Source organism: Diabrotica virgifera, chromosome 7 (genome assembly GCF_917563875.1).
Source record: "Diabrotica virgifera virgifera chromosome 7, PGI_DIABVI_V3a".
Taxonomy (NCBI): Eukaryota; Metazoa; Arthropoda; class Insecta; order Coleoptera; family Chrysomelidae; genus Diabrotica; species Diabrotica virgifera.
In genome coordinates this window covers 22,251,895-22,396,073 of record NC_065449.1, presented here as the reverse complement: position 1 = coordinate 22,396,073, position 144,179 = coordinate 22,251,895, and the positions used below count along the sequence as shown (strand labels likewise).

At 32.6% G+C, this 144,179-nt stretch overlaps 1 protein-coding gene and 1 long non-coding RNA gene across 4 annotated transcripts; one reads left to right on the top strand and one right to left on the bottom strand.

The window, feature by feature from the left end:
* The first annotated feature begins 45,223 nt into the window (after positions 1-45,223).
* LOC114325987 (rho GTPase-activating protein 92B) lies at positions 45,224-140,375 on the top strand. 3 transcript variants are annotated; one of them, XM_028274146.2, is made up of 10 exons: positions 45,224-45,574; positions 94,469-94,604; positions 105,788-106,060; positions 110,295-110,511; positions 114,648-114,973; positions 122,940-123,275; positions 125,719-125,864; positions 126,890-127,208; positions 134,838-134,897; positions 138,035-140,375. In XM_028274146.2, the coding sequence occupies exons 1-10, from the start codon at positions 45,522-45,524 to the stop codon at positions 138,575-138,577; spliced, it is 2,409 nt and encodes an 802-aa protein (XP_028129947.2). In that variant the 5' UTR covers positions 45,224-45,521; the 3' UTR covers positions 138,578-140,375. The 3 variants fall into 3 exon arrangements, with proteins under 3 accessions (XP_028129947.2, XP_028129946.2, XP_028129948.2); XM_028274145.2 differs by lacking the exon at positions 45,224-45,574 and adding an exon at positions 82,027-82,182; XM_028274147.2 differs by lacking the exons at positions 45,224-45,574; positions 134,838-134,897 and adding an exon at positions 82,035-82,182.
* LOC126887734 (uncharacterized) lies at positions 76,456-81,891 on the bottom strand. The gene is made up of 2 exons (XR_007699176.1): positions 81,756-81,891; positions 76,456-76,807 (listed from the first exon to the last, which is right to left on the bottom strand). It is a non-coding gene; the product is annotated as an uncharacterized LOC126887734 (long non-coding RNA).
* Positions 140,376-144,179: the final 3,804 nt, after the last annotated feature.

Below are 144,179 nucleotides of genomic sequence, written 5' to 3'. Positions count from 1 at the left end.
ACCAAGTCGAAGTCCCTCTTTCTCCCGATAATTCTATCCATGAGCTCTTGTGGCTCACCTAGAGGAGACCCCAGATCCAGCTGCAGCTCAGTTCGCCCCGCACGATATGCAGGGCACACGAATACGACATGCCGCGCGTCATCCACCACCCCACACTCAGGACGTAGATCGTCCGCCGTTTTCCTTATACGGAAGGTATAGTTCCTGAACGATCCATGCCCCGTCAAGAACTGCGTGAAGTAGTAGTTGACGCGACGATGTCGGCACTCATACCACCTCACTACATCCGGAATCAGGCATCTCGTCCAGACAGCCTTTCCGACTTCAGTTGCCCATTCCCTCTGCCACATCTCCAAGCTCCTCTTTCTTTCTTGTGTCCCTGAACCAATTGCCCCGTTGCCCATCTGATGCATTCCGACCCTTTCTCTGGTCAGGATGTGCACCGGTATAGACCCAGCCACCACCTGTAATGCAATGGTTGAAACGGTTCTGTACGCACTGCACACCCTGACCAGAGGTTTCCTCTGTGCTCTAAGAAGCATGTCTCTGTATTTGGCCATCTCTAGAACCTCGTGCCACACTGGCCCCGTATAGTAAGATGGACATGATTGATTGCAACATTACAATTCGTTTTTGTGATCCCGGACCCCCTATATTTGGCATTAATTTGTTTAGTATGGAGGTCCTTTCTTCCGCCTTCCGGCATGCCTCTTGTATGTGTGGTTCGAATTTCATTTTGTCATCAAAAGTTATTCCTAAGTATTTAACTGTTTTCTGGGGTCTTATTACTGAGTCTTTGTACTCGAATAATATGTTTTCTCTATATCTCGGTCCCCTCAAGATTATCGCTTCCGTTTTCTCTACTGCTAGTTTTAAATCATTTTCTTCTATCCATTCCGCTTTTTATTTTATTGCTCGGTTTACTTTTTCTATTATGCCTCAATCATTTTCGACTAGTAAGTCCAGGTCGTCCGCGTATGCAATCGCCCTTACTCCTCTCTCATTGTTTACTTCTGGTACCCCGTTATACAGGGTGTCCCGAAAAGAATGGTCATAAATTATACCACACATTCTGGGGTCAAAAATAGTTCGGTTGAACCTAACTTACCTTAGTACAAATGTGCTCATAAAAAAAGTTACAGCCCTTTGAAGTTACAAAATGAAAATCGATTTTTTTCAATATATCGAAAACTCTCAAAGATTTTTTATTGAAAACGGGCATGTATAATTCTTATGACACGCCCACCTTAAAACCAAATTATAGTGAAATTTGTCCACCCCATAAAAAATTTATGGGGATTTTGTTCCCTTGAACCCCCCCAAACTTTTGTGTACGTTCCAATTAATTCATTATTGTGGTACCATTAGTTGAACACAACGTTTTTAAAACTTTTTTGCCTCTAAGTATTTTTTCGATAAGCCAGTTTTTATCGAGATGCGGCTACTTTTTTACTATATTTACATAAAAAATTTATGGGGGTTTTGTTCATTTAAACCCCCCAAATGTTTGTGTACGTTCCAATTAAACTATTATTGTGGTAGCATTAGTTAAGCACAGTGTTTTTAAAACTTTTTTGTCTCTTAGTCTTTTTTTGATAAGTCAACTTTTATCGAGATGTGGCTTCTTTTTCAACATATACCAAAAAATTTAAGTTATAAATAAATTTTCAGATTATTAACAGGTGTCTATAATCATACTTAACCATATACAAATAGGTGGTGGATTCGACAAATATTCAAAATATCTCGATAAACACTGGCTTATCAAAAAAGTACTAAGAGGCAAAAAAGTTTTAAAAATATTGTGTTTAACCAATGGTGCCACAATAATAATTTAATTAGAACGTACATAAAAGTTTGGGGGGGTTTAAGGGAACAAAACCCCCATAAAATTTTTATGGGGTACACAAATTTCACTATAATTTTTTTTTTAAAATGTTGCTACGATAAAGATTCCTCATGTCCATTTTCAATAAAAAACCTCTAGGAGTTTTCGATATATTAAAAAAAATCGATTTTCATTTTGTAACTTCAAAGGGCTGTAACTTTTTTTGTGTGCACTATTGTATATAGGTAAGTGAGGTCTAATCAACCTATTTTTGACCCCAGAATCTGTGGTATAATTTATGACCAATCTTTTCGGGACACCCTGTATAATATATTACATAGTGAGGGTCCCAGGACTGACCCCAGGGGGTACTCTCGCGGTCATGTTCATCTTCTTTTTCTTGGATATGCATACGGTTCTTCCAGATAGGTAGCCTTTTATTATGTTGGACACATATTCCGGAGCCCCACATTCGACTATTCTGTCTATAATGAGGCCCCAGTTTGCTGAGTTAAAAGCGTTTTTAATGTCCAACAGAACAAGGACTACCTGCTTTTTCTTGCTTACTCTAGTCGTGTCCCTTATCCAGGAATAGATCCAGGATTGAATCTATCTATTTTTAACTTGACTTCCAAATATTTTCGTTTTAGTTATAAGCTTTCACCATGTGAAAATGTATCGAGCTGAAACGAACTTTTTACTTCATTTTCCTTCATATATTATCTGCGTTTTGTACAGCAATTTTCCATTTTAGTTTTAGAGCGTGTTCGATGGCGTCTGTTGGTTTGATTCTTGTACTTTATTCATTCATTTTTCTTTAATCCAAGGTAGATTGTGCTACGAAGCGTACCTCCTATAGTGAAAAATTGGTTAAGAATAGTCCCTTCCTCTCGATGAGCCTGTCTTCGATTTTCTACTACTTGATGAGGTTCAAATATAAACCCAAACATAAACATATTGTATTGTGGAAAAAGAACAAACTTTAAGACATTCATGTCTTGTGGTACGTAAAACGTCGTCTCCTATACAACGAATTGCAGATATTTATCTATGGAAGATGCAGGTACTTCCTCCTCCCATGGCTAGTTCGAGATTGGATCCACTGGTAGAACCGTCGACGAAATCCACTGATATACACCAGATACCAAGGAAAAGTCGAAACAACCCGGTGGACGTCACCCGGCGAACGTGCTCTAAAGGAGGGAAAAACTGTACTATAGGCCGGAAAGGTGATGGCTATTTTTTTAGGATTGACAAGTTGTGATGTACCGGGTGTCCCAATAAGAATGGCTCTCGGCCATATCTCAGGGACCGTTTATAGTACAGCTTTGGGAAAAAAAAATTATAACAAAAGTTGCCCCGAGAAAAGCATGGAAATTATTTTCATAATTGTAAGTCCACCGCTAGAGGGCGTAATTGAATATCAAAAATTAAAAAATCGAAATTTTACAAAATTTGCCTAATGAAAGGGCACTTGAAATCCAATCATCGTATTCTTCATACAATTCTGTGCATATTTTATTTTACAAGTTTAAGTCTACCTGTGCAAATAAGAGGTGGGGGTGAGTGGGAACCTTGTTATGAAAAAATCGCTGTAAGTCCGGTTCTGCTTAATCGATTTTTACAAACCTGGTCTTGTTGAAAACTCTTTTTCGTCAATGTAATAGTTATAATTTTGAAACAGCCTATTACGTAATATGCCGGCTAGAAGGCGCTATTTTTTTTTTTTTTTAGAAATCTAGTTTTCTTTGGAAAATATTAAATACAAGTATATATTTTTTTCCTGCATTACAAAATTAGACCAAATTAGCAACAGAATACCGAAAACCGCATGTCGATACCTTTTTTATATCTCGAGATATCTTAAGAAACGTGTAAATTTTAAACATAACTGTTGCTGTCATATAAGTGGAAATATATAGAAGCACGTAGTGTGCTATGGAAAAAACAAAGGAACATTGTCCAGATGTCACCGTATATAATGAATAAAAACAACAATAAGACAAATAACACTATAAAATATAACTAAAAAAGAGTGTGTTTACTTTGTACGCGAGTAAGAAGTTATACTTCTGTTATTATGATTTTAACGAAATAAATATATTTTAAACAGTTTAATTTTATTTTTATTTAAATATTACACTAATTTTAATACTTAAAATAATACCAATAATATAGCGTTAATATGTAAATTTTTATGAATCGTAGAAAATGTAAAAGCGTCAGATTTTCTACACAAATTTTTAATTTTTATTTCATTATATTTTAATATCAATTATCCTATTCCCAACTAAGATAAATACATAGGTAACCGTTATTGTCACCGGTAAACTAAGTTAAGGAAGTCAAAGTGGAAAGAAGTAGTGTGCTATGGAAAAAATAGAACTATTAGAAGTATTAACTTCAAGAAGTCATCATGTGTCAAATTATGTGTCAAATCAGTAAAACATAAAAATTTGTTCATTGATGGTTTGTTGCGGTTTGTTTCTATTAAATTTTATATAAAATTTATACAGAGTGAAATTCAAGATGATTCTTACAAACTAAGAAGCATTTGACATGATAGCCACATTCTTTGAATGCATAAGAAATGCAACTGTTGCGGCTAGAATATATGCAATGAAGTATCCCCAAAGACGTCACCCCAGTAGTAGAGTTTTTCATATTTTGTTTTGATTTATTATATACGGTGACATCTGGAAAATGTTTCTTTGTTTTTTTCCATAGCACACTACTTGCTTCTATATATTTCCACTTATATGACAGCAAAATATATGTTTAAAATTTACACGTTTCTTAAGATATCTCGAGATAGAAAAAAGGTATAGACATGCGGTTTTCGGTATTCTGTTGCTAATTTAGTCTAATTTTGTAATATAGGAAAAAAATACATACTTGTATTTAATATTTTCCAAAGAAAACTAGATTTCTAAAAAGAAAATAAATAGCGCCTCCTAGCCGGCATATTACGTAATAGGCTGTTTCCAAATTATAACTATTACATTGACGAGAAAGAGCTGTTTTCAACAAGACCAAGTTTGCAAAAATCGAGTAAGCAGAACCGGACTTACAACGATTTTTTATAACAAGGCTCCCACTCACCCCCACCTCTTATTTGCACAGGTAGACTTAAACTTGTGAAATAAAATATGCGCAGAATTTTATGAAAAATACGGTAATCGGATTTCCAGTGCCCTTTCATTTGGCAAATTTTTTAAAATTTCGATTTTTTTATTTTTGATATTCAATTACGCCCTCTAGCGGTGGACTTACAATTATGAAAATAATTTCCAGGCTTTTCTCAAGGCAACTTTTCTTATAAATTTTTTTTCTCAAAGCTGTACTATAAACGGTTCCTGAGATATGGCCGAGCGCCATTCTTATTGGGACACCCGGTACCTTGCTGTCGCATGGCTCTACTATGTCGAATTATTGGACTGGTCGAAATGGGCTATGAACTGCTTCCCCATCCCACCGTGTCTCTAGATTTGACCCCGTGAGATTTCTTCTTGTTTCCAAACTTGAAACAATCTCTCGCCGGGCAGTATTTTTCAGATGGGTTAAAGAAGCTGGAGCATCGCTGCTATTTTTCCAAAATCGCTACTTTTCCAAATCTTCGTATTTCTTTTATATGCTAAGTACCTATCGGACCATCCTAATTTACCATTTCTAATTAGGGTGTTTTAATATCGGTGTAGGTGAATTTTTTATTAAAAATTGCAGAATGAAAATTTAGCTCCTATTTTCACATTTTTCTTTTTTGTAACAGTAGTTAAATGGCAAATTCTTAGGCTTTTGTTAATCCAACCCTGATAACTAATAACATAGAGGCTTCCTCGCATGGTAGCGATGAAGTACGTGTCTCATTGTTTTTATTCTTCTTGCTTAAAGAGCAAGGAACGATATCCTTTCAAGTTTTATCATTGATTATTGATTAAGTCGATTATCTATGCAAAAACTTCAGGAAAACCACTTACGGGAATCAAGAGTCAGTCACGAATACTCTACTTTTAACTCAGAGAGGTAGTCTTATTATATAACCGCGTTGTAATATGCAATTTTTTCTAATAATTTATATATTATTTTTAAAGGTAAGCAGATACGTCGACAATCATGTCTTCTAATCAATTAGTTAGTTTTTAATTTTCAATTTTAGTTTTTAATGAAATGCGCATATACCCATTTTAGTGTATTTATAAAATCGTATTGAATATTATACAGCGCTAGTCAAAAGTACGTCCCCCCTCGTATCTTTTGAACGGTTATACTTATAATAGTGAAATTTGGAGGAAGGAAATAAACGGACGTAGGCTTCTTAACTAGTCATGACAGGTGACGTAATAGTGACAGATGACTTTACAGCGCCACCGTGACAGATAATTTTAAATGGGACCTTCTGCCAAGTGATACCTCGTTTGAAAGGTATTGAAAATACCAATTCAGTCATACTAATTTTGTTTAAGTTTAAGCTCATTTTGATGAATAAATGAAATGATATAAAATTGTAATTTCGCATTTAATTAATAAAAATTCAAACCTCCGCCTATGATTATTTGTTCAAAAGGTTGACGTTGACGTAAAAACTAATAGAGAACTGAAAAACGTCGTAACAAAAAAACCATAGGCGGACATTTGAATTTTTATTAATTAAATACGAAACTACAATGTTATATTTATTTAATTTATTCGCCAAAATCAAAATCAACTTAGACCCAAAAAAATTGGTATGGCTGAATAGGTATTTTCAATACCTTTCAAATGAGGTACCACTTACCATAAGATCCTATTTAAACTTATCTGTCACAGTGGCTCTGTAAAGTCATCTGTCACTATTACGTCACCTGTCATGACTAGTTCAGAAGACTACGTCCGTTTATTTCTTCCCTCCAAATTTCACTATTATAAGTATAACCATTCAAAAGATACGAGGTGGGACGCACTTTTTACTAGCACTGTGTAATATGTGAGCGATATTTTTCACTTTTCGACCACTTCTGTAAGGGTGGGGTTTGCGGACTTTTTCCAAATTTTACTATATTATTGTACCTTTGAAAAGTAGCCTATAGTTATTCGCGCCACGCGCCACGTAATATTCATATCAGCTCTTTTGTAGCTGGAATATTGTATGCGCCACTCATTTTTACGGCATTTAGCTGTTTTTTATTATTGTTTGATTATTCTGCAACATTAGAACTCAACTTATTACTTAAATACACTACTCCAAGAAATTAACGCACTATCTAAAAAATGGGTCATTTTTGATGTCTCGAATTTCCTAAGCCTTGTTCCGATTTAAGTGATTTTTAATATGTTATAGACTTATTATTTAACAATATCACTGTAATAATATTGTTGCTACACAGGTAAATTGTCATTGTATACCGAGTGTACCAAACTGTGTTTTTTTCAGTTCACCACACCCTGTGGACATCACGTATCTCGGAAACGAAACATTTGCGGACGTATATGTTGATAAAGCAAACTGTCATTATTTTTTCATGTAGAAATACCCCTTAAAAGTTTGCTGCACTTATCTAGAAACACCCCGTATTGATGAAGAACATGCTAGTTGTTAAAGTACCTAACTTTGTTATTATCCAACATAAGCGAATGAATCAAAAAACAAAATGTTAAGAAAACCTGAGGCTATATATTCCACATGGTGTGGTGAACTTTGAAAAAAAAACACAGTTTGATTGGTACACCCGGTATACAGTGACAATTTACAAAAAATTACTTAAATCGGACAACAGATGTAGGAAATTCGAGAAATCAAAAATGACCCACTTTTAAGGTGGTGCGCTAATTTCTTGGAGTAGTATACTCGTATATAACAGAACCAAAATTTTAAGAGTTTAAGCAAGTTTAGCAAGGTAAGGTGGTCGAGAATCAACGTTTTGACAGTTTTAATTTATTTTAACTTAATATAACGTATCAAAAACTACGACGTTTGTCGCTTTTTCGTGAACAGCGTCCACGTAATTAATATGTCAGACTTAAAATTTAGGTTTTGTTATCTTTGTTAATATGAGTCATTCCACCAATATACGACTCTCATGGATTATTGCGACAACGAATATTTTAGTGTACAACATAGGAAACACGAAACTAAATAGCTCTAATAATTATTCCAATAAACAGCAATGTAATTTTCAATTTACTTTCATTCTTCTTATTTTACACAGCAAAATATTCGTTGTCGAGATAATCCAAAAGTCGTATATTCGTGGAATAGGGTATTGATTCAGTCAATTTGTACTCAACGAGCTTCCTAGTGGGAAAGTTTTGGGGTAGTCCTGATTTCTTTCATTAGATATGGATTTTGGGCTGCTGAATCCGAATATGAGGTTTGCGGACAAATTTTCTTGCCGGAACATTGAAAAAATCGCGAGAAAATCGAAAAATTTCAGGTTTTTTCCGCCTTTTTGCTCAAATCTCGAAAACTATTAACTTTTAGTAAATAGTATTTTAACAGAAATTACAGCGAATATTATACAGCGCAAGTACTTAAAATTCGGAATGGGACGTTTCGGCGTCGCCGTTTCGGCGTGGCCATTTCGGCGTGGCCGTTTGGGCGTAGAGCCGTTTCGGCGTAGGCCGTTTCGGCGTAGGCCGTTTCGGCGTCGGCCATTTCGGCGTCAGAAATTTTATTTTAGTTGACTAAATACCTACATTGAGGTTTATTGGTCAGGCAATTTTTTGGAAAAAAATCTTTTAATATAGTTATTTAAATACATTGGAGTTCATTGGTCACACAATTTTAACATTAATGGTCAAGTAGAAAAATAAACTAAATATATTTCTTTTATAAACATTTTGTTATATTTTATTCTGCAAATACCTATATTGGATTTTTTATTAATGCATATTAATAATAATTGCTGTTCTCTTAATTGTCCCAGAGCTAATTAGATGATAACTGACATTTTTCAACTTTAATTAGACATACATTATATGGTATATAGACGGAGAATTTTAATATTGTTAAAATATCTTTTTTAAGCAAAAATATTTGCAGAATGTATATTTTTAAAAAAAATTAAATTATACAATATTTTCTTGAAAGGAATCTGCTTTTAAAATATTTACCATTAGTTAGTATAATAATAGTTATCCCTATATTTATTGCAGTTTCTTCGAAAATTTAAATACAAAATTCTATAAATCACATAATAATGTTATTAACATTTCCTCGAAAACTAAATTACCTGTTAATTCCAAATGACATTATCATGTATCAATTAGTTGTTGATTTCAAAAATTACATTATAATGTCATTAACGAGAGATGCAAGTTATTTGTTGATTTTAAATATTCGAAAACTAAATTAGTTGTTGATTTCAAAAATTACATTATAATGTCATTAACGAGAGATGCAAGTAATTTGTTGATTTTTAATCTTAAGGGAAATTTTAAGTAGGTACCTACCTATTATTGATTTGATTGGTTGGATTATTGAGGGTACAGCTATATAAACAGAGATCAGTTTAAGAGTTTATGTAGTGTCTTATAATATTTCATAGTAGTATTTATACGATATACAGACGAAGAATTTTTAAGCTATGGAACGAAAAATTTTATCGACCAGAGGAAGAGAGAAATTTACCACTGATGGTTTCATGTATGTTTTTGACGCTGTTAGTAAAAGCGATGAATCCCTAAAATTTTGGAGGTGTGAGAGGAAACAAACGTGCAAAGCAAGAATACATACAAGAGATGGTGAAGTCATCAAGAAAGTAAATGTTCACACTCACGACTCCTCGGCGATGGACGTGGAAGTAGCACAAGTTGTTACAAAAATGAAAAAGCGTGCTACAGAAACAAACGAAGGGACAATAGTGGTAATCAATGAGTGCCTGAGAAATACAAGTCAAGCTTGTCATGGTCGGCTCCCAAACACTGGCGCGATGAGAAAATTCATCAGACGAAAACGTAACGAAGTTCATGCAGCCCCATCAAATCCGACAACTGTTGAAGAGTTAGTAATTCCCGAGTCTTATCGTGTTTACACGTTACAAGATGGTGTAGAAGAAAATTTTTTATTAGCAGATGATGGAGAAGGATTGCAAAGAATTTTGATTTTCGGGAGAGAATCGTGGCTGCAACATCTACAGACCTCAGATGTGTGGTATGGTGACGGTACATTTGCTATAGCACCATCTCTATTTTTACAAGTATACACAGTTATGGCCACAAAATATAATGGAGTCCATCCAATATTTTATGCCATGCTGCCGAATAAAACAAGATCCACATATACCCGTATGTTTGAATTGATCAGACAAATTGTACCAAATTTGCAACCCAGAGCAATCCATTGCGATTTCGAACAGGCGGCATTTAAGGCAATGGAAGATTGTTTTCCAGGCGTCGACATCAATGGATGTTTTTTCCATTTGGCACAAAATATGAAGAAACAAGTGGCTGCTATGGGATATACGAGAGAGTATAATGCTGATCCACAATTCGCTTTAAATTGCAGAATGTTGACAGCATTAGCATTTGTTCCTATCGAACATTTAGATGATGCCTTTGCCGTTCTAGCGGAAGCTCTACCTGCTGAACACCAACCACTTGTAGACTGGTTTGAAGACTACTATATTGGACGTATGAACAGAAGAGGAAATGGCAGAAGACCAAGTTTATTTCCCCAAAGGATGTGGAACCTCTACCAGAGAACTCTGGATGGAGAAGACCGGACAAATAATCACGCTGAGGCCGCCCATAGAAGACTCAAGATGGAATTGGGAGCAGATCATCCAACCATATGGAAATTTATAGATGGCCTGCGTCAGGTGCAGAAAGGTCGAGATGTCTATTTCGAGCAACTTGTGGCAGGTAATCTCCCACCATTGAAATTAAGAAAATACAGAGACGCAGATGATCGCATTTCACGGCTTGTGGGAAATTTTGATGCAAACGGGGATGTTTTAGAATTTTTAAGAGGACTAGCACATAATTATAATATGTAAGTAGGTACTTTATTTTAATTAATATTTCGTGAATAAGTTTTGTAGGTTAAATATAAATGTCTTGTATGTAAGTATAAATGTTTCAGAATTTTTAATTGGACTAGCACATATCTAATTATAACATGTAAATACTTTATTTTAATTAATATTTCGTGAATAAGTTTTGTAGGTTAAATATAAATGTTTTGTATGTAAATATAAATGTTTCAGGATTTTTAATTGGACTAGCACATATCTAATTATAACATGTAAATAATAACTAAAATAAAATATTCATTTTTCCAAAATCTTGTTTATTCATTTATTTATATATAATATCTACAGCTAGAAGCCAATTACAGATATTACATTAACTATGAGCTAAATAACAAGCACACACACATAAGTATAAAATTGACATATACAAATCTACCATTAATATTAAAATTTTGTGATCAATGGACTCCAATGTATCTATTTAAATAACTATATTAAATAAAACATTAAAAGGGTAAACCCTGTAGTTGGCTGTATACCTTTGTTAAGACAACGTAGAATGAAGTAAACACTTCTGTTGTATATAGGTATATTATAAATTTATTAAAAAAATTTTAAAATTCATCCACAAGGGAGTGGTTGTACAAAACGTTTTCGGTCAAACTGACCATCCTCAGTGTAAACCTGGAAATAAGTGAACCACTTAGATTGAAATGCAAAAGGGTGAAATTTTGACAGTTAAAAAAGAAAATGTGGTTACTTACGTCCAGTGTACAAGTAATTGAAACTAGCCACTTGAATAGGTGTAAAACCTCAAAATAACATTATTGCTACATTATGAGCTGTATAGTAATCGACAATAAGTCGATGTCTTAAGATTAAAAATGTATCACATGTGGATGTATGTCATCCTTGCTCGGAATTAGCACAAGGTTGTGATCAGGTGAGAGGTTAACAACCAACTGATTAGACAGATTGGTGCCTGAAAATTCATGACAAGATGTCAAAGAAGATAGGTGGATTTCTCAAATGTCAACCGAAAAATTTTTGACAATGTGCATTAATATTTAACTTAATTATTCAATTGTGAATATGCAACTATTAAATTTGTTTGATATGAATTCTAAATTGTAAATAAAGGTTAATAAGCTATAATGATATATTCATTAGTGCACCGTAAACAAAAGCAAAATTCTACTCATATGCTGTGACGTCATAGACTGTTTGTCTACTGTATAGGACTGATAATAATTATATTAATTTGAGCAAAGTTATAATGAATGAATATTATTGAAAATTATATAGAAAATTTTTAAAATTTTTTTTATCAAAATATGATATTTTAATAGAGTAGCAGCTGTAGAATTGGAAGTAATGCCAATAGTGAATGGTCGGTTGCATATGTTTCAGGGAACCAACGAATATAATGAGAAAATACCAATCTATAGATCTGTAATGTGAATTATTGGAGGTATTAAAGGAAATGATATTAAAAAAGGGAAGTGGAATTGAAAAAATGTATGTACATATCTTAATCAAGAAATCTTCTCTAAAAATATTTTGTTATGACTGAATGTAAAAAGTTTGTCCCATATAGAACTATTGAAAATCTAAATTTAGAAAAATTATTAAAAAAGGTGATAAGGTAAGTTGCCTATGTTCAGTGGACAAATAAATGAAATATAATTACTGTTTTGAAATTAAATTGTGTGAATTGTTAAATGGATAAAGACTGATATTAAATTAGGAAAACTGCGCTGAAAGAAATGTACATGTTTTGATCAAAGAAGAAAATTAATTTTGATTGTAAGCTCTAAATGTAAAAAGAATATGTCACATATTAAACTATTGAAATTCTAGATTGAATATTGTATTGACCAAAGTTGATATTAAGTAAATTTATTAAATGTTGATAGCTGAGATTTATTTTTTAATTTTAATCTAAATGAAAAATAGAGTGAATCAATTAAAATGTTGGAAATTCAACAAAATTTTTGGTTATTGTCTATATTAGAATGTCATATCCGAAAAGATCAAGGGTTCCATGGTGTGATTTTGATATAATGAGAAAATGATTTTGTTAAGTGAAAATAATTAAAGAATGAGATGGAAGAGATAGAGTCTTGACAGGAGCACAGAGTGAAAGAAACTGGAAGTACTAAAAGAATATTTGATTAGGTATAATGTTTGGGTTTTTTGTTTATTTTGGGTTTGTCGTGGTATGTATAGGAAAGAAGGCCAATGTGAAGGTGAATAAAAATATAGAATTATGGAAATAATTGTCTATGAATGGGGGTGAAATCACGGTTAAGAGAAAGTTGACGGTTAACACAGTTTGGACTTGTCCTTGCGTCCCTGACAATCTCTAAATCCTCATATAGGTCTAAACGAAGGGTATTCTTATCTTGGATGTTATGAATCAAAGTCACACCATCTGGGATGTTAAGGTGGTGTTTGTTGACTTTGAGATGGTGAGAGAAAGCTGATGTATTGTCACGTTTAGTGTGCTCTGCTGCTCTAGTAGACAGTGATCTATAGGTTCTTCCTACATAAGAGGCATCACAATCGGAACAAGATAATCTGTAAACACCACTACGATTCATAAAGTTGATTGGATCTTTAGTGTTAGATAATGTTTTGTTGAGAGTGTTATTGACTTTAAATGATATGTGGACATTGTCCGAAGAACAGAGAATGTGTTTGATCTTCTCAGATATGACAGTATTATGAAAAGGTAGGGACCTATAGATTGGTGTGATGACTGGGTTTGAATTGTAAGCTAGTTGCTGAAGACGATTGGATTCTCTTTTCCGGATGAGCTTGTCGATTATATTAGGGTTGTAATCATTGTTGACTGCTATTTGTTTGATTATATTAAGTTCCTTGTTAAATTCAGCTGTAGATAGAGGTAGTGTATGTAGTCTATGGATGAAACTCCTAAAAGCAGAATATTTATGAGACAGTGGGTGGTTGGATGAAGAATGGATAACATGATCAGTTTGAGTAGGCTTGCGGTAAATACCAAAGTTGAACTGGTTGTTGAGTCTGGTAATGGAAAGGTCTAAAAAATTAATGGCATTAGATGATTCTAGTTCCATAGTAAATTTGATATTGGGATGGATTTGATTGATTTTGAATAAAAGGTGATTAGCTGAGTCTTGCTGACCATCTTGATTAAGATATGTACATACATTTTTTCAATTCCACTTCCCTTTTTTAATATCATTTCCTTTAATACCTCCAATAATTCACATTACAGATCTATAGATTGGTATTTTCTCATTATATTCGTTGGTTCCCTGAAACATATGCAACCGACCATTCACTATTGGCATTACTTCCAATTCTACAGCTGCTACTCTATTAAAATATCATATTTTGATAAAAAAAATTTTAAAAATTTTCTATATAATTTTCAATAATATTCATTCATTATAACTTTGCTCAAATTAATATAATTATTATCAGTCCTATACAGTAGACAAACAGTCTATGACGTCACAGCATATGAGTAGAATTTTGCTTTTGTTTACGGTGCACTAATGAATATATCATTATAGCTTATTAACCTTTATTTACAATTTAGAATTCATATCAAACAAATTTAATAGTTGCATATTCACAATTGAATAATTAAGTTAAATATTAATGCACATTGTCAAAAATTTTTCGGTTGACATTTGAGAAATCCACCTATCTTCTTTGACATCTTGTCATGAATTTTCAGGCACCAATCTGTCTAATCAGTTGGTTGTTAACCTCTCACCTGATCACAACCTTGTGCTAATTCCGAGCAAGGATGACATACATCCACATGTGATACATTTTTAATCTTAAGACATCGACTTATTGTCGATTACTATACAGCTCATAATGTAGCAATAATGTTATTTTGAGGTTTTACACCTATTCAAGTGGCTAGTTTCAATTACTTGTACACTGGACGTAAGTAACCACATTTTCTTTTTTAACTGTCAAAATTTCACCCTTTTGCATTTCAATCTAAGTGGTTCACTTATTTCCAGGTTTACACTGAGGATGGTCAGTTTGACCGAAAACGTTTTGTACAACCACTCCCTTGTGGATGAATTTTAAAATTTTTTTAATAAATTTATAATATACCTATATACAACAGAAGTGTTTACTTCATTCTACGTTAACTATATTAAAAGATTTTTTTCAAAATAATGTCTTACTAATAGACTCCAATGTAGGTATTTAGTCAACTAAAATAAAATCTCTGACGCCGAAATGGCCGACGCCGAAACGGCCTACGCCGAAACGGCTCTACGCCCAAACGGCCACGCCGAAATGGCCACGCCGAAACGGCGACGCCGAAATGTCCTAGACCCCTTAAAATTATCTACAAATATCACTTTTGACTTTTTTTCAGACGAACCGTTCGGTCTAAATTGCAAGTTGAAAATTGTCAATTTTTATCGGTCTCGGCAAAACCCACTTTTTACAATCTAAAACTTTAGTTTTTATTAGAATGCTGTCATTTGATAAATTTCTCCTAGTTTTCTGTACAAATAATAAATGTTAGTTCATAATGTGAATATGGTATGTCTCTTCGCACAGCTTCCATGAATCCATTCCATCCTAAAATACCGAGAATGTCTCTGCTTTTCCCTTAGAGCCACAGAAGATCAGGCACAAACGGAGTCACAGTTTCAGTTGGTGTGAACATTCCCTTCGGATCTTGATTTCTGATAAACCTTGAGGTTTTGTCCTTTCAAAATGTATTAGCTGAACAGCTCTCTGACTTCCATAAACCTCAGGTGCGGGTTTAGTTTTTAGTCGAGGAATGGATTGGTTAGGAGCTATTGTATGTTTTGGTGCAATACAAGAAATGCCACCCATGACGTAAAAAGTGTGGTATCCGTCGATTGTATGTACGTTAACCCTTCCTGTCTCAACGCTGCATATATATGTTTTTGAAAAAGTGGGTCTGTATTCCCAGCCGGCGATATATACGTTCAAGGTGTTATGGTCTCAATTTACCAAAGCCTAAAATATGCTTTGCTTATAAAATCTTAGACTCACTGGTGTCCCAATGCCGTAGAAATATGTCCGAAAATGTTAGATGATTATTCCCAAAGCCTCAAAATGTTGGCACCTAAGACAGGTAATGCGGACCCATTGCCGTATATATTTGTTCACATATTTTAGATATATGTTTGTAGCCACAGAAAAGACCAGAAAAAAAAAGAAGCGAATAGAGATACATGTGTGCAAGATGCAAAGTCGGCCTTTGCGCAGTGTCATGTTTTGAGGAGTACCTACCACACAAAAGAAAACTTTTAAAGTTAACTTACATTACATTATTTTTTTTAAGTTAGTTACATTTTTTCAAGTTGGTTTTGCTCTTTGTTTTGGTCATTTATTTGTTTATTTATATGCGACGTATATGTAAGGCAATGGGACTCTAAGCATGAAAAGACCTTTCGGATTGATGCACCAACATGCAAATTAGGGCCTGGCATAGAAAGGGTTAAAATCAGCGTTTTCGTACACCTGTTGTGTAAAGCACGGCTGGTCAATTTTCTGCGGATCGCCTGCGATTGCTGACACTTCCAGATAAGCAACGCGCTTGCTCAAAGTCTTGTAGCGGCAGTAAGGCCCAGATAGTTGGTCTCGCCATTCCTTGCAGGGTTGGCTGTTTTCTCTACAAAAAGTACGGCTCAAGAAAATAGGTTGATGTAGTTTCCTCTTTGGGGTTTGGTTCATCCTACACAGAAGCTGTTCGCCTGGAAGTGTCAGCATTCGCAGGTGATCCGCAGAAAATTGACCTGCCGTGCTTTACACAGCAGGTGTACGATAACGCTGATTTGAACGTACATACAATTGACGAATACCACACTTTTCACGTCATATGTGGCATTTCTTGTATTGCACCAAAACATGCAGTAGCTCCTAAGCAATCATTTCTTCGGATAAAAAAGAAACCCGCGCCTGAGGTTTATGGAAGTCAGGGAGCTGTTCAACTTATTCATTTTAAAAGGACAAAACCACAAGGTTCATCAGAAATCAAGATAACAGATCCGAAGGAAATGTTCACACCAACTGAAACTGTGACTCCATCTGTGCCTGATATTCTGTGGCTCTAAGGGAAAAGCAGAGAGATTCCCGGCCTCTTAGGACGGAATGGACTCATGGAAGCTGTCACAAGAGACATACCATACCTATGAACTAACATTTATTATTTGTACAGAAAACTAGGAGAAATTTATCAAATGAGAGCATTCTAATAAAAAATAAAATTTTGGAATGTGAAAAGTGGGTTTTGCCGAGACCGTTAAAAATTGGCAATTTTCAAATTGTACTTAAGACCGAACGGTTCGTCTGAAAAAAAAAAGTAAAAAATGATATTTGTAGATAATTTTAAGTACTTTAATTTCTGTTAACAGACCATTTACTAAAAGTTGGTAGTTTTCGATATTTGAGCAATAAAGCGGAAAAAAGCTTCCGGCAAAAAATTTTGTCCGCAAACCTCATATTCGGATTCAACAGCAAAAAATCCATATATAGTGAAAGAAATCAGAACTACCCCCAAAACTTTCCTAGTCAAAACACAATTTTATTGAATCATATAATTGGTTCATTTAATAAAAAATAGTTAAGAGCTCGGGCCAAGAAATCCAATAAGTAGAGATTTTTTATTTTGATTTGATTTTCATAATAATGAATTACTTTTATCTAAATTTTTAGACAATTTGAGATTATCAGGCAAAAGTATAATCAGTTTACAAATGTCAAGATATACGATTTTCGGAAAACTGACTATTTTTAACAGCTGTATCCTCGAATATACTAGATGGATTTTAATTTAAAAATATTGGTTAGAAAGGTATTTACAAACCATTTTATCTGACGGTTTCTACATTTTGTCCTTGTTTGTCAAATCAGTTTGTTTTTTCATTTCATTTTAACCTAGAAACATTATTATTCATACTCACACTTTTACACAAACAAACGAATATGCATTTTTATTCGACGTCTCCTCGGTAATGAATGATATATCAGGCGATTGCCTCTGATATACTGCTTTTCGATATGAGTTATGGGCCTCTCGTGGCCCGTACGACGACTTGCCAAAGATCGCCCATCAAATATTCAAAGACATGTATATGTATGGCCGCCCCGCCGCCGGTAGATCTCAGTCCCAAACGGGAGCAAATCTTTTGGCACCCCGTATATATACATATATATACAAGTGTCGATTTGTGGATATATTTTTGTGTCTCGGCTGTGCCTTTGCCATGGGAATGAGGTTAGAATCATTGTGAATTATTTAAATTTGTCGAATTTTTTCTTTTATGTTCAAAGTACTGTCGAAGAAGAAAAAATGGATCGTCTTTTAAAAAAACTTTATTTTCGGATATAGTTAAGGACATATTATACTAGACTCATGCAAAAAAATATTTTACAAATACAACAGTTGTTGCTTATTACAATAATTATTATTATTATTTGTTAATAAACTGGAATAAACTTAAGCTTGTTTAAAGCCGATGAATCTTAAGCCTATCTTCGGTGTTATCTTGTCTTTTATATGTACTTTAAGTATTTTATATGCAACATTTAGCAGCGCTATTCCCTGTAATTATGGCATAAACTTTTGTCTCCTTTTTTGTTCGGCGCAGTATGGCTTATGTGCATTCTTTTGGTATGTGTTCTTGTTTCCATATTTCTTTTAGCAACTTTTCCAAATGCTCAATTAGTACTGGTCCCCAAATTTAACACTTGAGCTGTTAATTCATCCTTCCTGGACTGGATTTTTCTTTAATTTCTCTATTATTTCTTTATCCTTAGGCGGTATTTCCTCTGATTCTTCTGGATCAGTATTTTCCTTCAGTTTTTTTCTTCATATTCTGTTGTGGCTATTTCGTTTAGAAGCTCTTCTAAGTATTCTTTCCATATGCTCACTATTTCCTCGTCACTTACTTATTTTTTTCCATTTTTGCTTTTATAGCTTACACGTTTTCTTTGGTAACCCTGTTTCTCATTTTTTACTCCTTGATATAAGTTTATAACTTCTCCATTTTTAGAGCTTTCTTCTATGCGTTTTAATTTATCGTCATTGTATTTTCTTTTCTTTGATCTTATTATTCTTTTTGCTCCTTTTCTTTGTTCGTTGTATTTTTCTCTTGTATTTGTGTGACCTCCCCGCCGGTATATCTCAGTTCCAAACGGGAGCAAATCGTTTGGCACCCCGTATATATACATATATATCCAAGTGTCGATTTGTGGATATATTTTTGTGTCTCGGCTGAGCTTTTGCCGTGGGAATGAGGTTAGAATCATTGTGAATTATTTAAATTTGTCGAATTTTTTCTTTTTTGTTCAAAATACTGTCGAAGAAAAAACTGTATTTTCGGATATATTTAAGGCTAAGGACATATACTCGACTCATGTAAAAAATTGTTTTATTTTTTATTAAATATATTAAATTATTAAATTACCCCTTATAGAAGTTTTTACTTCGGCCTTCGGTAATAATGTAATATTTCAGTCTGCGTTTAAATTTTTCAAAAATACTTATTAGTTTTCTCAGGATTCGAAAAGAATGAATGCGTTTAAATAACACTGAACCAAGATTTTGCGCCTACCTTCTTAAGAAATTATGTTATAAGGATAGCAGAAACAAAAAAACAGCATTGCAACCAACTTTATAGTTTTTAAATATTCATTCTGAATAATAGTTATAAGTTTATTGACCATAATGAATGTGGCGACAAAATTTGTCCACTTTTAATAGTTTTGAATATTAATTTTGAATATTAAGCATTATGCAGATAATATTTAATATACATTAAATTTACAAACAAATTAATTGGGCTATTTAATAACCCAATAATAGTTAATATAATTTATGTTACACATGTTCTAAATAATACTTAACCTTATTTATCATATTAAATATCATCAAAAAGTTATGTTTTAAAAAAAAATATTTAAAAATGGTTTTAAAAAATTAATAAAAATTAATAAAATATATCCACTCATTATCTTTAAATTCATACATTTGCATAAATTTATTAATCTTTCACCGTTTTTTTTTATTTTTTCTAATACAAATGGACCGACCACTTTGCTATTTACTATTCTTCTGGTTTTAGCATTTAAGTCAACTAGGAGAATTACTTTCTTCTTAGTCCCAATACTCTCTACCAAGTTTATCACTTCGTCGTAAAATGTATCATCTACCTCGTCCTTTTCATCTTCTGTAGGTGCATATGAGCCCAATACGACAAGTCACGTCCTTCTAACTTCTAACTTCATCTCAACTTTTACTGGTCTTTCATTTATTTTTGCCAATTCTTAATATTACGTGTAGCCTTTTCTTTATTTCTTTATCTACACTTGCCGCTGCTCTTCTGTCTTTTCCTACTGCATTGTAAAAATGAACAAAATCTTTGAACTCTTCTGTCTCTTTCCCATTTTAATTTGTTTAATCTTAAACAAATGAAATAGAGAATGTGGAAAAATCCCCTTACGAATAATTCACACATCCACTATTTCGGGCTGGCAAAAATTTTTTGAAAAGAATCAAAGATCCAAACACCAGTTCTTAGAAATGTGTTTCGTCCTCTTCAACCTTTCTTGGCTTATCAGTAAAGATGAGAGGTTGAATATCTTCAGACACATTCCAATCAAAAAACAACATTCGAGACCTAGACATAGCAGGAGCGTAAATCTACGCCCAATCTGACAATGACAGTCTCAAGTTTTAATTCCCTAATTACTTAAGGCTATGGGTATATAATTCGCAAATATTTTACGTGTATTTACTTTTTCTGTCTTTACACGGCAAATTACGCGTAGTAAAATTCACACTGGTATGGATATGTAAACATTACTAGAATGTCATTCTACTTGAAAATGTCATCATTAATTTAAAGAGATGGGTTTTGAATGTTCTTGGATAACTGTTATTTTTATAATTGGAAATTATTAATTACGTTAATAAATGTGATAATTTTTCACTAACTATGTATTCAGTGATTGTAATAATTTATTTGTACAACAAAGACTAATACTCAATCGAGAAAAGAGGAAAAGTGTTAAAGTGATTTTTTAATAATATATTGTTATGGAACGCTTACAATTTTGAACATCTTTAACAACAAAATACTTGGATCACAGAATATATTATCCTGATGTATTCTCTGCTTGGATCTTCCACAAATAATACACAATAAATAACTTTTTATTACGTTCACGTCTTAAATCAATTATTTATCAAATACACTATATTTCAATAAAATTTAATTAATAACTCAACATATTCCCGATGCAATGTCAAATATTTAAAATTGTCACTGATTGTCAGTGTCTGACTGACAATATTATATTCGGCTGAGTGCGTTGTAAGACAAAGATAGATTTGGAAAATATTACCACTGCATTGTGTTTATTTTTTTCGAATCCTGAAAAAAACAATAAATATTTTTGAAAAATTTAAACGCAGAATGAAAGACTAAATTATTACCGAGGGCCAGTGGCGTAGCTAGCCCCACGGGGGCCCCATATCAAAGTTTGTCGCGGGGCCCTTTTCCCCCGCGACAAAAGAAGCAAAAACGCTTGTATAGAATCTAATAGAAATATGCTTTACTGTCACAGAAAATTTTACAATTTTATGGACAAAGCTTACAAAAAGTCGGATAAAAAAACAAAAACAAATACAGTTTACCGAAATTACATAAATCGTCAATATTAGTACAAAATAAAAGATAATGAAATAAAAGAAAACACACAAAACACCGAAATATAGATAATAAAAATAAACCTAATAAATTTTAATTAACCAAAGTCGAAAAATAGATTTGAATTGTCGAGACTCATTGTTTGAAAACAGATTCAGCTTTTTCTATCCAAGGATGAATGGGCATTGCAAATGAGCTTAAACAAAGAAGCTCTGTTGTTATGGTATAACGGCGAGCGACAGGCAAATATACTTCTCCAAGAAATTAACGTATGTACCTCCTAAAAACTGGTCATTTTTGATGTCTCGAATTTCCTGAACCTGTTGTATGATTTAAGTGATTTTTTAATGTGATATAGCCTTATTCTTTAACAATGTCATTGTAATAATATTGTTGCTAGACAGATAATTTGTCATTATATACCGGGTGTGCCAATCAAACTGATTTTTTCTCTCAAAGTTCGCGTTACCCTGTGGAATATTTAAGCATTTGTAAAATGCTGAAACTAAAACCCGACTAAATAATTATAGTCTAGTACTTGTAAAATAAAATTACACTACATGTAAATCAAAATGTAAATTCGTACAGGTTGGATCAAATTTTTTATCAAAGTTTAGGTGAGTACAATAGATATTTTCAAGAAAGTATCCAAATCATATAAGGGAATCATTGTTTAAATAATTAAAAAGGGGTCATTTTTGCACCTTATTTACTTTTTTAACTGCTGAGGTAATTCACGTTTTAATGAAGGTGTTTAGAATATTTTTCTGCAAAGCTGAAGGGTAAGTCTTTCACCTAAGACTCACTAAATTCAATTTGACTCCCTATTTATTTAAAGAATTGTATATAAAATTTTAAAAACAAATTTGCAAAAAATAGTATTTGCGATTTAAATAAACACTATAAAATATTTTGTTTTATAGGAGAAGTTGCGCTATTTTCCAGTATTAAGCAAAAAAAATTGGTCAAAAATATTTAATAATTTATGAGATATTGAATTTGTTTATTAACTGTCACTATATTTTCAATTGCAAAAACGCGGTTGTTGCCAAAAGAATTTAAACATGCAAAAGATCTCATTATTTTTATTTTTATGTATATTTTCAATAAATGTATCGATAAATTTAAATTTTAATTAAACTCCTCTCTAAAATGGCATTTAAAAATTGTTCTAATTTGTTTATTACTTCTTTTTTAAATAACGTCGCTGGGTTAAAAAATTCAATATCTCATAAATTGTTAAAATATTTTTCGACCAATTTTTTTTTGCTTTATACTGGTAACATGACTTCTCGTATAAAACAAAATTTTTTATGGTGCATATTTATTTGTGTTTTAAGTTTTGAATATAGTTATTTAAATAAATAGGGGTCAAATTTAATTTAGTAAATCTTAAGTGAAAGCTTTATTTTTCAACTTTGTAGAAAAAAAAACCGTATAGACCTTCATAAAAACGTGAATTACTGCAGAAGTGAAAAAAGTAAATATTGTGCAAAAATGACCCCTTTCTAATTATTTAAATAGTGATCCTCTTGAAGAATACAAAAGATATTTTCAAGAAAGTATCCAAATCATATTATGATAGCCAACATTCTGTTGTTTTATTCATTCGCTTTTGGTTCATTAATTCTTAGGTTGGATAATAAAAAAGTTAGGTACTTTAACAACTAGCCTTGTTTTTCGTCAATACAGAGTGTTTTTAAATAAGTATGGCAAACTCTAAGTGGTAATTCTGCATGAAAAAATAATGACAGTTTGCGTTTGCTTTATAAACCTGCTAGTGTGCAAATGCTTCGTCTCCGAGATGGGTTATTAAAATTTTTCTTACAATCTGACGATTTATTTATTGTCCTAAAACCGGTTAAAATATGCAAGTAAAATTTGGTGTGTTTTAAGAGGTAGTTATTGTGCGTTTTTGATATACATACAATTAGGAATTTAATATTCATCATTGGCGCGCATAAGGTTAATATGACCTATGTGTGCGCCAATCGTAAACATGAAATTTTGTTAAAACCCACCAAATTTCATTTGCATATATCAACCGGTTTTAGAGTAATAAATTAATAATAAATTAATTTTAGAGTATAATAAATTAATCGTCAATTTGTAAGAAAAATGTCAACACCCCCTATCTCGGACATACATTTATAAAGCAAACTGTCATTATTTTTTCATGCAGAATTAGCCCTTAAAGTTTGCCATACTTATTTAAAAACACCCTGTATCGATGAAAAATAAGGCTAGTTGTTAAAGTATTACCTAACTTTTTTACTATCCAACATAAGCGAATGAATCGAAAAACAGAATGTTAAGAACACATGAGGCTATAGTTGGGTTTTAATTTCAGTATTTTATAAATGCAAGAATATTCCACAGGGTGTGGTGAACTTTGAGAAAAAATTACTGTCTGATTGGTACACCCGGTATACAATGACAATTTACCTATCTAGCAACAATATTATTAGTACAACGATATTGTTCAAAAATACGACTTATCCATTAAAAAAAATCACTTAAATCGGAAAACAGGTTTAGGAAATATGAGACATAAAAAATGACCAATTTTTAAGGTGGTACGTTAATTTCTTGGAGAAATGTAGATATACTTACATAAATACAATTACAGATAAAGAACAGATTATACGCACTTACATAATATACCCGAACAATACATACTGTTTCAAATATTCAAAGATAAAGTGATTACAAAAATTGCAATTCGGCATTCTTCAATATACATTATACAATAACTCACACACAGCCAACGGAATTGACAATGAGAGGTACCTTGAAAACAATAAAGCTCTGTTCTTATGGGGCAGAGAATAGATAATAGATAGATATGATTTATATAGGTATATATAAAGAATCCACTACACCAAAATGTTGATATCCAAACAACATACACTGTTTCAAAGCGTTTTAATAGTGAAATAATTGTAGAATATTTAGTTCAATCTTTGTAAATGGAATTTTGTTTCGACATGCCGCGATGGGGCCCTTGAATGTCGGGGGCCCCGTATAATTGATACGGCTGATACGGCGGTAGCTACGCCCCTGCCGAGGGCCGAAAGTCCCTTAGAATAAATAAAAAGTTTATTTTGAATGATATATTTGAAATTAAAAATCACACTAAATTTTCTCTTAGTTTTTCACCCCTGTAACTTATTAAAATAAACATTATAGAAGTTCTCAGGGACTTTCGGCCCTCGCTAATAACGTGATCTTTCATTCTGCGTTTAAATTTTTCAAAAATACTTATTAGTTTTCTCAGGATTCGAAAAAAATGAATCCCCATTTGAATAGCATTGCAGCCGAAAATACGTACCGATCCTCTTAAAGTAAAATATATGTTTAAAAACAAAAAAAAACAAAAGATGTAGATCTTTGAAACACACTCAGTGATCAAAAGATCCAAAGTTACTGGTTGAACGACCACTCGTATGAAATCAAACAAATGAAATAGAGAATGTGGAAAAATCCCCTTACGAATAATTTACACATCCACTATTTCGTTAAACCAGTAACTTTGGATCTTTTGATCACTGAATGTGTTTCAAAGATCTACATCTTTTGTTTTTTTTTTGTTTAATCTTGTAACAATTAAAAAAAACTTTTCAATTTTGTTTTAATTCCGTCTTTTATTCAGAAAAACTTGTGTGACATCCATTTTATATCCATTCAAGAATTGCGTTTTAAATTGGTTTGTGTATTAGAACGAAAGCTGTTTAATTTGCCTTGGAAATTTATTTATTTCAACGAAGGCAGAAAGCCCTATAAGTGTTATTCTAAAATATCGTCATTGTTTGTTTTGGAGGACCTGTTCCCACAGTGTCTTGAATTTTTTTATTCCGGAACACCTGCAAACAGTTGAGAGTTGTTTTATAATTGAGGAGATGTGTTTATTGAAAATCGCTAAGATGCAAAGATAAGACCATAGTGTTATATTATTTCGGAAAATTGCCAATGATAATTCAATTAGTTTGTGGCTTTCTTGTGATTGGCGGAAGAAATCGTTCGACACAATGAAGTGTCTTGTGGTGTCCGTATTTGATTGGTCGAAAATTGTGGGACGATTTGTGTTTGCCGAGAAATTGCAATTCTCTGTGGAGATAAGACTTCACTTTTAATCAGAGCTGTCTTCATTTTTGAGCCAGTAAGAAAGATCCAAAGAACCACCTTCCAATTCTGAGTAACTGAGCCTTTGTTCATCCCCTTGTGTGCACATTATGTGCCACAATGTAAGGACTATTATATCTAATGTAAATCTCTTAATTTCTTTCAACACCTCATCTAGCTTCGTTCGAGTACTTTCTACTTTCCATGTCTCCAAATTCCATTAACCTTTTTCATAAGCTGAATCGCTTTCCGTTAGGACTGTCTGGCGTTTTCTTTATAAGATTTGTTTTCAATAATTTTTTTCTGTTAGTTTTTGCTAAATCATTGCCTAGTAAATCTACAGGCCTTATAACAACATTAGGATAGTTAGTAGTAGGTCCAATAATTGTTCATTGAGTAATTCCGTCCTAGTTATAACGCAACACTAATTTCATTTAACTAAAACAAACATATTACAGAACCTATATGTATACATCTATAGCTATAGCAGCATATCGCATCGGTTTAAGCTTTAAATCAGCCACATCTGTGACTAGCAAACAGAAACAGTGAGCTAACTCAAGACCCCTCATCACGTGATCAGCCATCATTTTCAAAGAAATCGACTGTATCCTCTATATTGAAATAAAAGAGTTACTGCTGACTGATATCTATCTAAATGTAACACCACTTCACGTGGGTCTAATACTGGCCGAAAGTTGACACGCTGCTCGGTGAGGTGACGTAGTTGAGTCATGTTGGGAAAAAACTGCTGATGACTGGATCACCGCAAATTGAAACGCAGTTTGCGTCTGCTATTCTTAGGGCACGTGTTTCTTTCCTGTAGAGTTCGTAGATCTTACCTCCATATACCGTGACTGCGGAATGAGAACTAGAACTGCGTAGCGTAGGATCACGAACCGTGAAAACTGCGTCACTTCATTCTGCGCGCAAACCAGCGGTGGTAGTATCATTTCTGTGTTTCACAGAAATTTACCCTGTGTCACCTCACGAAGCTGCGTGTCAACTTGCGACCTACCTACCAAAGGCGGCACACATAGTGAAAGCGGTTTCCGCTAGCGGGCAAACCGCGCGGTTCTCGCGCGCGGGTATGGTAACAGTGAAGACGGGTAAAAGCGAGAGAGATCGTTCAAATCTGGCAGTTGCGTCTACTACTTGTAGCAAAATGTCGTCTTCCGATGATGATATAATTGCTTTAGATTCTGTTTTGACTAAACTGAAAAGAAAGAGAGTTGATGTACATCCTATTAATCGAGAAAGATTAATTTATGGAGAATATCATCATCTATTTCAAAAATTAAAAGATAATGAACGATTCTTCCAGTATATGAGAATGACTCAAGAGACTTTTAAATATATTTTGGAGAAAGTGGAGTATCGTTAAAAACAATATTAAACGCTCAACTTACAGTCAACCAACAGAATATCGAAAGAGTTGAGAATATACTTATCTGGGTACAAATTTAAATAGCGAATGGGACTACTCAGAAATTAAACAGCTAATAATAAAAGCGAAAGCAGCATACTTTAGAATGAGACCCATTTTCAACAGTCGAGACATATCATTAAAAACAAAATACCGTCTGTTGAAATGCTATATATTCACAGTTCTGCTCTACGGAATGGAAGCTTGGACACTAACTGTTACATCTATGAATCGGCTCGAAGCTTTCGAAATGTGGTGTTATAGGAGCATCTTACGTATATCCTGCGTTGACCGAATTACTAACGTGGAATTCCTGCGTAGAATGGGGAAAGAGTGTGAATTTCTCATAACCATCAAAACAAAAAAATTAGAATATCTAGGACATGTAATGAGAAATCAAGAACGTTGCGGCCTTCTCCAACTGATTCTCCAAGGGAAGGTATGTAAATGGCAAAAGAGGACCGGGAAGAAGACGCATTTCCTGGCTTCAAAATTTACAAAAGTGGTATAATACCACTACCACTGAACTGTTCCGCGCTGCGGTAGACAAAGTCAAGATAGCCATGATGATCGCCAACATCCGGAACGGATAGGCACTTTAAGAAGAAGAAGGAGTATCGTTTAATTAAAAACTGGTGTAATTTACATAAGCAGGCTATCCTTCCGGAAGAAAGGCTTGTTATAACATTGAGGTAAGTAGTTTTGTTGTAAATTTATTTTTCAAGTACTGATTTAGTTAATAGTTAATACTGGAATGGTTTTAGAAATACCTAAGTCACACAAAATTATGGTTTCAATAAGATTGACTTTATTACTTTTGTTTATTATAATGTACAATTATTTATAAAATTAATCCATGGAGAACTATTAATTCTTATTATAAAAGAGCGAATAAACTAAATTATCATTGCAGTAAACATTAAAACCGCGCGGAAAAAACTAAATTCTCATTCTAGCAAAAGCGGTCAGGCGGGTTGAGGCGGTTGGACCGCGCGGACCTGCTTTGACTATGTTCGTGTACATTTAAAGACGTGCATTCTTTTTGAAAACGTTTAAAAGCGAGTCCCGCTAGCGTTGCCCGCTAGCGGAAACCGCCTCCACTGTGTGCGCCGACTAAAGCATGCCTGTGACTCGCTGGAGTCGTTGCGGTGGACTTTACCAGTTTTGGTCTTAAGGCGAGTGGGACTTAGGGTAAGAACAGAACAAGTGGGTCTCGGTGGAGGTGGAGGTGGGGGTGGGGGTCGCGGTCGATGTCGACATACATGTAAAACAAACACATTGTACTGAATGAAAGATAACAGAGCAGGTAAGTCGCGATGGAGGTTTAGCGCGATGTCATCCAGGAGGTTTACATCGATGCTTTTGAAAATCAAATGAGTTTGTTTTACATGGATGTCTACTGCGCGGCCTACAAGGATGCTTCCCTGTGATTGGTCCATTCAAAGCCAAATTGACATTACATGCGCTATCTGAGTTAATACTTTTTATATAATCCCTTTTTTGGATTCAGTTTACCTTTTCAATTTCTAAAGTAATTAAATTCAGTAAATTTTTGAAATATGAAAGAGGATCTGATTATTTACAGCTGACATTTCATCACTATCATCACTTGACTGACGCAACATCGCAAAAGCACAGTCTTTTTGTCATTCAAATTTCATTAAACTACTTCACTTGATAGTGGTTCTAGCTCGACTGACAGCTCAGGTGACCTCCTTGCTATGTGCTGTCAACATCGACCGCGACTTAACTAGTGGCATCCACCGCGACCTACACCTCCACCTCGACCCACTTGTTCTGTACTTACTCTTAATCTGTTTTACTCCCAAGGTAACTTTTAGTCTAATGAAATGAATTGGAATTAATTCTTTTTGACAATAAATAAAATGTTCCACCTAAAGAATGAACTCTGAGAAACTAGTTCAGCTTAATATCTAATTTTCGACAAAAAGTGGATTTAACACGTTTTTGTTTTGATTTCTTCATGTAGAGTCTGTAACTCTACTAAAATATTGTAAAATCATTGCCTAGGCCTTATAACAACATTTGGATAGTTAGAGATTTCAAGTAGGTCCTATAATTGTTCATTGAGTAATTCCATCCTAGTTATATACGCAACACTAATTTCATTTAACTAAAACAAACATATTACAGAACCTATACGTATACATCTATAGCTATAGCGGCATATCGCATCGGTTTCAGCTTTAAATCAGCCACATCTGTGATTAGCAAACAGAAACAGTGAGCTAACTCGCCTAATGACAAATATCGCCGTAGGGGGCGCACTCTTAATCAAAGTGTGTACTCTCGCGCCGTCTCTATCGCTCTATGGTTCTCTCTCGCTCTCGCTCTCTGAGCGCTTGCCTTGGGCTACATTGATACGCTGCCGTTACGTTAGCGGTTTATTAAAAAAATCTCATTAAAAAAGTTTATGAACAGAATAATTTCTAGGCATTGACGTTACCAATTTGGATTTTCAGAAGGATATCAAATTACCATTAGCTCTTACATATTATGTTTTATATTAATATAAATTAAAGAATAAAAAACTGCTGGTCATGATGAAATATGGTAATATTTGTTATAACATTTGCTGATATTCTTTACTTTCTGTTTCGTTTTCATCTCTGCTGTTTCTAGCATTATCTGTGTCTCATATGTGTCAGGTCGTGTTTCTGTCGCGTATGTCATTATTGGTACGATGACCGTTTTGTAAATTTTGCCTTTCACTTCTTTCCGGATATTTTTATTTTTCCATATTGTCTTGTAACGATATGATGCCACGGCAAGCGATGAGCTGGTCTACCAGAGACGACCGTAGGAGTATCCGTGTTGGCGCATTCCTTCTTCACAGCACCGCTGGGAGAAATCGAAGGAGTAGTGGCATCGACAGCATATTTAAGACGAGCCAGGAGAATGGGAAAATCAGTTGTTGCTAACGTGTTGAATTAGCAATAGCTCGATTGGCAGAGATGCACCGTATTTGAGGTGGAACTGTGCCTAGGCGGACGCCACCGTAGTGACTTGGCGTCCACCGTAACCGTTACCGCAGTAGGCGGTAGTAGCGTGGAACGAGTGACTGCGTGTCGCTGTTCAGCCGTACCGCATTGAAGTGAAATGCGGTGTCTCCGTGTCGGGATATATGGCTATGTTGATTTAACGTAGCGAGATTGTTATTGTATATATTGTATTGTTTATCGTATTATTTTAATATTACTATTATGTTCGGATGGCAGTAAGAAGTATAATATTGCTTTTCATTTGCAGAAGATAGAAATATATTTACTTTATTTTTTAACCTGTCTTTTACTGAGTCTGTCGTCTTGAAAGAGATACCCGTTACAGTTTTATTGAAGAAACCTGCGGCTCTGTTTGCTCTATTCACTAGATCTTCCATTTATGATTCGAGTTTTCTGTAGATAGATTAAACTCCATCACTTGTTCTATTATCTTACCCTCCAGTTCTAATTTACATCTTATTAGATTTCCTGTTATAACCATGCAACTTTTCTTTTTTTGGGAGGGGGGGATTTACATGTTAAATTTTGGCTAAACAATAGAGGACTCAGGGAATCCCACTACCTCATCCCATTTCTGCCCAAGAACCTTGTTGTTCTTCTGCTAGTGTTATCATTTCATTCAGTTTATTTGTTATGACTTTGGTTGTTAATTTTAGCATTGTTTTTAATAAATTAATTCTTCTGTAATTCTCCCGGTGTGATTTGCCTTCCTTTTTAAAGAGTATATTTGAAGTGGTATTAGGATGCTTGATCTTTGTTCATTTGATATTCTTTTTTTGGTTTGGTATTCTATTTTGGTGCCCTGTGCTTTAGTAGTTCATTCGGTATTCTGTCCTCTCCTTATTTTTTACGGTCCTTATTGCTTCCTTTACCTATGCCTTCTCAATGCTTATTTCTTCATTTGTCGTCACTTCTGGTGCTGGTGGTTTAATATCGTCACCTGTGTTTTAAAAGTTGGACGGGTTTAAAATGAATGATTTTAAAAAAAAAAAAGATCAAAATATAGAGCGCATTTTTAAAATTTCTTGAAAATCTTCATTTTTCTCCATGTAACTTGAAAATGATAAGAGATACAGTAATAAAAAATTAAAAAGAAATTTTTACCTGTAAAAGCCCTACAATTTTGTGTGGTATCTTTTTTTGGTATCTCTTATTTTTTTCGAGTTACATGGAGGAAAAGGAAGATCTTTAAGAAAATTTAAAAAGTCGCTCTATAATTTGATCTTATTTTTTTTCAAAAACCATTTATTTTAATCCAGTCCAACTTTTTGAACATAGAAATAACACAATAATAAAAAGTATTGTAGAAGGAAAACGATGTATTTAAATTCTGATGGATGAAGGGTTAAATATACTTCTCATTTCTTCTTAAAATACATTAGTCATCAACTTTTTTGCAGAATATCTCGCTTAGTTTGAGTGTAATCGACATTTAGTATTGCTCATTTTAAAGGTCTTTTCAAGCACTACAAAAGTTATTAGTATCATTATACACCTAAAATCGACAGTGTATCTGTTTTTTCAAGTTGAATACATCGATTTGAGCATGCAGCAAAAAAACAAACTCTTCTTGCCTACCATATCCCTCTCTATATTTTAACTAGAAGATTTATGAAGGAACGAATCTCTTTGTCTTTTTATAACCTACAGAAATATTTTATATAGTTTTTTTGTTAGATGCATAGTTTTTAAGGTATTCGCAAAAATCCGTCCGAAAAGGTGTCATTTTTCAATAAAAATGGCCAATTTTCAACCACGAATAACTCAAAAAGTATTGAGTTTTCAAAAAATAATTATAGAACAGTTTTTGCTTAAAATTAGGTTCTCTAGCCTTTTCTGTGGCTATTTTAACCAAAACACTTTTCACCCCCGAGAAGGGGTGGGAACTACCCCCAAGATAAAAGCGCACATCGGCATAGGGTAGACTTTGTTTCTTGAGCAATTCCCTACTTACTGTGAAAATATCAAGTAAATCGATGTAGTAGGATGGAATTCAGGGCCAAATACCCTCATTGTCTGCCCTATACAGATTTTAATATGAAATTTTTTCAAAAACTGTGCTGGACGTTAAAATTACAAATAAAGTATTTACAATCTTGCAATAAAATTAAGGCCATCGGTACATAATTCGCAAATATTTTACGGCTATCCCTACTTTTTCTGTCTTTACACGGCAAATTACGTGTAGTAAAATTCACACTGGTATGGATATGTAAACATTACTAGAATGTCATTCTACTTGAAAATGTCATCATTAACTTAAAGAGATGGCTTTTGAATGTTCTTGGATAACTGTTATTTGTATAACTGCAAATTATTAATTCAGTTAAGAAAATGTGATAATTTTTTCACTAACTATGTATTCAGTGATTTTAATAATTTATATGTACAACAAAAACTAACACTCAATCGAGAAAAGAGGAAAAGTGTTAAAGTGATTTCTTAATAACATATTGTTACTATGGAACGCTTACAATTTTGAACATCTTTAACAACAAAATACTTGGATCACTGAATATATTTTCCTGATGTATTCTCTACTTGGATCTTCCACAAATAATACACAATAAATAACTTTTTATTAAGTTCAATATTTAGAACCATCTGAATATACCAGATGCCATGTCAAATATTTAAAATTGTTACTGATTGTCAATGTCTGACTGACATTAGGTTCGTTCTAGCATCAGTTTCAAACGGTTTGAAACCATCAGCGAATAGCGGACCAGCGCGAGTAGAGGGAATAGCACTGGTGACTGTATTATGTTGTCTCACTGACCAACTATTTGCTGACGGTTTCTGACTAGTTTGACTGTTTGCTAGAACAAATCTATTATTCTATTCGACTGAGTGCGTTGTAAGACAAAGATAGATTTGGAAAATATTACCGCGGACATTGTGTTCATTTTTTTCGAATCCTGAAAAAACCAATAAATATTTCTGAATAATTTAAACTCAGAATGAAAGACTAAATTATTACCGAGGGCCGAAAGTCCCTTAGAATAAATAAAAAGTTTTTTTTTGAATGAGATATTTGAAATTAAAAATCACACTAAATTTTCTCTTAGTTTTTCACTTCTGTAACTTATTAAAATAAACATGATTATAGAAGTTCTCGGGGACTTTCGGCCCTCGCTAATAACGTAAACTTTCATTTTGCGTTTAAATTTTTCAAAAACATTTATTAGTTTTCTCAGGATTCGAAAAAAAATGAATCCCCATTTGAATAGCATTTCAGCCGAAAATACGTACCCATCCTCTTAAAAGTAAAATGTCTCAAGAAAATAGCTTCACAATAATATCAATACATCAATAACATTAGGGAATAATCTGTAGATACATTTAATTATTTTTATTGCAATTTTGATAATTTATATCACCCTCTAGAATACTCTTAATTTGACCGGAGAGCACATTATCGAAGAGCAAATGCAAGAGAAGTAAGAAAAGCACAGAAAAGCTGTAACTACCTTATTTATCTCAACTAAGGGTGACAGTTAACAAATAGGTCGCAATGAGGTTACCGACTAACAGTTTACTTACACTTCCTAACGTCTGATCCCGTTAGTTGGAAACCAGATCTTATTAACAAGATAGATTTGGTCATTACGACACCCGCAGAACGGCATTCGTCTCTTTCTAGCGCCCTAATAATAATAATGGGCTTGTTTAGGTGGTTTAGCCACTGGCACATTTGTTATTTGCCAGATAGCGTTTCCTTCTAAATCGTATTCGTTTGCTACAGTGTCAAACTGTATAATATAAAAAAATACAACATCAAGAAACTTAAATATTCTGCTTATATGGGATTGGCCTAGGGATGGGAAAAACTTACCGGTGATAACCTAAAACCGGTTTTTTACTTCGCAATAACCGGTTTTGCCGTTTGTTTTTTTGTCACGGTCACGGTTTTTTCTTTTTAATGTAATAACCGGTGAAAAACCGGATGTTACCTTATGGTAGGGGAGCCCAAGCGGGGATTTTTGCAGTTACTCGAGCGCGTCAGATTAGCATATGGGGGAAACCTGGTACCCTGCAGATGTATCTCTACCATATATTGGCTCTTAACACAGGGGAGTTCGTTAAGGGGGGCCCGAAAAAAAAATATATCCTTCAAAAAACTCGAAATTGTCAGATTAAGATAAGGTAAGTTAAGTACATGCAAAAGAGTGTATATTTCAAAAATCTGACGATTTGAGCCGGGCGTAAGGAAATGGGTGAGTCCCAAAGTTTCACAAGAAAAAAGCGAATATTTCGCGAAATGAATGACAGATCGAAAAACTAAAAAATATGTGCCCAATATTTTTTAAAAATCTATCGAATGATACCAAACACGACTTCCCACGGAGAGGGGTGGGGGGTAAATTTAATATTTTAAATACGAATCCCGCGATATTTCGCGAAATAAACATCAGATCGAAAAACTGTAAAATACACTTATTCAGTATTTTTGAAAAATCTATCGAATGGTACTAAACACGACCCCCCATGGATGTGGGGTGGGGGGTTACTTTAAAATCTTAAATAGGAGCCCTCATTTTTTATTGCAGATTTGGATTCCTTACGTAAAAATAAGTAACTTTTATTCGAAACATTTTTTCGAATAATGGATAGATGGCGTTATAATCGGAAAAAACGATTGTTGGAAATGGAAAATTAAATTAAAAAATGGCAAGCGCCCACTAAAATGGAAAACTTTACTTAACTTTTTTTGGTTTTAGGACCTACTCTTCACAACCCAATATGTCCCCAAAGCGCTCCAGTGACTGCACATTTAGCATACTTTGCTCCCCTACCATTAGATACTACAACCTTAATAGTTACCGGATAATAAAAAAATAATGAATTCCGAGAAAAAATACTGTTTCTTTAAATTCATCAATAGTTCTGGATTTGTTTAATGTTTATATCCGTTATTGACTCTCACGCTCACTGAAATATGTTTTCAAAAGTATTTCCAAAAAGATTAGTTTATTAGTTTATTAGTTTATTAGTTTAGTTTATTAGTTTATTAGTTTATTAGTTTATTAGTTTATTAGTTTATTAGTTTATTAGTTTATTAGTTTATTAGTTTATTAGTTTATTAGTTTATTAGTTTATTAGTTTATTAGTTTATTAGTTTATTAGTTTATTAGTTTATTAGTTTATTAGTTTATTAGTTTATTAGTTTATTAGTTTATTAGTTTATTAGTTTATTAGTTTATTAGTTTATTAGTTCATTAGTTTATTAGTTTATTAGTTTATTAGTTTATTAGTTTATTAGTTTATTAGTTTATTAGTTTATTAGTTTATTAGTTTATTACTTTATTACTTTATTACTTTATTAGTTTATTAGTTTATTAGTTTATTAGTTTATTAGTTTATTAGTTTATTAGTCTATTAGTTTATTAGTTTATTAGTTTATTAGTTTATTAGTTTATTAGTTTATTAGTTTATTAGTTTATTAGTTTATTAGTTTATTAGTTTATTAGTTTATTAGTTTATTAGTTTATTAGTTTATTAGTTTATTAGTTTATTAGTTTATTAGTTTATTAGTTTATTAGTTTATTAGTTTATTAGTTTATTAGTTTATTAGTTTATTAGCTTATTAGTTTATTAGTTTATTAGTTTGTTAGTTTATTAGTTTATTAGTTTATTAGTTTATTAGTTTATTAGTTTATTAGTTTATTAGCTTATTAGTTTATCAGTTTATGAGTTTATTAGTTTATTACTTTATTAGTTTATTAGTTTATTAGTTTATTAGTTTATTAGTTTATTAGTTTATTAGTTTATTAGTTTATTAGTTTATTAGTTTATTAGTTTATTAGTTTATTAGTTCATTAGTTTATTAGTTTAAAAGTTTATGAGTTTATTAGTTTATTAGTTTATTAGTTTATGAGTTTATTAGTTTATTAATTTATTAGTTTATTAGTTTATTAGTTTATTAGTTTATTAGTTTATTAGTTTATTAGTTTATTAGTTTTTGGCGGGGATTTTTGCAGAAACTCGAGCGTGTCAGATTATCATATGGGGAGATACCTGGTACCCTGTAGATGTACCTCTACCATATATTGGCTCTAAACACAGGGGAGTTCGTTAAAGGGGGCCCGAAAAAAAACCCATCCTTAGAAAAACTCGAAATCTTCAGATTAAGATAAGGTAAGTTAAGTACATGCAAAACAGTGTACATATATTTCAAAAATCTGACGATTTGGGCGGGGCGTAAGGAGATGGGTGTCACAAAGTTTCACAAGAAAAACGCGAATATTTCGCGAAATAAACGATAGATCTAAAAACTAAAATATACGTGCTCAATATTTGTCAAAAATCTATCGAATGATACCAAACACCACTCCCCACGGAGAGCCATAAAAAATTGAAAAATACATTTATTCAATATGTTTGAAAAATCTATCGAATGGCACCAAACACGACCCCCCACGGAGATGGAGTATGGGGTTACTTTAAAATTTTAAATAGGAGCCCTCATTTTTTATTGCAGATTCGGATTCCTTACGTAAAAATAAGTAACTTTTATTCGGAACAATTTCGAATTATGGATAAATGGCGCTATAATCGGAAAAAACTATTGTTGGAAATGGAAAATTAAATTAATAATGGAAAGTTCCCACTAAAATGGAAAACTTAACTTTTTGGTTTTAGAACCTACTCTTCACAACCCAATAGGCCCCCGAAGCGCTTGAATGACTGCATATTTAGCATACTTTCCTCCCCTACTATATTACCAATGGCTCCCATCTTAAAATCTTTTTTTATACAGGTACTTGATGTATATCAGTAATCAGTATAGTCTCAGACGCGAACTTATCACGTATCACTGAAGGATACTTAAACGAAATTATTAAAAAGTTGATTTCAGTAGTGTGGAAAATAAATAATTCACCTTAAATTTAAATGATTTACGACGCCATTATTTTAATTTACCGAACAAAACAGGCTCTAAAACTTAAACATTAATCCCACTAGACCAAAGCAATCCCACCATACTCCCTCCATTACAGATGTATGCCCTGTGAGGGGCCGCCGAAATAGTATTTAATAAGAGAGCCGAGGAAGAACAGTCACTCTTAAAGGCATAGAGCGCATCACGCTGAGCCTAAGATTTTTGCATTCGATTAGTGTACCACATGGAATCTTATTACCCAGGATTCCATTGTGAAGAGCATTTGGCTACGATAGTTGTGCCCTCATCGCGCATCAGCGTGCTATGGGGGGGAAAGGGATGGCCTGGGGCATTGGAGCGAGGTGGGGTGATCCCTGTTTACACTCGGGTCAAAACACCTCGCCCCAATGAATTGTTACACCCGAATGTACTCTTTCGAGAGGGTGGACATTCCCACAGGTCGGGTTAAATCAAATTGCTGGCTTGCTTGAACAGTCACTCTTGCAGCGTTAAGCTCTAGGCTCCCTGGCTAACTAGTGTACTAAACTGATAAGCCAATCTAGGCGAAGAAACTCTGTAGTGAAGAGATGCTTCGCTCGTAATTAAACAAAATCCGTGTAACCGTGTAGTGAACGGTTTCTACCATCTCCGATCCGGGGTTGTTGTATAGTTATTGATATTTTTATTGTGAGAGTATGTGAGGTTAATATTGGATTTGCAACCACCTGAGCCAAAAATAAACGAGAAAAATCGAAAACAAGATGATTTGATAGAGTCCAAAAGGTAATGTCAGAGAGAAAAAGATCTACGACCAGGAACCTAGTCCGATAGACGTAAATGGAGACTGAACCGGAAGGCGAAGGACTCTATAAACGAGATATTTAGAGATACTGTCATCAGTATGCTGAGGTGTTCAAATTTCCAATGCATTCCATCTTAAAATCTTTTTTATGGAGTTGAAGTAATCAGTATAGGTACCTACTCTCAGACTCAAATGATGCACCGAAGGATACTTAAATGAAATTATTAAAAAGTTGATTTCAGTAGTGTGAAGAATAAATAATTCTCCTTAAATTTAAATGATTTACGACGTCGTTATTTTAATTCACCGAACAAAACAGGCTCTAAAACTTAAACATTAATTTTCACTCGACTCTCGCTAGAAATAATAAACTCCAGCTATTTCGAGCAAAATGGGCACTTGAAGTCGTTGGAAAGGCGCCGGAAAAAGGCGGGAAAACTCCCGCTATCTCTCAGACCGAAAAACAATTACATATCAATTCCGTTCCTCCTCGGAACAATAAAAGAATGGGGCAATTCTTCCGCCGCAAGGAGCCATAAAAAACCGTGAATATATTTTGTGTAATTGCGCCCCCATAAGTCGACTTTATTATTCGTAGTTCGGGATGTTGCCGCTGCGGCGCTTTCTCTGGCGTGTTAGTGCACCCCAGAGAGTGTGGGGCGCACGTGAGTTTCCAAGCAATGGCAACTTCTCGACTATGGAGGTACGTAAGTAACAAAAAATGAACAACTAAACGGTCGCAGAGACGTAGAGTTTCTCCTTGGAGATGGGAGTAATCCTTCTTTCAAAGTTCGTGCTAACTTTTAAACAAGGATAAAGGGTCGACAACGGTTAAAATATACTGCAAGATTATTTTATATGTACCCTGGAACAATATTGATTTTTATATTACTACTAATTTAACTTATTTATAGTTAGTTATATACACTGGGGATAAAAGGGATCTGGGAATAAAAACTGAGGACAAAAAATATATAAAAACAATAACTATACAGGGTGTTTGGTAAAGAATGGGCCATAGCTTAACCTTAGATCCTGAGCTTACAATAGGTCGATTTAAGCTAACTTACCTAGTACAAAAGTTGATAATAACCGAAATACAGGGTGTCAAAGTTAAAGTTAAACTTTTATTTTATTTATTTTTGAATATTTCCTTACAGGCATGGGACAACAACACGAAATTTGGTAAGTAGTGCTGGTATTGTACAATCTACTAAGTTATGTTAAACAAACGTTTCTGGCTACTACCAGAGGCGTACGACGGGGGAACATGAATGGTTGACCCTTCCCAAATTCTACACCACTGGCGGAATTGGTATTTTAGTACAATTTTTTGATTCTCCAATACTTTTTATGTAAAAAACATACTTTTAATTCGTAACGATGTGAAGCTAAAAACGAAGGAGCATAATAAATTAATCAAAATAATTGTGCCTTTTCATTTTAACTTGAAATATCTCGAAAACTCATGAATTTATCGTTACGAATGAAGAGAATATTATTTGCATAGAAAGTATTGGAGAATCTAAAAATTATGCTAAAATAGCAGTTTCATCAGTGGCGTAGAATGTGGGAAGGGTCAACCATTTACTTTCCCCTGTCGTACGCCTCTGGTATTAACCACAAACGATTATTTAACATAATTTAGTAGGGTGTACAGTACCTACACTTTCTGCCAAGTATCAGAAGGATATGTCAAATAGTTTTATAGTATCGGGCACACATAATACTTAAAGTTTTAAATAATGAATAAATTATTAAAAATAATAATAATTTAAAATAATTTGACATATCCGTGTGATACTTGACAGAAAGTGTAGGCACTGTACACCCTACTAGATTATGTTGAATAATTAATCGTTTCTGGCTACTACCAGAGGCATACGACAGGGGAAAGTAAATGGTTGACCCTTCCCACATTCTACGCCACTGATGAAACTGCTATTTTAGCATAATGTTTAGATTCTCCAATACTTCCTATGCAAATAATATAGTTTTCATTCGTAACGATAAAATCATGAGTTTTCGAGATATTTGAAGTTAAAAATGAAAAGGCACACTACTTATTTTGATTAATGTATTATGCTCCTTCGTTTTTAGCTTCAAATATCTCAAAAACTAATGGCTTTATCGTTACGAATGAAGAGTATGCTTTTTACATAGAAAGTGTTGGAGAATCAAAATATTGCACTAAAATATCAATTGCGCCAGTGGCGTAGAGTTTGGGAAGGGTCAACCATTCACGTTCCCCCGTCGTACGCCTCTGATAGTAACCAGAAACGTTTGTTTAACATAATTTAGTAGATTATACAATACCGGCACCACTTACCAAATTTCGTGTTATTGTCCCATGCCTGTCAGGAAATATTCAAAAATAAATAAAATAAAAGTTTAACTTTTATTTCGACACCTTTTTAAGTATTTCGGTTATTATCAACTTTTGTACTAAAGTAAGTTAGCTTAAATCGACCTATTTTAAGCTCAGGAATCTAAGGTTTAGCTGGGGCCCATTCTATACCAAACACCCTGTACATAATAAATAAAAATTAAATTTTGTATTAAAAGAAATTTTGCCATAATAACTCGTATATTTTAGCAAGAAAAAGATAAAGGTTAAATCTACGTCCACCAGACCCCTGTAGAAAGAGTGACAACTACCTCGACACCATAATAAATAACGAATAGACCAACAACCGAGAAATAAGAGTGCGCATCAGAAAAGCTAGATCCGCCTTCAACCGGATGGTAACCGTCTTCAAGAGCCACAACCTCGCTCTTGGTATAAAAGTAAGAATGCTGTGATGCTACGTCTTCTCTCTCCTTTTTTATGGTATTGAATCACGGACCTTGAACGAAAATATGTGCAGAAAATTGGAAGCATTTGAGATGTGGCTATATCGGAGAATACTTAAAATCCCGTGGACTGACCGAGTTACTGATGGACTATCTATAAAAATTTTCTCTAATCTCACAGAAAATGTATTGGAAATCCTTGTCTCACTAATATTAATTAAAGAGTGCCTTATTCCTCTTCATAAGGGTGGTGAAAAATCTAATGCCTGCAACTATAGACCTATTGCCTTACTACCGGTACCCTCCAAAATTATTGAGACTCATTAAAACTCGACTTATGTCCTTTATCGTTGATAACAACATTTTATGCACTAAACAAAAATCTATATATTGCCACGGTTTCTGTGACTATGCCAAAGCTTTTGATTGTGCAAATCACATCTTGATTAAGAAACTAAATTTCTATGGAATTCGAGGTATTTCTTTGAATTGGTTCCAATCCTATTTGAATAATAGGAAACAACTAGTTAGAGCAAATGATACTGACTCTAGTCTCAAAAACATTGTATGTGGAGTACCGCAAGGTTCAGTATTGGGTCTTCTTCTGTTCCTTATCTTTATAAATAACATCACTAATTTAAAAATCGATGGGAAAATTTTTCTTTTTGCTGATGGTACCAGTATCACTTATTGGAGCAACTCAACTATTGCATCTCTTCATGAAACTATAACTTCGGATCTACTGACGATAAAGACCTGGTCTGACACTAATTTACTCTCTTTTAATGTAGATAAAACAGTAGCATTATCTTATAAAGGAGCTCTTCAACATTTGTCTCTTAATAACAGCCAGATCAGTACCGTTGATTCTGTAAAATTTCTTGGTATTTTTTTAGACAGCAACCTCAAATGGTCCCTTCATATCGATTCTTTAAGTAAGAAACTCGCCTCAGCTTGCTATGCAATAAGATATGTCTAAAGGGAACTCAATTTAGCATCTTCTTAAATAACATATTTTTCTTTGTTCGAGTCTCATCTTCGATATGGTCTTTCTTTTTGGGGTTCTAGTCTCTCTCTCTCTCTCTCTCTCTCTCTCTCTCTCTCTCTCTCTCTCTCTCTCTCTCTCTCTCTCTTCAATCCTGACCCACCGGAGGGAGTGTAGTGGTCGACGTGATGTGTATTCTCCGTCTCCAAATATCTCTGTCTCTGGTCATTTCTTTTAACTCATGCATAGGTCTTTTGCATATTCCTGTAATTTGACCGATCCATCTTGTTGGGGATCCTCCTCGTAATCTTCGGCCTTCCACCTTTCCTTGTATAATGAGTATTCTAGTTCTGGGGTTCTAGTACAGCTGCTCAATTTGATGTTATTATAGAAGATCTACACATTGCAGAAGTTACTTCAGAAATCACTGAATTTTAATACTTCCATCTTTATATATTCTAGAAACGGTTTGTTTAATTCGTAAACACCTTCATGTCTTTCCAGCAAGGCCCAATCTTATTTACTCCACCAGAAATTCAATCTTTGATATTTATTTACCGATCCCATCCACTGAGTTAGTAAAGAAATCTATATTATATTCCTCAAAAAACTTTACAACCATCTCCCTTTAAAACTTAAATCTTCAACATCTTTCCCAAAGTTCCGTAAAATGACAAAGGCATATCTATCTAAAAGACCATATTATTCAATAGAAGAATTTCTTAATGAATAACTAAGAAAATTGGGTTTCATACGCAGTAGCTTAAACTGTCAATTCCTAATGTATTTTATTTGTTGTAAGTATGTTCAATTTGCAATTTATATAAATTTTGCAATTAATTGTTTTTGTCTTTGGTTTTATATCTTATTTACTGTATATTGACGATTTATTAAATTTTAGTAAATTGTAGTTGTTATTTGTTATTTGTTATTGATATTATGTTTCTTTTGACTATATGTAAGCTTTGTCCATAAAATTATAAAAATTTTCAGTGGCAATAAAGCATATTTCTATTCTATTCTACAAATGAAGAGAGCTTCAGAAGAAAGAAGAAAAACTGAGAGGTATTGACCACCATCAAATCTCGAAAATTACAATACTTCGGACACATCATGAGAAATGAATCCAGATTATGCTCTCCTATAAGCCATCCTGTAAGGAAAATATTTGGAAAGCGAGGTCCAGGAAAAAGAAGGACATCCTGGTTGAAGAATCTCAGAACCTAGTTACAGACAACATATTATGTGCAGCTTTTTCGCGCTGCTGCAGATAAGATTAAGCCAACATTCGTCACGGATAGGCACATTATGAAGAAGAAGTAGTATATCCACCAATGGCATCAATTATTGCTTGACTTCTACGTGGCTTACTATTTATTAAATTATGAAGATATTTTTAAACAATTGTCGAAGTTGCTGAAGAGTCTGCGTAGTAGGTACATGAGCTGTAAGTCGTATTTGTAGCATGTCCCAAGCATGTTCAATGAGATTGAGGTCTGGAGAGGGCGGGGGTAATGCCAAATGAGGAATTCCATGCAAATATCTACTTTTTTCGACAACTGCACATCTATTATGTTAGAGCATTATCGTCAAGAAAAAAAACAGTCCCCAATGGTTGCATGAAAATTAGCAATAGTATGCTTAAACATGTCCCGCCTGTACATTGCACCATTCATAGTGTCCTGGCAAAGGTACAAGTCAGGTTTTTCACCGAAACAGGTTCCAGCCCAAACCATAATACCACCACCTCCAAATGGACGCACGTGAGTTTCAAAGCAATGGCAACTTCTTCACTATGGAGGTACGCAACAAAAAATGAACAACTAAACGGTCGCAGAGACGTAGAGTTTCTCCTTGGAGATGGGAGTAATCCTTCTTTCAAAGTTCTTGCTAACTTCTAAACAAGGATGAAGGGTCGACAAAGGTTAAAATATACTGCAGGATTATTGGTACAGAATCCTTCAGCTCCATGAGAGGTAAAATCGAACTATTGTAGAGGAATTGGAAGCAAGATGTCATGGCTCAAGAACATTCGTGATTGGATAGGAATACGTTGTGCCCAACAGCTATTTGATTTAGCTGAAGACCGTGAAAAAATGGCTAATGTAATTGCCAACGGGGGACCTAATATTGCACAGAAAAAAGAAGATACCTAGCTACCTTTTGATTTTATTTTTAATATTTGTTAAGAATTGTGATTTTACTTTGAATAAAATGTTATATTTTAGTTAGGTTTCTGTTTCTCACAGTATTGCTAAATGTAGAAATAATTACAGAATAAATAACCACACAGAAGCGAATCTGACTGTCGTTTCCATTGATTTTGTTGGGACCGAAATATTTGACCTTGTGCACCAGTTACAGAATAGAACTTGATGTTCTAAGGAATAGACCATTCTAAATTAGGTAATATTTTTGACAAGTAGTTATTAATTAAATATGAAATATAAAATTTAACTATAAAATATAAATAAAATATAAAATAACACATATATAAATATAAAATTTAACTATAAACAACTGTCACGTCAGTCGCAAAAGTGAGGTTTCACCAGTTAGGTATGTTGACACATGAACATGAAAATTATGTTACCGTTTTCGGCAGGAGTTTCTCTTCTGTGTGGTTATTTATTCTGTGAAATAACTACTTATGTTGTTTTGTTTTAAGAGTTTATTATTTAAAAAAAAATAGAAGAATGCATGAGAATAACAATAAGCGATAAAGCCAAAAATATAGGTACCTATATGTAAGGATGAGATCAAGTAAGAAAAACGAAAAAATTGTAAGATTAGCAGTAGAAGTTTATTATTACAAATTACAAGTTAGTAAGTAAACTGTTTTTTTTTTTTTTAGTAAAACATTAGTCTTGTAACTTAGTCCAGTCCTGTAAGCGCTGAAAAATTGAACCCTGAAAGTTGAACCGCTTTTACACGCCATCTCTGTTTGAATGGACAAACTTCTAGTATTAAACACACATACTGTTTAATACATACAGAACCTCAGTTTCCTTGTAAAATTATAAAAATAATTATTTATTTAAATTTAAAGCTCCTATTACACCGTTAACCAAAATGACCAAAGTTTTACATGTATTTTGCTTATAAATAATATCCAAAAATTTAAAAATAAAATATATTTAACAAATCAATTCGTTTTTTAATGATGAAAAAAATATATGATTAGACAGTTTCAACTAGTTTGTTAATACAGTAATCCACATAATATTATAAATATTACAATCTGAATAAAGATATAAAGTGTACATTTAAATTTTTGATAATTTAATTTTTCTATTAAAAATTTTGTTGCTATTGATTTGGAAGTTGTTTTATTTAGACGAGGAACCATGTATATTTGAAGTGGTTATTAACATACACTGCAAAAAGAATTATATTTTTAAATCTGGAATTTTATTTTCAAGGTTTGTTTAATTTAAATTAAAAAATTGGCAACACATCAAATACCAATTTCATAAGTTCGAGTTTACATACTTCAGAAATTTTTGTTTAACAAAATATACTTTTCAAAATTAAAAAGGAAAAATGATTTCAAATAAAAAGTTTTTATTTAAATGCTAAAATACCATAAAAATACCAATGAATTGTTCCTAAATGTGAACAGCCCTTTAATTGCCCATCCCACCTCTTGTCACTGTCACTGTCATAACTTCTGTCAGTGTCAACGTCTATCTATTTTGAGCAGTATGCGATGCGTGATCTTGCGTTAGTTTCATGAACTGTAGTATTTACTTGTTTCTATTTTTCAATTCTTATCTTTTAGTATTTTTTGAGATTACGATAAGAAGTTGTTGATGAGCAATAAGAACAAATTTGTGCATTTTTCGTAAAGCATGTCTGTGGTGTTGTAAATAATACGTTTATTATTGGTGCTGCAACAAGAAGAAGAAGGAATTCCCTCGGTTCTACTTTGAACATATCAGCAATTTATATTAAATAGTAAAACCTTTTGTAGAGGATGATCTGAATAGACTGACTATTAATATGAAGAAACAGTTCTTTCGTGTAAAGCAGTTGGCTGACCAAACCTTTCTCAAGTAAGTGTTTTAGTTTTATTGTTTTCTGATTTATATATAGTTGTGAGCATATTATCTGCTGTAACACTATCTTATCAATCCTATTCAAGTGCAACAAATGAAGGCAGGTATTATGTGTCTTTCGATAAGATGCAGATTTTGAATAAGTATAATAGATAAATATGTAAATTATAACATCTATATACTTATTCAGTAGCTACAAAGTGTTTTATTGATGTCTTCTAATGTGGATTTTTCCCTGTCATCTAATTTTGATGATTTGCATTTTACAAACTTAACAAGAATCGATTTATGTTGTAATGCTTTATTTACAGTTTATTTCCCATAATATTTGAGGTTTTCTACTACGGCCTCTCTTCATCGCTTTCATGGTCTTCCTCTCTTTTTTTTTTATAATCTGGTATACTTCTTCTCTTCTTCTACGACACTACAGCCCAAATTGAGCCTTGGCCTCCTTTGTTTTTTGCCTCCACCCTTGCTTGTCTGTGGCTGCTCTTCTCCATACACGGACTCCTAAAAGGGCTTGTGCGTCGCTGTTTACTGTGTCTTCCCAGCGCTTTCTTGGCTTTCCAACCGGTCTCTTTTCCTGCATTCTAGCATTCAGTGCTCTTTTTGGTAGCCTATCCTCTCCCATGCTCATGCTTATCACATGTCCGGCCCATTGCAATCTTTGTATTCAAATGAAGTCTAGTACACTCCATGCTATTTTCTTGACCACTCTGTCATCGTTCTTTTTTTCTATATGGTCCAGCCACTGCAACTATTATGCTATCTATTTGTGGTTCTTTGTAAATATTATAAACTTCCTCGTTTGTCCTTCTTATACACCCTTCCTCTGTTCTCTTACCTCCTATATCTTCTGAGTATTTTCCTTTCCCATCTGCTTACTGTTTCTTTTGTTGTTTGGTTGTAGTGTTTCTTATTATAGTCTTGTAAATCCTGTATTTCGTATTCCATAACAGCTGCTTTGATCTTAGTGGCTAATGATATTAGTGATCTTAGCTTAATAATTCATGGCTCCTGCAGATCAATTCGCTTTACTTAATCTAGCATCAATTTCTTTGATTTCTTCACACTTGATTGTTATCCTGGCTCCTAGATATACAAATTCGTCTATCTCCTCAAACTTAAACTCTCCCAATTGTGTGCTTACCTTCTTTGTCCCATCCCCCTTTCTGTTCCTACTTTCATAACCTTGCTTTTTTTCTGATTTATTTATAGACAGAGCTTATACACTTCATTTACTAATCGTTCTGTTATCTCTTTCAGTATCTTTTCACTTGTCTCTACCTATTACAAAACTTGTATCAAGTGGGGTAGCTTCCTGTCCAATCCTGCTCCTTGCCTATTAAATTTACTTACTATTCTGCTCCATCCCTATTTGTTGCTCTTTCTTCCCAACCATCAATTCCATCTTTTCTGAAATCTTCCTGTACGCTATCAAACCATCTTTGTCTGGGTCATCCTTTCCTTTTTTGTGACTAGGCCTCGTTTTAGGATCATCTTTGTCATCCTCTTCCTTTCCATTTATAATATCCTATTCCAAACAAAACATTTTGAACATGTACATGTCTCAGAACAAGTAATACTTAGGGGGAACGGAGCAAAATGCAAGATTTGGACTCATGTCAAAATTTTCAATGTATTTTAAATGTATTTATTTTTTTCGAATCCTGAGAAAACTAATAAATAATATTTTTGAAAAATTTAAACGCAGAATGAGAGACTACATTATTAACGAGGGCCGGAAGTCCCTGAAAACTTCCATAATGTTTATTTTAATAAGTTACAGGGGTGAAAATAAAAGAAAAAATTTAGTGTGATTTTTAATTGCAAGTATTTCATTCAAAAGAAACTTTTTATTTATTCTATTATAAGGGACTTTCGGCCCTCAATAATAAAGTATCCTTTCATTCTTCGTTAAAATTTTTCAAAAATTTTAGTTTTCTCAGGATTCGAAAAAATTGAATACATTTAAAACACATTGAAAATTTTGACATGCCTCAAAATTTTGCATTTTGCTTCGTTCCCCTTATAAATAGTCAGTAATATGTCCAAATTGTTGTGCCTTTTTTAATACACTTAACACCTTGTCTGCATTATGAGACAAATAGACCTTGTATTACACTATAGGGTGGCTGCCTTGACTCTATTGTAATGCACTGTGGCAAAGGTTCACTATGAGACCTATATGCCTCGTAACACTCATCATAAGCTTATAAATATCTCTAAATGCAGCCAAGGTGTTAATTTGAAAGACTCACTAATTAAACCACCAATATTGTATAAGTACATATAGTATAATAAGTACTTCCACCAATTGTGTGATAAGTAAAAATACTAACAATACAAAATTAAAACAAAGAATGCAATTAAAAAATATTTGTGTAGTGTGTGTTTTAATGGTCTTCCCAAGATAACTTATTATAATGAAATCAAAATGAATAATTAAGTTTTTTTAGTTCAAGGTTATATTTTTCATATATCTATTTCTCCAATAGTTACCAATACTTTTTTGTCATGTTTTCAATACTTAGCTGTGATTAAATCATCTGAAGCCTGGAATATGGTTTTCATACATAAACAGTACCTACTACTTTTCCATTTGACCACATTTTCAAAATACTTTTTTATTTTTTGGTTAATTGTAATATTTGAAACACAAACCATTATGTAGAATTATATTGGTTTTCTAGCTTTACATCCTGATCAAAAAGTAGGTTTAATAAGAGGATACTTAAACATAATTCTTCTTCTTACTGTGCCTATCCATTCCAAATGTGGGCGATTAGCATAGCTATTCTAACTTTGCTGGCAGCTATTTTTAACAGGTTGACTGCCAAAAAAAATTATTAAAAAAGCCCATGGTGCCAAGTTAAAAAAGTGCATCTGGCAACCAACTGAAATACTTCGATTACTAATGTTTCACCAAATATGTCAGTGGTCAAATACAACTGCTGGGGCGTAGCCGACAACTTATTCCCATGGTACCAGGCGGTCATTCTGTTCTGTTCGAGATCTATGCAAATTCATACTTTGGTGAGAAATCCATATGATAAAATGAAAAATACAGTAAAGTTGTTGTAAAGAGAAGATTCGGGGAAATGTAACAAAAAATCGGGTCAAAAAAGTAGTAACTTACTGTGACATTTGTAAAGGTCAACCACACCATTGTTTCAACAAACATTCCAAAAAGCTGATAATTTTTAATTTCTTTCATGTTCTATTTAACTTTTGTTTGTTATTTAGTTCGGAATAATTAATATTTTTTACATTTTCATATTCTTTACTCAAAATAAAGACATGTCAAAATTTCGATAACATTTCAGTCTCCTATTCTGCCAAAATGAAAACTGTTATGTATGTGCGTCGACTGTATGCCACAGCGGTCGAACACTGCAATAAATCCGCTTCTCTACATGACGTCTGGCAAAACAGGAACTATATCACAGACTGTATCAAATCGGTCATATACGACCGCCGTGGCATGAAGTACTTATTGAACTGTTGATCGTATACGACCGCCTGGAAGTCAACCTGTTAATACTCCAGTTGAAAATGTATTGAACCACTTTCTCAGCTTTTGATGCTAATATATTCTTCTCCCCAGTCCTCTCTTTCCAAATACCTTACCATGAAGAATGAGTTGCAACAAGCTATATCTCTGTTCATTTCTCATAATAAGGTCAAAATAATTTGCGCTCTTGGATTGTGTTATTCTGTTCCACCCATGAAATTCTGAAAATGCATCTGTAACACCACATCTCGAAGCAGTGGCGGATCCAGCAGGATCCAGCCTCGTCAAGAGGGCGGGCCGATTGGCTAAATTTCTATGAAAAATAAATGAATAAATGAATGATTTTATAATCTTTATATATAACTTGGTTTGAGAGGGGGGAGCTGATCGCCCCCATCGCCCTCCCCTGGATCCGCCACTGTCTGGAAGGCCTCATCATGTTTACATAAAGAAGCTTCAGAAAGTATCCAGGCCTATACTCTGTATAATAAAGGAGAAAATACATAGCATCTGATGATAGGGATTTCGGTAGCAACTAGTAAATCATCACTTTTGAAAAGAGACCTCATCTATACGAACACTTATCTTGCTTTTCCTTTTCCTATGAGTTGTTTTATTTCAGTAGATTGGTCCCATTGTTCCCTAAGGGAACATTCATGTCCTTGCTTGAAAAATGGACAGTTTGTCAGATGAATGATACAAAGTTGGTGTGTACCTACTACAGATGAAGGATTCATCAATAATGGATACATTAGTTCATCATCCGCTGTGCTTTAATACAGATAAACTTTTATCAATATACATACACTTCAGCATTATTTTCTGATTTAATAATTAAATTCGGCATCAAAAATAAAATTATTCTTGTAAATTAAGTTCTAATTATTATAAATATTTATAAATTCCTTTTATCTCTTAAAAATGGTAACATTTAATAGTATAATTTCTTATTTATCTTCATAATGAGTATGTTTAATTATAAATTTTAGGTTGTGTTAGATTTATTCAGCTAATAACATACAATACAGTTTATGTTTATTAAGAATATTAAGTTTCTTCAGATACTTAATATGGATAATTTTTTTTATTTTTTGCCCTTGTGTTTTCATTTTTACAGATAAGATTCAGAAACATGTACAATTACAGTTGTATTTATATAAGTAAGTACAGTTTTGGTATTTTCTTCTTTGAATTCATATCAGAATTATTCAATGTTGGCGATCCCCATTTCGAAGGCTTTTCGGTCTACTGCAACTTAAATAGTTGTCCTGCATTAATTTGATATCTATATCTCCATTATATCTATTTTGCCTTTAATAGGCTATTGATTATGTACTATAGAAAGGAACTACAACGTGAACGGGGTTTTATTATTTCATATGGTCAATGAATCCCTATATATGAAAAAACCGCGGAGTGCTACCATTTAAAGGGGTGCGTTTTTGAGAAATGGGTGAATTAGTCCCTGGGCACAGGTTACATTAGGGTGAGTTCTATGCACTTTTGGTACAAACACATCTACATAAAAATTGTTCCTGGTTAAATTTCCTATTTAAATATAACTTTTAAAAGTCAAAGATACTTTTTTTTACAAAAATATATTCAAAAGAAAAAGCACAAAGAAACCCAAAAGAAAGAAATTTTATTTTTTGTCCCATAACTTTTGTCCACGGGGATATAGGTATAGACATTGCTTCACAGAAAAAAAACTTACATATTTTCTATTTAAAATGATGTTTGTTAGAGGTCATTAGGATTTACAGTTTTCGAAATATGATTTTTCAAAGTTCGCCACTCACAGCAATTTTGGGCAATTTTCCTTGTTATTTCGCAAATATTGTTCTGTAACTTCTTTCTACGTAACTTTAGGCATATGCAATGGTACATATAAGAGGACTTCTTTTAAAGAGGTTATCTTTTTCAAGATTTTATACTTAACGAGTTTTTATATTTTTTACGATTATTTTTTAAATTTCCCACTATAACTTTTTTTTCTACATTTAGGTATATATTATATAATAAAAAAGAAAGCTTATTCTGTTTACTTTAAAATGGTGTATGTATTATAAAAAATTCTACGATTATTTTTGAATAAGATAAGCTTTTTTAAAATGTAATAAGTACTTGCAACGATTTTTGATTTTAGGATTATTTTTTAAATTTCTCATTATAACTTTTTTATGTGATTGTGTGTTATGAGTGAATCTTATTTTTTATAGGTAATACTTTGGATCCACTTGACTCGGCCGGGCAAACTTCAAAATATGGATTAATTAAAATATTTTGTGTCAAAGCTCCTGCACCACAAGCTTTGCTTGAAAAAATAGCATGTAAATGTACCAAAGGATGTACAAAAAACTGCGGTTGTAGGAAGATAGGAATTAGTTTTTCAGTATTCTGCAAAGGGTGCATGTGCATGGGTACTAATTGTGGGAACTCTATAACTGAGGTGTCAGACTAAGATATTGAAGCTAATGCTAACAAAGACATGGACTTTGATTTTGAAAATTTTTTAAATGTCAACGTTTAAATAATTTTAACTAAAGTGATGTTTTCTATTCTAAAGTGATGTATTTCTATAAAGACTAATGTTTATGTAATTTTTGTAAAAGAAATAATTTTAAATAATACAGGTAAAAAAATTTCAAAGAATCACTCGGTTTCCATTATTTAAATATAGATGATACAATACACCATTTTAAAGAACAGTATATTCATGTACAGAATATATAGTATATTCATGTACAAGGAAAAAAAAGTTATAATGAGAAATTTAAAAAATAATCCTAAAATCAAAAATCGTTGCAAGTACTTATTACATTTTAAAAATATCTTATTCAAAAATAATCCTAGAATTTTTTGTAATACACCATTTTAAAGTAAACAAAATAAGCTTTTTTTATTATATAATATAATATATACCTAAATGTAGAAAAAAAAAAGTTATAATGAGAAATTTCAAAAATAATCGTAAAAAATGTAAAAAATAATATTTTTTATATTGGGCATTATATATCTAATATATTATATAATAATATTACTTTATTTTTATATTATATTATAAAAAATCGTTAAAAGTATAAAATCTCGAAAAACCATAATCTCTTAAAAAAAACTCGTACACGTTATACAGTAGACCATTTTAAAGGTAAGTAATTGATTTCTATTCCTATTACGTGTACCATTGCATATACCTAAAGTTACGTAGAAAAAAGTTACAGAACAATATTTGCGAAGCAACAAGGAAAATTGCCCAAAATTGCTGTGAGTGGAGAACTTTGAAAAATCATATTTCGAAAACTATAAATCCTAATTACCTCTACTAAACAATATTTTAAAGAAGAAATATGTAGGTTTTTTTTCTGTTAAGCAATGTCTTTACCTATATCCTCGTGGACAAAAGTTATGGGACAAAAAACAAAATTTCTTTCTTTTGGGTTTCTTTGTGCTTTTTCTTTTGAATATATTTTTGTAAAAAAAGTATCATTGACTTTAAAAAGTGATATTTAGATAGGAAATTTAACCAGGAACAATTTTTATGTAGATATGTTTGTACCAAAAGTGCATAGAACTCACCCTAATGTAACCTGTGCCCAGGGACTAATTCACCCATTTCTCAAAAACGCACTCCTTTAAATGGTAGCACTTTGCGGTTTTTTCATATATAGATGCCCATTGACCATATGAAATAATAAAACCCCGTTAACGTTGTAGTTCCTTTTAACTATCTTATTTTGAATATAATCAATAGCCTATAAGGATCAGTTGTAGTATTCATTTATTTCATAAAAGTAGCATTAGTCATTGCTATTCTGTTTTATTTCTGTCTGATACTACATAGTTGGTTTGGTACTTTATGTATTGTTATTGCAACTCAGTCATTGTCTGGTTTATCTATTTCCACTTCGCTATATATAATATATTAACATATTCTATTCCATTTTATTTCTTGTAGAGTACATAAAGGGTGTCCCGAAAAGATTGGTCATAAATTATACCACACATTTTGGGGTCAAAAATAGTTCGATTGAACCTAATTTACCTTAGTACAGATGTGCTCATAAAAAAAGTTACAGCCCTTTGAAGTTACAAAATTAAAATCGATTTTTTTCAATATATCAAAAACTATGAGAGATTTTTTATTGAAAATGGACATGTATCATTCATATAGCAGGAACATCTTAAAACAAAATTATAGTGAAGTTTGTCCACCCCATAAAAATTTTATGGGGGTTTTGTTCCCTTAAACCCCCCCCCAAACTTTTGTGTACGTTCCAATTAAGTCATTATTGTGGCACCATTAGTTAAACACAACATTTTAAAACTTTTTTGCCTCTTAGTATTTTTTCGATAAGCCAGTTTTTATCGAGATGCGACTTCTTTTTTAATGTTGTTCTTTTTTAATGTTGTTCTTTTTTAATATGTTTACATAAAAAGTTTATGGGGGTTTTGTTCCTTTAAACCCCCCAAATGTTTGTATACGTTCCAATTAAACTATTATCGTGGTACCATTAGTTAAACACAGTGTTTTTAAAACTTTTTTGCCTCTTAGTCTTTTTTTGACAAGTCACCTTTTATCGAGATGTGGCTTCTTTTCCAAAATATACCTAAAAATGTAAATTATAAATAAATTTTCAGATTATTAACAGGTCTCTATAATCGTACTTACCATATACAAATATGTGGTGGATTCGACAAATATTCAAAATATGTCGATAAACACTGGCTTATCGAAAAAGTACTAAGAGGCCAAAAAGTTTTAAAAACATTGTGTTTAACTAATGGTGCCACAAAAATAATTTAATTGTAACGTACACAAAAGTTTGGGGGGGGGGGGGTTAAAGGAACAAAACCCCCATAAAATTTTTATGGGGTGCACAAATTCTAAGAGTTTTCGATATATGAAAAAAAATCGATATTCATTTTGTAACTTCAAAGGGCTGTAACTTTTTTTGTGTGCACTATTGTATATAGGTAAGTGAGGTTCAATCAACTTATTTTTGACCCCAGAATCTGTGGTATAATTTATGACCAATCTTTTCGGGACACCCTGTATAATATGGATTTTTTTTTTTTCATATAGTTCTTGTAGTGTTTCTAGATTTGCATTATTCAATGATTTTATGTTCGGTGTAGTGACAAATTTTTTTGTCTCATAGCCTGTTTTCTTGCTTGTGTTCTTGTCAGGGCCGATCCCAGGGTTGGCGAACCAGATGGCTGGCCAGGGCGCCAAATTGTTAGTGGCAGCGAATTTTAGAGGATAGCCATTTTTTGAAATTGACTTGGGTCCACCAAGTTAAAGGGGGTCTTTCCCAAGGTGGCAAAATTCCTAGGGCCGTGCCTGGTTCTTGTAGACGTGTTTCTGATACACTTCGGACACATTATGTGAAATGAATCCAGATATGCCCTCCTACAAGCCATTCTGCAAGAAAAAATATATGAACCAACCTTGTTTTTGTCATATACCTATGTAATTCCCTTAGGATTGGTTCTAGAAACTATTATAAAAAGAAAAATAAAAACAAAGATTTTTTTAAGCACTGCAAAAAAGTTTCTAAGAGTTTACCACGAAAAATACATGGGTTTCTTCATAATTCACATTGAAATTTTCAATTTTGCCATTTGACGAATAAGAACCAACTTTCAATAAGCTATTTCTTCGCTTGTATTGGGGGTATGGACACTACGTACCCACTATTCTTTTTATTTTTTTTTTTTTATAAGAATGATTTTTTTTTTATAAAACATACTTTTTGAGTGATTTGCAGACAAACTGTTTAAAAAGTGTTTTTTGTTGGTTAAAAAATTGACACTTTTTGACTTGCGAATAAGTCTTAAAGTATTGATTTTCAGAAAAAATGTATGAACAAAAGTTGCTTAAAATTGGTTAATATATTCACTCCCGGTGTTATTTTTAACCCTGGAGCAGTCGCGCTGTTAGAAAAAATATAACATTTTATCCTTTTCCGTGATAACTTGATGAAACATTTTGCAACATAACTTTCCACTCAGTAAGTTTCTCGCGGAAGATTGTAGTAATGCGTAAGTATTTTTTTTATTTTTTTTTGTGGAATTTATGACTTTGGTGAGAACCAATTAGCTTTAAAATTGTTAGAAATAAATATTTTTAAAATAACAAGTAAATAAAAATATAAAATAAAAATTTGTTTTAAATTCGTATCTAAATTCGTATTGTTATATTTAATCTAACGCGCGACTGCTTAAAGTAGGGGTGCTCCCAAGTAGGGGTGGCGACCACCTCCTGTAAGGCAAAACACCCTATAGCCTAATAAAATAAAAAAAAGTCAAAATGTAAATTCGTACAGGTTAAAACAAATTTTATATCAAAGTTTAGGTGGGTACAAAAGATATTTTCAAGAAAGTATCCAAATCATACAAGGGGATCATTGTTTAAATAATTAAAAAGGGGTCATGTTTGCAAAAAACTACTTTTTTAACTGCTGAGGTAATTCATTTATTAATGAAGGTCTATGGGATTTTTTTCTGCAAAGTTGAAGGGTAAATATTTCACATAAGACTTACTAAATTAAATTTGACCCCCTATTTATTTAAATAATTGTATATAAAACTTTAAAAACAAATTTGAAAAAAATTATTTTTAGCGTTTTAAATATGCACTATAAAATATCTTATTTTACAGACTAGGTTGCGCTATGTTACCAGTATTAAGCAAAAAAAAATTGGTTGAAAAATATTTAATATTTTTTGAGATATTGAATTTGTTTATTAAATGTTACTATTTTTTCAATTGCAAAAACGCGGTTGTTGCCAAAGAAATATTCACCTGCTTATGATCTCATTATTTTTATTTTTATGTATATCTTCGATAAATGTATTGATAAATTCAACTTTCAATTAAACTCTCCCCTAAAATGGCATTTGAAAATTATTCAAATTTGTTTATAATTTGTTTTTTTAATAACGTCGCGGGGATTAAGTATTTTGAAATGCCGTTTCGATAATTGGTTTCCTGGGAATTTTTTACTAATTAACAAAATTTTTTTGTCGTTTTTTCTTCTTCTTCTTTTTCCTTGGAGTTACATTACTACGGGCCCTTTTAGGGTTAAATTTTATTAAGAATGTCGAATATCTGAGTTGTAGATTCTAGACCTAAAAATATTAAGATTTAACTAAAATCTCTTAAATAAAATGTAGCTACTTACTGAGTTACAGGGTGTTTTATTTAAAAATTTAAAAATTATTGTTACCAAATACTTTAAAACTATTTGACGTATCCTTATCATACTTGGCAGAAAGTGTGGCTATTATACACCCTACTAAATTGTGATTAATAAACGTTTCTAGCTAGTGCCAGAGGCGTACGACAGGGGATAGTGAATGATTGACCCTTCCCAAATTCTACGTCACTGAGTGAATTACTATTTTAGCGAAATTTTTCGATTCTTCAATACTTTGTATGTAAATAACTTTTTTGGTATCCATAAAGTCATCAGTTTGAGAGATATTGAAAGTTTAAAATGAATTAATGAATGAATCAAAATAACTATGCCGTTTCATTTTTAACGTCCAATATCTCGAAAACTAATGACTTAATCGTTACCAGTAAAGAGTATATTATTTACATATAAAGTATTGGAGAATCGAAAAATTTCGCTAAAATAGTAATTCCCTCAGTAGCGTAGAATTTGGGAAGGGTCAACCATTAACTATCCCCTGTCGTACGCCTCTGGTAGTAGCTAGAAACTTTTGTTTATCACAATTTAGTAGACTGTATAGCACCCACACTTTCTGCCAAGTATGATAAGGATACGTCAAATAGTTTGAAAGTACTTGGTAAAAATAATTTTTAAATTTTTAATTAAAACACTCTGTAACTCAATAAGTAGCCACATTTTATTTAAGTGATGTTAGACCAATCTTAATATTTTTAGGTCTAGAATCTACAACTTAAAGATTCGACATTCTTAATGAAACTTAACCCTAAAAGGGCCCGTAATAATATAACTCCAAGAAAAATAAAAGAAGAGGAAAAAAGACAAAAAAATTTGTTAATTAGTGAAAAATTCCCAGGAACTTAATTATCGAAACGGCATTTCAAAATATTTAATCCCCGCGAAGTTATTAAAAAAACAAATTATAAAGAAATTTGAATAATTTTGAAATGCCATTTTAGGGGGAGTTTAATTGAAATTTGAATTTATCAATACATTTATCGAAAGTATAAATAAAAATAAAAATAATAAGATTTAATACAGGTGAATATTTCTTTGGCAACAACCGCGTTTTTGCAATTTAATAAACAAATTCAATATCTCAAAAAATATTAAATATTTTTGGACCAATTTTTTTTTGTTTAATACTGATAATATAGCGCAATTTCTCCTGTAAAATAAGATATTTTATAGTGCTTATTTAAAACGCTAAAAATTATTTTTTGCAAATTTGTTTTTAAAATTTTATGTATAATTATTTAAATAAATAGGGGGTCAAATTTAATTTAGTAAGTCTTATGTGAAAGACTCACCCTTTAACTTTGCAGAAAACAATCCTGTAGACCTTCATTAGTAATTGAATGACCTCAGCAGTTAAAAAAGTAATTTTTTTGCAAAAATGACCCATTTTAATTATTTAAACAATGATCCCCTTGTATGATTTGGATACTTTCTTGAAAATATCTTTTGTACCCACCTAAACTTTGATATAAAATTTGTTTCAACCTGTACTAATTTACATTGTGATTTACATGTAGTGCAATTTTATTTTACTAGACTACTACGGCACAGGGTCAAAGTAGTGCCTATGGTGCCAGGTATGGTGTATTTTACTTATACTAACTGGACTACAGCTGTACCCTTGTGTAAAACCATTCTATTTGCATTATAGCTAAATTTTAATTGTTCAAAAAATGCGAATTTTTTTTCAATTTAGAATAATGAACTTCAACTTGCAACTGAACCCATTTTTTAACTTAATTGGAAAGATAATTATTACAAAAAATAACAATACATAAAAATTTGATGTATAAAATTTGTCATTTAAAAATTTTTTTGTGGTACATATTTCATGTTTTTTATTTAATTGCATAATTTTTATTTGTGTATTTAAAGTAAAACTGATTGCGTGTGAAAGTTTGAGTGAAAATATATACCTGGGTTTACCTAAACCAAGTAAACATTTGTAGAAATTACTTTGTTATCTGCATTGTATATTATTTGCACAACTGATAAGCCTTTATCGGATTAGCGTAATAAAAGTTTATATTTCTAAGGAAGCTATACTAATTGGTAGATTTACGATTTATTTTATCGCGAGATAAAAGTACCTGTAATATGTTGTAGTTCTCTACTTCAGGTGTATTAGTGGATATTGTGTTAAGAAATTCGTTTTGGATATGTATATGAGTTATTTATCTTGTTTTTCATATCCGATTTGATTACGTGAAATTCGTAACTGATATAGTTATTTTCCTAACGAGTGCAGAAAGTCATTCTTTTCCGCACGCGACTGCAGTTTGCCGAACGACGCGAAGCGGGAGTTCGGCAAGCAGTCGAGTGCGGAAAAGAGATTTTCTGCAAGAGTTAGGAACAATATTTTTCTAAGAGTCTTTAAAAAATTACCAAATCTTAATCAATTGATTTAATTAATATGAAAATACATACACAAATTAATTCTTTGACAAGGTTGTCAAAACCAAACTTTCAATATAATTAGTTAGCATGACGACGATTTGGTTTCCATGACGATGATTCAAAACGACTGTTATTGTCTACCGATTTGACTTTCGAATATTATGTCAAAATAATTTTATTTCATCGAATTGTCGCGTTAATTTCATTAAAACAGGAACACAATAAGATATATTTGAAATAAATTAGTAAATAATATCTAAATATTAGTTTATTGTATGTATTATAATTACTTTAAGGACATATTAACATATCTAAATTAACACGCGTGCGGAAAAGTAAAAACCGCGTGCGGAAAAGTAACACGCGTGCGGAAAAGTGAAACTTTCTAAACTAAAATGCGTGCGCGAAAGTAGACATTTTTGCACGCTCGTAGAAAAAAGGTTAATTCGCGGGAGGATTTTGCATTGCTTGCCAATATTTTTTTTATATATCTTGATGGTAGATAGGCCCACCAATTGGTGTCTTTGATAATTTTATAAATTCGGTCTTCTTCCTCAGTTTTTTCGTTTTGAGGGGTCGATCTAATAAATAATTAATCTAAATTCAAGGATAGATCTTCTCTATAGCAATGTATCCACTTGAAACCGGTAAAAAGAGGGATACAGACATGTATGATACAAACAGCTACAGCAGAAACAGAACCAACAGAAGCATAGACCGTAACCGGGGTTTTGGGGGCTATAACCCCCCCCCCCCCGGTTTGGATGTACTTTGAGCTCTATACGCTTAAAACCATTGCTATTCCATACCACCCAGAGACCATCCAGTATTAACTCCCCCCTTAGGATCATCGGTTACACCATTGAACAGAAGGCACACTCGGTCAGCGAGTTGTACTAAAATTAGCTGAAACAATAACAAACACTAATGTAGTGTTATGTTTTGACCGCTTCTTTACATCTCCTTTACTGCTAAATACAATAAAATAGTCTTGTGTTAGAACATTCACGTCAAACAGAAAAATTCACCAAAATTTTATCACCTCTTTCCGCTTGGAAAGAGATGAATGCTAAATGTTTCTATGAAAAGAGGGAAAGACACCAAGGATCTACTAGTCATGAGCAGTTGTCATGATAGCACAACCGGGTTGATAAAACGAATGCTGAAAGATGGCAGTCTAAAATGATTGTTCGCTCTGACTGAGATAAAAGTGCCAAATGTTGGAAAAATGTTTTTTCGAATGCTAATGACGGCAATCTTCAACAGCTTCATCATTTACAGTAAATCTTCAAATATAAAAATGACATTAATTCATTTTGTTATCGAATTGGTAGAACCGTTAATTAGTGAAGGTAGAAAAGAATCATCACATACAAGAACAAGGAAACAAAGCCGCATTTCAAAGAAAGTAAAGTATTATACTAATATTAGATGATCATCTTTCAATTCTAATGATCATCTTCCAATTGAAAAAGGTGGGAGAAATAATAGATGTGTTCGCTCTTAAAATCGAAAAACGAACAAAGATTATTTTTGTTGTATTGAATGTTTTACTCCCTATCATACATAGAATGTTTTCCAGTTCATAAAAATACATTTTTTTATTTCGTACTATACTGTTTCTTTTTTACTGTTGGGACATATTTGCCCCATGATCCATTACTGTTACGATAAATATGCCCCAGGACTTTTTTCAAAAACTAGTTTATGGAAAAATTTAAAATTCAGGATATACGTTTTCTAACTCCATATGACCAGATCTATATATTTAAAATGAAAGATAAAATCTAAAAATTGTATTAAAAGGGTTAAAGAATCTCAGAATGAGGTTCAACACAACACAAAGATTGTTATGATGATCGCCTACGTTTCTCACGAATAGGATCATCAAGAAGAATAATCCATTCCAGCTTATGGATGAAAGTTCTGTTGTTCTTCTTTGCTGTCCTAACGGTAATAATTATATAGGTATATTCTTTAAAAATCTTCATTCCTTTTATTTGCTGATAGTTTTTGTTAGATAAAATTTATCTAACACCTATCAAATATTTCGTGGAAACAATTTTGCTAAACTGACGTGCATAAAAATAGTTCAATTAATATCAAATTACGTATTACTGTGTACCTCAAATAACAATGTTATGGATGTATTAAAATTATATTTGTAATTAATGGAGGAAATACGAGAATTATATATATTTTTATTTGAATACAGCGAATAGTCAGCGAAATTATTAAATAACCATTGCATCATTATAATTCACATTGTGAACGTTTGTGGATCAATATTAGAACTATGAAGATGTACGAGGTTTGATGAATAATCAACTTGAATTTTTGAATGTTCAAGATTTGTCACCTACCCTTTCTTGGTCTACGCCGTATGCATCTTCAGTGTGATATCTGTGATTTATCTCATCTTATCTTTTCTCGTTTAACAGTCTACCACAAGATGCATCGACAAGAAATTTATGAGGGTGACTCATAAAGGTAACTTGATCTACTAATTGTGCGTCATCATTCTCTTTGCCTTATCCCTATGCGGGGTCGGCTTCCCTAATTGCATTTCTCCACACAATTCTATCTTGGGTCATATCAATGTTAATCCCCTTTACCAACATGTCCTGCCTTATCGTCTCCCCCCAGGTCTTCTTTGGTCTTCCTCTCATACTCCTTCCAGAAATCTGCACTTCAGCTATTCTTCGTATTGGGTGATTAACGTCTCAACGTTGAGCATGACCAAACCATCTTAACCTATGCTCTCTCATTTTGGCATCAATTGGTGCCACATCTAGACTTCCCCTAATATACTCATTTCTAATTTTATCCTTCTTTGTCACTCCACTCATCCATCTAAGCATTCTCATTTCCGCCAGATGCATTCGTTGTTCCTCTTTCTTTTTCACTGCCCAACATTCAGTTCACATTATAGCCGGTCTTATAGCTGTTTTATAGAATTTTCCCTTCAGCTTCATTGGAATTTTTCTGTCACACAACACACCACTCGCTTCTTTCCACTTCATCCAGCCAGCCCTAATTCTACTGCATGCATCTCCATCTATTTTTCCATTACTCTGTAATACCGATCCTAGGTACTTAAAACTATTGCTTTTCACAATAATTTCACCATCCAAAGATACCATTTTATTTGTAGTAGCTCCATTTTTAAATGAACATTCCAAATACTCTGTTTGTGTCCTACTAAGTTTTAAACCTTTTTCCTCCAGAGCTTGTCTCCACTGTTCCAGTTTTTGTTCCAAGTGTCTTTCACTATTTACTACTAACACGACATCATCAGCATACATTAAGCACCATGGAATGTTACCCTGTAGATTCGCTGTTATCTGGTCCAAAACTAATGAGAATAAATACGGACTAAGCACAGAGCCTTAGTGCAATCCTACTTTCACATGGAATTTATCAGTCTCTCCCACACCTGTCCTAACACTAGTCGTTACTCCCTCATACATATCCCTCACCAGGGACTCATGTCTTATTGAGTGCCCACCACAGAATCTCTCGAGGAACTCTATCATATGCTTTCTCAAGATCAATGAATACCATATGAGCGTTTGTTTCTTTACTCCTGTATTTTTTCATCAACTGCCTTATAATGAAAATTGCATCTGTTGTTGATCTATCCTGCATAAAGCCAAATTGATTCTCGGATATTTCGGTCTCTTCACGTATCCTTCTATCAATTACTCTTTCCCATATTTTAATGGTGTGGCTAAGCAGTTTTATAGCCCTGTAGTTTGTACATTGTTGTATATCTCCCTTGTTTTTGTAAACAGGTACCAGTATACTGCTTCTCCATTCGTCTGGCATTTGTCCAACTTCCATAATTCTATTAAATAGACCTGCTAGCCACCTTGTTCCTGTCTCTCCCAATTCTCTCCATACTTCCCCAGGAATATCATCCGGTCCTACCGCTTTTCCTTTCTTTATTTTTTGAAGCGCTTGAGCCACTTCCTCGTTGGTTATTTTGGTGACCATTGCTGCTACTGTCTCCGTTGACTCTACAGGCTGTCTGTCAAATTCTTCATTTAATAAGCTGTCAAAGTACTTTCTCCATCTCTTTTTGACATCCCTTTCGTGATCTACTACTGTACTGTGATCTACTAATAATTGTACGTGCAAGTCACATATTATGTCGTAATGGGCTTTTCATTCACAGTTATTTGTTTTGAGCTTCTGTCAGGTGTCGTATAATATTAAAATATCTACGTCATACGTCTTTGGTTTGTATCATTGGTATAATATATTATAACAATAACGTATGACGTAGATATATTAATATTAGACGACACATAACAGAAGCTCGAAACAAATGGCAATCGATGAAAAGCCCTATAATATCGGTTCACAACATTTCAATAAATCAAATAAAGACAATTATGTGTCAGTATGTCTGAGGGATGTCATCTGGAGAAATAAAGATATGAGGCTGGAAGGGAAAGTAGGCATATACAAGTCATGTGTAAGACGTACTGGATAGAAACAAGATGTGACACAGAAGAAAGCAAGAGGGTACTGAGAACATCAGAAATGAGACCGTTGAGGTCAATAACTGAGAAAACACGGAGAGACAGAATAACGAACGACAGTATAAAATTCCTGTAACATACAAGACATAGTACAGTGGGGAAGACAGAGAAGACGAGAGTGGAATCAGCATGTGACGAAAATAGACAGCGAGACAGGCAAGAGACCAGTAGGAAGGCCCTTTAAAAGGTGGGAGATAGCTGGTAGTCAACATCACAACTACGAATACAAGCTCAAAATCGGTTAAGAACAGGTGAAGAGGCCTAATATAAGAAGAAGAACATTTTAATTGGTCTCCGTACATTTTAATAGTTAATATGCGTTTCTTTACAGTGAGCCAATTGTAATAACAGAGGTATTCACGATGCATTTTCTTCTTCTTGGTCTGCCTATCCGTGACGAATGTTGGCGATCATCATGGCAATCGTTATCTTATCTACAGCAGCGCGGAAAAGCTGCACAGTTATTGTGTGAAATCCTTTCCAAATACTTTTCCTTGCAGGATCGGTTATAGGAGAGTATTGTAACAAATTAAAATTTAGTCAGCACAAATTATCCCAATTCTTTATTCTTTAGATTTATCCCCAGTTCATTTTAGCACAACATTCTACACTAAGCGTCAAAATCAACGCACCATCTTAAAAGTGGGACATTTTTGATGTCTCGTATTTCCTAAACCTGTTGTCCTATTTGAGTGATTTTTTTAATATGTTATAGCTTTATTATTCAATAATATCGATGTAATAATATTTTTGCTAAACTAAGTGTCATTGCAGACCGGATGTAACAATGACAGTGTGTTTTTTCCTCAAAGTTCGGAACACCCCGTGGAATATTCCGGCGCATATAAAATATGGAATTTAAAACTCAGCTGTAGCCTTAGGCTTTCTTAATATTTTGCTTTTTGATTCATTCGCTTATGTTGGATAATAAAAAAGTTAGGTACTTCAACAACTAGCAACGTTCTTCATCAATACAGGGTGTTTCTAAATAAGTGCGACAAACTTTAAGGGGTAATTGTGCATAAAAAATAATGACCGTTTGCTTCATAAACATATGTCCGCAAATGCTTCGTTTCCGAGATACGGGATCTTGAATTTTTTCTTACAAACTGACGATTTATTTATTGCTCTAAAACCGGTTGAGATATGCAAATGAAATTTGGCAAGTTTTAAGTAGTTATTTCACATTTTTGACTTACAACTAAGAATTTTATATTCACCATTGGCGTGCATACAGGTAATATGACCGGGTAATATGACCCGTATGCACGCCAATGGTAAGTATAAAATTGTTAGTTGTATGTCAAAAAATGCGCAATAACTACCTCTTAAAACCTTCTCAATTTCATTTGCATACCTCAACCGGTTTTAGAGCAATAAATAAATAAATAATCAGTTTGTAAGAAAAAATTCAACATCCCGTATCTCGAAAACGAAGCATTTGCGGACATATGTTTATAAAGCAAACGGTCATTATTTTTTCATGCAGAATTAGCCTTTACAGTTTGTCGCACTTATTTAGAAACACCCTGTATTGATGAAGAACGTTGTTAGTTGTTAAAGTACCTAACTTTTTTATTATCCAACATAAGCTAATGAATCAAAAAGCAAAATGTTAAGAAAGCCTAAGGCTACAGTTGAGTTTTAATTTCAATATTTTATATAAGCTGGAATATTCCACAGGGTGTTCCGAACTTTGAGGAAAAAACACACTAACATTGTTACACCCGGTATACAATGACACTTACCTGTTTAGCAACAATATTATTACAACGATATTCTTGAATAAAAGCTATAATATATTAAAAAAATTACTCAAATCGGACAACAGGTTTAGGAAATACGAGACATCAAAAATGTCCCATTTTTAAGATGGTACGTTAATTTTTATGCTTAGTGTATATTCTTCGGTTTCGTGAATTGGTAGTACCTATTTGGTAGACGTTTTCAACTGTACTAATTAGTCTATTTTAGGAAATGATGGGCGAGTTACAGCATAATTTAGTTAGACCATCAGAATCAGATCATCAGGTTCTCTGTCGCCTTCTAGAGTCTTTTGAATTGATTGACAACAACTGTTAATAACAAGTTATTGATAACAAACATTATTGATAGACTAAAAGAAAAGAAAAGATGGTTCAGATTTGATTACAGTACAGAGCCTCTACTATGTGATTATACGTATTTCGGAATAACCGTTTCCTCATCGGAGCACCTGGGTAGAGGCACTGAACTGCAATCAAATCCTTTCATCCTTTCGGGGTAATTATCAAAATAATTACCAAAGATGCTACTAGCATCATCTATGAATCGAAAGTCAAATAAGTCAGGAAATAAAATTCGAAATTATTTATCCTCTGAGCTTTTTAAGTTGGAAAAATAATGCATAACAGAGTGGTGAAATACTCGACAAGGGAAATCTAAAATTGCATTTCACGTCCTGTCATTCATCGTGATAATAATTTTAGTGAATTATCAAATATGAACTATCTTTTCTTTTTTTTTTAGTTTATACTTTATTCACTTTTGTGGATATTAAAGGAAATAATTCGCTAAAATTATAATCACGGTGAATGACAGGACGTGAAATGCAATTTTAGATTTCCCTTGTCGAGTATTTCGCCACTCTGTTATGCTTTATTTTTACAACTTAAAAAGCTCAGATGATAGATAATTTCGAATTTTATTTCCTGACTTATTTGACTTTCGATTCATAGACGGTGCTAGTAGCATCTTTGGCAATTATTTTGATAATTTCCCCGAAAGGATGAAAGGATTTGATTGCAGTTCAGTGCCTCTACCCAAGTGCTCCGATGAGAAAACGGTTATTCCGAAATACGTCACATAGTAGAGGCTCTGTACTGTAATCAAATCTAAACCATCTTTTATTTTCTTTTAGTTTACACTTTAGTCACCTTTGTGGATATTAAAGGAAATAATTCGCTAAAATTATTATCACGGTGAATGACAGGACGTTAAATGCAATTTTAGATTTCCCTTGTCGATTATTTCGCCACTCTGTTATGCTTTATGTTTCCAACTTAAAAAGCTCAGAGAATAAATAATTTCGAATTTTATTTCCTGACTTATTTGACTTTCGATTATTGATAGAAATTGTTCGACAAAGTAGTAGCCCAGTAAATGAACGGGAAATTCGGCGATACCGTGTAATTTTCAGGGGCACCTCCGAATTGCATGAAAATTTGGATTTAGGTTCTACTTACTCTCCACTTCAAAGTTGAAATTGTGCCGTTGATTGCTTTTACTTGGGGGTGACAGTCACCCCTTCTCGTAGGTGAAAAAACATACGTTCAAGATAAGACCGGAAATGGATAAATTGACTGATTTTAAGCAACTTTTGTTCTATAGAGTTTTTTACTTAAGTCAATACTTTTCGAGTTATTTGCCATTGAAAATGTTGATTTGTCGACAAAAAAAACTACGTTTTCAGACGGTTTTTCGCAAATAACTCAAAAAGTAAATATTTTATCGAAAAAAATATCCTTAGCAAAAGTGTAGCTTATAAAAAACCCAAAAAAAATGGTATATCAGTAAAGTCTATCAATCAAATAAAAACAAAGTTGTAGCTCATGAAAAATACGTTCTTATTCGTCTAATTCCTAATCGAATATTTCAAGGTGAAATCACAGAAAAATTAAGCACTTTTCGGGAAAAACACATTTAAACTTTTTTAAAGTGTTTATAAAAAGCTTTGTTTTAATTGTTAACAAAAGTTTTATCATTAAAAATAAGCCAGTTACGCTCAAAATAAGGGTTGGCCCTCTTTTTTTTGTAAAAAATCATAAAAATCTCGCCGTGTTTAGCTCTCCAAATGAAATTAATCGCTACCGCTTTACAAACAATTTACTTACCTATCTATTTTTTATATGATCTGTCAGTCTCACTGGTTTAAAGTGTTTATTTTTGAAAGGGTTATAATTGAGAAAGCTTGAATGCGTATCTTAACCAATTTTTGTCTTACGGAGAAATACAATGAAACTAGCATATTTATAATAGCAAAACCTACATTTTTTTACTCTTTAAGATTTTTCTTATCACTAATACTTTTTAAGTTATTTTGAAAAAATGAAATTTTTCAAAAATTTTTAGATTTTTTTTAATATAAAGCCAAATGTTTTCACAAATAAGCACTTCAAACCAATCAAACTTACAGATCGTATAAACAATACACATACAGTTAAAATAGATGGTAAAGCCAAACGATTAATTTCATTTAGAGTGCTAAATAGATGGAGGTTTTCACGATTTTTTTTACCAAAAAAAAGGAGCCAACTTTTTTTTCAGTGTAACTCGTTTATTTTTGATGCTGTAAACTTTTGTAAAAAACACATAATAAGCATTTTTTCGATGCTTTAAAAATGTTAATAAGGTTTTCCCGAAAAACGCTTATTTCTTCGGTGATTTCGCGTTGAATTATTCGATTTGGAATTAGACGAATAAGAACGTATTTTTCATGAGCTACAACTTTGCTTCTACTCAATTAGTAGACTTTACTGGTACACCATTTTTTTCGTTTTTTTTTTTTAGGCTACACTTTTGCTGAAAATATTTTTTTCGATAAAATATTTATTTTTTGAGTTTTTTGGAAAAAACTGTCTAAAAACGTAGTTTTTTGTCGAAAAATCAACATTTTTAATCGCGAATAACTCAAAAAGTATTGACTTACGTAAAAAACTTTATAGAACAAAAGGTGCTTAAAATAAGTCAATTTATCCATTTCCGGCCTTATTTTAAACACGCGTTTTTCACCCCCCGAGAAGGGGTAAATGTCACCCCCCAAGTAAAAGCAACCAACGGCACAATTTCAACTTTGAAGTGGAGGGTAAGTAGAACCTGAATCCAAATTTTCATGCAATTCGGAGCTGCCCCTGGAAATTACACTCCAAAACGATCATTTATTGGGATAGAGACGAATTTAAATATTACTCCGTAACACTAAACTAATTCTCTAGAGCAGCGTTTCCCAACCGGTGGGTCGCGACCCACTAGTGGGTCGCGGGTAGATTTCAGGTGGGTCGCGGCGTCGCTCTTACAATAGCTGAGTGATGTAGAGAGTACAGAATAGCGTATCATCATGGGTGAGGGATGGGTCGCGAATATGAAAAAACATCAGAAGGTGGGTCGCCAGACATAAAAGGTTGGGAACCACTGCTCTAGAGAATTTTAATGACACAAAATAGTAATTTCGAAACTCCGAATATTGTTGTTTTAAGCATGAATCACTTGTTTGAACAATTCAAACAATTTGTATATTTATGCACAAATAAAATATTAACGGGAAAGATTACTAAGATTCTATTTATAATGCCAAAGTAATTTTTAATTAATGCACGGGGTATAAAATTTCCAACACAACAGTCCATTGACATTGGATTATCGGATACATTCGATGACGCGAAATAAAAGGATATTTAAATGATGTAAGTGTTGTTAAACAAATCTTTGACGTTAAGGACAAAACGCTAAAATATGGTTAATTGTTCATAAAGTTACAACATTTCGAATATTTCATTCAAGAAAGTTTTTATGTCCTACACTCATTTCAATAAAATCTATTTTTAAAAATAATAAATACACTGAGCGGCAAAAAAGTGGCCACCCTATAAATTTCCGAAAATAAAAATTAATTTGAAGTTTTATGCACTGTTTCATATTGTTAAAACAAATAATGGCCGTTCCTGCTTGATTCCTTAGCATAATTTTCTTAATTAGAAGGCTACAAAAGAAAATAGTGTACTATCGAAACGAATTACAAACAATAAAAATTACGACTGAATTTGAACAAAATTGTCTAATATCGAGTACCTATTATGCCCTAATAGTCCTGTCGCCAGTGGGGGTACAACGGCCTCCTTAATTCAGATGGACTTACCCAAGTTTTTTTATGTATTTTGACCCGTAGAACACGAATTTTTTGGGTAACAGTCGATCCGGATGTCGATAAGATTGTCATAAACAAAGAACTTGAGGAATCACATAACAGCGATTTTTTGCAAAACAAAACATATTTTTATATTTTTTGGGTCATTCTAAGCAAAATATGTTTTTACAAGTTTTTTCGTAGTTTTCGACATAAACTCGGTTGAACTTTCAAAAAATCGAAAAATTGTAATTTTTGAACCCGAATAACTTTTAATTGAAAAATAACATAGCAATTCTGCTTACCGCATTTGAAAGTTCAAGTCAAATTTATCGGTTTTGATTACGTTCATTGCTAAAAATTAATTTTTTTATTGTTAACAAAGCTATAAACACATAGTGATTGAGTGATGTTTTCAATGCATTTCTCATTTGAAATCCAACGAGTAGGCGCGCATACAGACAATTTCTACGTAGATTACGTACATTAAAATGCATGCATTGGGCACAGGAAACACTATGTGTGTATGGCTTTGTTTAACTAATAAAAACGTAATTTTTAGCAATGCAAATAACCAAAACCGATAGAATTTAACTTGAACTTTCAAATGCAGTATGCAGAATTGCTATTTTATTTTTTAATCAAAAGTTATTCGGGTTCAAAAATTGCACTTTTTCGATTTTTTGAAAGTTCAACCGAGATTATCTCGAAAACTATGCATCCTACGAAAAAACTTGTAAGACCATTTTTTGCTGAGAATCACTCAAAAACTACAAAAAAAAAATGTTTTGTTTTGCGAAAAATCGCTGTTATGTAATTCCTCGAGTTCTTTGTTTATAACAATCTTATCGACATCCGGATCAACTGTTACCCAAAAAATTCGTATTCTACGGGTCAAAATACATAAAAAAACTTGGGTAAGTCCATCTGAATTAAGGAGGCCGTTGTACCCCCTTGGCGACAGGACTATAAAACATCAGTAACTGTTTGGATACGATTTGGAAGGGAAAGGATCAAATTTTGAATAAAAACTTGAGGAATACGTTCAACGTTCATATTCTTCACGAAACATCTTTTGAAGTTCTGCAAGACTTTCAGGCTGGTCTAGTTGACTTCTAACCCTAGGATGAAGTTCATTCCAAAGATGTCCGATGATATTCAGATCAGGGCAGGATATCAGATCATAAACTTGTCAGGATGACACGTTCCACAATTAAAACTTCCCCTGCTTCAGTGTTCCCATACATCAAAGTTTGCCCGACTAGACACCGTTAAGCTATTAACAAATTTTCAGCTTACTATTAATAAATTTTAAATAAAAACTATAGGGGAGTGCATATAGATTTTTACTTCGGAAAAAATCAAACAAGATAGAACTTTTTGTAATTTCATTAAGAAATGTTTAATAAACATATCAAAAAGTTCTACTCGAGAAGTGGGTGCTTCATTTTTTTATTAAACAAATGAACTACGAAATTAGATGTTTTTTTAAATAACTCCAAAAATATAAATTTTAGAAAAAACTGACTTGACCATCAGAAAATTTTACAAAAAAATTTTTTTATTTATAACGCTAAAGTCACCCTTCTCACAAACATTGGCGCACTGTAAACTAGCGTACTGCGAAGTGTACGGTTGAGTTATTTTAATGTAATTCTTTAGCTAATGGATCAAATGAAATTTTACAATAGAAAGAAATAAAATGTATGGGCATAAGTACGGTGTGGGCGGAAAGTGAGCCTTACATGAATTTTGTTTAAAAATGATTTAAAAATGTGTAACTAATACAATTTTTCTTATAAAACTCCCAATTTTGCACAAGTCACCTTTCAAGCATCTTACTAAACGATGTTTCATTCAAAAAAATCTCAAAAATTTAATTCAAATGATATGACGTCTCAAAAAATGTAATTTTGAAATCTTCGTAGTTTTATAGAATTACCACCACTTTAAGACGGTATTACTCAAGTTTGAACAGATCTATTACAGATTTCGATAAGTACTTTTTTAAAGCTTAGGATGTAACCTTTAAAATGCACTAAATTATTTTACTTTAGAAATAAAATACACTATTTTTTTTAGAAAATTAAGAAAGATAACAAAAAGGTAATACAAAAACCGAAAATTACCAGCTAAAAAAATGTTTATACAAAGTGATCAAAATTTTTTTCTGTAAAACTTACCTAAAATACATTTAATAATAAGCTTCAACAATAATAAATGTTCAGCAAAAAAATTTTTTAGCTCTTATACGATATGTTGTTCTGAAGCTATTTTCTTGTGGCATTTTTACAATTTTAACTATTTATAATGGGAAATAAGCCACAATATTATTAAAAAATGATTTTTATTAACGTTTCGACGCCCAAATCGGGTGCCGTTGTAGTATTTTGTATTTTGACAACGGCACCCGATTTGGGCGTCGAAACGTTAATAAAAATCATTTTTTAATAATATGTATTGTGGCTTATACGATATGTCTGCGTAACTTGAAAACTATTGATAACATTTTTATTATCAGTTTTACGAAAAAAAGTTATTCTTTATAAAATACTCTGCATCGTATATAATCTAAGATGCAATCATCAAATATCAAATTTATTTAATGTTATACGAGGTATGTCAAAAAATATGAATTTCACTCAAGAGTAAAGTACCTTAACATTTCATAATAACGAAGATTGTTATTAAGAAAAGTTGTTTGGAATTAAAAAATTTGTTTTAGTGTTCAATTACATCCTTCTAATTCAAATATTGTGAATAATAAAGGCACTTAACTCTTAAGAAAAATTTATATTTTTTACATACCTGGTATAAAATTAAAAAAGTTTGATATCTAATGGTTGTATCTTAGATTTTACATCAGGGAGAGCATTTTATGAAGAATAACTTTTTTTTGTAAGGGTGATAATAAAATAGTTATCATAATTGTAATAAAATGATGATGAGTATCCGTAATTTGAGAAAAAATTGAAAAAAATTTTTTTTCGATTAGAATGATGTAATTGTATAGTTAGACATAGTTTCTAATTTCAAACAACTTTTCATAATAGCATTTTTTGATATTCTGGAATATAAAGTACTCTTTAACGAAATTCATAGTTTTGACATAACTGGTATAAAATTGATAAAATTTGATATCTGATGGTTCAGTTTTAGATTTTTGACTATCCAGAGCATTTTATTAAGAATAACTTTTTTTCCTAAAATTGATAATAAAAAAGTTTTCCATATGGTTCCTAGCTAAGCAGACACAATGTATAAGAGCTTCTGTATAAGAATTTTCAAATTGCAATGCCATATTCGGATTCAGAATAATCAAAAACAAAATAGAAACGTATTTGATCAAAGTAAAATGATGAATTTAACGATATTTTTAAAATTATTTATACAAAACAATTGTTATTGTTTAAACAATTAATAAACAATTAGTGGCCAAATCTGTGAGTAGAACTTTTTACTTTAACATGTATATAAACTAACAAAAAAAGTTTTAGAAAAATATAAGCTTGTTTGAATTTTTCCGAAACAGTGCATGCTTTCGTTCCAATTGCACTCCCCTACTAGAAGTAGATCAATTTATAGGCATTCTGGCCAACTACACGAATATCTTAAGAGGAAACAGTAGCGATCAACAGGTAGCGAAAACGCGTTCCAAGATTGCGGCTGTAATTTTGAATATTTTTTCAAGATATTTGGCACACGTATTCGTAATATAATAAAGAATGGCGGTACAGAGAATTTGAATTTTGAAAAATATATTAATATGTGGAAATTACTCTGTAATTAAATACAATATTAAAAACGAGCCTGTACCGCCATTAAGAAGAACAAAAAAATACACTTTCTTCAAATAAACTTTTTTATCCGATGCCTAGATTTTGTGTCATTTTGGAACTACTAAAATTTTTTATTTCATTAGTTTCAAAACTAACTTCATTAGTTTCAAAAAAAAATTTATTTCATTAGTTTTTATTTCATTTCCAAAATGACACAAAATCTAGGCATCGGATAAAAAAGTTTATTTGAAGAAAGTGTATTTTTTTGTTCTTCTTAATGGTGGTACAGGCTCGTTTTTTTAATATTGTATTTAATTACAGAGTAATTTCCACATATTAATATATTTTTAAAATTGGGCTCTCTACCGCCATTCTTTATTATATTACGAATACGTGTGTCAAATAATCTCGAAAAAATATTCAAAACTACAGCCGCAATCTTGGAACGCGTTTTGGCTACCTGTTGATCGCTATTATATCACCTTAATGCACGAATGAAACTGAAAACAAAGTGTTAATCCAAACTAAACAATTCATTAACTGCACCTACTATAAATCAGTTGTAAAATTGCACACGCCATTGTTTAAGATATAACATCGATTAAAATTTATTCCATTCAGTATTACGTACGAGGGCTGGGAATTGCCTCAGGTTTTTTCTACCATTGAAACACAAAAGAATGGTTGTAATTTTTAGATATCTTGTTGATTACATCGGACAATAAAAATACCATAAACTAAGATGGTATGAGATTTATTGCTTACATTACATGGGTAATAGTTACTTAACGTGTTAAGTAAGTATTACGGGCATTATTATACAAATGCGGTGGAAGAAAACTTTATCAACTTCTTCAATTGCGTGTTTGACAAAGAACCAGTAGAACTAATAGGACAATATTAGTTTCTGTGTAAAAAACAGGGAGGCTGATGATAATTTGGAAGAGAGAAATTGATGACGGATACGAGAAGCATACATTTAGTTTGGATTTATGCAAGCTAGTACATTCGCATAAGGGATAAGACGAAAAAAGGCCTAACCTTGCTTGACGAGCTACTCCAAATTTGATCATTCTAACCTTTAGGCGGGGTCAATAGTAGTATAAATTTAAAATCGGGACTGAATTCCGCCACCACGTAAGTCGCCATCTTCAATTTAAAGGAGAACCGTTTTTGCCCAATATCACCACTATTTTTAACATTTTGGAAAAAACGACATAACGATTCAAATTGTTACAACTACAAGTTCCTACAATTTCTTTTTACAAATTTGTTTCGTGGGGTCGATATTTTTCGAGGAAAACACCAAAATGATCAGGAAGCTGTGGACAACACTTTTAGGTTGATAAAAGATATGAAAGTCGAAATAGATGATGATGGAAAAAATAAAAACAATGATATAAAAGGAAAAGAGAACAAACACAAGGTCACATGGAAGTCGCCATATGGGTCGATGAGAAACCAGATGACCATGTAACGATAGAAAGTATGAAGGAACTGCTAAAAACGCCAGAAGCTACAGGAGTGCTATTTTTTAGTAATAATAAAAAAGTTTTCAAATACTACATAACAGGTTCTATGAGTTTTCCACAAAAATGCCTTTACTTCGTCATTCTTAACGATGAAACTTTATTTTTTTTTTGGCGTTTGACGAAGGAGAACCAACTTTTACTAAGCTATTTCTTAGCTTGTATTGCGGCTGCAGATACCATAATCCCACCATTCTTTTTGTTTTCTTTACAAGCTACATTTGTTATAAGAATGATTGTTTTCCACCCTAAAAATTTTTGCAACAGCGCCATACGGCACAGGGTCAACTTTGAAGTTCATGGTTGCACCTTTTGATGAAAGTCGGTGAAGGCTCAGAAAATTATACGGCAAAATGGTCATTGATTGGTCTAAAAGTCGTATTAGACACCTCAGTTTAGTAAAAGACAGACATGATTAAATAAATTAAAATCAAGCTCGCTAGTAGAATGACTCACGACTATGTAATCTGCATATCATTAAAAGTGTATATACTCTTATCTCTTAAATTTTATTACGATATTGTTGATAAATTATCCCAGTAAATGGATCCGCATTTACATTATAAATAAATATGTTGTATTATTGATTCTATAAAATTAAACTGGGTTTTTTTGTAATACGTACTGTTATAAAGTTTAGATATCGTTTATATAAAAAATAGATAAAAAGTATATAAATAAATGCAGTTTAAATTTTTTTAATTATCCGGATCAATCACACTACTCTATTAATGCAAAATAATCACAAACAAGAAGAAAATGATGAATAATAGTAAGCCAAAATATGTGCCTACCAATAGAAATAAAAAGAAACCTAACTGATTTATTCATTTTTCATTTTCAAAGTTTCAGTCAAGTATTTTTGTATTAAAAATTAAAATAGATTTGTTTGGCGGTGCCATTTAAAAATGGCACCGTACATTCAGTACGTTTATTAGTCCAGGTCCATAGAAAAATACTTGGAACTTTTAAGAAGAAGACTTGCATTTATAAAAATATATGGCCCCACAGATGACCAACCAGTCCAAACAAAAGAAGGCATTTTTGTTGAAGTCAGAAGAGTGAACCGGGACACATGAAATAACCGAGAGATTATTTCATTCATATGAGATTCTGACCAATAGAAAGCTACAGAAATACAAATTAAACTGATAATTTTTGATAATTTCCCGTCGTCAAGTATATTACGTCAGATGCCCTTCGTTGCTACGAAAAAATACATTAAGTGACATTAATAACAATTAATGTTTTAAAAATTATAAAAGTGATAACTTTCAACCGTCAAATATTTATAATAACTGTGTGTTTAATTGTACTAATTTGTACTTACATAAATAAATTACAATAAAATTTTGATTTTGAACAGTTTTATTTATGAAATAATCACAACAAATTGCACTCGATCTCTAAAATTAATATATAATTTTTGCCCTCGTTACACTTAAGACACAATTTCACTCGCCTTTGGCTCGTGAAATTAAAACTGTCAAAGTGTCACTCGGGAAAAATTCAATAATTTTAGAGCTCTTGTGCAATTCCTACTGAAAATGTTGCTCAGGTGAAAATAGGTGAAACTCAGGAAGGCTTTTAAAAAATTTTAATACGTGTATAAATAATACATTGCTTACGTTTTTGAACTTATTCATTAGCAGCTAGAAAGCATTTAAGATTAAAGGTATATTTCTGATTCTCAAAAAGGCAGAAATAATTAAAACTATGTATAACCACAGTGTGCCCACGAGTAATCCAGTAAAAAAACCCCCGAATAACCCTTGAAAATCGGGTTTTTCGTATAAACGATGGTTATATTTGGTTCTTTGAGGTTTGAAGATGTTTTTTTTTTCGTATATTTTTTGGTATATATAGTGGTAGAGCGTTCGACTGGAGATCAAGAGGTCCCCGGTTCGAATCCGGGTGTTTTCAATTTTTTTTCTTTTTTAATTTTTGGTATTGTTTTAATAAAAATTTTTGGAAAGTACTAAGTAAAAATTAGTTTAATCTTTAAATAAAATATAAATAAACTGTTGGAAAGTATATTTATTTCTTTGAAATCATATAATAGAAGTATAACTTCTTACGTGCTTACAAAGTACACACATTCTTTTTTTTTAATATGAATTGGAAACGCATTGATTCAGGTTGTATCGATCTCAAAAAATATTATTAACCCCACAAAAACTAGGAAAAATTCTTAAAAACCATGAACAACATGTTTTTGGGGGGTTTAAAGATCTTTCGACCAATTTTGGAATATCCTAAAGGACTCGGTTACTTCAATTTACTTCAAAGTCTAAAATGGGGATAATTCCCAAAAACCCATAAAAACCAGTTTTTCGGGTTTTTGAAGGTTGCACATCTTCCGGAAAAATCTGGAAAAAACAAATATATTGTTCATAAAAAAGTCATCTCCACAAAAAAGTTGTACTCTTTTTTCGATAAACAGAATATGTAATATTTTTTTAGATTATGTATAGTCAACCTATAGACCAGTAAGGATCTGCGAAAAAACGTCTATTTTTGGATGTGAGAGGTGGAACTCGGATTTTTGCAGATAAAGTTAGGGGACACCTTCAGTAATAATAATTGACTTATGCTCCTTCTCAAATACGCCCGGAACATTAATAAAAAAATTAAAATATTTAAAAATTTCGAAAAACATCGATTTTTTTCTGCTTTCTTTGCTTATAACTTTAAAACGATTCGTTTTGGAACAAAGTCGTACAGAAATAAAATAAAGATAATTGAATTTTGTATGATATACGACTCGTAAAAAATGTCTTAAGGTATTACCTTTTCTGCAGTATAGCAATAAATACAAAATAAGGGGGTAAAATAAGTCTGTTGTTATTCAATATTTTTTAACCACTTTGGTGGCACTTAGAACCTTAGTAATTCGCTTAGGAAATTCTTTGTAACATACTTAAATCGTGTACCAAATTTCATTAAAATCGACCTAATAAATTTTGCATAATAAATTTGCAATCTAAATGTTTTTAAAAAAGTTCAAATTTTTTAAAATCTTTCTGAACAAAAAGTAGACCATTTAGAAGTTGGCTAATTTTTTTACATATAAAGAGGTGCTCTACCTATCTAATACACTTTACAGAATTAAAGTTGGATTATTTAAGGGGCCCCAGCAATGTTTTAAATTTATAAACAATTTTTTGGCTTATAAACAAATAGCTTTGTTTAATAATAAAAAAATGAATTTTTAGCAATGCAAATAATTAAAACCGGTATAATTTGACTTAAACTTTGTCAGCAGAATTGCTATTTTATTTTTTAATCAAACGTTATTCGCGTTCAAAAATTGCAATTTCTCGATTTTTTGAAAGTTCCACCGCGTTTATCTCGAAAACTATGCATCCTACGAAAAAACTTGTAAGAACATTTTTTGCTTAGAATTGCCCAAGAAATACAAAAAAAAATGTTTTATTTTGCCAAAAACCGATTTTATGTAATTCCTCAAGTTCTTTGTTTATAACAATCTTATCGACATCCGGATCAACTGTTACCCAAAAAATTCGTGTTCTACGGGTCAAAATACATAAAAACTTGGGTAAGTCCATCTAAATAAAGGAGCCCGTAGCACCCCCTCCTGGCCGCAGCACTAATTTGTTTATAAGCCAAAAAATTGTTTATAACTTTAAAACATTGCTGAGGCTGCTTAAATAATCCGATTTCAATCCTGTAAAGTGCATTAGATAGGTGGAGTACTTCTTTATATGTAAAAAAATTGACAAATCTTTGTATGTTCTAGTTTTTGTTGTACAAGATTTTAAAAAATTTTAATTTTTTAAAAAAAGTTTAGATTGCAAAATTATTATGCAAAATCTAGTAAGTCAATTTTAATGAAATTTGGTGTACGGTTTTAGCACATTACAAAAATTTTCTAAGCGAATTAGGAAGGTTCCAAGTGTAACCTAAGTGATGGAAAATCATTGAATAAGGACAGGCTTGTTTTGCCCCCTTATTTGATATTTATTGCTATTTTGAAGCAAGGGTGATCAATTAAGACATTTTTAACCAATCGCATCTGATAGAAAATTTAATTATCTTTGTTTTATTCCTATAGGACTTTGTTCTAAAATGAATAGTTTTTAAGTTATAACCAAAAATAGAAAAAAAAACGAAATTTTTTGAAATTTTTAAATATTTTATTTTTTTTATTAATGTTCCGGGCATATTTGAGAAGGAGCATAATTCAATTATTATTAACGAAGTTATCACCTAACTTTATCCGCAAAAATCTGAATGCCACCTCTCACATCCACCTAAAAACAGATCCTTACTGGTCTACTAAGGGTCTCAAAAAAATAGACTTGTTTTGTAAAAGCCTCAACTATGCGTGCGAATTTTTTGAAATTTTTTAATTTTTGCCAACCACCGAAAAAAATATCAAAAAATGAGGATGTTGGGGGAGGGGGCGCTGAGTCTTTTTTGTAATCAAATAAAACGTAAAAGAATTAAGAAAATTGAATTCTTTGTGTGAGTGCGGGTAACTTCACCTTTCTTCTCTTTTAAGTCCAAAGTGGTTCAACATCCGATGGACTAATTATTAGAAAAAAAACCCAACGAGCGAATAAATTATAAAATCTCCATTAATTAATTATTAAATTTAAATTAAATAAGTATCGTTTCGACAAACATAAACCTTTATTGTCAATAAAACTTTCGCAATATCCCTAATTTACACACATTAAATTTAAGAGGGAAGTTAATAAAAGAGATAAGGGGATCCATTTCGTATCATCGCTTAAATAATACTTAACATACCAGTCTCAAGCATAAGACACATACAACATTATTATCCTTTTATATCTGAACAAGCTTGTTTATTTACCAATTGAAATGTGGGTCATTACCAATTTCCGACCGTCCATTGATTGGTGTCATTGTTATTTACCATTTAAACCAACTTGGTGATTGCGCAACTTTTAGTCACGATCATAATGTTGTTTCTAAGCTATACATAGTGTAAATGAGCGATTAGAATGTTGCAATAGTTTGCACTGTCAAAATTTAATCGATTCTTGTGAATAATCCTATATACCTCTAGTTATGCATTGAGTCCCAGGATCCTTGAATTTTCCCCTTGAACTAAACATCGTCTACCGTCTAGTCTAGTGAAACTATGAAGTAAAACATAATATAGGAGTATAAAGTAGTTTTTTTGAAATCTCTAAACTTATTTATCTATGTCTATACACAGACATAATATTCGACGTAAAATACGATATATAAACATAAACATAATAGTCCAAGTAATGTAGCTTAAAATAGTACAAAACCTCGCAATGTTTACAGAATGGATCGATTTGTTTGAAAATTTGAGAATAAGTAGTGGATAGTCTAAGGATCAAAATCTATATGATGCCGAAAGGCGCCCCATGGGGGTGGTTGCCACCCCATCTCGAGGGATGTAAATTTTTTATTATATTTTGACCGCAAAAGTTGGTAAAAACATTCGTTCTAAGCAAAAAACGTTCTATACATTTTTTTGATAAAATTAATAGTTTTCGATTTATTCCCTAGCGGCTAGCGAAAGTGTTAGTTTTATATCGAAAAAATCAATGTTTTAGGTAGCAAAACTGTTTTTTTTTTAATTTTCTTTAAGACCAATAGTAATCGAGCTATACTTTTATATGATGGCTCTTCTTCGTCAAATGCTAGATATTGTAGTTTCAAAGTCAAAAGACGGGAAAACTGTGCATTTTTCGAGGATAACTTGTTCAAACTAATTTAAAGTATATAAAAATATATATCTCAATAAATAAAAAAAAGTATCTAGCTCAAAAATTAAGTGACTTATAATGAAAAGAATGCCAGTCCCTATTTTTTTCAGCGAAAAAGTGATTGAAAGCAACCCCCTAATCACCATCCTAATTAAAATTACTCATTGACCTTAATTTGGTCTTCTTTATTTATGTATTATTAATAGGTTCTAGAAGTTTGACCGGCTTAGAGTGATTAGTTTAAAAAAAAATGGAGTTACAAGCGAATAACGAATTTTTGTAGTTTGGAAAAAATGGGTTTTTCTTCAGAAAATTATCATCATATTACCCGGGTCATATTACCCGTATGCACGCCAATGGTGAATATAAAATTCTTATTTGTGTGCCAAAAAATGCGCAATAACTACCTCTTAAAACCTACCAAATTTCATTTGCATATCTCAACCGGTTTTAGAGCAATAAATAAATCGTCAGTTTGCAAGAAAAAATTCAACATCCCGTATCTCGCAAACGAAGCATTTGCGGACATATGTGTATAAAGCAAACTGTCATTATTTTTTCATGCAGAATTACCCCTTAAAGTTTGTCGCACGTATTTGGAAACACCCTGTATTGATGAAGAACGTTACTAGTTGTTAAAGTACCTAACTTTTTTTTATTATCCAACATAAGCGAATGAATCAAAAAGCAAAATGTTTAGATGGCGTAAGGTTACAGTTGAGGTTGAATTTCAATATTTTATATACGCTAGAATATTTCACAGGGTGTTCCAAACTTTAAGGAAAAAACACACTATCATTGTTACACCCGGTATACAATGACACATATCTGTTTAGCAACAATATTATTACATCGATATTCTTGAAGAATAAAGCTATAACATATTAAAAAAATCACTAAAATCGAACAACAGGTTTAGGAAATATGAGACATTAAAAATGTCCCATTTTTAAGGTGATGCGATATTTTTTTGGCGGAGTGTATTTAAACTAAGATTTTGAAAAAGCTATTTATTGCACAAAGTCCACGTTGCGCCTGTTTAAACAGCATAATATGTGATTTTCATTTCGGAAATTTCCGAAGAGGAAATCGAAGGTCAAACCAAATTTTTGTTACGAGAACTCTAATATAGACTAAAGCAGACTGTACATTACATGATTTATCATGTGATTTGTCATATGATTTGGTCATGGAGTGAAATTTACATGTTTACACTGCCCATTTGGCATGCGGCTCGTCATGGGCCAAATCATATGATAAATCATGTAGTGTAAAGTCGACTTAACTTTCAGAATGTCGAAACATTACAGAATCACTACTAACTGATTTGCTATTCCCCTAAACTCTAAACATCTCTCGTGTGTTTACAGAGTCGTAGCCAATCTTATAGTCAATCACTATCTAGTGATTATTTATACCATAATCAAGTTTTTGGCTGAATTATGGATGAAGTCACTCGAAAACTGGTTAACTGATGAAAAGCTAATACCATAGCTAGCGAAATTTTCGCTCATTATTGTGGATAATCAGGTCATTGCACTTCGATATACAAAAAAACAATTTTTCCAAAATATGTACTTACTGCTCTGAAGATTATTAGCCATTTTGTCACTTTTTTTCACTTCTGTTTATTACCTACTTATTTTTAATTGACGTTGTCGTTTGAAATATCTTCAAAATGTTATTAAATTCCCCAAATCTTATCATTAATTACCATCATAATCGCATATGCAAATATTTTCTATTACAATTAATAACAATAATATCTAGATATAGTTCTTTATTAAGTGATTTTTAATACCGTGTTATCATTTTATCTCTTGAGGTAACATGCAGTTTTTTATTTAAAACAGAATTTTATACACTATCGTGTATGTCACACCAGTATTATCAATGTCTTGGTGCAGTTTAAATGCGTGAATTGTGGAAGTTATGGTGTTTTGTGGTTTGTGTTTTAGTGATAAACAGAGTGTGAACGACGAGGAATCCACTGAAATAGTATATAACGGGTAAATATTGAAATATTCGTAACCGTAGAATTTTGAATAAAAGTAACATAAAACTCCCAGAGGCGAGATCCACTCTGGGCGCCACGTAACTCAAGCACCATCATATTCGTATGCAGCGATCTCGAAAACCTCCGAGTAATAGACCGGGCAGTATCGACGCCCCCCACTAGCGAAATTATTCCGATTCAATTTTTTTGTACAAACTTACCTAAAAAGAGGTTCTTATAACAGATCCACAGGGTACCGGGCGGTGCCGTGGTCGAAAAATTGTTTAAACAATTTTTTTAAACAAATTCACAAAAAAAAATTTTTCATTTCGAAAAATTTTTTTTTTTAGATAATTTGGGTAATTCTGTCAAAAATGGTCCCTTGTCATTTTTCTCTAAATTTATTGTTGTCGAGTTATACGCGATTAAAAATTTGAAAAATGCGAAAATAGTCATTTTCAAAGCTTAATAACTCGATTAAAAATTATTATTAAGAAATTCAAGAAAGTTACCACATCAAGTTTCAAAGCCCTTCTTCAAGGTCGTGAAGAGATTTTTGGCATTATTTTATTACAAAGCTGCTATTTTTAATTATTAACAATTAGCGCTATAGTCCAGGATGTATCGTCGCACCCGTTAGTGAAATTATTCCGATTCGATTTTTTTGTACAAACTTACTCAAAAAGAGGTCTTTATAACATATCCACAGGGTGCCGGGCGGTGGCGTGGTCGAAAAATTGTTTAAACAATTTTTTTTAAACAAATTCACAAAATATTTTTTTTGCTTCGAACAATTTTTTTAGATAATCTGGGACATTCTGAGCAAAAAAGGTATCTTGTGATTTTTCTCTAAAATTGATTGTTGTCGAGTTATACGCGATTTAAAATTTGAAAAATGCGAAAATGGCCATATAATTCGACAACAATCAATTTTAGAGAAAAATCACAAAAGACCTTTTTTGCTCAGAATAACCCAAATTATCTAAGAAAAATCGTTTGCAATAAAAAAATTATTTTTGTGAATTTGTTTAAAAAAAATTGTTTAAACAATTTTTCGACCACGGCACCGCCCGGCACCCTGTGGATGTGTTATAAGGACCTCTGTTTGAGTAAGTTTGTGCAAAAAAATCTAATCGAAATAGTTTCGCTAACGGGGGCGACGATATAGTTGGACTATAACGCTAATTGTTAATAATTAAAAATAGCAGCTTTGTAATAAAATAATGCCAAAAATCTCTTCAGGGCCTTGAAGAAGGGGTTTGAAACTTGATTTGGTCATTTTTTGAATTTTATAATAATAATTTTTAATTGAGTTATTAAGCCTTGGAAATAGCCATTTTCGCATTTTTCAAATTTTTAATCGCATATAACTCGACAACAATCAGTTTTAGAGAAAAATGACAAGGGACCTTTTTTGCTCAGAATGACCCAAGTTATCTAAAAAAATATTGTTCGAAATGAAAAAGTTATTTTTGTGAATTTGTTTTAAAAAAAAATGTTTTAAACAATTTTTCGACCACGGCACCGCCCGGCACTCTGTGGATATATTATAAGGACCTCTTTTTGAGTAAGTTTGTGCAAAAAAATCTAATCGGAATAATTTCGTTAGCGGGGGCGACGATACTGCCCGGTCTATAATGACTTTCGACTGACTTTGAATGAAAATAACATAAAACTCCAGGAAACGAGTTCTACTCTGGGCACCAGGTAACTCAAAGACCATTGTTGTTATCATATTCGTATTGAGCGACCTCGAAAACCCCTGAGTAACAAAATTGAACTCATTTCTGTGAATATTTTCAAATATTTCATTTTCACTTTGGAGATGCTTTTTCTTTCTGTACAAAATTCAATTTTCATTTTACCACCATGAATTTTGTTCACCACAAACTGTAATATAACATAATATCATCATCAAGGCTTACAGGTTTCGAACGTCAGACTATGAAAACGTCCCATGTATTTTGTCGGACAGAACTTCCAATTGATTTGTTACCCTTTCATTTAACTCTCATGCAAAAATTAGACTGCTATTTTATCACCAACAGAATTCCTGTTATTTGACATGTTCTACGTGTTGGACTTATTAAAATGCCCAGCATACGTCGGACAAACATTTTTCATATACAGTGCTAGTCAAAAGTCCGTACGCCCCTCGTATCTTTTGAACGGTTATACCTATAGTAGTGAAATTTGGAGGGAGGAAATAAACGGACGTAAGCTTCGTAACTAGTCATGACAGGTGACATAATAGTGACAGATGACGTTACAGAGCCAGTGTGACCGATAATTTTAAATGGGACCTTATGGCAAGTGATACCTCGTTTGAAAGGTATTCAAAATACCTCTTCAGTCATACTAATTTTTTGGGTTTATGTTGAGTTTGATTTTGGTGAATAAATTAAATAAATATAATATTGCAGTTTCTCATTTAATTAATAAAAATTCAAATGTCCGCCTATGGTTTTTTGTCAAAGAAGTTGACGTTTTTCAATTATCTATGGTTTGTTTTTAAACCAGGAGGAGTCATTCCAATTTACCGCGCCGTGATGCTTGTTTATAATTGGTCCAATCCCAGGCAAGTTTACACCACTGTTTGTAATTTTGACACTAATGGCATTTATGAAATTTTGACACTGGCATTTTATAGGTTAATTAAGTAATAAGCGATTTTTTGTGTTTTCTGCGTTATTCCTTTAATTTTTAGATTGTCAGTCTGCTTTTATATAAAAAATCAGTTTTTTTAGAACTCTTTAGCGACGTATTAGTATAATATAATATTTATGGATCACCGTCCATGGAGAACTCCACCAAATATGGAGAATTTTCTGAGAATGAATCCCATGATGCACTTAAGAATATTGTTGAAGATGAAAAATAGGGGTTTAAAAATCATGATCGTATATACAAAATTATGAGACGAAATAACAGTGTGTGAAATAACAAAAAAAAATTAAAAACAACAGAAAACACAAAATTTCTTTGATAAAAAAATGAAATTTTCTTCTTAACAGCAAATAATCGATGTGGTATAATAAAAGATGAGACCTCAGATTCAGAATATATTTCTATCATTAGCTCATCCTGGTCATCGACAATCTGCATTTCAATGTACTGATGAGTTGTGGGATTTTGTTTTTCACGAGTGGCCAGCTCAGTCATGTATTGGTCTACGTCTAACAATTTTAAATTGTGAGCAATAAAAGTTACCTTACTAGCTCGTTCAGCAGTGAGCCGGTTTCTTTTAGAGGAGTGGATAAAAAAAACCATAAGTACTGAAACTTTTTTCAGTCGCTGCACTGGATGAAAGCATGCTTAATAATATATCAACTACTATTTTAGTTAATTTTGTTCCGAAACATGTACCTTTTCACCATATGATTAAGTCTAGTTTTTCAAATGATTTTACAACGTATGGTTTTCCAAAAAATCCCTGCTTAGACCGATAAAGTGCCAAATCTGCCATTATTTCAGCCGACTCATCACCATATTTTAAAGTTGCTAAATTATCTACAAACTCAGTTTCCTCAACTTGTTCTTCTGTGCTTAAATGAACACCCTTCTAAATATTTTCACGTTAATATTGCACCAAAATAATAAATATTGACACTGTCAACACCCTTGCTAGTGGTTCATGGGAATTTGACCCGTATCTAGTTTTTATTTCTGTTTCGGTTTTTGAAAATATAGAAAAAATTTGCCGAGAATATTCTCGAGAGAATTTTCTGGCCGAGAATATTTTCGAGAATATTGTCGTTCTCGAGTGTTCTCTTGAAAATATTCTCTTCTAACATCACTACCTGTCATGACTAGTTAAGAAGCTTACGTCTATTGACGTCTTGAATAAACTTAAAAACAACCTGCTAGTTTTTGTTGGAATTCAACTTTATTATTTTTGTTAAGTGTTAGAATACACATGTGGGGTCTTTCTTCATGGGTGAGCCAATTCTTAGAACCATTTAGGCCGATATACCCTCTTACGTAAAATTGCAAAAAGTATCGTGTTACAAGGGATGTGAATGTCAGACCTGTATGTTAGTTCTGCGTTCGATATTTAGTCTGTAAGAATACATCGTAGTAGAAACACATGTCTTAATTTCTTTGTATATTGTAATATTACGGTTTTTCGGTTAAAATAATTAGTTAGTTTACTATTATTTGTTCCTTTTATTATCTGCTATTTCTAATAGTTTTCACAATCCTAAACTTGTCAGGATGACCTACAATTAAAATCACGTTCCACAATTAAAACTTCCACTGTTCCAGTGTTACCATACATCAAAGTTTGTCCGACTAGATACCGTTAGGCTATTAACAAATTTTCAGCTTGCTATTAATCAACTTTTTTTGATACGCTGGATCCAGACCTATAAGTGATTCCATGGTCTTATTAGATTATGATTTTTTCGATGACTCAATAGAAGCCTATTAGAAAAAAGTGTTAAGTTCGCTGCGCTTGGATGAATATTATGGTATAAAGGTGAAAAGTAATAATTGTATTGCATATAAAAAACTCATTTTCCTTACCACTTCATTAAAAAAAGTATTGGGCACAGTAAGATAGACTAAATTGCTATCAGTACTCGATTACTATCAGTACTACAAAAAATAACGATCAAGTATTTTATAATAAAATAGTCATCTATCCCTTACATGGGCCCCACACAAGGGGTTGGTTTGTTGCAATAGAGAATATAATATAAATAATAGGTTTGTTCTAGCAAACAGTCAAACTAGTCAGAAACCGTCAGCAAATAGTTGGTCAGTGAGAGAACATAATACAGTCACCAGTGCTATCCCCTCTACTCGCGCTGGTCCACTATTCGCTGATGGTTTCAAACCGTTTGAAACTGATGCTAGAACAAACCTAATATAAAAACAGTCAAAATATTGACTTCGAAAGACGCGCCATATAGTTTTGATAAACTTAGGTTTATGTTCCTATGTTACTATACTACACACTATAGGTGTTTTACTGACTAGTGGAGTCACTGAAGGTTTTCACCTCTGATTTCGTTGAACCTCCATCGATTTTCATGAAAATTGGTGAGTAGTTAGAGGATACCTCAAGGAACAAAGGTGACATGATGCCAACTTGCGCTTTTATCCTGGGGTGGATGCCACCCCTTCTCGGGGGTGAAAATTATTTTATTGAAAATAACCCTATAAATGTATAGAGGGACAAATTTTAAGTAAAATTTGTTATATAAAGTTATTAATATAAATCAACACTTTTTGAGTTATTAAAGACCAAAAATTTGATTTTTTCGTAAAAAAATGCATGTCGTAAATCGGTTTTTCACGTATAACTCAAAAACTATAAGCTTTTACAAAGAAGTTATTATTACTGAAATTGAAGATCATAAAAAACTGAATACATTCTTCACTTAAAGAACTAAACTAATGTTAGTTCTGTGTGAGTTATTGGCAATTGAATGTGTATTTTTTTCGACGAGTACTCAAATCTAAGTATTCAAGCTTAAATAACAGGAAAACGATGCAATGTATAAAATATACCTGCTAAACATTTGTCAAAGTTCTTCGGAATACCTATCAAATGAGCTTCAGAACAAGTTAATAGCGTCAAAATTAAGCAAGTTATGATGAAAATAAAAGAACCCTTTCGATTTTTTTTAGGAAAAAGTGAAAAATTAAACATACGCCATTTCCACAAAAATTAAAATGTATAGTAATCCTTACAAGAACTTCTTTATATCAGCATAAGTAATGATTTCAATAATTTTGACTGGTTGAGATTGCATATTTTTGAAAAAAAAGTTATAGTTTAAAAAAATCATAATTTTTAAAATTATTGTAATTTTCATATTCATTTGGTAATAACTCCAAAAATACTCAGTATATGTAAAAAATTATATATAACCAAATTTTAGTTTTGTCCGTGTCAAATATTTTACCTGTTTCACTATTTCTATAGGGTAAAAAATAACCGAGATAGAAACGTTTAAATCTTAAATTTTGCTGTAAGAACCATGCAACCGGGGCCATTTAACCTTTTATTTTAAAAAAAGTAAGGGTTTAAAAGAATAAATTCAACGTGCTTAAATAGCCCTTGGAATTATCTTTTAAACGGTTTTTAGATGAACCTGATATCGTGAAAATGAACGAAGTTATTAAAAAAAACAATAACATTTTTTAGAAAAATTTTTAAAACAAGTTTTGAAAAAATTTTGGATCGTAAATTTTAATGCTATCAACATGTTCGGGGGCTCATTTGATAGATATTTTTAAGTACTTTGACAAATGTTTAATAAGTTTATGTTATAAAATGCATCATTTTCCCGTTATTTCAGTTTGAATACTTAGATTTTTTTACTCGCCGAAAACAATATACATTCAATTACCTATCTAGGGTTATCATAATTTATTAAGGCCAAATCCGGACAGGGGTAGTCCAAGGGGTTGTAGAAAATCTAAAATGTGAATTTGACTGTGTGTTGCTACCTCTACATTGTCCATACAGTGTGTTCCAACGAAAATTTAACCCCCCCCCCCCCCCCCATCAGAAACTGAGAGTTTCTTCACAAAAACACGTCAATTTGTATTGGAAGGGGGACGAATTTTCATGCAAAATTCATGCTCTCAAATGAAACCCCCTACTGACCCCCAGTGTTTTTTAATTAGCAAGTGTAGTCGAGTTGCACATCATTTGAAAGGTAGTTTTTTTTTCTCTACACGACCCTCTATTTTTTTAATTTGCTAAATAACTTTAAAGACAGTTTTGGATTTAACTAATTTATAATACATTTGTTAAGTTCAAAATTATCTTCAAACTTGTTATGTAACTTGTTATGTAAATTAAAAAAAATAGAGTGTCGTGTAGAGAAAAAAAATACCTTTCAAATGATGTACCATTCGATCACACTTTCTATTTAAAAAAAAAGTGGGGGATGATACCGGGCAGTGGAGGGTTACATTTGAGGACATGAATTTTGCAGGAAAATTCGTTCCCCTCCCATTATAAATTGACGTATTTTTTTAAATTTTGAAGAAGCTCTTGGTTTCTGAGTTTCTGGGGTGGTCAGATTTTCGATGGAACAGACTGTATATGCGAAATGCATATGGCACAATTAAAAGTACAGCTGTTTCGCTACAATATGCAACTAACATCGAAAATCTTTGCCAGTTTAAAATACATATATACAGTAAAACCTGCCATATCCGGATCAATGTGGCGACAGACCGATCCGGACATGAAAAAATCCGGATATCAAGACCACTTTTGTGACCACTTCTTTTATAGTTTCTGAAGCCTTTTCTCCTTCATACATTCCAGTAATCAACGCCGTCAATAACTTTCGTCGGTAGACACGTTTTATAGATTCTATAATATATTATTTCGCCATCTTTTAGTTCTTTTAGGTCGGGATGAGAGTGTGCGTTGTCCAACAGCAGGACTGCCTTTCTCGGTAGATCCGGACGACAGAACCGTCCGGATATGGGGAGGTCCGGATATAACAGGTCCGGAAATGGCAGGTTGTACTGTACCTATATTTACTATACATATATACCTATATTTTAACATACTTTAGACCTAGAACTTAACTAGGTGCTGCGCAGAATGAAATTTCCCACCGTTGGGCCAAGTGTTTTCCATTTTTTTTAGTAAAGCCAAAAATCCGGACATTTCTCATATCCGGACCCCAATCCGGACATGCCTTTCAAGTCCGGACGAAATCCGGACGTATGGTAACCCTACCTATAACTCACTTTTAGTTAACATTAAAAGGTTTTTCTAGTAAGAGTTTTTTTATTGGCTTCAATTTTGGTAATAATAACTTTTTTGAAAAAACTTATAGTTTTTGAGTTATTGATGAAAAATCGGTTAAAAACATGCATTTTTCACAAGAAAAATTAAAATCTTTGATCTTTAATAACTCAAAAAGTTTTGATTTATTTTAATAACTTCATATAACAAATTTTGCTTAGAATTTGTCCCTCTATCGAATTATGGGGTTATTTTCAATAAAATAATTTTCACCCTCGAGAAGGGGTGGCATCCACCCCCAGGGTAAAAGCGCAAGTTGGCACCATGTCACCTTTGTTCCTTGAGATATCCTCTAACCACTCACCAATTTTCATGCAAATCGATGGAGGTTCAACGAAATCGGAAGTAATAGCTCATATCCACCTTCAGTGACTGCACTAGACGGAATTTTCCCATTTGGACATTCCTTCACAGAAAACAAAATTCATTTAACTGTTGTTAGTCATAAATATTTAATTTCCGCAAACCAGTTTTTCTATTACTTCAAGTTGGCGTTTTATGAACAATGTTTAATCAATTTCTCCATCATTTATGGTATTGTTTGTTACGGATGTGGCGTTTGAATACTTAGGTACCTACATGATATGTAGTAATTATATGATAGTATTAATATTTTAATCAAAAATGTGTAGTTAAAATCGCTAGGCAGTGTTAAATGTAAATAATCTAAGTATTCCTATATTTTGTCAACAAAAATGTTGACCTAGAATATCTAAAAAAAAAAATTTCCATTATTTTTATTTAAACACAAAACCACATAAACTGCGTAGAGTTATTAGTGTTTTTCGAGCAAAAATTGTTTACAAGTTTAATGTAACATTAAATTCATTAACAAACGGTATTAGACTAAGAGCCGCTATAGGTGAAATTTCTTAATCATTTTAGGCACGACGGGACCCTATAACTTCAATAGTAGAACCTAAAAGAAAACGTTTGAACACTGTGCCGTCACTTTTCAGTGGCACTTGCGTCTACAGTGGCGCATCAAACTTTCCACTGATGGACGGGATACATAAATTAAAAAATACCCTCCCTCATTACCAGAATTTAATTTTTTTCATTTTTTTAAGTTCTATGTGATTAAGACATAAGATTAATCGTAATTTTAACCCACCACCCCTTTCTCCCTGCCCCCACCATCAAAAACTTTATTTTTCGATTTTATTTTTTTTTGTGGGATGCAATCAATTTTAAAAATTCAAAAAATTCAGAAGCATAGTTAACGCTTTTATAAAACACGTCTATTTTTTATAGACCTGTAGGTTGAGTGTACATAACCTCAAAAAAAATTTAAAATTTTTCTTTTGGAAAAAAGTATATAACTTTTTTTTGGGGACAGCTGCAGATCTAATTTTTTGTTAGTCTTGTGTATTTTATCAAACACTATATTTCTAATTTTTTTCAGATTTCTCTGTAACGCTGGTTACCTTCAAAAATCCAAAAAACTGTTGTTTAAGGGGGTTTTGGAGGGTTTGAACGTGTTTTTCTGATTTTGAAATATTCTAAAGGACTCAATTACTTCATTGATTACAATAAGTAAATATTTTCGATTTGCCTTTTAATAATAATATTGTTTTCAAACAGTTTTGGAACTCTGAGCTTGTCCAACGGTGCTTCTCCTTGGTTTTCATCTATCTCACTTCTATATTTGGTCAGAACTGACTGGTTGTTTGGTTTTTTAATAATTAATAATACTTTGATAATTTGATTATTTTCACATTTAACTTTACTTTAAACTTAACAATTGTCATTTAAATTTAACTTCAGTTTTTCATATTAATTTCATTAATTAGTAACATACATATGACAACTTAGTCATTTTCAAAAAATTTTAAATAATTTTAATAACACAGATGTCGCTAGGAACTATTGTTTCCGTCAGCAGCCTGTCGTTTTTGAATATTGTCAGTAACAGCTGTTTGTAAGAATGGTAGCCATTTTATAAAAAACACATTAAATGTGATTTTTTAAACATTTAAGGGTTTTTACCCTAACCAGTGGTTATATCCCTGGGTTTATTTTAAACTAAAGAATGTGTTTGTTCGAAGTTTTCTCTTCTTTTGAGGTTTTTACACCTATAAGACGTAAGTTTCACTTTATAATTTTTTATGAATAAGATTTTTCAACTTAGTCTTTTTATAGGATAGCTCTGATGATGGCATAATATGCTGAAAGTACTTAGCTGATTTAATAAATTTATTTACACACTATCAGTCTTTTGAAAACATACACCAGTTCCCGTTTAGATTTATATAGAAGTGTGTACAAGTCAAACAGTCTTTTTCTATTCAATTACTTCAAGTTACATATAACCTATAAAAACAAAATTGATTTGATATATTATGAAGTCTATAAAATAGGGAAGATCCCCCAAAACCCCCCAAAAAACAGTTATTCGGATTTTTGAAAGTGGGGAGAGTTACGGAAAAATCTGAAAAAAATCAAAAATATAGTGTTTGATAAAACACTTAAGATTAAGAAAAAATTAGACCTGCAGCTATTTCGCAAAAAAAGTTATACGCTTTTTTGAAAAAAACAATTTTTTTTAATTTTTTGAGGTTATGTACACTCTACCTATGGGTCTATAAAAAATAGGCATATTTTATAAAAGCCTCAGCTATGCGTTGGATGAAATTTTAAAATTGATTGCATCCCACCAAAAAAAAAAATAAAAACGAAAAATGAAGTTTTTGATGGTGGGGGCAGGGGGAAGGGGTGGTGGGTTAAAATTACACTGAATACTATGTATTAATCACATAGAACTTAAAAAATAAAAAAAAATTAATTCTGTTAGTAAGGGAGGGTAACTTTTAATTTATTTATCCCGTCCATAAGTGGAAAGTTTGATGCGCCACTGTCGACGCATCTGCCACTGAAAAGTGACGGCACAGTGTTCAAACGTTTTCTTTTAGGTTCTACTATTGAAGTTATAGGGTCCCGTCGTGCCTAAAATGATTAAGAAATTTCACCTATAGCGGCTCTTAGTCTATATATTCATATTGTACGCAAAGAGTAGGCACATACAAACTATAAAAAGAAACGTCAAAATGGAGATATTTTATAGCTCGAGTTTTAAGTTCATGTTTCATTTTTATACACTTCTCCAAGAAATTAACGCACCATCTTAAAAATGGGTCATTTTTGATGGGTCATATTACCCGCATTCGGGTAATATAACCCTTATATGCGCCAATGGTGAACATAAAATCCTTAATTGTATGTCAAAAAATGCAGAATAACTACCTCTTAAAACTTACCAAATTTCATTTGCATATCTCAACCGGCTTTAGAGCAATAAATAAATCGTCAGTTTGTCTCGAGAAAAACACCCCCTATCTTGGAAAGGAAGCATTTGCGGACATACGTTTATAAAGCAAACGGTCATTATTTTTTCATGCACAATTACCCCTTGTCATACTTATTTAAGAACACCCTGTATTGATGAAAAAAAGGCTACTTGTTAAAGAATCTAACTTTTTTATTATTCAAAATAAGCGAATGAATCAACAAACAGAATGTTAAGAAAACATGAGGTTATAGTTGTGTTTATTATTATTTCAGTGTTTTATAATTGCTAGAATATTCCACAGGGTGACGCGAAGTTTGAGAAAAAATCGCCAATTTGATTGGTACACCCGGGATACAATGACAATTTACCTATCTATCTATCTAATCAGCCCTAAACATCCATCCTTGGATATAGGCCTCCTCTTCCTTCTTCCATGCCTCTCTATCTTGGGCAATTTGCATCCATTTTGACCCAGTGTGTTTCTTCAGGTCATCTGACCATCGCATCTGTGGCCTTCCCCTTTTTCGTTTGTGATTCCATGGTCTCCAATGTATTACCATCTTAGTTCATCTTTCATCCTTCTGCCGTAGGGTGTGTCCGGCGAACTTCCATTTAAGCTTTGCTACTTGGGTAGAGACGTCTTTCACTTTTGTTTTGTTACGGATCCATTCGTTTCTTTTCCTGTCTGATAATTTAATGTTCAGCATTTGTCTTTCCATGGCTCTTTCTGTCTTTGCTATTTTTTCCATATTCTCTTTTGTAAACGTCCATGTCTGAGAGCCATATATTAAAACAGGGAGTATACATTGATTGAAGACTTTTGTTTTTAGGTATTGCGGGTATTTTCTGTTCTTTAGAATATAAGACTGTCTTATATTCTAAAGACAATTTACCTATCTATCAATAATATTATTACTGCGATACTGTTAATAATATATTGTTTCTATTTAAAAAAATCACTTAAATCGAACAACAGGTTTAGGAAATTCGAGTCATTAAAAATGTTCAAAATTCTAAGGTGGTGCCTTAATTTCTTGGAGAAGCGTAGGTATATGGTCGATTTGAAAACATGGACAGGTCTTTTTACAGTTCTGGACAGGTTAATCGGCGTCGGTATTTTCTCTTGTAACAATTTTTATTATGTTTCCTTTAACACCATGATCGCCTTGAACTCTTTTTTTTATTTTTTTTGTTCGATGTTTGAAACTGTCTTATTTTTTCCAGGGCTGAAAAAAGTGAAATCTTCAACCATGAAGAACTTCAAAATGCCGATCAGAAAGTGGAATACATGCGAGGGGCTCTTAGTGCTATCACAAAGAAAATCGCCCCCAATGGACTCGCAGATATCGACAAATTATCGGTAAGCGAACACATATTTTTCAACCAAAACTTTGTTTTCGTTTATAAATTCGCGAAGTCTGTTCGTTCGTTTGTGCGTCGCCGCCCCTGCAATACTTAGAGCCTATCTACCGATGCACTCATATGAAGTTTTGTCTCTTGAATCCAAATCTGAAATCCTGAAATCTTGAATCCAATTTCGATATCTCGAACCGTGTTTGAGATAACCGACCTCAAGATCGAAAAATCGAATTTCCGACTTTTTTAAATAATAAATAAAAAGTGGTATCTTTCATTTTTAATACCCATTTATACAGTGATGAAAGTGCTAATAACCGGCAAAATAACGCAAAACATGAAAATCGTATTAAGTTGTGAGATAAAAAGAAATGAAACTAGTAGAGTTTAGGAAATTTAGCGATAAATTTCTATTTATTGTTTCCCACCTTTAGACGTATCAGAGGAGTATGTCAACTAAAACTGTCACTACCACAGTGGTAGTTGCCAAACTCGTCCGATACGTCTAAAGGTGGGAAGCAATAAATATATTTCAAATTTATAGATTTCCATCGCTAAATGTCCCACCTACTAGTTTCATTTCGTTTTATCTCACAACTAAATATATTTTCCAGCTTTTGCGTTATTTTGCAGGTTATTAGCGCGCTCATCACTGTATACGCTAATTAGTGATATTATTACCGACATATAATATACAGCAATATAGAAATAATGTTTGTTAACCGTAAACAAAATGTGCGTTGTGATAATGCTCGCATTCTCGGCTTGTTAAGAAATAGTTCTTGAAGTAGTTACCTTTAACATCATAAAATTATCGATATATCATCAAAAATATCTCAATTTTTTTTACGATAAATCGTATAACTTATCAAAAAATTGAAAAAAAAAATCTAATTGTTGAATGTAATCAATATATTATTATAGCTATGAATATTAACGCATGTGTAAATAAAGGATAACTGCAGCTGTTTATTAATTTAGATTATCTTTTTTTTACTTATTATGCTAGTAGTCCTGTCGCCAGGGGGGGTACAACGGCCTCGTTAATTCAGATGGACTTACTCAAGTTTTTTTTATGTATTTTGACCCGAAGAACACGAATTTTTTGGGTAACAGTTGATCCGGATGTCGATAAGATTGTTATAGACCAAGAACTTGAGGAATCAAATAACAGCGATTTTTGGCAAAACAAAACAATATTTTGTATTTTTTGGGCCATTTTAAGTAAAAAATATTTCTACAAGTTTTTTCGTAGGATGCACAGTTTTCGAGATAAACGCGGTTGAACTTTAAAAAAATCGAAAAATTGCAATTTTTGAACCCGAATAACTTTTGATTAAAAAATAAAATAGCAAGTCTGCTTACCGCATTTGAAAGTTTAAGTCAAATTATATCGGTTTTGATTATTTGCATTGGTAAAAATTTATTTTTTTATTGTTTAACAAAGCTATAAACACGTAGGGTTTCCCGTGCTTTTACATGCGTTTTAACGCATGTAACATAGAAATAGTCTTGATTGCACTAGTACCTATTCTACCTACTCGTTCGATTTTAAATGAGAAATCATAGAAACATCACTCACGCACTAGTTGTTTGTAGCTTTGTTTAACAATAACACAATAAATTTTTAGCAATGCAAATAATCAAAACCGACATAATTTGACTTGAACTTTCAAAGGCGCTAAGCAGAATTGCTATTTTATTTTTTAATCAAAAGTTATTCGGGTTTAAAAATTGCAGTTTTTCGATTTTTTGAAAGTTCAACCGCGTTTATCTCGAAAACTGTGCATCCTACTAAAAAACTTGTAGAAATATTTTTTGCTTAAAATGACCCAAAAAATACAAAATATTGTTTTGTTTTGCCAAAAATCGCTGTTATTTGATTCCTCAAGTTCTTGGTCTATAACAATCTTATCGACATCCGGATCAACTGTTACCCAAAAAATTCGTGTTCTACGGGTCAAAATACATAAAAAAAACTTGGGTAAGTCCATCTGAATTAACGAGGCCGTTGTACCCCCCCTGGCGACAGGACTATAGACCTATTATTATTTATATACCTAGTAAGAGGAGTATAAAAAACATTATACAATATTATATTAAAAAAAATAACTTATATTAAAAATAAATTATAATAAAAACATTATATTTCGTCAAGGGTATCCAAGGGTCCATTAAGGTAATCATCAAGGTGGAAATCACCATGACCACTTTTTAATAGTTAATATTTAAATTTATTAATTTTGTTTTAATATTCAACTACATACGTAGCCTCAGTGGACATTTGAACGATGTTATTTATATTCTATAATACATATCTTGGGATGTCTCTGGTAGCTTTCGCCAAGTTAAACTAATATTTTGAAGAACAAAGATCTACTAATCTGTCAAACCGGAGAGTGTATAACCAGGGTATCTTTTTCTTGAAGTGCCTATCCATTTTCAGATGTTGGCGACCATATACCAATCTGTACTTTGCACACTGCTGCTCTTAAAACATTTTCAGCCAGGAAATCATTTGCCTTCCTGGTCCGCGCTTTCCTTCTACTTTTCCCTGTAAAATTAGTTGCTGCAATCCATATCTTTCGCTGTTCCCCATGATGTGACCCGTCGTAATGAAATTCGTCCGGTTCATTTTATAACACCATGAAATTGGTCCGGATTTATTTTAGCCCTCAAAAGTAACCATGAAACTCGTCCGATGCCACCATGAAATTCGTCCGATTTTAATTTTGTTCATTTTAACCAAATATCTATTATCGGTATTTATAATATAATATATTATCATGTCATAGAGATGAATGCATTAAAAAACCATTAGAAAACCCGAGGTTTTGTTTAAATTTTATTGTTTACTTTGGGCAGGTAAAATTAATCTTCATTGTTCTTTGTTTGTAATCTTCATTGTTAATATGCATGGCGCTAGTTGTCGCAAATTACTAAGTATTAATTTGTTGATTTGAACTATTCTTGTTTTGATGGGGGTAGTATACAGGTAAATTGAAGTGAATAAAATGCCGAATTTTTCTAAGAGTAATGCCTAATATTTCTATGTTTATAACATATTATGTGTGTACAATAAAATGTTCATATTTTTTATAATGTGTGTAATACTTATGTCATGAAATTTGTCCTAATTTATACTATTTTATATTATTTCGGACGAATTTATAATTCATGGTCATCAAATATTCATGGTCATCAAATGAAGAATTATTTACCTGAGCCCGGACGAATTTCATTGCAACCGGACCAATTTCATTGCGCCCATGTGACCGATGTATTCGATTTTGGGTGTTTTTATTGTGGTTAAGTTTATCTTACCAGTGATTACGTACGGATTTAAGATCGTGACCTGTTCAACGAAAACTTTAGAACAACTCCGTGCAGCTCAAAGAGCGATGGAGAGAGCCATCCTCGGCATCAGTTTGGGAGACAGGGTGCAGATTCGGAATACCAACATTCGTGGCAGAACAAAAATTACTGATATTTATCGAGGCTCAAGTAGTAATGGGTCGGGTTGCTCAAGATATCAAGATTATTTTAAACAATGTTATGTATTTTTACACAATTTAATAGTAAAAATCAGTGATTTATTATTAGTGCAGTCACTGAACGTTTTCACCTCCGATTTCGTTGAACCTCCATCGATTTTCATGAAAATTGGTGAGTAATTAGAGGATACCTCAAGGAACAAAGGTGACATAATGCCAACTTGCGCTTTTACCCTGGGGGTGGATGCCACCCCTTCTCGGGGGTGAAAATTATTTTATTAAAAATAATATTATAAGTTGATAGAGGGACAAATTATAAGCAAAATTGTTATATAAAGTTATTAAAATAAATCAACACTTTTTGAGTTATTAAAGACCAAAGATTTTATTTTTTCGCAAAAAAAATGCATGTTTTAAATCTGTTTTTCACGTATAAATCAAAAACTATAAGCTTTTACAAAAAAGTTATTATTACTGAAATTTAAGATAATAAAAAATTTAATACATTCCTCACATAAAGAACTAAACTAATGTTAGTTCAAAGTGAGTTATTGGCAATTGGATGTTTATTCTTTTCGACGAGTACTCAAATTTACGTATTCAAGCTTAAATAACGGGAAAACGATGCAATGTATAAAATATTCCTGCTAAACAGTTGCCAAAGTACTTTGGAATACCTATCAAATGTGCTTCAGAACAAGGTAATGGCGTCAAAATTAAGCAAGTTATAATGAAAATAAAAGAACCGTTTCGAATTTTTTAGGAAAAAGTGAAAAATAAAACATACGCCATTTCCACAAAAAGTAAAATTTATAGTAATCCTTACAAGAACTTCTTAATATTAGCATAAGTAATGTTTTCGATAATTTTGACCGGTTTAGAATGCATATTTTTGAAAAAAAGATATAATTTAAAAAAATCATAATTTTTAAAATTATTGTAATTCTCATATTCTTTTGATAATAACTCCAAAAATACCCAATATACGTAAAAAATTATATATAACCAAATTTTAGTTTTTTCTGTGCCAAATATTTTACCTGTTTTACTATTTCTATATGATAAAAAATAACCGAGATAGAAACGTTTAAATCTTAAATTTTGCTGTGGGAACCATGCAACCGGGGTCATTTAACCTTTTATTTTTAAAAAAGTAAGGGATTTAAAAGATTAGGTTCAACGTGCTTAAATAGCACTTGGAATTAACTTTCAAACAGTTTTTAGATGAACCTGATATCGTAAACACGAACGGAGTTATTAAAAAAAAAAACAATAACATTTTTGGAAAAATTTTTAAAAGATAAATTTTGAAAAAATTTTGGAACAAATTTTAACGCTATCAACATGCTCGGGGGCTCATTTAATAGATATTTTTAAGTACTTTGGAAAATGTTTAATAAGTTTATGTTATAAAATGCATCAATTTCCCGTTATTTCAGCTTGGATACTTAAGAGTTTTTTACTCGCTGAAAAAAGTGTATACATTCAATTACCTATAACCCACTTTTAGTTAACATTAAAAGGTTTTTGTAGTAAGGAGTTTATTTCATTTTTTATTAGCTTCAATTTTGATAATAATAACTTTTTTGTAAAAACTTACACTTTTTGAGTTATTGATGAAAAATTGGTTAAAAACATGAATTTTTCTCAAGAAAAATTAAAATCTTTGATCTTTAATAACTCAAAAGTTTTGATCTATTTTAATAACTTTATATAACAAATTTTGCTTGAAATTTGTCCCTCTATCGAATTATGGGATTTTTTTTAATAAAATAATTTTCACCCCCGAGAAGGTTGTGGCATTGGCATCCACCCCCAGTGGATATTGAGATATCCTCTAACCACTCACCAATTTTCATGCAAATGGATGGAGGTTCAACGAAATCGGAGGTAATAGCTCATATTCACCTTCAGTGACTCCACTATATGTTTTATTGTGGTTATTCTATTACTTGTTTTGATTTTTTTTTATTTCTTGATTTTTGGCCACTGTTACTAGTTTCGACAAAAGATAACATTAAAATTTGAGCTTTTCCTTACTTTTTCGGCAAAATTCACAGAAAATTAGGTAATTTCGGAGTACCCTCTTGATAAATAATTACCCATAAATTTTAAATTTATCTTTTTTTTTAAGAATGCGGTAACGAATCTGCAGACAGTATTATTGTTGAGACTAAATTACAGCATTAAAGTTGACACCAGCTGTTTCACATAATTAGTGTTAATGAAGGTCTTGTTCATTTTAATATCGTAATCCCAAATATGTATGTCGGGAACATTGTTTACTAAGAATTATTAGAACAATATGCTACAAGATGTACGCGTTCTATTTTGATTCTCACTTAGTCTAGTCAATGAAGGTAAAATACAGCGTAGCTGTATAATTTTTCAAAATTTTACTATTGTTCTACCTAAGTACTCTCTACTTTAAAGTTGACCCCCTCCCCCTTCAAAGTTAAGGCCACCCCTTCTCGGATGTAAAAGAATTTTTGGTTAAAAATAACACCGAGAATGAATTTATTTACTAATTTTAAGCAACTGTCCTATAATCTTTTTTTTCTCAATACTTTGTCATAACTTCCTTATAGTGCGGCAGATTCGTGCAGATATTATAAGAATTGCACATTTAATGATACAAGCATATAATTTGGTCCACATATACCGCACATATAAAGGTTCAAATTTAGATATGAGGCCATCTCAGATTTTGCCTTTTACAAAAATGGCGGTCATTCAAAATGGGCGACTATACATATGTGACTAATAGCACGATATCTTTTGAATGAAAAGTCCGATTTCAACCAAATTTGGTACATAGGTTATTTTTGTGATTTACAAGATCGATGTCGTAAACTGGAAGGATCGGTTTACCAGAAGTTGTGTTTTTCCTGGTTTTTTATGTAAAACTATTTTATATTATGTAAATAATTTATTTTCAATTTTTTCACCCTGTATATATTATTTTTCAAAATGGTAATATCACCATTGAAAATGGCGTAAGAATATGTTTTAGGAAATATTTTGAACTTTTTAGTTATGTTAATTACCATTTAATAAATGCATAAAGTATCTTCACATGTACCTATCTGTGGCAGATTCTTGAAAATATTATAAGAATTATTGTGCATTTAATGGTAGAAGCATATAATTTGGACCACATATACTACACATACAAAAGTTCAAATTTAGATATGAGACCATCTCAGATTTTGCCTTTTACCAAAATGGCGAGCATTCAAAATGACTACTATGCATATGTGACTAATAGCACGATAACTTTTGAATGAAAAGTCCGATTTCAGCCAAATTTGTCATTAAGGCTCTTTTTTTGATGAATAAGATCGAGGTCTTAACCGAAAGGGTCGGTTTACCAGAAGTTGTGGTTTTACTGTTTTTTATGTAAAAATATGTTGTTTTTTTCAACTCTTTCACCCTGTATATATTAATTTTTCAAAAAAAAAGTAATACCGTCATTGAAAAGAGTGTAAAGACATTTTTTAGGAAAGATTTTGAACTTTTTAGTTATGTTAATTACCATTTAATAAATGCATAACGTATCTTCACATGTACCTATGTGCGGCAGATTCATTTTGAATGCCCGCTATTTTTGTAAAAGACAAAATCTGAGATGGCCTCATATCTAAATTTGAATCTTTGTATGTGTAGTGTGTGTGGTCCAAATTATATGCTTTTACCATTAAATGCACAATAATTCTTATATTATTTGCACGAATCTGCCGCACATAGGTTCATAGGTACATGTGAAGATACGTTATGCATCTATTAATTGGTAATTAACATAACTAAAGAGTTCAAAATATTTCCTAGAAAATTCTTTTACGCTCTTTTCAACGCCGTTATTAACTTTTTAAAAAATTAATATATACAGGGTGAAAGAATCGGTAAAAAAACAACATGTTTTTACATAAAAATCAGGAAAAACACAACTTTTGGTAAATCGATTCTTCCGGTTCAAGACCTTGGTCTTACACATCAAAAAAAGAACCTATATATCAAATTTGGTTGAAATCGGACTTTGTGTTCAAAAGTTATCGTGCTATTAGTCACATATGTATAGTAGCCATTTTGAATGCCCGCCATTTTTGTAAAAGGTAAAATCTAAGATGACCTTATATCTAAATTTGAACCTTGATGTGTGTAGTATATGTGGTCCAAATTATATGCTTCTACCATTAAATGCACAATAATTCTTATAATATTTCCACGAATCGGCCACACATAGGGTACATGTGAAGATACGTTATGCATTTAGTAAATGGTAATTAACATAACTAAAAAGTTCAAAATATTTTCTACAAAATATTTTTACGTTTTTTTTTTTAAATTGCGGTATTACCTTTTTGAAAAATTAATATATACAGAGGGAAAAAATTGAAAAAAAAAACATATTTTTACATAAACAACTAGTAAGAACACAATTTCTGGTAAACCGATTCTTCTGGTTCACCACATCCATCTTGTAAATCAAAAAAAGAACCTATATACCAAATTTTGTTGAAATCGGACCTTTCGTTCCAAAGTTATAGTACTATTAAACACATATTTATAGTCGCCATTTTGAATGCCCGCCATTTTTGTAAAAGACAAAATATGAGATGGCCTCATATCTAAATTTGAACCTTTATATTATGTGTAGTATATGTGGTCCAAATTATATGCTTGTATCAGTAAATGTGCAATTGTTTCACATATCGGCCGCACTATTAGAATTGGTGACAGAGACTTTTATAAGAAATAAGAATAAAGATTTTTTAAGCACTATGAAAAAAGTTCGATGAGTTTTCATTTCACGTTGATTTTTTCAAGTTTGGCGTTTGACGAAGAAGAATTAACTTTTAATAAGCTATTTTTTCGCTTCTCTTGGGACCACAGATACCACAAATCCACCATTCTTTTTGTTTTTTATGAGCTACATTTTTTACAACAATGATTTTTTTGTTAAAATAAATACTTTTTGACTTGAGTAATTTACAAAAAACCGTATTTTTTTTTTTTTTTTTTTGTTAAAATATTGACATTTTCAACTGGCGAAATGTCCAATAGTATTGATTTTCAGAACAAAGTATTGGACAAAGGGTATTTTGAAGGGGTGGATAAGTACAACCTACATATAGCCAAATTTTGGTGCATATCAGTGCACGCTCAGAATATTATGCTGGAAAATGGTCCTTGACTGGACTAATTTGCTCATGGTGGTCAATAGAATTACCTTTCTGATTTTTTTTTAAAGATTTTTTAATGCCTCATTAAAAATACTTACTAGGAAGTAAAAACTTCTTTTGTAAAATGGTATAAATAGGGGAGTGCGATTAAAATGAAAACATGCATTGTTTCGGAAAAATTCAAACAAGCTTATATTTTTCTAAAACTTATTTTGTTAGTTTATATACATGTTAAAGTAAAAAGTTCTACTCGCAGATTTGGCCGCTAATTGTTTATTAATTGTTTAAACAATAACAATTGTTTTGTATAAATAATTTTAAAAATATCGTTAAATTCATCATTTTACTTTGATCAAATATGTTTATATTTTGTTTTTGATTATGTTGAATCCGAATATGGCATTGCAATTTGAAAATTCTTATACAGAAGCTCTTACACAGTGTGTCTGTGTAGCTAGGAACCACATGGAAAACTTTTTTATTAACAATTTTACGAAAAAAAGTTATTCTTAATAAAATGCTCTGGATAGTCAAAAATCTAAAACTGAACCATCAGATATCAAATTTTATCAATTTTATACGAGTTATGTCAAAAATATGAATTTCGTTAAAGAGTAAAGTACCTTTATATTCCAGAATATCAAAAAATGCTATTATTAAAGTTGTTTGAAATTAGAAACTATGTCTAAATATACAATTACATCATTCTAATCAAAAAAAAAATTCATTTTTTTCTCAAATTAGGGATACTCATCAGTTTAGTACAATTATGATAACTATTTTATTATCACTTTTACGAAAAAAAGTTATTCTTCATAAAATGCTCTTCCTGGTCTAAAATCTAAGTGCCTTTATTATTCACAATATTTTAATTAGAAAGATGTAATTGAACACTAAAACAAATTTTTTAATTCCAAACAACTTTTCTTAATAACAATTTTCGATATTGTGAAATGTAAAGGTACTTTACTCTTGAGTGAAATTCATATTTTTGACACACCCCGTATAACATTAACTAAATTTGATATTTGATGATTGCATCTTAGATTATATACGATGCAGAGTATTTTATAAAGAATAATTTTTTTCGTAAAACTGATAATAAAAAAGTTATCAATAGGTTTCAAGTTACGCAGACATACTGTATGAGCTAAAAAAAAAAAAATTGCTAAACATTTATTATTGTTGAAGCTTATTATTAAATGTATTTTAGGTAAGTTTTACAGAAAAAAGTTTTGATCACTCTGTATAAACATTTTTTTAGCTGGTAATTTTCGGTTTTTGTATTACATTTTAGTTATCTTTCTTAATTTTCTTAAAAAGAAATAGTTTATTTCATTTCTAAAGTAAAATAATTTAGTGCATTTTAAAAATTACATCCTAAGCTTTAAAAAAGCACTTATAAAACTGTAATAGATCTGTTCAAACTTGAGTGATACTGTCTTAAAGTGATGGAAATTCTATAAAACTACGAAGATTTAAAAAATTACATTTTTTGAGACGTCATATCATTTGAATTAAATTTTTGAGATTTTTTTGAATGAAACATCATTTAGTAAGATGCTTGAAAAGTAAGTTGCGCAAAATTGAGAGTTTTATAAGAAAAATTGTATTAGTTACACATTTTTAAATAATTTTTAAACAAAGTTCATGTAAGGCTCACTTTCCGCCCACACCGTACTTATGCCCATACATTTTATTTCTTTCTATTATAACCATAAGATAGCTTAATTATTCTTCTTTCATGTTCAATTTGTAAAATTTCATTTGATCCATTAGTTAAAGAATTACATTAAAATAACTCAACCGTGAACTTCGCCGTACGTTAGTTTACAGTGCGCCAATGTTTGTGAGAAGGGTGACTTTAGCGTTATAAATAAAAAAATATAGAAGATACAGATTTAATTTTAGAAAATTCTTTATATAAGGTTTTTTTTGTAAAATTTTCCGAATTTTTCAATGGTCAAGTCAGTTTTTTTCTAAAATTTATATTTTCCGAGTTATTTGTTTAATAAAAAATGAAGCACCCACTTCTCGAGTAGAACTTTTAGATATGTTGTTTATTAAACATTTCTTAATGAAGTTACAAAAAGTTCTATCTTGTTTGATTTTTTCCGAAATGAAAATCTATATGCACTCCCCTAAAATTTATTTGAACATTTTTTTTAATATCTCAAATGGATTTGTAAAGTTTCAGAACGTTTTCAGTCCTATCGACCGTCCTCAGTGAAAAACGTCTATATAATTGAAACCAGCCAGATAACGAGGGTAGATGACCCTTAAATTATATAATTAAAGTCATTATATTTTATAATTATCATGATCCTAGGTTGACGTTAAAAGATTTCATTTTGAAGGGAACATTCCAAAAAAGTTATACCCATAGATGTTTTCCCTGTTTTTTCTTGAACGTTTCTTAAAAAATACCTTTTTTAAAAACTTTCTAGTAACCTTCACATCACAAAAATCATTCCTCATTTTTTATGTAATAATTGAATTTATATTTTTAGAAAAAGACCTTGGAATATCAGCTAGGCACTGTTTTCCTCGAAGAAGCCAGACAATTCCGCGAATGCCCTTTGCTGCAGATGATCCTGAGCGATTGCGGGAAAGCTGAACAACAGCTTGCTCGAGAATATGCCGATCATGAGATGAAAGTCGAAGATTTGGTATACAAACCTTTGCAGAACGTCCTGGAGAACGATTTTCCGAATATTCTTAAGCACAAACATAACTTAAGGAAGTATTGTTTAGATAAGGATTCTGCAAGTAATCGATACCAGGTAAGTTGCACAATTATTATACAGGGTGAGTCATGAGGAACTGTACATACTCCTACCTCGTATAGAGGCCCCTATGGGAAATAACAAATGACCATCAAAAAGTGTCTGCTCCCATTGTTTAATAATATACAGGGCGAGTTTCGCATTTTGACAGAAATTTGTATTCGTCATAATTTTTGAACAGTCAGATCGATGTGTCTCTTATTTTGGCCAATCGTTACACTATTGCCACCTAATCAACTGATTTATTCAAACTAGAAAAAAATCAGGTCCGGCTTTAAAAAAATTAGTTCGTTTGGGTCTTAGAAAAAATTTCACCCTGTATAAGCTTTTTGAAAACTCTAATATGAATTTTACAAATTAGACAAATAGGCAATTAAAATAAAATATTTATTTTTTTCCGCACACGATTGCTTAATTTTTTATAAAAAAATCAAATTTGATTATGAATTAAAAGTTTGGTAAAGTGAACCATAGCTTTAACAAAATTAACTTTTATTACCAAAATTAATTTTTTTTAACAAATATTTAATTTATATTACCACCAATCAACTGATTTATTCAAACAAGAAAAAATCAGGCACGGATTTAAAAAATAAGTTCGTTTTGGTCTTAGAAAAAATTTCACCCTGTATACGCTTTTTGAAAACTCTAATATGATTTTTACAAATTAGACAAATAGGCAATTAAAATGGCATATTTATTTTTTCCCCACACGATTACTTAATTTTTTATAAAAAAAAATCAAATTTGACTATGAATAATTAAAGGTTTGGTAAAGTGAACCATAGATTTAAAAAAATAACTTTTATTACAAAAATGAATTTTTTTTAACAAATATTTAATTTATGTTATCACCCAATCAACTGATTTATTCAAACTAGAAAAAAATTAGGCCCGGATTTAAAAAATTAGTTTGTTTGGGTCTTAGAAAAAATTTCACTTTGTATACGTTTTTTGAAAACTATAATATGAATTTTACAAATAAGACAAATAGGCAATTAAAATGGCATATTTATTTTTTCCCCACACGATTACTTATTTTTTTTATTAAAAAATCAAATTTGACTATGTATGCATAAAAAGTTTGGCAAAGGTTTTGCATAGATTTAAAAAAATTAACTTTTTTTACAAAAATTAGTTTATAAAAACAACGTTTTTCTTAAAATTAAAAGTTTTACCATTTTTTTTTTTTTTTTTTTTCTATAACACGTCTAGATCTAAAACTTCCCATAACACTTCTTTTGGACTCTATAGTTTAACATAGACGTGATCAAATTGATAAATTTTAAATTTTTCCACCTAATTTTTGCGATTTACAAGTTTGCAACTTTTACAAGAAGAAGACTGAAAGTCTACAAAAATTTTCATAGTCTTCACAATGGTAAGAGGTATGTGCTGTAAAAATTTCAGAAAAAAAATATTAAAATGGAACAGAGTTGTAGCGAGTTAAACCGTGAGTTCATTTTTTTTCATTTTTAGGTTAAAATTCCGATTTTGACAAATTTGATTTTTTAATAAAAAATTAAGTAATCGTGTGGGGAAAAAAATTAATATGCCATTTTAATTGCCTATTTTTCTTATTTGTAAAATTCATATTAGAGTTTTCAAAAAGCGTATACAGGGTGAAATTTTTTCTAAGACCCAAACGAACTAATTTTTTTAAAGCCGGACCTGATTTTTTCTAGTTTGAATAAATTAGTTGATTAGGTGGTAATAGTCTAACTATTGGCCAAAATAAGAGACACATCGATCTGACCGTTCAAAAATTATGACGAATACAAATTTCTGTCAAAATGCGAAACTCGCCCTGTATATTATTAAACAATGGGAGCAGACACTTTTTAATGGTCATTTGTTATTCCCCATAGGAGCCTCTATACGAGGTAGGAGTATGTACAGTTCCTCATGACTCACCCTGTATACAGTATGGTGCAAATGAAAGGAATAAATTCGTTATTTTGTAAACCGGCGACTTTAAGGAAAAATTCCGAAACAGGTCGATTTTCAACGAAAACATTTCGTTTATAAATTCGCAAAAGTCTGTGTATTATTGCGTTGCCGCTTCTGTAATACTCAGATCAGATTTATCGATGGATTCTTTTGTAGTTTTTTTATCATCTGGGCGTGATGACGTAATAGATGATTTTTTAAATGGGGATAGGGGTCGTATGCTAGCTGATTTGAAAGGTCATTTAATTCTCTGTTTAGTAATATAAACATTTACGTAATTATTTGTACGGGGTGTCCAAAAAATTTTTAATTTAATTATTTGACAAAAAAAAAGAAGAATGTATGTAATTTATTTAATGCAAAATAAATTTTACTGTTGCCCAAAAACAGAAAAAAATGTTTATTTCACAAATAAACATTGGTTTTCTATTAAATCCAATTGGTTCAAGCCAGCTACCGCCAGCCACCTGCCTCTTGAAAGTTTGAACATTTAATTTAAGCGAAAAGCAATGTTTATTTATGAAACAACCATTTTTTCTGTTTTTGAGCAACAGTAAAATTTATTTTGCATTAAATAAATTACATACATTCTTCTTTTTTTTTGTCAAATATTTTAATTAAAAACTTTTTTTTGTACACCCTGTACAAATAATTGTGTAAATGTTTATATTACTAAATAGAGAATTGAATGACCTTTCAAATTAGCTAGCACACGACCCCTATTCCCATTTAAACAAATCGTCGATTACGTCATCACGCCCAGATGGATGACGTCACTAGTATGACATATATGCCACAATATCATAATTTAAAAATAAAAATCTACCTGTTTCGGGTTTTTTCCTTTAAGTCGCCGGTTTACGAAATAACGAATTTATTCCTTTCATTTTCACCATACTGTATAAAAGGTCATTAAGCTAGATATAAAAACAATTCTGTAATTTGAGATTTGGTTAAATTTTTTTCTTAAATTAAAAAGATTTTGTTAAATTTTCCTCAGTTTAACCCCTAGTATTGGTCCTTCGAGCCAGATCATGAATTTCTTCTTCTTTTTCTTCTTCCTCTTTATAAGTATTTCTGCTTGTTCATTGGCGGATTGATACCTCTATGGAAGGTTGTCACTCCATCTTTTGCGCGGTCCGCCGATACTTCTACAGATTGGCGATTTATCTCTTGCTATTTTGACCACACGTGCCTCCCCCAATTAGTTATTCCATTCTTTTTTTTTTCTATTTAGTGTCCAATCGTTTATACACTGTAAGTTATATTTTCTTCTAATGTCTTCACTCCTCTTTCGTTCTCTCAGCGTATTTCCTGTAATTCTTCTCAGTACTCTAATCTCTGCCGTTTCTAGTAGTCTTTGTGTTGTGGCTGTATCGGGTCTTGTTTCTGATGCATATGTCATTATTGGTCTTACACTGGCTTTATAAATTCTTGACTGCATCTCAGTGTTAATATGTCGGTTTCGCCATATAATGTTATTAAGGCATCCTGCCAGTCTATTTGCTTTTTGTACTTGATTTGTCACTTCTTTGTCCGGGTCTCCCTAACTTGACAATGTAATTACAAGCTATTTTACTTCCATTACTTGTTCAATACTGATACCATCAATTTCTATTTTACATCTGATTGGTTCTTTACTGATTACCTACTATTGTTTTAGTTTTCTGAGATGAAATTGTCATATTGAATTCTTTTGCTCTTATGTTAAATCTGTGAACTAATCTTTGCAGACTATCTTCATCTTGGGCTATCAATATTGCGTCCTCGAGTATTTTTACTTCTTTGTTTCCCATTCTATATCCTCTTCCTTTGTTGACGTTTTTGATGATTTCATCCATAATTAAATTGAAGAGCATAGGACTCAATGAGTCTCCCTGTCTTATTCCGCTGCCTATATCTATCTATAGGTTTTGTAAGTTGTCCATCTATTCTGACTTCCATTTTATTGTTTTGGTAGATGTTTTCAATAGTTTTTATGATATCTAGGGGGACTTCTCTATTATACCTATATTATCTATAATATAATAGATCATGAATGTTGTAGTTCAAGTATTTTGAGAGTTTTACGTAAACTTCTCTTGATAAAAACTATAAAACAAAACTAGGTTAACTTAAAATGTAAAATAATTGTTTATTTATCGAAGTGGTGTTTGTACAACAAAAAGCGACTTCAGCAACAAATTTCTGTTTAAAAATATCAACTGTTGAACAATTTCAGATTTTTTTATTATAGATAGTATCCTAGTAATACAATAAATAACATTTTTTTCATTTACAGGCTTCTGGTAAAGAAACGTTGCGAGAAGACATGGAAGAGGCCGATACCAAAGTCGAGCAGAGTCGTGACGCTTTGGCCGTTGAAATGTTCAATGTTTTAGCGAAAGAAAACGAAATTTCGGAATATATGTTACAATTGTTGAAAGTGCAGAGAAGTTACCATGAAAGTGCCCTTAAAAATTTACAAGAACTGATTCCCCATTTGGAGAAAAGAATAGGTAATTATCAATGAAACAGTTTGTTTTGTATTGTTCGAGAATTACTTTGTATAGCTGCGTTAGTTTTTCATTGCATAATCGACAAGTTGTCAATGTTTTAAAATGTGTTTCTTTAACTTCAGTTGTATCAACTTCTTCTTTGAGTATCGTGCCCAAATTTTAGCCATTGACGAAGGTTTCGGAGCCATGAATATATCTTCTCTTTCTGAGTATTAACTGCAGTACTGCAGGCTACCTCTGATTATATACCCGAGGTATTTAAGTTTTCTCTTTTTTATCATCTTCGTAAAGTCACTTTCGCCTTGACCTATTCTATTTAAGACTATGTTTGAAATGCGTTGAACCCATGATAATTTGAGCATTCCACGTTAGGACCACATCTCGAAGGTTAACCTTCATGATCCAGGTTTCACATCCATACAGTAATACAGGATACACATAACATTTTACGAACTTAATTTTTAGTTGTTAGTTTAGCTGAAAATTGCACAGTATCGATCTAAGTTTCATAAATGCTCCTCTTGCAATTTCTATACGATTTTTAATTTCTTCATCCGGATTTAGTGTCTCGTTTATCCAACATCCTAGGCATTTAAAATGGTTAACTTTTGTAATCGGCTCATTATTGACAATTAGTTGCATAAGGCAACAGTCTTATTTACTAATTACAAGTAATTTTGTGTTTAATGTATCTATCCCAAGTCCGTTATTTGAGCATTCTTTAGTGACTCGATCTGTAAGGAATTGAAAATCTTTGATACTTTTAGCCATAATCGCTGTGTTATCTGCATATCTGATGTTGCTAATAGTTTCTCCCCCAATTAGAACTCTATTTGGTCCTTCCAAAGCTTCGTTAAATATTATATCCAAGTACACGTGAAACAAAGTTGAGGATAAGAAACAACCTTGTCTGACATCTCTTTGAATGAAAATTTTGTTTGTTTCTTTGCCGTCTACCAGAATAGAAGCTCCTTGATTCCAATATAGATGTTGTAAAAGTTTCAGATCTTTATCATATATACCAATCATTTCTAGAAACTCAAACAGCATATCATGGTGGACCCTATCAAACTCCTTTTCAAAATCTGTAAAGCAGACGTAAATTGGTTTCTGTAATTCCCATGATCTTTGAAGTAATGTGAGCCTTTAGAACAAAGCTTCCTTGTTCCCAATCCTTCTCCAAAACCGAATTGTTTGTTTTTTCACATTTCTGCCCAATTCTATTAAGAATTAACTTGAGAAGCAGTTTGAGAGAGTGATTCATGCGACTAATTAGTCTAAAGTCTTTACATGAGGATGTATTAGGTTTTTTTTTGGTAGTGGGATAAATGTAGACTCCAACCATATTTGTGGCATTATTCCAGTTTCGTATATGTAGTTATAAATATTTGTAAAAACCTATACAGAAGTAAAAACTTCAAATTGTATTTTGGTATAAAATAGTTTATTTAAAACTTCTAAAAGTCATCCACATGGATTGCAAAACGTTTTCGTTCTGAACAGAACATCTTCAGTGCCTGGAATGAAGTATTTCCACGTTAGATTAAGGCAAAAAGGTTAAAATTGTGACTGTTAATGAGAAAATTATGTGGAGAATACTTACATTCCGCAAAGTAGTTGTAACTAGCACACCAATGAAGGTGGTAACTTCAAAATATATGGCTTACATTATACCTTATGATAAAATATTATGACTACAAGTCGATGTTACTAGATTAAAATATGTATGTGCCTAAAGAGCAACATGCTTCCCTGCTCGAAAAAACTAGGTACTTGCCATTTGAATTAGCACAGACCAACTGATGTAAAATGAAAAGGAATGACAAAGAGTGACATGACAAGACAAGGTAAAGTCAATTTTTGGTTACGAACTTCAAAAAGTGTAGTTTTAATTTTTTGGATTTTAATAAAATGTAAAGGTAGGTAATAGCTGATTGAAAATATAATTAAAAATGTTTAAAAAATAAGTTGAGAATCTATTGTAAAGTCTAAATAGCAACTCTCTAATCCAGAAAAAACTTTAGGTTTGTTGGAAATAAGATCGGTATAAGTCATGGTTAGAAGCTTGACGTCATCGATTGTTAAATTTAAAGGTGAAAGTTTAATTTGGTGTAATAGAATGAGATTTATACTATATGTAAACAATAAATGACCTGAAGTGGAGAGATTGGATGGTAAATAAAGCGGATTTTAATGTAAATGTTATAGATATATGTAATGTTGGTTGCCTAACATGGTGAGGAATGTTTAAATTTGGCTGTATACTGTTGTAATGATGATTCTGTCTGTTAAAATTGTAAAGGAAATTATGGAAAAAATTTAAAGTTAAAATAACTAAAAGAATACAGATCAAGAGTAGATTACAATATTAAAGAAATAATTGTAAACAATGGAATTAATAAAATAATAATGGATTAGTAACGAAAAGGAAAATAAAATATGTGACAACAAAATCTAATTACAATTTATGTTGTTTTTGATGGAATAAAATCGTTCAAGAAGAAATACCATGAAGGCTTCCAGCAGCAGTGGTTAAAGTGTGGGTGAATAATGTAATGATATCTAATAATATAGGATAATTATGTGTTAGTGTCAATATGTAATGGAGAATCTAGAATGCTGAGTATCTGAGATAGCGAACTATGAGTTTGATGTGGTATATGGTAGGGGAGTGAACAAACTGAACCAAGTTTGATGTAATCTTAGTGCAAGTTTATAATCTTAAATGACAGAGATGTTAACCAGAATTAAGAATGATGTAAAAGAACTAATATGAAATTAAATTAAAATAGCTGAGTAATGTGGGTTGCCTGATATGTAGATGGAAAAATGAAAAAATGAACAGACTGAATTTAAGCTAATGGATTTATGTTTGCAGTACCCTATTGTTTAGTATAGTCTAATAAAATTATTTTGAAAGAGAAAAAGGTAACATCAAAATAAAAAAGTTAGTAAAATGTGTAGCAGACCAAAGGAGTTGACTGTAGTAGTTATTGAATGAGATGAATGAAGCGAAGGTGACATAACAGGCAACAAAACAAAGTGATTATGTGGTAAGAGAGAGAACATTCCAGTTCTCTGGAAGTTTAGATACAAGTAAACCAGATCAAGATTTAAGGGCTATTATCAGTAAGAAAATGAGAGTCTAAATAAATTAAGATAAAAATTTGTGATATAAGAGCTGTAGGACCCGAAATGACAGAAACATGAGGTAAGACAAGAAAAAACACACAACTATAGGAATAGAAAATAAATATAAAAGAAGATGGGAAATAAAAGAAAGAGGAAAGTAAGAAAATGTAAGGAAGAAGAAATGGAAAGGAGGAAAAGAAAAAAGAAAAGAAGGAAAAGAAGAGAAGAAAGAGGAAAAGAAAAACAGAAAAGAAGAATCTATTGGGATTTTTCCATTGATTTTAAATATTTGTTAGTTCTGAGACATTGTCGTCATCTAGAAGTTTGAGCCAGTCTGATGGTATTTGGTCAGAGTCTGGAGATTTCCCATTTTTGCTTTATTTGATGACTTCCTCTACTTCCGCTTTTAAAATACTAGGAACAGTATTCGTATACTTTGCGGTGTTAAGTGGTGACCTCGTATCCAGGAAGAACTCCTTTATAATATAATTAGTCTATTCTTCCTCTTTTTCGTTTAATTCGAGAATTATTTTACCTTTGGAGTTTCTGATGAAGTGAGGTGAGCTATCAGCTTCTAACATCATATTACAAGTTTCAGTAAAGTTGTTGAAATAAAACACTATATTAAATTTCAATAAACGATGCATGACATGTAAACAACGATTTTAGTTCTACTCATTCCATAGTAACAATACCTATATAATTAAAATAAGTTTTTATCTTATTATTTATTTTATCTTATTATTTATTATTAGTTTTTATTGCATAGTATATAAATTATTGTAATCACTGAATACATAGATAGTGAAAAAATAATGGTATTAACTAAATTAATGAATAATTTAAGCGATTATACAAGTAACTGTTATCCAAAAAATTTCAAAAACTAAACGAAACAGCCATCTCTATGTTGCTGATGACGGCATCGCTGTCAACTAATGTTTACATCTCGTGCATAGCTTATTGAATTTTAGTATAGATATATTTCTTTGTCGTTGTTTTAGGTGATAGTCATGTAAGAAGAGTATTCGGCACGTCTCTAAAAGAACACCTTCGAATTACCAACAAACGTATCGCCTACCCCCTAGAAATCTGCATATCGGCCCTCACGGAATACGGCATGTCCGAGGAAGGTCTGTTCCGTGTCGCCGCCAGCACATCAAAAGTGAAAAGACTGAAAGCCGCCATCGATTCGGGATGCTTCTCCGTTCTCATCCCGGAGTACAGAGACGTTCATATCCTGTCGAGCTTGTTGAAGTTATATTTAAGAGAACTACCTGAACCATTGTTAACCGATCATTTGCACAAAGAGTGGCTGGACGCCGTACAGGTAAGCATCCATAATAACTTTAGCCCTTTACTTTTTAGATACAATAAATGTATCTAAAAAGATACATTTCGCGAATGGGGCAACACAAATTTTACGATGGGGGGTTACATAGGTCTTCGATTTTTAAGTATACAGGGTGTTTGGTAAAGAATGGGCCATAGCTTAACCTTGGATTTTTTATGTTAAAATAGGTCGATTTAAGCTAACTTACCTTAGTACAAAAGTTGATAATTACCGAAATACAGGGTGTCAAAGTTAAACTTTTATTTTATTTATTTTTGAATATTTCCTGACAGGCATGGAACAACAACACGAAATTTGGTAAGTGGTGCTGGTACTGTACACCCTACAAAATTATGTTAAACAAACGTTTCTGGCTACTACCAGAGGCGTACGAAGGGGGAACGTGAATGTTTGACCCTTCCCAAATTCTACGCCACTGGCGGAATTTCTATTTTAGTACAATTTTTTGATTATCCAATACTTTCATAACAACAAAGCCATTAGTTTTCGAGATATTTCAAGCTAAAAACGAAGGAGCATAATCCAATAATCAAAATAAGTGTGCCTTTTCATTTTTGCTTCAAATTCTCCTCAACCATTCACTTTCCCCTGTCGTACGTCTCTGGTATTAACCAGAAACGATTATTTAACAAAATTTAGTAGGGTGTACAAGTACCTACACTTTCTGCCAAGTATCATAAAGATATGTCAAATAATAGTACCGGGCACACATAGTTCTTAAAGTTTTAAATAAAGAATAAATTATTAAAAAAAAAAGAATACTTTTAAAATAATTTGACATCTCCATGTCATACTTGGCAGAAAGTGTAGGCACTGTGCACAGTGCCTACTACTTTTAAATTATGTTAAATAATCGTTTCTGGCTACCACCAGAGGCATACGACAGGGGAAAGTGAATGGTTGACCCTTCCCAAATTCTACGCCACTTTTGAAACTGCTATTTTAGCATAATTTTTAGATTATCCAATACTTTCTATGCAAATAATATACTCTTCATTAACGTTAAAGTCATTAGTTTTCGAAATATTTGAAGTTAAAAATGAAAAGACACACTTATTTTGATTAATGTATTATACTCCTTCGTTTCTAGCTTCAAATATCTCGAAAACTAGTGGCTTTATCGTTACGAATCAAGAGTATGTTATTTACACTTGAGTACATTTGAGAGTATTGCAGAATCGAAAAATTGCACTAAAATAGAAATTCCACCAGTGGCGTAGAATTTGGGAAGGGTCAGCCATTCACGTTCCCCCGTCGTACGCCTGTGGTAGTAGCCAGAAACGTTTGTTTAACATAATTTAGTAGGGTGTACGGTACCAGCACCACTTACCAAATTTCGTGTTGTTGTCCCATGCCTGTCAGAAAATATTCAAAAATAAATAAAATAAAAGTTCAACTTTGACATCCTGTATTTCGGTTATTATCAACTTTTGTACTAAGGTAAGTTAGCTTAGATCGACCTATTTTAACCTCAGGAATCGATTTTTTTTATATTATTTATGAAAGGGTAGTACTTCAAGAGTATTCACATCAAATTTGAAGTCATCATCATCACCCAGCCGCAAAAGTCCACTGCTGAACATAGGCCACTGCCTCCTGTTTCTAACCCCGTCAATCTTGCGCCGCTCTCATTCATTTTTTATTTGGCTTTCTTAAATTGTCGCGTTCGGTCCATCTTGCAGGTGGTCGACCGAAGTCGCACTCTTGTCTTTCCTTTTTTTTTTCCTGGAAGCCGTCTGTTGTGAACCGGTTGTACTGCAGCCACTTGGCTTATTGTACATCTTCCATTCGTTTATGAAACCCATTCCAGAATTCTGGAACCCTGTACCAGCTTGTACAGCTCTAGTGGGTGGGTACCATATAAATTTGGAGACTTCGATGTCTCTGAAGAAGTATTTGCCGCCTCCGATCCAATGCCTCACAGTCATGCAAAATATGGTTGACTGTTTTAGGTTCTCTGTTACAGAGTCTGCAGCTCAAGTCTCCATGAAGCAGGCCCATTGTATGCAGGTGACCCTCAACTGGCGCATGTCCAGTGAGGAAACCTGTTATGACTCTAAGCTGATTCCTGCTTGTTTTCAGCAGTAACTCAGCCCGACTAGCATCTGTCCGTCCGATATACATCTTGCCATGTGTTTGACCGGGTACACTTTCCCAGTGTGAGTTGTGTTGGCTTCGGATCCAGGCTTTTTTTCGTTCACGGACGATGCTTTTTGGCACTCCCACGGCCGGCTCTGGACCCAGGTATGGAACCCTCTGGATGACCTGGAACCCATACCAGTATAACACTATATGTTGTGCAAGTCTATCAAGTTCTTGTCGACATTCCCACACCAGCCTAGAGTTCACCTTAGGGCTTATAAGAGCCCAAATGGCTGCTTGGCTATCTGTGCATATGTTAACCCGCTGCAGTTCGAATGCCCTAAGGTTGTTTTCTCTTGCACACTGCAAGATTGCAAAAAGCTCTGCCTGAAATACGGAGGTATATTCTCCCAGTGGAATAGAAATGTTAAAATTTCCACCACTAAAGAATATTCCTGCGCCCGAACCTTCTGCAGTTTTAGACCCGTCCGTATACTAGGTGCCACCCTGCATTCTGGGTCGAGAGTTTCCTCTGTCCCATTCGTCTCGTGGACAAATGTCCACTTGAAAAGGTATTTCAGGGTTGTATCTTGATGTCATATGGTCAGAAATCATCATCCATTCGGCATCATTAGTTTCATTCGTTATTCTACTATGTCTTGATTTAACTGGTACGTTGCTCAGGTTTTCTCGCAGTCTATAATATCCCATTCTCGCCTCACCTCTTATTGTTATATGTAAAGGAGGGAGATCCAGTAGTGCCTCCATAGCTGCCGTAGGTGTGCCCCTCATAGCCCCCGTGATCCCGAGACAAGCAAGTCTTTGCACCTTGCTTAATTTGATGATGGCACTTTTTTGCTGCACTTTTGGCTACCATACCACCTTGTCTTTTCTTGGTCTCCATTCCAATAACCTCTTTGTCCATCTGTCATTCTGGCTATATCTCCTGCCCATCTCCATTTTAGTCTGGCTATGCTATCCTTTCAATGACGTCAGTCATCTTGGTTCTTCTCCTGATCTCTTCTCTGCGTGACTCTTGGTTTGGTAGCCACAGCTTTTGTGAAGAATCTCTGAAGTGAGAATTAGTACATTCTTTCACGGTTTTTGCTGTAGATTTTAAAGAACCGCTTGGATTGACATGATATTTGGCATACGCATACCTAACATGTCAAAGAAAAAATTGATATGGTGCCGATGTGTGCTTTTACCCTGGGGGTGACTTTCACCCCGTCTCGGGGGTGAAAAAATATATGTCCAAGATAAGTCCCGAAATGGATAAACTGACTAATTTTAAGCAACTTTTGTTCTATAGAGTTTTTTCACCAAATCAATACTTTTCGAGTTAGTTGCAAGTGATTATGTTCATTTTTCAACAAAATAATTCAATAGAATAACTCCATGTGAAATATCCAAATAATGAAGCATTCTTTGGGAAAACACATTACAACTTTTTTAAAGTGTTTAAAGAAAGCTTTACATATTTCTGTTTTTATAAACAAAAATTTTAGCATCAAATGTAAGACGCTCAAAATAAAGTTGGTCCCTTTTGTTTTGGCAAAAAAAATCAGGAAGATCACCCCCAATTAGCAACTTAAATGAAATTAATCGTTACCGCTTCACAAGTTACTTTACTTATGTTGTGTTTATATGATCTGTAAGTTTCATCGATTCAAAGTGTTTATTTTTGAAAAAATTTGGCTTTAAAGTAAAATTTAAAAAAAAATTGGCTTTACTTTTCTGAATATTTTTCTGTATTTTTTTGTTTCTCTGTAAGACAAAAATTGGTTAAGATTCGGTGTTTCTAAATTTGCATACACTCGTGATAAGTGACTCGTTCAAGCCCTTGTAACTGCAGCTCTTTAAAAAATAAGGACTTTGAACCGATGAAACTTAAAGATCATATGATCAATAAATATACGCGAGTAAAAAACTTGTGAAGTGGTAACAATTAAGTTCATTTGAAATGCTAATTAGGGGGTGATTTTCCCGATTTCTTACCAAAAAAAGGGTCCAACTTTATTTTGAGCGTAACGTGTTTACTTTTGATGCTAAACATTTTTTTTTTTTTTAACAAAAATAAGCACTTTTTTAAACACTTTAAAAAAGTTAAAATGAGTTTTCCCCAAAAAAGTGCTTCGTTTTGTGGTTATGGCACGTTAAAATATTCGATTTGGAATTTGACGAATATGAACCTATTTTTCATTAGCTATAACTCGGCTTGTACTAGGTATAGTGACCTAATAGTTGCGTTCGCGGGTACAGTGGACAAATTGTCGCCGACAATTTCTAACCTCACTTAATATAAATAATACCGTTAATTGCTAAATATACAATGTATATTTACTTTTAATTAATATTAATAACTAATTATTAAATTATAATAGTTAAATATACCTTGTATATTTATCTATTAACGATATTATTTATATAATTTTAAAGTGCGCATGCGTTTTGCTGCTAATTTGTCGCCGACTAGTCGCCGACAGGCACCCGCGAATGCACTTATTATATACACCATGTTTTTCACTTTTTACTCGAAAAGTATTAACTTGGTGAAAAAACTTTATAGAACAAAAGTTGCTTAGAATTAGTCGTTTTATGCATTTGCGGACTTATTTTGAACATATATTTTTCACTCTCAAAAGCTCACTCCCGAAACTCGCCCCTAGGGCAAAAGCACACATCGGCACAATATCATTTTTTTTTCTTTGACTTGTTAGCTATGTGTATGCCAAATTTCATGTCAATCCAAGCGGTTCTTTAAAATTTAGAAGTTTTGCAATATTTTACCTTTAAAGAACGTACTAAATCTGGAAGGGCTGCATACTGCTTCCCGCATGAATTCTTTTAGATATTGAAACCGATGGAAGTCTCTAGGTACCAAATCTGTTGAATACAGTGAACGCTCCAACTATTCGAACTTTAATTCATGGATTTAGTCATTGTAAAAATGACACGATGCACTGTCTTGATGAAAAAGGTTCTTCTACGAACCGGGTCTTTTTTCGCGAATTTTTGCCTTAGGCCGGTCTAGAAGGTTACTATAATATCCAGAATTTATTGTTTGATCAGTTTGCAAGTAATCCACAAACAAAATTCCTCTCGCCTCCCAAAAAACTGATGCTAACTTCTTCTGGGTCGATTTGTGGACACGAACTCGTTTCGGAATCGAAGAACCATGTTAACTCCACTCTTTAGCTTCTTGTTTTGATTCTGGATCATGCTGATAGACCCAAGTCTCATCCGTAGTGATGAATTGATGCAAAAAATATACTTTATCCTTTCGAAAACGCTCTAAATCTTGTTAAGAAAGTTACGACAAAAATACGACACCCACTGTGAACACGGCTTTCTGAAACCAAATACTTCAATCAAAACATTACTTACACTGTCCAATGAGATGCCTAGGGATTTTACTAAGTCTCTCTCAGTCAATAGTTGATTTTCCAATACCATATCCTGTATTTTAAAACGTTTTTATATACTTGGCTTGGTTGGTGTCATGGTCTCTGCAAATTTTGTAATCCATTTTAAAAATAGTTCTAGGCTACCTAGGTACCTGAAGTTTTCAGAATAGCTCAGAGCTGGCTAACAATTCAATATTAACTGCTATTATATGGATAAACCTATTTTTTTAATTTCAAACTATTTTAAAAATGTGACTAATGGTATTACATTTGAATTCCATTTTAACGTAAGTTAAGACATCGAGAGATGGTAGCGCAGTGGTAGAGCGTTAGACCGGCGATCGAGAGGTCCTGAGTTCGAAACCTGTGTTGCTTACCTTTTTTTAATTTTTTTAATACATAATTAAAAGTTAATACATATACTTAAAATTTATATTTTATAAGTTAATTATTATATATACCATTTTAAACATCCGTGGTATTATAAAAAGTACTTTTTTATACTAGTGTAATTTTTGGAATTATAATTTTAACAGTTAATACACCTATTAAAATTCATATTTTATTCTTTCGAAACATGTTGTGTCCTGTATACAGGGTGTTTCATTAATAATTGTCCATATAGTAACTGGAGAAACCTTAGCTCAAAATACGAAGATTTAACCTAATACACTTAAATAAAATGTGGTTCCTTACTGAGTTACAGGGTGTTTTTTTCTGAAAATTTAAAAACTATTTTTGCTCAGCATTTTACAACTATTCGACATATCCTTTTCATACTTGGCAGAAAGTGCGACTACTATACACCCTACTAAATTATGATACACAAACGTTTCTAGCTACTACCAAAGGCGTACGACAGGGGATAGTGAATGGTTGACCCTTCTCAAATTCTACGCCACTGGAGGAATTACTATTTTATTGCCATTTTTAGATTCACCAATACTTTCTACTTAAATAGTATACTCTTATTTGGTAACGATAAAGTCATTCGTTTTCGAGATATTTCAAGTTAAATATGAAACAACACAGTTATTTTGATTAATTTATGATATGGTTCATACGATTAAAATTTAAAAATTATTTGTAGCCAGTACTTTAAAACTATTTGGCCTATTCTTATCATACTTGGCAGAAAGTGTAGGCACTGTACACCCTACTAAATTAAGATAAATAAACGTTTCTAGCTACTACCAGAGGCGTACGACAGGCTGTAGTGGTTGTAGTGGCTGGTTGACCCTTCCCAAATTCTACGCCACGAAATTGCTATTTTAGTGTATTTTTTGATTTTCCAATACTTTTTACGTAAATAATATACTCTTCATTCGTAACGATAAAATAATTAGTTTTCGAGATATTTGAAATTAAAGATGAAGGGATACACTAGATTAATCAAAATAACCGTGTCATTTCATTTTTAACTTCAAAGATCTCGAAAACTAATTACTTTATCGTTACGAATGAAGAATATATTATTTTCATAGAAAATATTGGACAATCCAAAAATAAAACTAACATAGCAATTCCGCCAGTGGCGTAGAATTTGGAAAGGGTCAACCATTCACTTTCCCCCGTCGTACGCCTCTGGAAACAGCCAGAAACGTTTTTTTAACATAATTTATTAGCTTGTAGAGTACCTATACTTCTTACCAAGTATGAAAAGGATACGTCAAATAGTTTTAAAATGCTGAGCAAAAATAATTTTTAAATTTTTAGATAAAACACCCTGTAACTCAGTAAGGAACCACATTTTAGTTAAGTGTTTTAGGTTAAATCTTCGTATTTTGGGATAAGGTTTCTCCAGTTACTATATGGACAATTATTAATGAAACACCCTGTATAACAAAACCGTGTTATTATAAAAAGTACTTTTTTATTATAATGTAATTTTTGGAATTTTAAGTATTTTATATCGTCAAATTATTTTATATTCTCTCCTATAAATAATCAAAACATTTTATTATAAAAAAGTTCTTTTTTTATAAAAGTGTAATTATTTTATGATTTCTTATGTTTTGGACGTCTTTGAAGTGGATCGCCTTAAAGGCTTGTACGACCACGTTTAAAATCAGCAACCTATCTTTCTACTGTGTTAATTGAAGGCGAAGAGTCCTTATACAGTTGCAGAAAATGAACATTCGTTCATTTTCCTTTACTGCCAAAAATAAAAATTTAATCACTGCATGATAATTGATTTTTTCCATTGTAAAAAAATACTGTAACACTTCGATACTAAATGGCTTGTAAACAAAGAATGAATTGACAGATCTAAATTAAACTAAAAAAATTAGGCTAGTAGCAACGCCCTCTCTTATCGAACCTCAAAACTTATTGAAAATATATGAAAACTTTCTCTTCAAATGCCACAAAATAAGAAACTGTACAACGTTGCCAAATGATTTCATAGAAGTCGATAGTTTTTATCTCATATTTCATGTATTCGTATGTTTTAGGTGCCAGAAATTCACCGTTTAGAAGTAGTAAAAGACATCCTGGCGAAGCTACCGCAGGAAAATCGAGACAATCTAGCGTACCTCTTCCAGTTCTTTTCCAAATTGGCCAAACATCCCGAGAACAAAATGACTGCATCGAACCTGGCCATAGTTCTCTCGCCGAATTTGCTCGGTAACAAACATGAATTGGACGTGAACATTGGGAATTGCGTCACTGTTAACATTCTAGTCGAACTGATGATAAAAGAGAGCGACCATTTGTTCCCTGATGATGTCAGTAAATATGTGAGCGTGATGGACATTTTTCAGGAAGATGATACTTCCAGTAATTTTAAGGTAAGTCTATTAAATTTCTGCAATGTAAAATCAACCATGATTTTCATTCTTGTCAATTGTTCCATTGTTCTTCGTTATCCAGCCGTGGAAGAAATATCCAACGGATTTAGATCAGGAGATCTAGGCAGCCATGGTATCAACCCACATTCATCAATTCATCTTTAAGGGGTTACATAGGTCTTGCGGGTAAAAAAAAAGTGACTTTTTAAAAAAATTATATCTCGAAAACTAAAAATTATTTTTGAAGTTATACTTCTTTAGGCGCGATTGAGATTGAGGGTGAATTTATATTGATCTGCGCGCATGCGCACACCGACAGTATGGTATTAGTCGTTATACGGGGTCTGATTGGGTGTTGAAATGATCTGTCAATAATAAATAATTGTTCAATATGAAGGTAAACAAATGTATAATATATTGTTGTGAGGACAGAAACAAAAAAAGTTTATAATTGTAGTGACATTTAAATAGTTTTTAAAAGCAACAGGTACGTAATAATTGTAAATGTATCATAGGTACCTACCTATTTGAACCTACCAAAATACATAGTATGTAATACTTTTATTTACATAATTTGATTACCATCAAAATTTCTATCAATGTTCACCTAATAATATATTGTTTTCTTACTCTTGTATTTTTTCAATTCTAAATCATTTCAATTCAAAATAATTTAATTTAATTCAAAAATGTCAAAAGCTTAATCCGTTTAGTTAGTCGATCTTCGCTCATAATGACACATTGCTTCCGTGGCGAAGCGTTTAAGGCGAATGAACCCCAATATACCAACCGCGCTGATAGCTGGTTCGAATCCCAAAAAAAACTTTTATTTTTTTATTTTTTTTATACATTTTATGATTGTAAGTATATTTATTATATAATTTTATTTTCAGAAAATACGTATTTAGTTAAAAAAATTTCCGACAATTAATGTTCAGAAATCATTTGTGGCATTTTTGATGTGTTTGTGTGTGTTTTATTCTTTTATTATTTTAATTTTTGGCAGTTTTAATAAAAATGTTTGAGAAGTAGTAAGTATAAATTAGTTTAATATTTAAATAAAATATAAATAAAAAGTAAATTAATTTCGTTTAAATCATATAATAGAAGTATAACTTCTTACGTGCGTACAAAGTACACACACATTCTTTTTATTTATAATTGGACAATGTAAAAGTATAGTACATACTTAAGGTACTCTCAAAAAAATGTTCAGCCAAAAATATTCATTTTTGTAGAGTTGACTGCAATTTTTCGACAACAGTCCTTTTTTGCGGTGGGCAGCATAAAGTCCAGTATCATCTGAAATCAAAAAATCAAAAAGTTTCTTGTAGTTTATACCTCTGACTAGTGAATGAACGAAGGCATTTAAAAAAAATGAAATTTGAAGATTTTACATAAGTTTAAACACATTTTCGACCCCAATTTTTCTCATTTTTTCATAAATGACCATTTTTGAAGTTATACTTCTTTACCGGCGATAGAGGGTGATTTTTTTATACGTTAAAACCTATCAGCCAGGCGCATGCGCATTATAACTTTGTTCTGATTGGATGTTCAAATGGCATGTCCAAAATTATCCGATATGGCAGCTGTGGTTTGGAGGTAAAGGTAAAGGTAAACAAATGTATAATATATTAGTTTTATTGTTGTGAGGACAGAAACAAAAAAGTTTATAATATTGTAGTGACTTTTAAATAGTTTTTAAAAGCAACAGGTACGTAATAATTGTTAATGTATCATGGGTATAAACCTACCTATTTGATCTGCCAAAATACATAGTATGTAATACTATGTTACTAAATTATAAATAAAAATTTTTGGCACTGTTCTAATAAAAATGTTTGAGAAGTAGTAAGTATAAATTAGTTTAATATTTAAACAAAATATAAATAAAAAGTATATTAATTTCGTTTAAATCATATAATAGAAGTATAACTTCTTACGTGCGTACAAAGTACACACACATTCTTTTTTAAAGTAGTTTTTTTTTATATATAAAACAAAAACAACTTTACCTAATAAAAATTCCTTCGTTCTTTCACTAGCCAGACATATAAACTACAAGAAACTTTTTGATTTTTTGATTTCACATGAGACTGGACTTAGTTATGCTGCCCACCGCAAAAAAAGGGCTGTTGTCGAAAAATAGTCAACTCTACAAAAATGAATATTTTTGGCTGAAAATTTTTTTGAGAGTACCTTAAGTACTATACTTTTACATGTTCCAATTATAAATAAAAATAATTTTTAGTTTTCGAGATATATTTTTTTTAAGTCACTTTTTTTACCCGCAAGACCTATGTAACCCTTTAAGAAAAAGTTTTACTACTATAATGGTGAATACGAATCCTTCATCAGTTTTGTTGTATCTGTTGCCGTTTTGACTGCACTACTCCTTTTCTATTTTCAACAATATATTTTTATGCGTTATTTATTTCAGGCTAGCAATTCAAATTTGGATTTTTATATGGATAGTCCAAGGCCGAATCAAAGAAAGAAGAAATCTGCACCTGTACCTCCAATCAACAACGCCAAGGTGGACAGCACGCCCAAATTGGTGCCTTCATCGCCAAAGAATTTAGTAAAGTAAGTAAATCCGAAATGTTTTGGGGTGTCTGATTTATTTGAGTTATCTTTTTTCAAATCTTTGTTCTGTATCTCTTTGTCCATCTTTCGGAAGAACTTTTGACAGTTAGTTTTTAATGCATTATTTTTATGCTATATTAAATTTACAATCAAGATGCAATAGAAATAAACAAACCAAGACACGTTAAATGCTACTAGGAGCACTCCCGAATCATAATTTACAATGTACATTGTATATATATATATATACATTGTAAATCCCAAATCATGATTTCCAAAGTTTATACATTGTAAATCCCAAATCATGATTTCCAAAGTTTATACATTGTAAATTGTGATTCGGGAGTGCTCTTAGTAGCATTTAACGTGTCTTGGTTTGTTTATTTCTACTGCATCTTGAATTTAAATTTAGTATAGTTCGCTTTTCTTTTATATGTGCCATGGTTTTACTAGAATTCTTATTCTAATGCTTCATCTTTTGATGATCTGTATATCACGCAAAATGGCGGCGATATATGTCAATTATAAACTGTCAGATGTCATTTTTTCCTTTTCTATTTATGTCTCATATTTTTTCTTTCTTATCGCTCCGTATGTAAGAATCATCACTTTTTTATTTATTTACCTTAATGCCTCGACAACTAATGGTTATTGACATGGTACACTTCATTTTGCCATCAGATTCCCAGTGTTTGTTGAGTAAATGTATTGTTACTTTGAAAAGTCGACTTAATTGTCTTTACAAAGAGACGCTAATTGTATCCGAACGTATCCGGTCCCTCCGGTGAGTACCGATATCACAAAGATAGAAACTATTTTCATTCATTAATTTTTAATAATTAATAAATTTCCTATCCAGGTGAGATTCGAACTCGCGACCCCTGAATCCAAAGGTAGGCTCTGTTACCGCTGAGCCAAAGGAGTGAATCATCAATTTGATGCTTTTTATTCTATTTTTCCACAATGTTTACCGTACAAAACGCACACTTATAAAAAATAGTGAATAATCGATATTTTCGCTGCAGAACCGAAGAAAATCAGGCAGTGCACATTTCCCAGCCCCAAACGAATGCTTCTCCTCCGATTCAAAGTCCCAAACCAAAATCGGAAGAAATTCCTCATCGGCCGTCAGTACAAACCAAGGAAGTGCCACCAACCAAAATAATAATACACCCCAGTACCTTGCCCAGGCCGAGCGACTCACATAAGAAACTGGCCAGTACGAGAGACGGGGTAAGTCAGACGATACAGAAATCGGATAGGGGTACGATGACTGAAGGCGTGGTGAACAATAAACAAGCTAATGTTGTTGATCCGAAGTTTACTTCTAGCATCTATCATAAGGTGAGTTAAAATTTTATATTTCCATATTTTTTAATATAATTTGCGCCATTGCTGACTTTTTTCGATATTTTGGTTTGCATTCGACAATGGATTCTAAACTACCAGCGTTTCGTTCACGTTTTGGTGGATTTTTAATCGTTTTTGTGATTCGACAGCAATACAATATGTGGTAAAGAAGTAAGGGTAAGAACAGAACAAGTGGGTGGAGGTGTAGGTCGCGGTAGATGCTACTAGTTAAGTCGCGGTCGATGTCAACAGCACATAGCAAGGAGGTCACCTGCGCTGTCAGTCCAGCTAGAACCACTATCAAGTGATGTAGTTTAATGAAATTTGAATGACAAAAAGACTGTGCTTTTGCGATGTTGTGTCAGTCAAGTGATGAAATAATAAACTGAATACAAAAAAGGGATTATATAAAAAGTATCAACTCAGATAGCGCAGGTAATGACAACTTGGCTTCGAACGGACCAATCACAGGGAAGCATCCTTGTAGGCCGCGTAGTAGACATTCATTTTTCATAGATTTCCGACTAACAAGGTTAGTGAAATGTCTCCTCCAGAATAGACGCTTCTACGTACCGCTCCAGTCCTAGAACAGTCGGTATAGGGACCAAAAAAATGGGCTACCACAGGGAAGTGTCCTCGCGCCGATTCTATACAACATATACACCAACGACCAACCCATACACCAACAAGCAAGGCAATTTATTTACGCTGATGATACAGCGGTGGCAGCTCAGGGAAGAACCTTCAATGAAGTCGAAGTGAAACTGACAGATGCCCTGGGAGACTTAGCTCTATACTATGATAAAAACCATCTGAAACCCAATCCCACAAAAACCCAGGTATGTGCTTTCCACCTGAGAAACAAGCATGCCCGAAGGTCGCTGGAGGTGGAATGGCGTGGTCAGATGCTGGAACACAACAAGACGCCAAAATACCTTGGCGTCCGTCTGGATAGAACTCTGTCTTACCGATACCACTGTCAAGATGTCAAGAAGAAAGTAAGTGCCAGAAATAATATCATCCGCAAGCTAACTAATACAAAATGGGGAGCACAACCACACACTCTGCGCACTTCTGCCTTGGCATTATGTTTTTCGGCCGCGGAGTTTGGAGCACCAGTATGGACAAACTCTGCTCACGCAAGGAACGTCGACGTGGCTCTAAATGAAACGGTCCGTATAATATCGGGTTGCCTGAAACCGACACCTATCGAAGAGGTATACCCCATTGCTGGAATTGCTCCACCACCTATCAGGAGGAAGGTCACGTCAGAGGTAGAACGGAAAAGCAGGAGACGGACCGAAGACACCCCTTATATGACCACCAAACTCAGCCAAGCAGACTAAGATCTCGGAAAAGCTTCCTGAAAACATCAAGACCCATCCCCGAAGCGCCAGAGACGCGCCGAATACACCTATGGCAAGCGTCAGCTACCGCGACACATTTTCCTCCCTCGGAAGAAATGGCTGTTGGACACAATTTACCGTATCCGACTTGGAAAGCGCTAAACAGACTAAGAACCGGCGTTTCACGTTGTGCCAGTAACCTGAAAAAATGGGGATACCAGGAGGACGATACCTGCGACTGTGGCGCGGTTCAGACCAGCCGGCATCTACTATCATGCACAGAGATGAGAGAGACCTGCACAGAACAAGACTTAATTATAGCAAGTGACAGGGCCATCTATGTGGCCAACCATTGGAAATACAGAATTTAAAGTTGTTGGTGTTCCGGACACGGAAAGTAAGTATGTAAAACAAACTCATTTTATTTTCAAAAGCATCGATGTAAACCTCCTGGATGGCATCGCGCTAAACCTCCACCGCGACTTACCTGCTCTGTTCTCTTCCATTCACTACAATGTGTTTGGTTTACATAGATATCGACATCGACCGCGACCTCCACCGCGACCCACTTGTTCTGTTCTTACCCTACGGGATCCACAATAACAAGTTTACGTAAACACATCGAAATTTTGTTTAGTTTTCTGTCGATCGGATAGCCAAGTGGGACAACCCTGCCCAGGTGAACGGAAAAACAAAAAGGCTAACGCAGCAGTTTAAAATTATATTATGGATTTGAAGCTTAGACTGGAATACGCTGGTATCTGATCGGCGTATGGGGGAGCAGCAGGGCAAGGGATAAGGACTTGCGGCCCGGTGATACTGCTCCATAGAGCCCTACCATAAGGACGTTGACGCCCAATATACTGGCGTATATTTCTGTCGTTTATCCGTTTACAGTTAAATTTAATAAGCAACTTTAAATATTATTGTTATATGGGTTACCAATAAGTGTAGAATTTTCATTGTTAAAGTAGAATTAAGGCTTGATAATTGGGGCGACTACGAACTCCCCACGCTACCTAGATTTTAATGGGTTCAGTTTTATAGTAGGATTAAAAGTGACTACGAACTGCCCCACGCTACCTAGGTACTTAGATAATATTTTTGTGAACATAATATAATAGTTTTTATTTTACTTTATTGTATTCAAAAAGGAACCCAATTCCCAAAGCATGAGCGAAAATTTTAAATGATTAAATAATGAAACTATAACAATATAATCGAATAAAGTTTATTTATAAATCTACATTAACTTATATAATATACAATAACAAAAATTAAAGTTAAACAATAACAACGCTTAATTCTAATGTCTGATTAGTGATTAAAATAAGTAAGAGTGAACATTTTAGATTTTAAAAGTTGGCTGCGTAATAATTGCAAACTGACTTAATGAAGTCTAATTTAGTAATGTTTTGATTAACGTAATACTCATTTAGCCTATTGTCAATAAAATCAGCTTTTCTTTTTGCCGTTTCATCAAGTTTTTTTTCGAATCTATGTGCAGTTCTAATTTTCACATATACTTCTGCTTGAAAATTTAACAAAATGCCAGTAAATTTAAATATGTCAGGATGTGATGTATAAAAACATTCGTTAAATTTCGAGTGAAATCATTCACATGCGTTTGTAGTAAATATAAGAGATGATGAATTTGAAGTCCACATGTAAGGTGGAAATGTTGAATCTTCCGTTAAATAATTATCAACTAGGTAATCACAAAATTGCAAAACTCTGTCATCTTCTGGCATAATATTAAAAAGTTCATCCGAAAAAAAGTCACCATCATTTGGATCTAAATAAGGAATGCCGAAAAACAATTTTAAACATTTTCCAATAACAGTTTGATTTTTATATTCCGAGGACAAACCTAAATTTTTAATTTTTCGGTACCAATTTTGTGTTAAATGAAATTTGCAACAAAAAATAATGTCGGGCCACATTAACTTTCTCTGCATTTTGAATTGCTATTTCAAAATCAGAAATTATTCGCTTCGGTTTGAAATTTAAATTCAAATCTGTACATATTGTTATTAATATATCAAAAGTACTTTTGTACGATTGCTGTGATTTATTTGGTGACAAGCAAAATACTAGAGGAACATCAAAAAACCATCTTTGTAGCCATGTATAGTAAACATCTGACAAAAATATTTAGAACAGTATTGAAAAGTTCCATCTACATACAAAGAATCTGCATCACACAAAAAGTAAAGATTTGTGAAATAACTAAAAATTGCGGAATTATTTTTCGTAGATAATAAAACGTTTTCACCTGTATTTGTTTTTAAATTTAAGTTCACTAACACTTGTAGAACTTCTTCCTGTGACTTGGGTAATGATGGTGTGGATTTTCGTCTTGCAGCATAGATATTTCTTCGAACGCAAGAAATGTCTTTCGTCGTCAGCGGTAAATTGCTGAAATTTTCCTTCCTCAATTCCTTGTGGACAATCTTTAAAGGTCTTTCACATAGATCTTCTACAGCTTTCCTCTTTGTAGAATTACTAAAGTGGATATCTGGAGCATGATTATGCTCCACCGATGCTTTTTCAAGAATAACGTAATTTTCATCACCTTCCTGTGTGTACACTTTTTGTTGACACCCTTTTTTGATGCATCGCCATCTAACTTTTCCATCTTTGGAGACATGGGCCTTTGAATATTTATATTCATTAATTACAGTCGAACCCGCTTATTGGAATAGCCTTTGTGCAAGGCAAGAATATTCTTATAACCGGGATATTCTAATAACCGATCATTGGTGGCTAGTCGAAATAAGTGTTACCGAATATACGTAATAATATTATTTACATACTATGCCAATGTGTAGTTTTACATACTATGCCAATATGTAGTTTTATTACATACTATGCCAATATGTATATCATATTATATGTACCTACATATTCAGTGTATGTAAATGGTTTTAGGTCTTTTTACGTCAATAATACAGTAGTGTACATAACTAGTACTTATCTATGTATGTGTTAAATACCAAATTACATTACATGTATGTGAATGAATACATTATATAATTAATATGAAATGTATGCAATATGTAGATATGTAAATATTTTCTTATTAAAATGCATACCTATATAACAAAATTACTTTTTTTTCTTGAGAAATTATTGGTAATTATAGCTTTTTCGTTGTTAATCCGTGTGGTCATCCTTAATCCATTGGTTGAATAGAAGTTTTATTGGCGTCAAGAAATGGATTGTTACATTCTTGTTCTTTTCTCTTCTTTTCGAATTTAACAAAGCCATAATTGCATCTTGCAAACAAGTATTGTAGGTACTCTCTGAGTGAATTCTAACTAAACTGCTTCTAACAATTTTATAACAGGCAACAGTGCCTTTGTGTAGAAAAATAAAAATTATTTTATGACCCATGCATTTGTCGGCTATGCTAAAGATCGAATTGGTATTCCTAACAAAGTAATCAATATTTATTACCCTAATAATATCTAATCCAGCACTACCGGCCGTTGACGACAAACCATAATACCAAACATAATTTAAATTTTTAGTAAATTGTAAAAAAAAATATTCTTTGACCTGCAAAATATGCTAATAAGCGGTATTATCTAGTTGGATCCTATTCCAATAAACAGATAAATTTATTAAGGAGTAAATGGAAATGTTTCGGGAACTTGAATTTATATTCCATAAACCGGGATATTCCTATAACAGGGATTCTAATAAGCGGGTTCGACTGTATTAATAAAAGTTCTCCCCTTTGACTAAACATAGTCGTTGGATTCGCCATTTAAAAGTTAAACACTAACGGACAAAACCGGACACTATACCGTAATACTTGCAACTGAAGTGAATAACTGAAAATATTTATATTCTTACTTTCAACTATAATCAAATTTGGAATTTCCGGTCATTAAGACTTAACCCCCAACTTTCTCGGTGATGGGGCAGCAGGTACTTGGGATTAATGGGCCCAGGTAGTTCGTGGGGCAGTTAGATAACGCCGGCTAATTGGTAAAGATCCGCCTTTTTTACGAAAATAGAACTCAAGCTTTTTCGGAATAACTCCCTATTGATATTTGCAACGTTAGTTTGGTAATCGTCCAATATACGGCGGATATATGCGTTGAGAAACAAACTATTCACTCGCGAAATTAGAAATTGAAAGCCTTAACTGGGTAAGCAGGTTTTGAAATAAATATGAGTGTTGAAATAAAAAGGAACCAAACATATTTCAGATCAAATTCTAGATTTTTAAACAGACTTTGCATTAGTGCAGAAAGTTAGTTAATATAAGTGACGAAATGAACCAGATCCTAGGATATGTCAGCTCAGATCAGTGACATAAAACTCAAACTTAAAAAAGTAAAAAGCCAGTAACCGACTAACCGAATAAACACTGAATTTATTCGAAATACTAGCCAAAAAACATACACGAGATGGAAAAGAAGTTCGAAAAATCGGAAGAAACACACAACGTCGAAGACCACTGGAATCAAATCAAAACCATCATGCGAGAAACAACCATCAACTATTCACGCTGAGACAGCTTCTAGAAAAGGGATGGGAGTATAACAGACCCATACACAATCTCTTCATAGACTTTCGACAGGCATATGACAGCGTAGAAAGAAGCCAAGGATGGAATGCCATGGCGGAGTTCTCAATACCAAAGAAACTCATTCGGATGACTAAAGTCTGTATGGAGGGTGGAATATCAAAAGTACGTGTAAATAATACTGTCTGGCAGCTTCGAAATCAACAGTGGACTCAAACAGGGTGATGCGTTATCTCCACTACTTTTTAACCTTGTATTAGAGAAAGCCATGAGGTCGGCCGAAATAAAAAAAGAAGTGCTATCGGTTCAAGGTCAAAACCTATTACTAGCATACGCAGATGACATTGACCTCGTTGGAGACTCCATCCTATCCACAAAAGCCATTTTCAACAAGGTGGAAGGAGCAACAAGCGAAGTAGGGCTGAGGATTAATGAAGAGAAGACGAAATATATGTGTATAAATAGAACGACACGAAGAGACAGGATAGGACAAAATGTGACGATCAACACCTTCAATTTCGAAAGAGTACAACGTTTTAAGTATCTGGGGGCCGTAATCACAGCTGACAACGATGTTACTGAAGAAATAAAAGACCAAGAATCCAATCAGCAAATCGCTGTCTATTCGCACTGGATAAGCTTATAAAATCAAAAAATCTTACAAGAAGTTCCAAGATCAAAATCTATAAATCCATCGTCAGACCTGTACTAACATATGGTTGCGAAACTTGGACCATGACCAAATCAAACGAAGAAAAGATCAGACGTTTTGAACGAAAAATACTTGGAAAAATTTTCGGACCTCACTACGACATTAACACAAACCAATATAGGATCAGAACCAACTTCGAATTAAAAGAACTCTACAATGACACCGATGGGTAGGCCACGTGCACAGACTTCATAACGAGAGACTTGTAAGACTGGTATGGGAGGAGATTCCTACAGGCAAAAGACCACTCGGACGTCCCAGAATGGACGAAGAGATAACGTCCAAGCGGATCTCCGAAAAATGAACATCCCATTTGACCCTAGGTTGATGGAAGACCGAACAAATTGGAAGAAAGTTGTACAGTCAGTCAGGACCCAGCCATGGTTGTAGCGCTACGTGATGATGATGAAAAACAAACAAAAAATATAAAACTAATAATAGACTCAAACTACTCGACGATAAAGGTAAATATTCTCTTCTAAACCTCTTCAATTAAATATACGAAACAGGGCATTCAACAGAGTGGCTACTGTCAACATTTGTGATAATACCGAGAAAAATAAACGCTAAACAATGTTTGTAGCGATCACTACAACTAAGAGAAACACAGCTTGATTTCAGAAACAAACTTGAAACTATAGAAGCATTATTCAGTTTATGTGGGGATAGAGAACAACCTGTATATATGTGTTTTTTCGACTTCGAGATAACCTTTGATCGGGCATCCCACGGCAAAACTGATAGGTGTCTTCTGACAGGTGAGAATTGATGAAGTGGCTGAAAGAAGGAAGGCGGCGACAGCCATAAGACATACTTATACTACTAAATTCTCTACATTTTATGTGTCTTACTAATTCCGTGTATTTTTATTTGCAGTGCTCTTTATTATTTTTATTCTTAGCTTGCTATTACGTCTCAATGCATTTTAAATTATCACTTCATCTTCATAAACCAGTCCATTAAATGTTTCATGAATTCATCTCACATTTTTTTAAAACTATTTTTTAACTCTGATTGTTAAATAGCCTGTTAGGGTGCAGAAAATAGAAGTGGTTGGTAATTATACTTCCAGTATTTACTATAAGGTTAGTAGATAAACGTAGTAGTGTCATCGGATTTCTTATCGTTTTCGAAGTGTTGCTTAAAACTAAAATTTTGAATAGAAATAACTGCTTACTAACATTTTATAGTATTGAAATTTTTGTCTGGCATGTCCACGCCTTTTTAGTGAAAGCCGAAATACGACATAGCACTGTAAATTGTGTGTGGATAGATCTAATTTTCTACATTATGCTAACGTTAATCAACATTGGATTTTACTTCAAATCTTTAAATATTGAAGTATAAATGAATAAATAATATAAATATAAATGAAGAAGTATCGCTTTGGTATTAATTCCCAAACCGTTTTCTCCGTCTCTTGGTTGTAGAATAAATTACTTCTTTTTCCTAATTGGTTTATTTAAAAAGACTACACTTACTAAAGCTAAGTTTAGCTTTTACGCCAGACACATCGAGAATTAATATTGTACAAAAAAGTCCCAAATATTAATTTGGACTTAATTATGAACTATTATAATACAATGTGGGGCAAATGTATGGAATGCTCAAACTATTTCAAAAGCGACTAGCAAGCTACTAGCCGAATTCCCAGCTAATATCATTTTAATGTACATTAGGTAGATCATTTGGGGATATTTTTGTGGATTTCTTGGGGCCTTTGTTTAAATTGATAAAAAAAAATTCTATCTTGTAATATTCGGGGTTTAAAAGATTTTTTTCAAAACATAACACTACTCCACAATTTTTCGCTTCACTTGCTATCAGATAATTTTGGGTTGAGAAAATTCCATTAGCTATAGTTTCTATCATATTAAACTACTAGGAATCTTACATAGAACTTACTTCTGAGGAAATAGGTGCAGATATTACAAAAGAAGAAATATTGCACTCATTAAAAAACAATGAAAAGTGGGAAAAACCCTGGATCTGACATGACTACTATCTAAATGGAATAAAGGTAAATCAAGTTCCCATTAACAACATTAGATATGCAGAGGACACTGTCACCTTAGCCGAAATATTGAAGATCTTCAGACTGATGGTGAGCAGAATAGCGGAGTGTGGACAAGAATATGGTCTAACAATGAACGTAAAGAAGACAAAATTCATGAGAATATCGCAAACTCAAAAGAAGTAACGAGAACCTTCTAATACACGGAACTAATGTCCAACGAGCGGACAAATATACATATCTTGGAACAATGATTAACTGCACAAATAATTACTTCCAGAATTCAAAATCAGAATAGAAAAGGCTAGAGCAAATTTCAACAAGCATGAGACAAGTGCTGTGTGTAAGAGATGTATCGTTTGAGCTAAGAGTTAGGTTGGCTACGTGCTACGTTTTCTCGACTTTGTTTCATGGAATGGAAGAGTGGACCTTGAATACGCTGTCAATGAAAAAACTGGAATAATTCGAGTTGTGGGTGTATAGAAGAATTCTCAAAATATCGTTGACAGAATACGTTACAAACAAAGAGGTTCTGAAAGGATGAATAAAGGAATGGTAATCTCAGGCGCGGATCCAAGGGGGGGTCAATGGCCCCCTCCTTGAGATTTCGCCTGGTGTCGCCTTTTTTAAGAAAGAGATAATTACGATTGAAAATAAATAGTGAGTTTTGTGTCCTGTTGACAACTGAATAACGGGGTGAAACATAAAACAGAATTCCTGCTCCAAAGTACGTGTTCTCGGTCTTACTGTATGGTGTCGAGTCTTGGACTGTGAATAAAATCGATCTACTTACCTAAATCGCCTTGAGGCTTTCGATATCTGGTTCTATAGAAGAATTTTGAAAGTATCTTGGGTAAAGAAGATTCGAAACTCCACAATACTAGAACGTCTCAGCAAGGTTACTGAGATTATAGAAGGCATCACGAAGAGAAAAGTGGAATATTTTGGACATGTAATGAGAAATTTCAAATATAGGTTGCTACAAAATATTATGCAAGTGAAAATAGAAAGCAAATGAAGTCCAGGACGAAAAAGCACTTCGTGGTTGAGGTGGGGTGGCAGTGAATAAAATTAAGATAGCTATGATAGCAACCAAAGTTTTCAAAGGACATGGTACATGAAGAAAAATAAAGTAACAGCTCATACCGAAAAAGAATCCTGCGTACGTGAGTGACGAGACAATTTTTATTTAATTTCATTGCCCCCTCCTTGCAAGGTTGCTGGATCCGCCGTTGGGTAATCGGTAATCTTGAATACAATTAAAACAAGAAAATTAGAGTATCTCGGACATATTACACATAGAGAGAGATACAACTTGCTCGAACTGATTATGTAGGGAAAGATCCAGGGAAAGAGAAGCATAGGAAGACGTAGAATACCATCGCTGGGCAACCTCAGAGATTGGTACGGATGTAAATCAAACGAACTTTTCAGAGCAGCCATCTCTAAAGTCAGAATAGCTATGGTGATTGCCGACCTTCGTCGCTAAGATGGCACTTGTAAGAAGAGGAAGAATGTTCCAAGAATTCTAAATTAATGAAAACCTGGTTTAGAGGTTACTAGGATTAAAGAGAATCGAATCATGTATTGACTTCGTTTAATTGCCGTCTATTAGCTTGTCTCTTATGAGTTCCGAAGTATATTTACATACAAACCAGCAGTTATCCTGCAAGTGTAGCTCCGTTCCAACGAACTTGATACCTTTTTTCGACTACAGAAATACCCTGATGAAATCTTTTTTCGTACTCATCAGTCACAGCTTCAAAACTAGTTGGAAAAAGTTGAGGGGGGAATGTAGACAGTGCACGGCTGCATTCCATCGATCTTAATACCTTTTTTTTGATTGCTGAAATGCCCGCATAGAATCTTTCTTCCATGCTCATCAGTCAAAGCCCTCCAAATATGAATCATGTCAGCTGTGCCAACTTCCAAAAAGTAAATTTCTTCCAAACTGAAAACGTGTGCTGATAAAAATCGTCGTCACTTTATCTTTTAATCAGTTTCAGCCAGCAAAAATATAATTACATATAGGGATTAGCTGTTTTAGCGCGCGAAACAATTACATTATAGGACAGTGCAATACCCATTTTTTATAAATTGTTTTCATTGCTTCTATATTCCACACTATTATTGAATGAGCTGGTTGTGCACACGCAATTTTCTTAAATTATCATTCAGTACTAATAATCCTTTTTTTTTTTGTATTAGGTGAACCCAACTGTGATACCCGATAATAAACCAGATGACATTGAAGAAGTTCAAATTAGACGAAAAGACCTGAGTGTGAAACCAGAAATCCCAGCTCGGCCTTCATCCCTGAGAACGTCAGCCCAATGTTCGGTCTACAACGTCGCCAACAAACAACAACCAGCCTTCATCAATATACAGGGTAAACCAGAAATCTACCAACCCGGTCACGACAACAAGATAGCCGACAAGGAGCGCTTCTTGGGCCACAAACCTGAAAACAGGGACTCAAACCACAACAGTGAAAACGAAAGAACGATCTCGGAAAATTCTAGGAATAGCCTAGAGAGCCAGGGCAGTTTAATGGTGAAATCAGTCGATAGTTTAGGTGAAAATTGTGATACGAAAAACGCGAATCAAAACGTGCAGAAATCTAGTCATCATAGAGCTAGGTCAGACGGAGGGATGATCGATTTGAACAAGGGGATCGCAGTAGGCGCACAGGGTAGGAATTTAAGCAAACCGACACAACCTCCACCTCCTCCGCCCGATTTGATAGGGTAGAGGAACAGTAAGAGGCGAAGAAAGTTTTAAGTTTTTGATATAACTCTCATGCTTCCACGATCAGCGAGTGACATCTGATGCAATAATTGTTTTTTAGGATGTTAAGTTTGACAACCAATTGTATTCAACATTTTCAGTTACTTTTTGCAACTACACACACCGGCAAAATTAAAGGAACACTTTAGAAATGGCGAATGTTTGATGTGTCGAATTTCTTAAACCAGTTGTCCGATTTGAGTGATTTTTTTGGTATGTTGTAGCCTGATTATTTTAGAATATCGGTTTAATAATATTGTTGCTAGGCAGGTAAATATCATTTTATACCGGGTGTAACAAAAATACTGTGTTTTTTCGTTAAAGTTCGGAACACCCTGTGGAATATTCTAGCCTATAGAAAATATTGAAATTAAAACTCTATTTTAGCCTTAAGCTTTATTAACATTTTGTTTTTTGATTCATTTGCTTATGATGGATAATAAAAAAGTTAGGTACTTTAACAACTAGCCATGTTCTTCATCAATACCGGGTGTTTCTAAATAAGTGCGACAAACTTTAAGGGGTAATTTTGCATGAAAATATAATGACAGTTTATTTTATAAATATATTTCCGCAAATGCTTCGTTTCCGAAATACGGGACGTTGAATTTTTTTTGCAAACTGACGATTTATTTATTGCTCTAAAACCGGTTGAGATATACAAATGAAATTTGGTAGGTTTTAAGAGGTGGTTACTGCGCATTTTTTGACATACAAAATATATATCTAAAAAATATATCTAAAATATTTATACCCACATACACGCCAATGGCGAATATAAAATTCTTAATTGTATGCCAAAAAATGCGCAATAACTACATCTTAAAACTTACCAAAATTCATTTGCATATCTCAACCGGTTTTAGAGCAATAAATAAATCGTCAGTTTGCAAGAAAAAATTCAACATCCCGTATCTCGGAAACGAAGCATTTGCGGACATATATTTATAAAATAAACTATCATTATTTTTTCATGCAAAATTACCCCATAGAGTTTGTCGCACTTATTGAGATATTGATAAAGAACATGGTTAGTTGTTAAAGTACCTAACTTTTTGATTATCCAAAATGACATTAACCTGTCTAGCAACAATATTATTACACCGATATCTTTAATTAATAAGGCTACAATATATTTAAAAAAAACACTGAAATCGGACAAGTGGTTTAGGAGATTCGAGACATCAAACAAGCCCCATTTTTAAGTCATTCCTTTAATTTTGCCGGTGTGTGTATAAACAAAGACACAGAGAGGATTTTTAGATGATAGATTGGACGGTAAGTAAATAGAGGCTATCGTTAAGATTTGAAGCGCATTTTCTATAACATTTAAAGCAATTATTCGTACGAATTTGAGGCACTGTCACATGCCTTAATAAAATAGTGCAATTGATAGATTCATGGCATACCTTGACTTGTGGAGGACAAGTTTTCAAACCGAATGTTATCTTCATCTTCTTTGTGTGCCGTTGGCTATCATCGTATACAAGGTGATGAAATGTTTCTCGGTCGGCAGCTATATGAAACAATTTCTCGACCTTTCGACCTGTCCATTGTCTAATGTTACGCAGTCAGGACAGTTGTTTTCTTCCAACCCAGCGATTTCCTTCGATTCTGCCCTGAATGATCAACCGAAGTAAGCGATATTTAGGTCATCTCATTACATGACCGAAGTATTGAACCTTTTTCATTTTTATGACATATTACACAATCAATGTAATATTCTCACTCCACTTACCGCAAGACATCAGCGAAAATAAAATCATAGCCTGCTGCTTTTTTATCTTAAGTTTTTCCGCGCTAATTGAACCTCGGAAAAAAGTGTCAGGATCAGATTCAAAGACTCTGTTGTCGGTGTCTGCAAGAGGAGTGTGATGGGTCCCTGTTGAAAGAGAGTGGATAGAGGTCAGACATTCAACCACATAGGAGGTGTCCGTGGTAGTGATGTTGATTATAGTTACTGTCGAGTATTCGTTACAAATCGTTACTTTTGTATTTGAGTACCGGTAACCATATCGAGAATCGAATTTCTCAGTAGCACCGATCTGTTTAATGGATAAAAATCATTTGATTACTTACTTTTGTATTTGAGTACCGGTAATCATATCGAGAATCGTATTTCTCAGTAGGTAGGTCTGTATAGGTATTCCGATATAACGACGACCTTCACCAATCTGTTTAAGAGATAAAAATTATTTGATTACTATGATTACTTTTGCCTTTGAGTACCGGTAATCATATCGAAAATCGTATTTCTCAGTAGGTAGGTATTTTGTATAAAGTAATCATTTACAGTATTCGTTACTTTGATTACTATGATTACTTTTGTATTTGAGTACCGGTAATCATATCGAGAATCGAATTTGATAGGTATTTTGTATAGGTATTCCGATATAACAACGACCTTCACCGATCTGTTTAACACGCTGGCGGACAGAATGTCTACAGACGTCTAATTTCCATTGATGTGTCAAAAAATGGAACATTACATAATAGAGATGCATATTAAATGTGACACGATGTTCATGGTCGTCGTCCACATGTTTAAAAAAATGTTAAAAAACCCATTGTTTCTCTAAACTATAAGCGCTAAAAGAAATTCAGCAATTACTTTGCAAAATACATATAGTGTCACAACATTTGCTTATACATTTGACGTTCTGTCCGTCAACGTGTTAAGGGATAAAAATTATTTGATTGGTATCATTACGTTTGTTACTTTTGTATTTGAGTAACGAAGTAATCAGAGTAATCAAAGTAGATACAATAGTCTTACTCGCTCTGATACGATTGGTACGAAGTAATCAGAATAATCAAAGTAGATACAATAGTCGTTACTCGCTCTAATACGATTGGTACGAAGTAATCAGAATAATCAAAGTAGATACAATAGCCGTTACTTGCTCTGATACGAATGGTACGAAGTAATCAGAGTAATCAAAGTAACGATTTGCATCTCTGTATAGTAATCGTTACTTTCTTGTAACGAATAGATACTTTTTCAACATCACTAGTCCGCGGGCAACTGATACGTATCGGCGTATAAAGACTACAATACACCCTCCAAACATCTATAACCTTTTCCAAATCCACCTATACATTGCCTGTATCATCTTTGATAGAACAAGATTTCTTCTTGAATTTACGTGTGAACAATCTGACTTTATCGAAGAGTCCTTTGGTGTTATTTGTGTCTGCGAGTTGTTGAATCGCTTTGCAGATTTTCTCTATATGCTTGTTCTTGTCTCGTCTACAAGCATCCTGAGCTCTAGAAAGCTGTCGGTACTCTCTTGTATCCATCTCCTATTGCATACCTTTCATCTGTCAACTGTCAGATGTCTTCTCCAAGAATGGCATCAGTGGGCGGTGCTAATAATGCTATTAAGATCACCAAGACCATTTTGCCACAGTATACTTATTTTGCAGAAACTTACAGTATAATCTGTAAATCACTCTACTTTCAGGAAAATTTAAATGAAAATATACAGAGTGTAACAAAAATACAGATCATAAATTAAACCACATATTCTGGGACCAAAAATAGTTCGATTGAACCTAACTTACCTTCGTACAAATGTGCACATAAAAAAAGTTACAGCCCTTTGAAGTTACAAAATGAAAATCGATTTTTTCCAATATATCGAAAACTATTAGAGACCTTTTATTGAAAATAGACATGTGGCATTCTTATGGTAGTAGTATCTTAAGAAAAAATTATAGTGAAATTTGGACACCCCATAAAAATTTTATGGGGGTTTTGTTCCTTTAAACCCCCCCAAACTTTTGTGTACGTTACAATGTAATTATTATTGTAGTACCATTAGTTAAATACATTATTCTAAAAACTTTTTGGCCTCTTAGTACTTTTTCGAAAAGTCAGTTTTTATCGAGATATTTTGAATATTTGTCAAATCCACCACATATTTGTATATGGCTAAGTACGATTATGGAGACTTGGTAATAATATGAAAATTTATTTATGATTTACATTTTTAGGTATATTTTGAATCATATTAAAAACGAAATAATATCTCGATAAAAAATGCCTTCTCGAAAAAATACAAAGAGGCAAAAAAGTTTTACAAACACTTTGTTTAACTAATACTACCGCAGTAAAAGTTTAATTGGAACATACACAAACATTTGGGGGGTTTAAAGGAACAAAACCCCCATAAAATGTTTATGTAAACATATTAAAAAAGTAGCCGCAACTCGATAAAAACTGCCTTATCGAAAAGATACTAAGAGGCAAAAAAGTTTTAGAAATATTGATATTAACTAATGGTACCACAATAATAATTTAATTGGAACGTACACAAAAGTTTGGGGGGGTTTAAGGGAACAAAACCCCCATAAAATTTTTATGGGGTGCACAAATTTCACTATAATTATTTTTTAAGATGTTCCTGCCATAAGAATGCCACATGTAGATTTTCAATAAAAAATCTCCAATAGTTTTCGATATATTCGAAAAAATCCATTTTCATTTTGTAACTTCAAAGGACTATAACTTTTTTTGTATGCATATTTGTGCTAAGGTAAATTAGGTTCATTCGAACTATTTTTGGTCTTAGAGTATGTTATTTAATTTATGACCTGTATTTTCGTTACACCCTGTATAAAGAACTGAAAATGTTGAATAGTTTTTTGAAAAAATGAGGTTGTATTCGTACTTGTTGAAACCACAAACTAACTTGGTAAACACTGTTGTAGCAAACAATAAATTGAGACATGTGTTTGAAAAGTTTTAATGAAATGTAATAACACTTCCTTAATAAAATTGAGTATGGTGCATATGTTATTATTCTCTCCAAAATTTATTTGATCTATGATCTAGGAAAAGTTGTTGATATAAATATTGCTAATTTATATGTGATCAGAAATAAATTTTGGAAAGGTTATAGAAAAATTTAAATGCATGGAAATTTATAAATCTTTTTAAAAGAATAAGTTAATAAATTAGCGTTTGGTTAATTACTACTTTGCTAGTGGTGCTAGGCAAGGACAGTAATGGTGGGATGAAATCCGATAAACAAACTTAAACATCAGAGCAAAGGGAATCGTCGTCCTAATGTGTAAACTGCGTAACTCGATAATTCTCTAAAAATGAGTTGTTACTGCCATCTGTTTGAAAAAGTCCCTACTTATCGTTTAAAAAAGGACGCACCTGCATGTTTTTACCAGATGGGTAAATAGCGACCTCTTCGTATCTCCCTTGCCGCCAAATTTAGTACGAAAAATACGTAACTCCCTAGCTTGTCATACCACACGACTGAACTGTCACTGTTTAGAAAGTGATATTTTCAAGAAAAAGTTGGTGTTAAGTAATATTAAATACTTATTACAATTTTTGTAATTGTAAACAATGTAGGAATGTTAGTGATATGTGTAGCTATAAAATATTCCGTTTTACCATCCTATCTTTTAAAATGGGAGATACGTAGTATTCGCATTAGTCATATTTAGAGAGATAGTTTTTTGTGTCTCCTGTAAAATTTGGATAAATGGAGTTGCGCAGTTTACAGATTAGGTCGACGATATCACTCTTTAACTGTGGTCATCTGGC

Bases quoted from the DNA above. Each gene is read 5' to 3' on its own strand.
- LOC114325987 (XM_028274145.2), top strand. From the start codon at position 82,106: ATGGTGTTTTGTGGTTTGTGTTTTAGTGATAAACAGAGTGTGAACGAC. The intron at 94,605-105,787 runs GTAAGCGAACAC...TTATATTTTTAG, and splicing joins CAGATATCGACAAATTATCG to AAAAAGACCTTGGAATATCA. The intron at 106,061-110,294 runs GTAAGTTGCACA...TTTCATTTACAG, and splicing joins CTGCAAGTAATCGATACCAG to GCTTCTGGTAAAGAAACGTT.